The sequence below is a fragment of the Porites lutea genome, chromosome 2 (assembly GCF_958299795.1).
Source record: "Porites lutea chromosome 2, jaPorLute2.1, whole genome shotgun sequence".
Lineage (NCBI taxonomy): Eukaryota > Metazoa > Cnidaria > Anthozoa > Scleractinia > Poritidae > Porites > Porites lutea.
Window position 1 is genome coordinate 48068579 of NC_133202.1, and position 143379 is coordinate 48211957.

At 39.3% G+C, this 143379-nt stretch overlaps 8 protein-coding genes and 1 pseudogene across 8 annotated transcripts in view; 5 read left to right on the plus strand and 4 right to left on the minus strand.

Moving 5' to 3' along the window:
* LOC140928883 (ADP-ribosylation factor 6-like) overlaps window positions 1-2468 on the plus strand; it is a 10431-nt gene extending 7963 nt beyond the window's left edge. Inside the window, exon 5 of the mRNA XM_073378686.1 lies at window positions 199-2468. Within this exon, the coding sequence (XP_073234787.1) occupies window positions 199-341 (143 nt within the window). The 3' untranslated portion in view covers window positions 342-2468. The remainder of the gene's footprint in view (window positions 1-198) is intronic.
* Window positions 2469-13203: 10735 nt separating this feature from the next.
* On the minus strand, window positions 13204-38474 carry LOC140928880 (uncharacterized). The gene is made up of 3 exons (XM_073378684.1): window positions 38391-38474; window positions 31648-32238; window positions 13204-18292 (listed from the first exon to the last, which is right to left on the minus strand). The coding sequence occupies exons 2-3, from the start codon at window positions 32228-32230 to the stop codon at window positions 14115-14117; spliced, it is 4761 nt and encodes a 1586-aa protein (XP_073234785.1). The 5' UTR covers window positions 32231-32238; window positions 38391-38474; the 3' UTR covers window positions 13204-14114.
* LOC140928809 (uncharacterized) lies at window positions 19711-22828 on the plus strand (annotated as a pseudogene).
* An 11501-nt stretch (window positions 38475-49975) lies between the features above and the next one.
* Window positions 49976-66708, minus strand: LOC140928882 (uncharacterized). The gene is made up of 3 exons (XM_073378685.1): window positions 66617-66708; window positions 57082-57672; window positions 49976-54263 (listed from the first exon to the last, which is right to left on the minus strand). The coding sequence occupies exons 2-3, from the start codon at window positions 57662-57664 to the stop codon at window positions 50107-50109; spliced, it is 4740 nt and encodes a 1579-aa protein (XP_073234786.1). The 5' UTR covers window positions 57665-57672; window positions 66617-66708; the 3' UTR covers window positions 49976-50106.
* A 4941-nt stretch (window positions 66709-71649) lies between these two features.
* Window positions 71650-78840, minus strand: LOC140928884 (uncharacterized). Its single transcript, XM_073378687.1, has 2 exons — window positions 78730-78840; window positions 71650-77549 (listed from the first exon to the last, which is right to left on the minus strand). The coding sequence occupies exon 2, from the start codon at window positions 76895-76897 to the stop codon at window positions 73625-73627; it is 3273 nt and encodes a 1090-aa protein (XP_073234788.1). The 5' UTR covers window positions 76898-77549; window positions 78730-78840; the 3' UTR covers window positions 71650-73624.
* Window positions 78841-88977: 10137 nt separating this feature from the next.
* Window positions 88978-91234, plus strand: LOC140928885 (E3 ubiquitin-protein ligase TRIM71-like). The gene has a single exon (XM_073378689.1). It carries the CDS (start codon window positions 89027-89029, stop codon window positions 91214-91216), a length of 2190 nt encoding a protein of 729 aa, XP_073234790.1. The 5' UTR covers window positions 88978-89026; the 3' UTR covers window positions 91217-91234.
* Window positions 91228-98304, minus strand: LOC140928886 (splicing factor 3A subunit 2-like). The gene is made up of 9 exons (XM_073378690.1): window positions 98112-98304; window positions 97834-97905; window positions 97182-97228; window positions 95731-95782; window positions 95421-95478; window positions 94351-94400; window positions 93979-94119; window positions 93149-93217; window positions 91228-92659 (listed from the first exon to the last, which is right to left on the minus strand). Exons 1-9 carry the CDS (start codon window positions 98235-98237, stop codon window positions 92498-92500), a joined length of 777 nt encoding a protein of 258 aa, XP_073234791.1. The 5' UTR covers window positions 98238-98304; the 3' UTR covers window positions 91228-92497.
* Window positions 98305-98443: 139 nt separating this feature from the next.
* LOC140928887 (uncharacterized) lies at window positions 98444-110932 on the plus strand. Its single transcript, XM_073378691.1, has 13 exons — window positions 98444-100853; window positions 101586-101673; window positions 102501-102532; window positions 103123-103276; window positions 103898-104061; window positions 104814-104968; window positions 105508-105588; window positions 105931-106042; window positions 106534-106611; window positions 107446-107573; window positions 108175-108291; window positions 108969-109079; window positions 109288-110932. The coding sequence occupies exons 1-13, from the start codon at window positions 98538-98540 to the stop codon at window positions 109376-109378; spliced, it is 3627 nt and encodes a 1208-aa protein (XP_073234792.1). The 5' UTR covers window positions 98444-98537; the 3' UTR covers window positions 109379-110932.
* A 5450-nt stretch (window positions 110933-116382) lies between these two features.
* The window catches only part of LOC140928894 (DNA-directed RNA polymerase III subunit RPC2-like), a 28416-nt gene continuing 1419 nt past the window's right edge, over window positions 116383-143379 (plus strand). Inside the window, exons 1-46 of the mRNA XM_073378696.1 lie at window positions 116383-116499; window positions 117289-117321; window positions 118607-118663; window positions 119612-119676; window positions 120302-120377; window positions 120803-120871; window positions 122475-122506; window positions 123021-123112; window positions 123460-123577; window positions 123701-123782; window positions 123921-124070; window positions 124576-124689; window positions 125587-125667; window positions 126464-126520; window positions 127110-127157; window positions 127255-127302; window positions 127405-127470; window positions 127720-127770; window positions 128520-128579; window positions 129304-129393; window positions 130407-130505; window positions 130596-130659; window positions 130930-130995; window positions 131454-131502; window positions 131995-132033; window positions 132124-132198; window positions 132484-132582; window positions 132682-132809; window positions 133326-133353; window positions 133996-134053; window positions 134156-134192; window positions 134724-134773; window positions 135327-135363; window positions 135501-135562; window positions 136255-136273; window positions 136443-136520; window positions 137326-137400; window positions 137748-137799; window positions 138112-138172; window positions 138520-138602; window positions 139038-139086; window positions 139188-139205; window positions 139763-139868; window positions 140976-141072; window positions 142405-142495; window positions 143129-143175. Coding sequence (XP_073234797.1) covers window positions 116428-116499; window positions 117289-117321; window positions 118607-118663; window positions 119612-119676; window positions 120302-120377; window positions 120803-120871; window positions 122475-122506; window positions 123021-123112; window positions 123460-123577; window positions 123701-123782; window positions 123921-124070; window positions 124576-124689; window positions 125587-125667; window positions 126464-126520; window positions 127110-127157; window positions 127255-127302; window positions 127405-127470; window positions 127720-127770; window positions 128520-128579; window positions 129304-129393; window positions 130407-130505; window positions 130596-130659; window positions 130930-130995; window positions 131454-131502; window positions 131995-132033; window positions 132124-132198; window positions 132484-132582; window positions 132682-132809; window positions 133326-133353; window positions 133996-134053; window positions 134156-134192; window positions 134724-134773; window positions 135327-135363; window positions 135501-135562; window positions 136255-136273; window positions 136443-136520; window positions 137326-137400; window positions 137748-137799; window positions 138112-138172; window positions 138520-138602; window positions 139038-139086; window positions 139188-139205; window positions 139763-139868; window positions 140976-141072; window positions 142405-142495; window positions 143129-143175 — 3128 coding nt within the window. The 5' untranslated portion in view covers window positions 116383-116427. The remainder of the gene's footprint in view (window positions 116500-117288; window positions 117322-118606; window positions 118664-119611; window positions 119677-120301; window positions 120378-120802; window positions 120872-122474; window positions 122507-123020; window positions 123113-123459; window positions 123578-123700; window positions 123783-123920; window positions 124071-124575; window positions 124690-125586; window positions 125668-126463; window positions 126521-127109; window positions 127158-127254; window positions 127303-127404; window positions 127471-127719; window positions 127771-128519; window positions 128580-129303; window positions 129394-130406; window positions 130506-130595; window positions 130660-130929; window positions 130996-131453; window positions 131503-131994; window positions 132034-132123; window positions 132199-132483; window positions 132583-132681; window positions 132810-133325; window positions 133354-133995; window positions 134054-134155; window positions 134193-134723; window positions 134774-135326; window positions 135364-135500; window positions 135563-136254; window positions 136274-136442; window positions 136521-137325; window positions 137401-137747; window positions 137800-138111; window positions 138173-138519; window positions 138603-139037; window positions 139087-139187; window positions 139206-139762; window positions 139869-140975; window positions 141073-142404; window positions 142496-143128; window positions 143176-143379) is intronic.

A 143379-nucleotide genomic window follows, 5' to 3' on the forward strand; every position in this document is an offset into this window, starting at 1 on the left:
CAAATTCATTTCATTACATTTGGAGGGGGCTATATTTGGTATTTGGGAGGGAAGGGTACAGGTAGATAGGCCGATAACTTGGGGGAGGGGGGGGGGTGGGGCTTCTAAGCATTCTAAGCACCAGTTAATGATACCAGTAATTTTCTGTTTGTGACTGTCAATCAGAATTCCTGAAGTAATAATTCTTTTACTTTTCAGCTATCAAACCACATGAAGTTCAAGAAAGATTACATCTTGCAAAACTAAGAGATAGAAACTGGTATGTGCAACCATCATGTGCTACATCTGGTGATGGCTTATATGATGGATTAACCTGGCTTTGTTCCAATCACAAACATTAATTTCAAGGACACTGGGTTGAATGCCTTGTACTATATTTCCATAACCAACTTGAAAGTTCAAGAGATTTTAATCTTAAAAAAACAGCTGCTTTTGAGATAAGAAATCATTATTAGATTTAAGTATCTAATGTTAACTCTTATGAATTTATTACTCTATCTTTAGTGGCATTGTAATGCCCCACAAAACAGTTAGGTTTTACATAAAGAACTGTAACAAAACCTTAACATTGTAGCTTATTTATATCATGGCTTCTGATAATAATAATAAGTGTATATTGACCTGGTGGTCAATATGGAGGATCCACAATGAAGCAAAGTTTATATTCTTTGCTGTTGACAGAGAAAGACATTATTATATGAAGTGCATCAGATTTATCTGTTTAAAGTGAGATTTTTAGTGGACTTGAAAAAGTATATCTGCTCTGAGAGGGTAGTGATGTCAGACCAGATTTCAGGTGTAGCACAGATCCCTCAAGTCCACAGAAGCCATCCTGTTTTGGCCTTTATAAAATAAGATATTTGCTTTTAAAATTCTTTTACTGTGAACTCTCTCTTAACGGACACCTTGCTGGACACCTAAAGTTGGTCCTGCCCTCCCTCCCTCCTTTGAGCTGTCTCTCTGTAAGACAGACATTACTCTAAGACAAACACATAGTGCCAGTCCCAAAGGTGTCCCTTATAGAGAGAGTTGGCTGTAAACTGAGGGCGCTCCCAGCTGAAGAATTTGGACATGTACAATCCTCGACAGTGATTTGCGGATTTAATGTTAAGAAGATAGAGTCTGTGATGCAGAGACCGGTCAAAACCTGATGAGCTTAAAGGAAATTTTGTTCTTTATACTTCATACATGAGCTTCTCTGTAAACATTGACTCCTTAGCTTGGTACAGTGTAGTCCCCCAAAACTTTGTTGCAGTAATATTTTTTCAATGCAAGTTTTAATGTTTTCTTTTGATTTGGTTGTTCACTAGGTATTGAAGTAAATAATTGCACGTGGGGCAACAAAGTATTTTAAGTGCCTCATGTACTTGGGTAATAAAACCTCTTTTAGGGGTATAGAATGGTTCTTCAAATTTTGGCCAGACCATGAAATCTCAGAAGTGTTTGTCTCGAAATTTTTTTGGGGGTGATTTTGCATCTCTCAGGCTCGGTTTCAAAGTTTGAAATCTGGGTCTCGCGGTCTTCAAAGTCTCAAATTCACCATTCTACACTCCTTCTTTTGCCCGTTTTCTATTTTCAATTCCCAGGTTGACATTTTTTATGTCTGAAATAATTGTGATACTAAACACATGTTCTGATTCGCAGAAAACTTGTTGTGTAAATTATACCAATGAACATCAAACAAAAACTCAAAAAGTATGTTTTCACTTTAAGTTATTTTACAAATTAAAGGACCAGACCAAATCTTTTGTTGGATTACCATCATAACTGCACCCTAGAGTTGTCACGAGAGTGAGACCATGGGGATGTTGTCAGTTTTTCCATCATTTGCATGTTATATAGTGTCATGTGAAGGTTTCTTATGCTGGTCAGTAGAAAACTTGGGTTGTTGCTTGAACTTTTCATTCTTGATAACAGCCCGAGGAAAAAATCCAGACATTCAAATTTCTTTTTTAAAATTCTGAAAAATAAAATAGTACTATGCAGAAGGTGTGTCACCGAGGTTTCATTTGAATGGTAACACCATTATAGGATTTTGTTCACAGCTTTAAAAGTTATAGCTACCCCTGGTCAAAACTCTTTGGACACAAATGCTATGGCTCATCAAAATGAGGCATTTTTCCTCTCCCCTCCTCCCCTGTGCAGTGTGATGTTCTTCATTCAAGTTTTGTTTCAACACAATCAGCACTGCTGAGGGGAGAGGGGGACAGCAGAAATAGGCTTTTACAACAACATACCCAAGCTTTTTTAAGAGGTAAAATATGAGTTCATTTAGCAAAGTGTGTCTTTGTGCCTAATTTCCTCGTGTCCCAAGATGTGTTGATCAGGGTTTTAGTGAGAAAATTTAGCATTGGAGTCAACTTCAGTGAATGGGTTCAAGCTGACATTGTGCGGAATCCACAACTTACGTAATTTATCTGCTGAGAGGGTCACATGTTTATGCTGCCAGTGAATAATTTTTTTCTGTATTTTTGTTGTGTTTTTTTATCCTTGATTTTTTCAACTAGTGCTTAAATCTGAGGTTAGGATAAGTAAAATGAATATTTAAAGTTGAGAAGCTAGCCAAAATATTTTTGATCAGATATGTGATTTGCATTTTTTTTGTTCAGTATGAGGTCAGGATATAAATTGTGGATGTTAATTATTATTGTTGTGTTGTTGTTTTGAGGTAACAACATTGTTTGCTCAGAGGATGCAGTGGCCATATTAAGCAGATGTAAAGTACATCAAAGGTTGCGTTCGATTGGAAAATAAGGATTTAGATTTGAAATCCGGAGTGTGGATTTTGCAATCAAACGCGAAATCCGAAAACGGTTTTCACCTCCGAGAAATTCGTCGTCGTGGTGGATTTCAATAAAGAAATCCAAATGCGGATTTCAAGGATTCCATTTTTACCGTTGGATTGGGAAATCCGAAAAAGGATTTGCAAAACTGTTATCGTGAACAGCGGTCTTCCTTTTGCTAATTATGCGTGCACGTGCAAGATCGCTGTTCTTAAGGAAAGTTTTCCAAATCCTTTTTCGGATTTTCCAATCGAACGGTAAAGATGAAAATCTCAAAATAGATATCTCAGCGTTGAAATCCGTTTTTGGAATTCGTGTTCGATCGCAAATCCGAAATCCGGATTTTCAAATCTAAATCTAGATTTCCTAATCGAACGCACCCTTAAATTAGCCTGCGAAAACAGCGGTCTCTTCTCGCCGCTAGGGACATTTCGCAGGAGAAACATCCCTAGCAGGGAGGAGAAAGGAGAGATGGATGTCTTCTCAGGCTACATCAAAATGTGTGGTTCCAGAACATATATCCATACTCACTCCATGCATGGTTATTCGAAATTCCCAGGGGATTAAGTCTTGAAGGCCTGCCGACATATTTAAGGAAATTTTATGATTAAACTGGAAATTCTGAAGGGGAGGGGCTTCAACCAAAAACCCCACATAGGGACATGTTCTTGTTAATTTTTTAACTCAGGTAATTTTTCTTTTTCTTTTGTTTCAACTTCGTTAGCGTACATTTCCGTACCAAAAGCAAACAAAAATTACTTGAGATAAAAATTTAACTTTAACATATATCTTCTGGGACAACACGATCTAGTAAATGTGAAGAGGCCAAAAACTGCACATGAGTGTTTTGATACAATATCTAACCAGCTGTTGGTGAAATATGATTATCACAGTGAATACTGGAAGACCTTTAACGCGTAGATTTGTATGTGGCATTAATTTATTTATTTTCTTATGCCCAATTATTTGATTTATTAATAGAATCTGTGTGTAAGGATTGTCAGTAAGGAATGCCTGGAAATCTTGATTCTGAATGGCCCTAACATACATTCAAATTTTCCTTCGATTTACTTTTTGATGGCTAAATCAACAAGGAAGTCATGAAATATGTTAACACTGACCCACACATTTTGCCCTGTTTTATATATGTCATGAGCTCAAAAGAACTTATCTGTATGGACATTTCAGTGGTGGACCATACGCCAGCCATTGTGAATACCTCTACAGATCTGTTGTACCTATCATTGATTAATGTGAATAATATTATTATTACACCTTACAACAGTACAATGTCTCAATTCGTGTTGGTTACTTAATTTTTGGTGATACAAGTTACTTAAGGTATCTTTTATAAAGAGCTTGCTTTCTAACGAAAATAAGTCATTGCACATGGCTTAGATGTTTTTCTTTTTACCCTTTTTATTACCATTTAAAATTGTTAATGGATTAACCTACGTTTTACAGGAAAAGCATTTTTATTTCATTAAACCTCTTGTGGCGGTACTTGAAAGAACGTTTACCAGAAAAAACACACTGATTTTACAGAGTTGACCTTATTCAAATCAGGGAACATGGGTGAAGCGAATACAAACATTGACTCCAAGATCGTCTTCAAGAATCCCATAATCACATGAGGCATTTCACCGTTAATGGTTTTCCAGTTTTCACACCGATCAGAAATTTTGTTATCTTTGATTGGTTGTATACTCTTGACATCTGTTAGATTTTTGCCCGATACAACTCAGTCTTAATTTGGACAAAGCTTAAGCTATAAAGTAGCGTTAGATTACACGGATGGTGTGATCTTCCGACCTTTTTTTATTTTAAATTTTTCTCAACATTTCTGTGTTGTCTATGTGATGTCATAATGTGATGTCGTGAAAAATTGAAATGTGGTAGAAGTGGTGGTGGCGGAGGGAAAAAATGGAAATGTGGTGCCGGTGAAGATGGCGATGAAGAGATAAAACAAATAGAAATGTGGTAGTAGAGTGAAAACAGAAAACGTTGTTGCAGAACACGGGAAACAATAGAAATCCGTTGGTGGTGGTTTCGAAGAGAAAATAATAGAAATAAAATCCCGCTAATCCCAACCCCCCATTTTCATCCACAGTTCAGTTATTCCCTTTACCACGACCACTATTGCCACATTTCCATGGTTTCCTTTCTTCTACCACCACGACACCCACCAATGCATTTTTATTGTTTTCAGCACCACCAACACCATATTTCTATTCTTTTGTCTCCACCGCCACCGACACCAAAACAACCACATTTCTCCTCTTTTCCCTCCACCACCACCATAACATTTCTCTTGTTTTCTTTTCCATTGTTTCACGAGCCACTTTATGACGTCATATTATAGCGGAGCTCTCGCGCGCGCAGCGGAGCACCATGGGTAAGAAAATATGGTAATCTATGCTTCCAAGAAATTTTGGTGCTGAGGAAATCGTCCGTACGTATGTCCACCCCTTCATGTAAGCGGATGCCAAATAACACACTTTATTACTATCTGTGTAAAACTTGGTATTGGACATACATGTTGTGATCAATTAACAGCTGTCAAAAAGGATATCCGCTGACCAGTGTCACATGACTGCATCGCAGGTTCAGGTACACAACTCATGGAAGTAATGTAATTTTTGAAAGTTATCCGCTGATCAGTTGTTCGTTTGTAATTGATCGTGGGCGCAGGTCAATTTTGTTAAAGGTAGAATTCAATTTACTCTCTGCTTACAGCCAAAGTATAATTAATAGAGAAAGACATTTCCTAAAGCATCCTTCGCGAGCTTCGCTTTCGGCCTTCGCTAAATCTATTTTGTAAAATCCAACTGGTGGTCTATTATCAATGCTGCGTTCTGATTGGTTGAGCTCCTACTAGGCTATATGTTATAGCCCACTAGTAGCGATATTTTTGACCAACTAGTTGGATTTTACTAAAAATATTATTCGTCTCGCCTTCATGGCCTCTCCTCTGACTCAATAGCCCATGAGGCCGACTTAGGGCCCTAATAATTGTTAAATGTTATACAAGTTCCTTCATTGATAATACAATCGTGCCTAAACTTGCCTGTATGATGTAATATTGTCTATAAAAACAATGCAAAAATGATGTTGGTGCTGGTAGGGGGGGAAACCAATGGAAATGTTGTGGTGGTGGCGTGAACACAATGGAAATGGTGTGTCGGTGGGGTGAAAACAATATAAATGTGGTGTTGGTGTTGGAAGAAAACAATCAAGAAAAGGTGACGTTTGTGGTGTTGGTGGTAGCGTGAAAACAATAGAAATGTGGTGTCGGTGGTGGTTGTGGCGTTAAAACAATTAACACGGAATTCACCAGGAAATTGAGTATTTTTAATTTCAGGGGACAAAAACCTTATACCAGAATAATTCAAAGAATGTTGCATTCTTTTTTACATTTTTCAAGGGCTAAAGCTGTAATAACACCAAAGAAAATTCTTTTAATGGGAGCCAGAGAAAATAAATGTCAAATTTCCCAATTGACATGTTACACATGAAGTTTTCAAAATATTATTTTACCTGTATTTTCACAATTCTCGTGAAATTTGACAACCCCAGGGCCCCCCACTTTTTGAAAAAAAAAATGAATTAAGAAATACACATTTTCTAATAAAAGGAATCTTTCAGTTCTAACTGTATTAAAAAAATATTGAGTCGGCACCAGGTAAACCATTTTAAACAACAACTTTATTGACTTTATCTTTGACATGAAGATTTCAGTACCAAAACAATGATAAATGAAAAAAGTAAAATAAATGTTAAGTAAGAAAGAACGGAGCAATTGAATATTATCATAAAAGAAAAATTACTTGGCTATGTACGGCTTCTACGCTAGTTCGGATGCATAACAATTTAGAATATTTTCAATATAAGAGGCATCGAGATGTATGATGTTTTCATCGCACATGAAATGATATTTAAAATAGTGCCTTGCGAGAAATATTCGTAAAATTACAGTTTATCGAGTATAGGCTCTCCAAGAAGAAACGTTCACAACCCCCAACCCCCCCCCCCCCCCCCCCCACTACACTTCAAAAGGGGTAGATCGGCCCCTGCACTTGGAAAACTGCTCAGCGGGCCCTGATACGTCGAACTTAGGACCAAACCTACAGAATCAGATCAAAATGCAATTTTAATATTTTTTTCCCGAAGAGGCTAAATCTACATTGTCATACAAATTTTTAATTTATTAGTTTAGTTCGTCGCATGTGAAGATCGACGTTTGTCCCGGAGACGATCCTCAGACGTGCTATCCGTAGAACGTACAACGTGGTAGACAATCCAAACTCATTCAGACGAGCTTGGCTGAGCCAGACATCGTCCTTTTCATCACTAAGTTTGGTTTGTCTCGTGTTTGTCTCGTGTTTGTCTCCCTTCATGTAATTTGTTTTCAAAACCCAGAGTGTATGCAGATGATACTACCCTTACTACATCTGCAGAAGACCCATGTGTCCTTGAACATAAAATGAATTGTGATATGAATTTAATCCAGTCATGGCTGTCAGCAAACAAATTAACTTTAAATGTTAAGAAGACTAAATACATGTTTATAGGGAGCCAATTTAAGTTATCCCAAATAAATAGTGACTTCACAGTCAAAGCCAATAATACACCCTTAGAAAGAGTAATTAAACATAAATCCGTTGGAGTTCAAATTGATGAATCTTTGAACTGGCGCCCACACATTCATACCGTTTCAAAGAAAATATCCGCTGGTATTACTATCTTAAGGCGTGTAAGTCATTTTAATACCGTTTGATACTAGAGTGAATATGTACAATGCACTGGTAATGCCATATTTTAATTACTGTGGTGCCGTATGGGGTAATATCAATAAGGGACTAGCAGACAAACTTCAAAAGCTGCAGAATAGGGCTGCTAGAATTCTCACCTTTTCTAACTATGACGTTCGCTCAAGTGTTTTGTTGGATGAGCTTGGCTGGGAAAGGCTAGAATATGTAAGACTTAAACAGTTGGCTGTGACAATGTATAAAATCCATAATAATCTTTCCCCATCGTAACTGAGGCGGATCTTGACCAACACCTCAAATGTACATTCACACAATCTTAGAAATTCTGAGTTAAATTATTATGTCCCCAGACCCAAAACTGAGTCTGCAAAAGGGAGCCTACACTACAGAGGATCTGTTCTGTGGAACAAGATTCCCTCAGAGATTAGAAAACTGCCTAGTTTAAATGTTTTTAAAACTTCAATTCATGGGAAAGATTTTTCTAATACACCATGACCCATTGTAACTCTTATTATTCATAATGTAAGTTTTTGTATTTTTAACATCATAGTCAATAGTTCCTTTGGGTATTTTAGTCTAGTTTTAAACACGATTCCTAGGAAGACCATGTAAAATGATACGATTTCGTGTATAAATAAAGATTGATGATGATGATGATGATGATGATGATGATGATGATGAAAAGTTCGACGTTTGGCCTAGGCGTAACTGAGCCAGACGTCGAACTTTTCAAGAACTTGACTCACTAAGTCTGGTTCGTCTCATCATAGTTAATTAAAGTGGAATGGTTGGGAAACCCTAGGTTTTTGTTAGTTTTTTTGGACCTGACCGTGCACAACGTTCAATAGCATTCCTATCATTTTGAAGTTATTGACCAATACAAACATTTCATTAACTAATTCAGTCATAATTCCTGAACAGAAAACAAAGGATTGTGCACGGTCAGGGAGCTTCCAACATAAACTACAGCACCACTTTTTTCAATTTTGATGTTTGCCGAGTTTCCTAACCAGTCTCCTCTACTATGGTCTCATGAAAAAATGGTTGCTCAGCGGAGACAAACTGCTCATAAATTTTACACATAAAGTAATCTAATCGAATTTAATACTCGGCATCGGATGGCATATCATGTCAACATGAACAATACTCAAGTTTGGCATAAATACTTCGGTATAATCTTCGGTTTCCTTGACGGTTGACGTTGGGAACATCTCTCAGCCATGCCCAATATTGCCCAGTGAGCCAACACCCAAAAGATGTACGTAAATACTAAGTATAATCGTTTAACGGTGCAAGCTGTAATTCTTGCTACGTTACTATTCGTGCTAATCGTTTGGTAACAGAACAAAATTGTCGATGGATACTCCCTACAAGGTCTTCGTCAACAGCTGAAACATCTTGAGAGTCCAAAAGGTCGCGACAACATAAGACCAGCACAGAAATTCTCATAAACAATACAAAATTTTTAAATTTTTGCAAACGTGTTTCGAAGGACTTCATCTTCATCTTCAGTGTAACTGTTAATAACAATTTGGCTAAAATTTGTGCATCATTAAAGAGCGGGTCATATCATGCAAATCCTGTGTTCTTATTTGCTACTCGAGCAGGCAAGATGGGTCTATCTAGATTCCCCGCATTGGTCACGCAAGAAAAGGTTCTCTTTTCGCCCACAAAATATACCCTTTATTGACCAAGCTTGTTCCGTCAAGATGCCTGGATATTGTCCTCTTTTTGTGTGTGTTTATAGACCTCGCCTTCGTCATGGTCCATAAAAACGCAAAAAATAACCTAGCTAACATAAGCCAGCCGAACAAACTTGGTCAATAACACAAGTGTATAGGTAACAAAACTGCGTTTTGCAAGCAACGTTCGGGTTATAAAACAGTCACAGAGGCAAAAATTATGTAAAAGATGATTGGACAAAAAATGCTAAGTTATGATTACAAAAAAACAAAGGGAATATTACAAATTAAAGAAGCAGCATATAACCCCTTATATGCTTCTGATTAAAGCGTTTGACACGCATAGACTACTTTAGTTTAACTTACCAAAAACGTGTGAAGGTTTATCAGACGCAAGGAACTCGGGTGTGTGAAAAAGTCGCCTCGTCTCACCAACGTAGCAAGAATTACAGTTTGCACCGTTAAACTTGTTAAAGTACGGAAAAACGGGCAACAAAAAACGAGCAACTTGTTTTGCAACATTGCTGCAAAACGGGTTGAAAAGCGATGTTGCGCGTTTTACCACCCAAGTTCAAACCTGTTAACAACCTGATTTGTTGCAAGACAGGTTTTATGTGGGTGGTATAACGTGCAACATCGCTATTCAACTCGTTTTGCAGAAATGTTGCAAAACAAGTTGCACGTTTTTTGTTGCGCCGTTTTCCGTACCTTGAGCTACGCACGTGCGGAGCCCCTACGGGAAAGGGTCTTTCACGTTGAAGAAATTCCTTATATTGAAAACAAGTTTGATGTTAGAGAGTTTAAGAGCTTCACGTATACGGCAAACGTCAAGAATTTCTCAAAATAGAAAATGAGCAGAAAAAAACAGCGCATAACAATTCTCATGGCTAAGAAATTGCGTGAAACTACTAATTTGGGTGTAGAAATAATGAACAGTAAACGACAAGTAAAGAGGAAACTTGGTCACGTGGTACAAATTCGCGTTTGCCGTTTAACGTAAACGTGATACTTAACCTCTCTGTTGACGAGCCTGCAAAAACGGCAGGAGTGTCAGCGAAAATTCAACTGCTTTACATAATTACAATTCAATTGTTTTTGTCATTGTACGCGCATTTAGTTCTCACGATGAATCGTATTTAAGTATCAAAAGAATGTCAAAGTATTTGTTTGGGGAAAGCAATATACCGCAAAGTCCTCCTAAGCTTCGTGTTCTTTCTTAGCTGGTCTCTTTACACGTCATTAGTGGCCATCCATCGAAAGAGTCAACACAAACCTTCTTTTAAAGTTGAACAATCCTTGAACCATTTTTACATTGTCACCTCTTAAGACGTGCCTTCCCTTGAACAGGATTTTGCAAACAAATCTAATGATCTGTTCACCCAGTTCCAACCACTTGGTACTTTGTCGACAGGGAAAATGCGATGCCAGTAAACAGTGACGGTGTGGGATTCAGGATCAAAGTTTGCCAAAATACTAGCTGCCTTGATATCCATCATGCTTTCTTTGATGAGAACCCCATGAATCATTACAAAACTGTGCAAATGTGGGGATTTTAGCACAGTATGAAGGCTGCGCTGTGGACAAGTTAATATACAGATACGCCCGCGAGATTCTGCTGGACCAAGCACATTAAATAGAGCAGTAATAACACACAAACAGTTGCCAGCTTTACCTTGACAAGCTGCTTTTATTGGCGAGCTGAACAGTAGCTGCAAAGGTTGGCATTCCTTATTTGCTTCAAGAATGGAGTTACAAACAAAAGAATGAACATCTCTTGCAGTGTCAGAGCACTGCTTACTACAGTACCTTGCAACAAGGCAACTGGAACATTCGATAAAATCACCAACTGGCTGTAGATCTTTCCAACACCCAGAGCATCTTTCAAGACGTTTCCAAGGGAAAACATCTGGAACATGCAAAACTCTGTTGTCAAGAGGCACGGGGCTCTTGAATTCATTGGCGTATTCTAAGATTTAAACAATGGAATAACTCGTGCAGTTTTCATTTCTTGGGGTACAACTCCAGAATTAAGAGACAAGTTAATTATATAAGTCAATGGTGCGCAGATTAAGTTAAAAGACTATTTAACAACATTCATTGAAATACTATCATATCCTGAAGCAGTACCGGATCGAAAGCTGCTACAAATCTCCGTGACTTCTTGTTCTGATGCCGATTGAAGAAAAAATGAATTAATAAAGCCTCCATTCAGAAAAGAACGATGAGATTTGTCAGACGCCTGAATTGAGTTAGCTAAGTTAGGTCCAATATTCGTAAAATACTCGCAAAAACGGTTTGCTATACGAGTAAAATTAAATACTTCTTCTTCATTAGATTTGAAGATGGAAGGAAACTTACACTTAATTTTCTTCTTGTTAATAAGATCGTTAAGTAATTTCCAAGTTGATTTTGCATTTGATTTATATTCATCTAACTTTTTATTGTAGTAGAGACGTTTAGCAACGCGAAGGGAATGTGTCAATTTGTTTTTGGGGACTTGTCAGAAATTAGCAGAGGGGGAGGGGGGTGGAAACAGAAGGAGGGTCACAACTTTTTGAGACTCAGAAAAGGGAGGGGTCATGAAAAATGGGCCGTTAAAAGGGGGAGGATCATGCAAATATATGCCCGTGATCATATAGAGGTTCACCCACAGAAGAAAAAGGAAGTTCTTTATTTGGTAAAAAAAAAAGAACAACGGAAAATTATGGATATAAACTGTGAAATACTATTGCAAGAATTTAACAAACATCTACTTTTCATTTATAACAATGCTATAAAGTCTTATAGCGTTTTTTTATGAATAATGTTGTTATTAATGTTATTAGAGTTTTAGCTATCCTTTTCATCACTGTCCTCAGCATCACCATCAATGCTGCCGTGAGCATCTTGATCATCATCATTTATGTCATCAGCATTGATACAATCACTTTCATCATCATCATGATTTTCATTTAAGTTGAAGCGTAGATATTGCTTGATAATTTCCTGTGATTCATTGGTGAACAATCCCTTCTCAAAGGCATATTGGATATATGGCCTTTGTGTTTTGAGGAGCCCACTTATTCCTTCATAATGAAGAGATAATGAACCAACAGGTTCTGTTACTAACATCATGCGACTCTTACTGAGGTGCAATGGTTTCAATAACTCTTTTGCAGTTGACTTCCATTCTTTTCGCCCTAGCTTTTTTTGCTTTGCTTTTATTTTGTTTTTGTTTCCTTTTTTTCTTGTTAGCTTGGAATACTGCACCTTAAAGAGCCTGGAACATTTTTCTTTCAATTCTGTAAGGTGGGGAGGGTCATGATATTTTAGGCCAAGTTCAAGGGGAAGGGTTAGCAAATTTCACTCCCATTGCAGGGATGGGTCACCTAATTTCTGAACCCAAATTTGAAATTCCCACCACCCCCCCCTCCCCCCCTGCTAATTTCTGACAAGTCCCTTATAACTCTTGTAAAGTTTCTCACGGTATGAAGTTGGGTTAGCAAGGAAACGCTTGTATAATAAATTCTTTTTTCTTACTGATTTAAGAAGACCTTTAGTTATCCATGGTTTGCTCAAAGCAACATTCTTTACTTTCACTTTTTTGAGAGGAAAGCAGTCATTGTAAATGGTAGTGTACTTATCGAGAAAACACCGACAAGCGCAATCAATTGTTTTATTATTTGCAACCCGAGCAGGCAAGATGGGTCTATCTAGATTTCCCGCGTCGGTAACGCAAGACAAGGGTCTCTTTTTGGCTGTATAATAAATCGTTTATTGACCAAGCTTAATCGGTTAAGATGGCTCGATATTGGCCTCTTTTTTGTGTGTTTTCATAGACCTCGACTTCGTAATGGTCCATAAAAACGCGAAAAAATACCTTTGCTAACATCCAGCCAGCCGAACAAGCTTGGTCAATAACGCGAGTCTACAGGTAATAAACCTGCGTTGTGTAAGCAACTTTTGGGTTATAAAACAATCACAGAGGCAAAAATATAACAGATGATTGGGCAAGTAATGATTTCATTCAAACAAAGAGAATATTACAAATACGTTTGATACGCATAGACTACTTTAGTTTAACCTACCAACGAGTGCCTGCTAAGTACAAAAAATAAATTAGCCTAGAATACAGGCCGTGAGACGACAATACTCCGAACCCTGTAAATGTCTGAAAACGTGCCAAGGTTTATCAGACGAAAGGAGCTCGCATGTGTGAAAATGTCGCCTCGTCTTACCAACGTAGCAAGAATTACATCTTCCACCGTTTTACTTATAAGCTACGCACGTGCGAAGCCCCTACGGGAAAGGGTCTTACACGTTGAAGAAGTTTCTTATACTGAATGTAGAGAAAACAGGTTTGATGTTAGAGAGTTTAAGAGCTTCAAGTATACGGCAAACGGCAAACGGCAGATTCAAGTTGAAAATTTGTCAAAATAGAAAATGAGCTGATACATGTAAAACCAGCTCAAAACAATTCTCATGCATGAGAAATTGCGTGAAACTACTAATTAAGGTGTAGAAATAACGAACAGTAAACGACGAGTAAAGAGGAAAATCGGTCACGTGGTACAAATTCGCGTTTGCAGTTTAACGTAAACGTGATCATACTTAACCTCTCTGTTGAAGAGCTTGCAAAAACGGCAAGAGTGTTAGCGAAAATACAATTGTTTTACATAACGATCATTGCACACGCATTTAGTTGTCACAATGAATCGTACCTAACTACCAAAAGAACGTCTGGGGGAAAGCAATAGACCGCAAAATCCTCCTAAGCTTCGTGTTCTTTCCTAGCTGGTCCCGTTACACGTCATCAGAGGCCATCCATCGAAAAAGTCAACATAACAAACCTTCCTTTAAAGTTGAACAATCCTTGAACCATTTTTTACATTACCGACCTCTTACATGTAAGACGCGCCTTCCCTCATACAGGATTTTGCGAACAAATCTAATGATCTGTTCACCCAGTTCCAACCATTTGGTACTTTGTCGACAGGGAAAATGCGATGCCAGTAAACAGTGACGGTATGGGAATCAGGATCAAAGTTTGCCAAAATACTAGCTGCCTTGATGTCCAACATGCTTTCTTTGATGAGAACTCCATGAAACATTACAAAACTGTGCAAATGTACGGATCTTAGCACAGTATGAAGGTTGCGCTGCGGACAAGTTAATATACAGATACCGCGCCCGCAAGATTCTTCTGGACCAAGCACATTGAATAGAGCAGTAATAACACATAAACATTTGTCTGCTTTACGTTGACAAGCTGCCTTTACTGGCGAGCTGGATAGTAGCTGCAAAGGATGGCATTCCTTATTTGCTTCAAGAATGGAGTTACAGACAAAAGAATGAACATCTCTTGCAGCGTCAGAGCACTGCTTACTACAGTACCTTGCAACAAGGCAACTGGAACATTCGATAAAATCACCAACTGGCTGTAGATCTTTCCAACACCCAGAGCATCTGTCACGCGGTTCCCAAGGGAGAACATCAGGAACATCCAAAACTCTGTTGTCAAGAAGCAAGGGGCTCTTGAATTCATCGGCGTATTCTAACATGTCAGTTTTCGCTAGTTGAAGGAAATTACGTAAGTGAAATATACTGGACGATTCCTCGGGACTTGTGAACATCTCTTTACATTGCAAATCCAATGAACAAATTTCTTTGGCAATAGCGGGAAAAACATCTGGACCAAGATTTTTCCTAAACTCGCATTTCTCAACCAAAACATTTCCTTTGCCATTTAATATGACACGAAGTCCTCCACAGCAATTATTTCTAAACGTTGTTTGTTTGCAAATTAAGTTGCTTCCAACACAAACGACGATTCCCCAACCAGACTGTTCAGAAATAACGTTTTCTTCTACCGTCGCGTTTGATCCTTTCAACAAAATGCCACACCGAGAACCACTCAATGAATTTCTCAATAATCCTCCATTACAACCTCCGGCGGCCACAATACCACCAAGCAAGTTATCAGATATCAAATTATTTTCCATGTAAAAAAGTGCTGGGGTAAACATTAAAATACCACACGTATTGCTGCGTAGTTTACTGTCACAAATACTTATGTGGGAATCAGCTGTTCCGCCTTGAATAAAGATCCCAGGCCCAGTACTCATTTGAATTACAGTAGACCTCACTGAAACAATTACTTGCTGACGGTGATGTGCCTCCACCAATAACCCTACACCATTTGAAAAATCGAGAGAACAGTGATCCATGACCAATGATTCAACGTCACAAGCCTCTATCAGAGCATTAAGTTCGCCTTCACTGCCGGCCGTCACTTGCTTCTTTATCAGGTATGATTTTCCTAACGTTATTGAAAGTAGCTTTTCTCTCTCTGCAGTACTACCGGCCGCTTCAGACGACAACGGTTGATCGCGGTTTGTTGAGGGCAAAGAATTCTCAAAATGAACATTTTCAAATAGAAAAGACACATCTGACAAAAACAAACCTTCCCTGAAACTAAGCACGGCAGAACTTCCAGGAAGACAGACAAAATAATAACATCGGTCCGATAAAACAATCTTATTCAAATCAAATTTCCCTTCTGCTAGAATGACTGTAAATGAATCATCTGAATTTCGTTCTTCAGAGAGCTGACTCTCTAGTTCCTTGAGCTGGTTAACATTGGTAACAAAACTGTAGTTGATTCTTTTAAGCAATCCTGAAACGTTCTGGAATTTGTGCTGCAGTTTTCGAATATCACCTGCTTTGGAACGTGCAAACTTGTAATGAAGTACTGCTGCTGCAGCTTGGGCTCTGCTGGTAAACTCTGTTCTACCACTTTCCACGAGTTTACAAAGTGCGTATGCCTTCCAGTAGTAACCACGATAAAGCTCAGTGTCTGCGTAAATAGAAGCATTGAGGTCGTCCAAAGCTGTCTCAAAGTTTTTCATTTGCATATTCGCAATACCGCGGTTACAAAAAATTGTTCCAAGAGGACGAGCGCAGGGTTGATTTACTGCAATCGGTAGTTTAACAATCTCCGTGTACAGATCAGACGAGGCTTGATAATTGCCCGTGGCGAAAGCTTCTCTCGCCTTTGGTTCTATCATTTCAATCCCTTCCAACAATTCGTTGGTTTGAGTAGTGCCTATCTTGAGACCTGTTTGACCAATAACATTTTCAATCGTTGCTTCTGGCGGAACTATTAACTTTGCTGCAACAAGTTTCGGCTCATCTATGGGCGTTAGGGCTCTTATCACTTTCATTAGGTCGTCGCCTTTGTAAAAACAAATGGACTTTTTCACTGCGCACAAAATGTCGGGAACATATTGTTGTAAGCGGGATCCTTCACTGTTCATTCCCAAAGAATAGCAACAGAAGGCTGCTTCGCAAAATATCCTGGCAGTTTCCTCACGGAATAGGTAATCAGGTTTCAAGCATGGATTTATCAAGAGATGAAAAAGGAGGTGAAAAGCATTCACAGAGAGCACTTTCCATCGTCGACTCTCCAGTTTGGCCTCCTGTAAAAATGCGAGACACTGGCGGAACTTGTCTTTGCGACTCGCTGTTTCATCTTTCAGGTAATCCTGTCTCAATCTACATTCGTGAAGGAAGTCTGTCCCTCCAACACAGTCGAGAAATGCATAGTGCAACATTCTTATGGCAGAAGAAAAAGCTTTTTCAGTTTCGCCTTCGTTACTATAACGCTCTTTCAATGTCTCTTGAACAAGTCGATGGATACTCAAGCTATCATGTGACTTGCGTTTGAAAAGTGAAAACCTAAGCAACAAATCAACAATTTGCTCTGCACCGATTGGCATCTTCAAGCGATCCTTCAGGTACTTATGGTCAATCTCTGGGGCGCCCACATTCAAAATCTCAATGGGTATCTCATCTGGAGACAGATATGTGGCAATTTTCATGAAGAAAGAAGAGGCCTTTCCAAGTCCTTCATCCGTTTCGTCATTTTCTATATAACTGAAATTCAGACGCCATGTAGTTTGTACTGCCAGGCGTGCCTCACTGTAGACCTCTGAGCATGGTTTGGCGCTTTTCCTATTCAAAAGAATCGACTTTTGTTCACGATACTGCTCAAGGTACGATTGAGCCGAGCACTTTAACGCACTGATATAAGCAGCGGCTTGTTCTAGGGCCAACGGTAATCCACCAAGCTCCTGGGCAAGTTCTGTTGCTCCTTCCTCTTGATTTTCAAAAGCGGATGCTAATCCGGTGCGTCTCTTTAGGAATTCAATAGATTCGTCGACAGAAAAAGCATCCAGCTCAAGACAGTTTTCAGGACCAAGATCTAGGTCCTCACGCAACGCTTGAGGACTTCTGCGAGAAGTGACAAGAATGTCCCCAAAAGTTTTATTTTTCCACTGGCCTAAAAACATTTTTCGTGTGTAGGAGCTAAGTTTCTTTTGATCCATGTTGTCTACAAGCAAAAGCCACTTGTGCCTTAGACTACCAAGCCAAGAAAGAGTTTCTGTCATTAGCTGATCAAACTGTTTCGCTTCTTCGTGCCTGTTGGGCTGAGACCTGTACACGAATTGTCCATGGATTCCTTGAACAGATGATCGCAACAGTTCGTCACTTTCTCCATTTATGACGTAAACGCCTCCAGAGTAACGTTCCAGGTTGCGCCAAGCATATTCGAAGGCAAGAGATGACTTCCCGCAGCCCCCAAGCCCGCAAATACCATGAACTTTAGTCGTCTTTTTACACCCTTTTGGAAAATCTTTCGTGGTGGTGACGTTTTGAAAAGCATTGTCCAATGATTCTAGCTCTTTTTTGCGGCCTGTAAAATATTCATTTCTCTCTAGCGCTCCAAAGAACGATGGAGGGTTGACACTCTGTTGACGTTTCATAGCACTGCAACTAAAATCTCCCACTCGTTGTTTCAAGGTTTCCATCTCATGCTCCATTTGTTTAACTTTCTGGGGAAGTTCTAGTAGCTCTTCGAGATTTTGCTTTACTTCAAAGACCTGCGTTTTCAAAACGTCGTTCTGTTCCTTAAACTGGCAAACAAAATCTCCCAAACTGGAGGAAAGCTGCAACACTTCATTGTGTACCAAGCTCAACAGGGTAGGGTCTACAGGGCAGTTACCACAGAACGCAGTGCCTGTCAACAGAACAACTCAAAGACCTCAATGACGTTATAATAACTAAACGTTCATGACAAATGTAAAGTTTTTGCAGAAGGAAAACGACTTTTGATTAAATGTGTGTTCCATTTATGATGTACAGACCAATGAAACACCAGGTGAGTGTTCGCACGAAAAGATGATGTCCTCACACGTCAAAAGATAACAGTTTCCTTGATTGCATAACAAATCGTACCTTTCGCAGAAAAAAAATAATTAAGAGAAATTGTTTGGTATTTCATTAGTGTTCACATAAAAGAACATTTCGTGGCCGCTTGGAGATACGAATTTTCTCTTCTCTTGTTAAGAGAAATTTAGTATCTTCTGTGCGGCCATGTATAAATATGTTCTAGTGATTAGATACATTAAACGTTTTTCCCGAGGTGTCTTAATTTTGCTCACCCGCATTGATAGCCTGCGTGGCAGGCGCAAAAATGGGAGGGGAGGGGGGAGGGAGAAAAGCGCGAAAGCGGGGAAAAGTGACGGCTCTCCCCAATCCCCCTCCTTTTTTCCCTTCCTCCCTATCCCCTACCCCTTTCGACGCCTGCTACGCAGGCTAACCCGCAATCTTATTCTTGATAATGGTATTTACCACTTATGGACTAGTCTGCCCGCTCTGGGCTACTACAATATCAAAAGCACCTTCCCCTAGACTTCCATTTGATACAGTAGGAATGTGATACAGAAAGAAAAGGTCGCACAGAGCACTTCCTAAAAATCGTGACGGCAAATTGTCGGCTGGCGACTACATTGTGCTTATTTATACACGTATTGAAAAAGAATATCTGATTAAATGTAACGTAAAAACTTGCAATAAATACGAAATAACATCCTTGAAAACCCAGGTAGCGTTCAGGTTCAGGGCGTGACTTTAAAGTCACTTAAAATCACGATTCATTAAACTCAGACATATGCGTTGACTAGTTGCCCGTAGATTTACTACTAATGGCTGCTACTCCAGATCATGAGTTTGCAGTACTGTAATATCGAGCTTCTTCGTTTCTGCTTTTTTACGGCCCACTACAGATGTCTACAATATCGCTTCTCGTCGGATCTTAACAGAACTCAACAGTTGTGCTAAAGCCTGTGTCTAACGGCTTTTTTCAATCTCAGTACGCAGACTCGTGGTCATCTCGAAAACACGTTGTTTCGCCAACGTTCCTTTCGGTGACGTCTTAAATCGTTTTGCTTACCAAAAGAAACGAGCACTACACATGAATATATATCTTGTGAGAATTCGTAGGTTGATACTCGGATGTTAAGAATGTTTGTTTGCGTTTTTTTTACTTTGTAAACTAGTCAGGCGCACCTTAAGGTCGTCGGGGCCTGGGAGCTAGGATTATGGATATTATAGGATGTCGTTTTCAAGAAGTGATGTATCAGCAAAAAAAAGCACATGGCGAGAGTTAGTGATCTTCACCGAGAGAGAGTTAGAAGTATTAAAACAGTTCTGTTCTTTATCGTGAGCGTGAGTTTATTGTCTGGAGAAACCGTTCCGACAAAGTGGCGACCCTGCCAGGACACAGTTATGACAACACCAGCGGCAACCGTGGAAAATCAGGAGAAAACAATCCAAAACAAATTGAAAGTACTGCAGCTGACGAACGAAAACACACACAAGATTGCTGGCAGCAATTTGCTGAAACCGATTCAAAGACATCGTAAGCTGATGGAAAGCAAAGTTGAAGAATGCCACGAAGTAAAAGCGATTGTGCAAGAACTTAAAATTGGACGAGGTGACGAAGAAGATGACATTAATGTTTGGAGTTCGGGCATCGAAGCAGAGTTGGGCAAGTACGAGAAAGTGGTCGGAGAATTAGAAGAGCTGCAACAAACGTTAAGGGAACGAGAAGCAAGAGAAACTCAGGAAAAGGAGGAGAAAGCGAGACTTGAGATCAAGAAGAAATTCGAAGCGAAAACCGTCGAGAAGGAGAGTGATGCAGGTAAGCCAAAAGTTAAACTACCCAAACTTGTGATAACGAAATTCCAGGGGACGCATCTAGATTGGCAGAGATTTTAGGACAGTTTGAAGCGGAAATAGACAAATCCGACATTGGTCAAGTTGCCAAATTCTCATACTTGAAAGAACTACTTGTACCAAAAGTTAGAGCTGTCATCGATGGGTTGCCCTTTAACAGTGAGGGATACACACGAGCGAAGAACATTCTCATGGCCAAATATGGAAAGGCAAGTGAAGTAGCAAATGCTCACATCCAGTGCATAATGGCATTGCCAGTTATCACAGGGACAAACCCAACAAGAATTAATGAGTTCTATGAGAAACTGGTTACCAATATCCAAACCTTAGAGTCCATGGGTAAGGAGAAAGATATTAGAGGGTATGTGAGACTTACCCTAGATAAACTACCAGGCATAGGAGCTGACCTAGTGAGGCTGGATGATAACTGGCAGGAGTGGGGGTTCCCGCAATTAGTAGAAGGCTTAAGGAAGAGGTGTGAAAGGAACCCAGTTCCCCTGGATGGCAACCATGGGAGACGTGACAAGGGAAGAGACCCATTGCTTCAAGCTAAACAAGAGGGTGGAAAGCATAGAGTTTGTGTTTACTGTAAGTCTGAGGAAAATAAATCAGTTGACTGTGACAAGATTAAAGTGGTAGCTGACAGGAGGACGTACTTGTCAGACAATAAGTTGTGTTTTAACTGTACTGGCGCTAGGCATAGAGCAGCGGAATGTAGATGCACTACTACTTGCCAGATATGTAATGGGAAGCACCATAGTTCAATTTGTGATAAGCTTTCAAATCAGCTGATGCTAGCAACAGGTGGAGGTCAAGTGGTGTACCCGGTAGTTGTGGTAGATGTGGATGGAATTAGGTGTAGAGCTTTATTGGACACAGGAGCCGGAAGCCCCCATGCATCAGCGGTACTCATTAGCAAACTGAACAGAAAACCAGATCGAAGAGAGTATAAGACAATCGAAATGTTGATGACGAGTACTAGTCAGAAGATGGAAATGTACAAAGTCCAAGTCTCTAACATTCAAGGAGTTTTCAGCCTACCCACTACCCTGAGCAAAGTGGACAAGGGAACTTTGCTAACTATCCCGAACGCGAGATATGTGGATACAATTGCCAAGTACCAACACCTCAAGGGCGTGGAGATTGATGATACCGACATCAAGTCCGAGCTGCCTATACACGTGATCCTGAGGGCTGGCGAATATGCCAAGATTAAGACAAATTCAGCACCAAGGGTGGGAGAGCCAGGAGAACCAATAGCAGAATTCACATCGTTTGGCTGGACCATAATGTCCCCTGGAGCTGAGACAAACCTGAGCAGTGTGTACCTGACTAGGAGTTCTTCATCAGACTACGAGCAGTTGTGCAGCCTTGATGTACTGGGACTAGAGGACAGACCAGCTGGTGATCACCAGGTGGTGTATAGCGAATTCCAAGAGCAACTGGTACGCCACCCTGAGGGGTGGTACGAGACTGGTCTACTTTGGAAAGCTGGACACCCACCCCTCCCTAACAATCAGAAAGGCAGTCTCGTACGACTATCTAACCTTGTGAAGAAATTGCAGAAGGTACCCAGCCACCTGGATGAGTATGTTAAAATAATCCAAGACCAACTGAAAGAAGGTATTGTGGAGAGAGTGAGCGATGAGACTCAAGGGGAAAGAGAATATTATCTGCCGCACAAAGCAGTGATAAGAGAAACAGCACAGAGTACCAAAATGCGTATCGTCTTTGATGCATCAGCTAAGGCAAACCAAGGTGGCCCTTCATTGAACGATTGCTTAGAGACTGGGCCACCTCTACAAAATTTGCTCTGGAGTGTCCTGGTTCGAAACCGTCTTAAACCAGTTGCCTTGCGCGGAGACATTAAGCAGGCCTTCTTGCAGGTGAGGATTCGAGAGAGCAGATCGTGACGCACTTCGATTTCACTGGATAAGGGATAAAAACTCATCACAAGTTGAGACTTTGAGGTTCACACGGTCATTATTTGGACTTGTACAGTCGCCGTTTCCTCTTGCGGGTACCTTAAAACAACATTTAGAAACTTTAAGAACTGAATACCCAAAGAATGTTGAGGAAATCATGAGGAGTCTTTATGTCGATGACATTATCACTGGGGAAGATACAGTTGAGCAAGTACATGAGTTGAAAGGAACTGCAACAGGGGTTTTTAAACAGGCAGGTTTCGAATTGCATAAGTGGAACTCTAATGTACCAGAACTGGAAGCAGATAATCAGTTGACAGAAGATATCCAGACATATGCTAAGGAACAGTTGGGGTGAAAACCAATGAAGCAAAACTACTCGGGCTCCCTTGGGATAAGGTGGAGGACACTCTGGCTGTGACCTTTTCTGGTGATTCACATGAAGCCACAAAGAGAGATATGCTAAGGAGTTTAGCTTCAATATATGACCCTCTTGGGGTAGCAAGTCCTGTAACATTGGTAGGGAAAATGGTTTTCAGAGAAGCATGTGACCGACACCTCCCTTGGGATGCTGTTTTACCCAAGGAACTGAAAGCACAATGACAGAAATTTAAGGGAAACTGGCCTGGTGAGCTGAAATCCCCACGCAGTCTAACTATAGCTCAGGAACCAGTCCAAGCTCTAGACCTGCATGCATTCTGTGATTCAAGTGGAAAAGGGTCAGCAGCAGCAGTGTACGCAGTCGTGTATCAAGAATCTGGTATTCACCAGGGTCTGTTGGCAGCAAAGGCACGGTTAGCAAAGAAAGGGCTTACCATGCCAAGGTTGGAGCTCATTTCCGCTCACATGGCAGCCAGTCTTGTAGACAATGTAAGAAGTGCTTTGGAAGGTTACGTAGTGAGGTCTGTGTATGGGTGGACAGACAGTACAGTAGTCTTGCATTGGATCGCTGGTCAAGGGAGCTACAAACAATTTGTGTCCAATAGAGTTGCACAAATTAATGCCAAGGACTATGTAAAGTCGAGGTATGTGGGAACAGAGCAAAATACAGCTGACGTGGGGAGCAGAGGCACCCTGTCTAGAGAGCGTCTTGAAATCTGGCTGAAGGGACCAAACTGGCTGACTGAACAAGAAATGTGGCCAGCGGTGGTGCAAACTAAGCCAAGTAAAGAGACAGAAGCAGAGGCCAAGCTAGTAAAGGAAGTGTTTGCTGGGGCCACAGGGATGGAGGACACCCTACACCAGGTTTTAGAGAAACATGGATTTTGGCAGACGATACGTATCACGTCATGGGTGGCAAGATTTATCGAAAACTGTAAGAAAGGCAAGAAGCACCGGTTGTCTGGTCCATTGACCACATGTGCGACTGTCAAGCAAGTGAAATTCTGGGTAGGAAGAACTCAAAACAGCAAGTTAAACACAAACACGTTCCATGAAGATCAGCTCAAACTTAATTTGCAGAAGAATGAAGAGGGTGTGTACGTGTGTAGAGGAAGAATCCAGGGAAGCTACCCTATCTACTTACCGCCAGATACCTTGTTAACAGAGAGAATTGTCCATGGTAAACATGTGCTAAGTCTTCAAGGGGGATTGGGGCTTACGATGAGTTTTGTTCGTCAACAATATTGGGTGCTGCGTGCTCACGAAGAGAGTTATCAGAGGATGCTATGGGTGCAAGAAATTCCAAGTAACCCCCTTCTCAAACCCACCAGTTGGAAATTTGCCTACAGACAGTGTCGCGTTCCCAGTGTCGTAGACGCGTGGCGTTAGGCACTGGAGTTCGCCAGGTCAACCACAGTGAAGCACTAGGCGGTCAGCAAGATTCAATGACGTTTATTAAAATCAGGCTAGTCCGACTATTTACAGCACTTGCGGTGAAAACTAGAAAGAAACGTGCGATTTTTACGTCAGAAGAAAAGAAAACTAAGATAATGCTCCGTGCACGAAAAAAGAAAGAAAAACAAACTACTGAATTACAAGCGTGACTTACGTCTGATCTTGACTCCAGGGGTTAAAAGAACTCCAAATCTCCTACAGTTGTAATAACTCCGAAAGTTCTCCAAAAGCTCCTTACACTGTGATGGACTTCTTACAACTGAATAAACGTGCTTAGGAAAAGAATAATCTAACGCATGCCTTCTGACGTAAAGGAAATAAAACTGAATAAAGCTTTGTACGCCTAGCCAAAAAACGGATATACGATGATCATGCAATAAAATAATCAATGTTACAATCACGAAAGAAAAAACAGTCCTTGAATGTAACTAATTAAAATGTCATCTCTCGCGGATAACGTGACAGACAGGACGGAAGGATCAACCCCTTTCGAAGTTGTTGGCCTAGACTTTGCAGGACCGATAGGGTACAAACTCAAGACAAAGAAAGAAGGAAAAGCGTATATTTTGTTATTTGGCTGCAGCTTAACTAGAGCTGTCCACCTGCAGTTGCTGCCAAACCAAACAGCTGAGGAGTTCATCAAGCATCTGAAACGGTTCATCGCGAGGAGAGGCCGTCCCAGGAAGATTTATTCTGATAACGGGCGAACTTCTGTTGCCGCAGCGAAATGGTTGAAAGGGGTGGTAAAACATGAACAGCTGCAGAACTACCTCGCTCATCAGGAAATAAGGTGGCAATTCAATCTAAGCAGGGCCCCCTGTTGGGGGGGACAATTTGAGAGGCTTGTGGGTGTTGTAAAACGGGCATTGTACAAAAGTATTGGTCGAGCTAGCCTTACATGGAATAAGCTTGAGGAAGTCTTGCTGGATGTAGAAGTGGCTGTGAATGATCTTCCTCTGTCATACGTGGAAGACGACGTGCAGCTACCAGTTTTGACTCCTTGTGCCATTATGTTTGGTCAACCAAGACTTGTCCTAGACGAAAGCACAGAAGAAGGAGATGCTGACTTGAGGAAGAGAGTGAAGTATCTACGCCGGTGTAAGGAGGTTTTATGGAATCGGTGGAGTGGGGAGTATCTGAAGTCCCTGAGGGAAAGACACAATATGAAGCACAAATCCAAACAGATGAACGTCAAGCTAGGAGATGTGGTCCTTATCCAGGATGCTGAACGTAACCGAGGGAAGTGGAACATGGGCATAGTAGTCAAGCTTTTCCAAGGCCGAGATGGGGTGGTACGAGCCGTTAGGCTGAGGGCAGGAAAATCTTACCTTGAACGGGCAGTCAAGCATCTGTTTCCTTTAGAGCTTTCCTGTGATCAAGAGCAGCCTGTGAGAGAAGACCCATCCCTAAATCCCAGAGCAAGGGAGTTTCGCCCCGTTAGGAGGGTTGCAGGTGTAGCAGCGGAAAACATTCGCCGCATTGCGGAAGAAGAAGCAGTCGAACACTGACCTTACTTTTATTTGATCCCAATTACTTGTATCAAATAGGGGAGAGTGTAAGAATTCGTAGGTTGATACCCGGATGTAAAGAATGTTTCGTTCGCGTTTTTCTTTTACTTTGTAAAATAGTGAGGCGCACCCTAAGGTCGTCGGGGCCTGGGAGCTAGGATTATGGATATTATAGGATGTCGTTTTCAAGAAGTGATGTATCAGCAAAAAAAAGCACATGGCGAGAGTTAGTGATCTTCACCGAGAGAGAGTTAGAAGTATTAAAACAGTTCTGTTCTTTATCGTGAGCGTGAGTTTATTGTCTGGAGAAACAGTTCCGACAATCTCGCTCTTTCAGTTATGACACCTCAACGGCCGATACGCATGTGTATGCACCTTGTTCTCGCGAAAGAAGTAAGGTAACTGACCTAAAACGTTAACGAAACGACTTAAGACGTTAGCAGAAAGGGCGTTGGCGAAGCGACCGGTAATCCCTAGGATAACCGCACATCATATAATTCTTTCAGATGACAAACTGTCTTTTTCAACAGGTTCCTCGCTGCATAACGCAAGGACGCACTTAGAATTGCTAGTGCATGACGAACCGGTTGGGCCTTTTTTTGAGGGGGAATCGCATTGATATAGGGTGGAGGGGAACACTGATCTTTATCGCAAGAAAACAATGTGGGGAGTGTAATGTTCTTTATCTAATAGCACGATGGATCTGGATAAAACAGCTTAGTAAACAGGATCCAAGTTTTTTATTCCAACATAGCTGACCCAGGTGGTCCAAATGCGCACGCTTACACTTATACAAAATACCGCTGATCATTACAACTTTCCCCTAACAAAAACGAAAAGAAAACAAATAAACAAAAAGGATAAGTACACCTTGATACCAAGATTGGTAATACGGTCTAATGTCAAAAGGACAACAATTTCATGTAAAGTTCATAATGTTTCCTCTAATTTCAACTTGTGAGAAATTTGCAAACTGTGACTAACAGAACCTTCGAAACAAATGTTTATCAACCTTCCATATCAATGAGGAGTTCAGTGTCACATAACATAATCCTTGAAACGCAAAGGCCTTCTCACAGTTCTTCCACTTGCTGTCTTGAGAGGCTCTGAGATTTCCTCCTCGGATGAATACATTTCCCCTTGCTCTTGGGATGTCGAAATGGGCTCTTCAACAGATGGGATTGCTTGATTGGCTGCTTCCTCTGAGGTTGAATGCTCATTTGCTCTCACGGTTGGAGACTTGTGATGAGGTGAGATGTCTGTTGCTGATAGACCACTTTCTGGTGATTTTATTAACGCTTTTCTATTTCTGCGGTATTCTCTACCTTCATCAGTTCGAATCCTATAGGATCTTGGTGTTTCTGCGTGTTCTGTTACAACGCCTGGTTTCCAATGGCTCCCCATTTGTACTCTGATCCGGTCACCTTTCTCTAATGTGGGAAGATGTTTGGCATGCTGATCAAAGTAGTGCTTTTGTTTTTCCTGTTTGAACCTCAGTTTCTCCATAACTTTGTGTGGATCTTTACGCTGCAACTGTGCGTTGGTAGTGGGAATGATTGATCTTAATCGCCGGCTCATAAGCAGTTGCGCTGGTGAACCAATATCATCTATTGGTGTGTTCCTGTACTCAAGTAATCTTAAATAAGGATCCCTGCGATCTTGTTTCGCTTTAGTTAGTAGATTTTTCACTGTTTGTACTTCTTTCTCAACAAGACCATTTGCTTGGGGGTACAGTGGACTGACAGTAGTGTGTTTGAATTCCCACTGTTTAGCAAACAGTAAAAAGTCCTTTGAGGAGTACTGGGGACCATTGTCACTGAGAACTTCGGATGGTATTCCATGTCTGGCAAATATAGATTTAGTGTAGGTGATGACTGTGGTGCTTTTGGTGTCTGGTAGTTTGGCTATTTCAAAATATCTGGAGTGATAGTCAACAACTATCAGGTATTCAGATTTGTCCCAGGTGAACAAGTCTGTGGCGACCATTTCCCAGGGCTTGCGCGGTAAGCGAGAAGGGATCATTGGCTCTTTCGTGTTTTGCCGTTGATGCTCTAAGCAGGTGGTGCACCTCGATATCATGTCGCTGATTTGAGAATTCATTCCTGGCCAGTATAGGACATCTCTTGCTCGTCGTTTGGACTTTTCGATCCCCATGTGGCCTTGATGTATCCTTTGTAGCATTTCGTTTCTCATAGATGACGGGACTAGTATTCTGTCATTTTTGAGAATAACACCCTCGACTTCACCCTCTTCACCCTTCTTCCAGTAGACTTGAATACTTGCTGGTGTGCAAGATTTTGTTTCTGGCCATCCTGACTTGATCGCATCCTTCAGTTCTTTCAATGATGGGTCATTAGCTGTGGCTTCTTTAATTTCTTCCAGTTTGGGCTTCGAGACTGGTAGGTTAGAAGTTAGCAAATGGACATGTAGTGCAATTTCTTCTTCAATGCTGCCATATGCTGTTTCAGGCAGTGGTGCTCTAGAGAGCATATCCGGAAGCACTAACTCCTCTCCTGGCTTGTATTCCACAGTGTAGTCATTCTTCTGCATTCTAAGCAGGATTCTTTGTAGTCTTGGTGGAGCTGATGCTAGTGCCTTTTTAACAATGGCCTCAAGTGGCTTGTGATCTGACTCAATGGTAACTTTCTTTCCACTGATGTATTGGTGGAAACGTTCTAAGCTGAACTGAACAGCTAAGAGTTCCTTCTCAATTTGAGCGTATCTTGATTCTACGTCAGTGAGGGATCTTGAAGCATAAGCAACAGGACGCTCTTCTTGTAGCAGCACCCCTCCTAGGCCGGTTGGGGAGGCATCACAGCTGATCGTAACAGGCTTTTGTACATCAAAGAATTTCAGGACTGGCCCTCCATCTTTAGTTAGGATGCTTTTAATTTCATGAAGTGCTTTTTCTTGTTCACGTGCCCACTGAAACTCAATGTCCTTTCGTAGTAGAACTCTGATAGGTTCAGTGACAGTTGCCAGATTTGGGATGAACTTGCCCAAGTAATTGACTGTTCCAAGGAGTCTTTCTACTCCTTTCTTGTCAGTTGGTGCAGGCATGTCATTGATGGCACGCACCTTTTCATCATCAGGTTTGATTCCTTCTTGCGTGAGTTTGTGACCAATGTAGGTGACTTCTTTGACTTTAAAGACGCACTTTTCTTTGTTCAGTGTTAGGTTGACCTTCTCACATGGTTCCAGGACAGCGTGTACACGATGGTCGTGTTTAACTTCTGTTTCTGCATGCACTATTATGTCATCGATGTCGGTTTCAACTCCTTCCAAGTCGCCAAAATGTTGACTCATCCGCTTTTGGAAAACTTCCTGAGCAGATGTGATTCCGAATGGAGTGACCTGATAGCAGTACCGCCCGAAAGGTGTGTTGAAGGTGGTTAGAAGTTGACTTTCTTCATCAAGAGGTATCTGCCAGTATCCTCGGTTTGCATCAAGCTTAGTGAACCATTTTGCATTTGCCATGCGTGTAGTGATGTCTTCAATGGTGGGAAGCTGAAAGTGTTCCCGCTTTATTGCTTTATTGAGGTGCCTTGGATCTAAAGAAATCCGCAGACTACCATTAGGCTTTTCAACAATGGCCATAGAATTCACCCAATCTGTGGGTTCTTCTACCTTGCGAACAACTCCCCTCCTTTCCATGTAATCCAGTTCTTCTTTCACTCTGTCGCGAAGAGCTGCTGGGACCGTTCTAGGTGGGTTTACGACAGGTGTCACAGTAGGGTCTACTTCAATGTGGTAAGGTTTCTCCAAGCGTCCCAACCCAGTGAATACCTGCGTGTATTTCTGCAGTACTTCTTCTTTCAGTTCTTCAGACAACTTCGTAACCTCTTCACTTTTGTCTGGTTCAGTTTGCTTTTCTTCTGTCTTGGCCACCATAACTACTTTGATTAGACCCAGATCTTGGGATGCTGTGAGCCCCAATAATCCTGGTTGATTTGTCTCCACTATGTGGAATGTCAGCTCATGTTCTACATCTGGTTTAGATTTCACTGGTAGTGTAGCTGTGCCAAGTAAAGTTAGCTTATCTTCAGAGTAACCGACTAGATTATGTGTGCAGGCATTTATCCGTGGATTGCTCCCAACTATCTTCTTTAGGTCTTTAAACGGCATGATGTTAACTTGAGAGCCCGTGTCAATTTTGAGTTTTGTGATATGTCCTTTCACTGGCAACATCACATAGCACTCCTCATTCTGGATCTGAACTTCAGTAGTGACAGCTCCTACAAATAGGGTTGAGTCAGGAACATTTCCTTCTTGTTGCTCTACACACAGTTCATGGACTTTTTTCCGTGATCTGCATACACTCTGGAAGTGATTTCGTCTCTGACAATAGTTACATGTTTTGCCATATGCAGGACACTCCCTTGCGCCATGTCTTGTTCCACAGTTCCCGCAATTGAACTTCTTGCTTGGGGGTCTTTTTTCCTCATTATCTGAAGGTGTTTTCTTGTCAGTTGACTTGTTCTTCTCCCTTCCAATTCCATGCACTGATGAGTCGTCCAGTTCTTTCATTTGCATATCCGTAGCTTCTGCAGATTTTACCACATCTAGTGCTTTCTGAAGTGTAAGGTCTGGCACCCTGAGTAATCTTTCTCTTGTTTTTGTGTTGTTTACACCAAGTACAATTCGGTCCTTGATGAGAGAGTTCTTCAATGTTCCAAATTCACATGTTTCACAAAGCTTTCTTAATGTTGTTACGTACTGGTCGATGCTTTCGCCGCTTTCTTGGGCTCTTGAGAAGAATTTGTATCTCTCGTAGCTGACATTTTTCTTGGGTTCACAGTGTTCCTCAAATTTCAACAGCACCTTTTCGATTTTTTTGTCATCGCCTTCTTCGTCCTAAGTTAGAGTGTTAAAAACATCAAAAGCATCGTTGCCGATAACTGTTAGAAGTGTTGCTACTCTGGTTGCACTATCCTTCGAACTTATTCCGGTCGCAATTTCGTAATTTGTATATTTCTGTTTGAACTTCTTCCAATTGGCTGATATGTTTCCTCCACTCAAGTCGAGAGCTTCTGGAGGTGGAAGATCTAAATGCATCGCCATTTCAGGTGTATTTTCTTCGTCTTCAACTGGTTGCCGTATTTCTTCTGTCTTTTCTTTTTCTTCGTCTTCAACTTGTGAATGCTGTACTCTTCAGTGTTTTCTTCCCCCGCGGGCGTGATAGGAATCGACTGATCCTGTGACATGAATTACGATCGCCGATGTTGACTGCTTTGAAATACGGCCTGTATTTTATTCAAATCTTCGCCATATCGATGGCTGAGGTTCTTGTTCGTACTTGACTTCTGACACCATGTAGTGTTCTTTATCTAATAGCACGATGGATCTGGATAAAACAGCTTAGTAAACAGGATCCAAGTTTTTTATTCCAACATAGCTGACCCAGGTGGTCCAAATGCGCACGCTTACACTCATACAAAATACTGCTGATCATTACAGGGAGAAAGGTCGTGTATTATTGTTAGGTGAATTAACCAGTTTAAATTGGTTTGTTTGTGCCTTCTCCCTTCTTGCACCAAGAGTGGCAAGAAAAACAAGAATAAGTGGACCAGAACTTGGACAATTGTCTGATGATGAATAGGACAATGACAGCAGCAGGAAATTAAACTTGCATAATTCCTTTGCAATCAACTGTTTATAATCACAGAAATTACTGCAATAAAATTGAGTTTTAGTCCATTAATGAAAACACATCATAAAAAAGGATATGATCCCTACACCTTAAAAACCTATGACATTTTCATACCCTAATAATGACCTGACGCACACAACTTTAAATAAACTATGACATCATCCATCTAATACCTGTTAAACCGGAAAATCACCTACAAATGGCGCGCAACGCAGTGGCGGATCCAGACTTTCAGATAAGGGGGGGAGGGCGGTCATCCAGACCCTGAGATAAGGGGGAGGGGGTCTGGCCTCAGGGCACTGCAAAGTACGATATCATCAGCACTTATGTCCTACCCCAAAAATTGATGAGATTCCTCCTCCAAAAAGGGCTAACCAGTACGCTCTACACCATTAGGATAAACATAAATTAAGGTAACACAAGTTGAAAAAAATACCTTTGGTTTCCCAGTCATTTAGCTGGGATAATAGTGTGGTTTCATCTGCTGTAGGAAGACCGAAAGAATGGACAAGCTCTCGCATTTCCTGAAAACAACCTTGGAACTTGAGTGCGTCCCAGTCTGTAAAGTTACAGTGAGCCCATTCATTTCTTACATCCTCTCTTACAGTCTTAGCTGAGGACTGTGTTGCATTCGAAAAAACAGGTACTTCAACAAGCAGTGAAAGAACAGCAGACCCATCACACTTTCCATCAAATGCACTGAACTTGGCCATGAATGGTTGAAGGTAGAGCTTGGCAAAGTCAACATGACTTGATACCTTATAGTCAAATTTCGAAAAGTCAAACTTGAAAGGAGAGAGTTTGTGACTGCTGTTACTATTGATGTTTTCATATTTTAGATGTTTGGGATGATTCTTGAGAATCCCAGGTGGAGTTTGGATGTGAATGTTATGGCTGGACTTCAAGCTCTGGTACTCTGCCTGTAAAGACTGTTCTACAAATGGTCGAATATGAGGCACCAGCTTGTTGAAAGCAATCCCAACAACTACCCATCGCTTCTGATCTTCTGATATATTCATGGCATCTCCTAAAGAATATATATTGAAAAAAAATTTGTTTTACATTTTCAGGTCACTGTAAATTCTCTCTCCGACAATTTTTCCTATTGATCGCAACTTGATCATCACCCTCTTTAACATAGCCTGCTGCTATTTTCAATAATACAGGCAAATTTACATTATAAACTACACGGGCCATCTTTCAACAAAAGAGTTTACTCCGTGCTTTTATTACATGAAGATGTGCTTTTCAGTTTAAGATACTAGGCTAGCACATATTAACAACAAGTCCGCACATTCCAGATGTCATCAGAACATCAAACTAGATCAAACTGAAAGTAGCCTAAGTGTCCAGCAGCCCTGTTCTCATTCTGAACTATGAAATGTGACCTTTACTCTAGACCCACCTTTCCTAAATTGCAAAGAGGAGTGCCGCTTATTCTGCACATCCCAAATCATAAACTGTTTCGAGTAAAAAATGTGTAGATTACACAAATGAACAACACACTTACATACTATGAACTTGAAATCCCTTGTCTTTTTTCAATTGTGTGTTTTGCATATCTTTTAGGTATACAGTCATGCCAGGTCAAGTGTACCCCCCTAGATGCCATTAATGAATCAATTATTTGAAAAATGAATCCACTAGTTCTTGCTGCAACCAGTATTAAATTTAAATCTACATTACTGCATGTGTAATGAGCAGCATATATAACAACTCTCCCAGATTCTATGATTTTGCTTGGAAAGCTTCTGAGGCATTTTAGCATGAATTTCATCACTGAAAAAGATCATTTCTGCATTACAGTACATGACAAAAGCGAATTTTTGAGTGTGTACGTCATGTAAGACTTCATATGATGTCCTACATAACCAGCTCCAGAAAGTATCCATACCATACCATGGACAGCTTTTTCGGAATTCTAAAGGCATCTTACAACTGGAAATCAAAAGAGATGGGGGGATACTTCATGACTGGAATTTTTAAGAGATGTGTGTGTGTGGGGGGGGGGGGTGTTACATTGTAGATCTGTAATTTCCCAGGGCAGGGGTCAGTCAAGAGTGTATTCCTTGAAAACGCTTATTTTATGGCCTTAATCAGGTCGCAAATAAAGCAAAAACTGACAACACTGCTGACAACCTTGGAAGCAGAACAAAACATCGCAGCCTCATCAATTTTTTTTTCTCTCATCAAAGCAGGCTCATAAATTATTTTGTTCATTCCTTTTTTCCGTGTGAAACATGGTCTTTTGACTGAGCATCATTGAAGCTTATGGTATTGGGAGCAACTGCCGACCACGCAGGCTAAAATTTAAGATCATGAAATGAAAATGCACTTGATCATAATGTCTTCCGAAAGAACACACTTTCATCACAAGCGATTCTTTTTTTAATGTTCGGTGAAAGTTTGGGCAATGTAAAGTTAATGAAGGTTGCATCTCCTTAACAGTGGTAAGAGAAAACTTCTATTTTTAAATTTTTCATATTTCCGGAATTTCCGGAGTCATAGACTCTCTGTAACAAGCTGTACTGAAGTACAGGAGTAGAGTCAGATTTGAATTATTTGGCATGAAATAAGTTAAATTGGACAAATTTGCAAACCCCTGGCTGTAATTCTAAAAGGTGTGAAGAAAAAAATGGAAAATCTGAATGGGAGGGGGTGTTAATGGTTATGGAATTCCGAGGACATACTTACATACATAAATACTTTGCCTGTGAATTCACTGGTCATTATGCATGCAGGAATTACTACCAATGGATTAACTTCTGAAAAATAAATTATTAATAGAATCTTGGAGGTAGGCTTGACCTGGCTTGACTTCTATCCATATTCTGCTAAATAACCTTGCAAACTCAAAGACTGTTGTGTGAATAAGCTAAATTCAAATTTACTTCTCAAAGAACTAATTAGATTAGGGCAAACTGTTGGCCTAGGTCTCTGCAAGAGTGATTCTAAACACCATAACAGACTAAGACTCTTGTTTTGGGAACAGGCAGTTTATTCTATTATCATTAATTCCTACTTACATAATCCACTAGATATCTAATCAAGAATTCATGTTTGATACACTAAAAGCTATGGCCCAAGCCCAGAGGTAGAAGTAGTGGAAGGATTAGTGTTGTGAAAGTGGTGTGGAGTATGTGAAGGGATAGCTTTACTAAGCATGTTAGCCAGAATGAAGTATGGTGTCAGAGCACCAGTTGCCAAGGGCTTTAATCAATTCAATGGGTACACCAGCTTGGTATGCAAAGGATGCTCCACCCCAGTGAAAAGAGTGCCCTACAAACAACTTGGGGTCGAAACCAAGGGACGTAGGATGAATTCGCAGGGTGGACACAAAGGAGCCATAGGTAAAAATTTTGACAAGGTGCTTTTGGTCTACCCAGTTGAACGCTTGAGAGTCTAAAGCAGACACTGTGCTGGTAAAGCAAAAGGCATTTGTGATGGCTGCTGTCGGACATAGTTTGGAACGGGGAATGCAAGGGAGTGGAATTTCTACAATGCGATGATCATTCTTCACTTTCATCTACAACCGCAGTTCAAAAATGAATTATTTTCATATGCTTCACATTAAAAACTTAAACTTAACTTTGCTTAAATTATACACACAAGTGCTGTTGGTTGGTGCGATCACTGTACGTGCGAATGGTTATTGTTATGTTTTTCGAGAAATAAATTGTTTCTCCAAATCCTTTTAAGTGGTGAATATAAAAAATGCTGGTTTATTCTCAAAACTCGAGACTCGGTTTTGGCATTTCCAAACTCTATTCGTTTAAGTCTTGAGTATTCTTCCTGTTTTAGCTTGTCACGCAATGCGCCTTAGTATTGTACGTATGACAGGTCAAATGGAGGTTTGGAGAAGTGTGAAGATCTGGTCGAGACTGTCAACTATCAATAGGGTCATTCTGGTGAACTAATTAAAACTAGGTTTAGATGCAGCGTTCTGTTCTTGAAATACAATGAAGTAAGAAACCTCTATTTCAGAAAAAAAGAAGATTGGCCCTCGAATGTTAGTTGACCTTTTACTACACTACTATTTGTGCCCTACAGTTGAATAAATGATAAATTTGAGGCCATTATCGATCAACCGATTAGGGTACCAGTTGTCATGTGCTAGAATTAAAAGTTTGACATGTTTAATAAAGTTACTGATTTTTTAATTGCGCTCCTAGAAATGGGGCTAGGGCTTCTAACTTTTTATTTTAGGCCTCCCAAAAAATTTTCTCAGGCAGCAGTCTTGACAACATGTCCAATATAATTGAGCAGAATTGAAATGAGCTTAACTAAACAAATCGTAAGCATTTCAGAATTGTTTCATGCTCCCTAACTTGACATTAAGAATAAAGCTCGTAGGATACTTCAGGAACGACTTTGGTGCAGTGGTCATAAGAAATATCTGCTTTGCAAGCGAAGCATAATGGTGTCCAGTCTCCTTTTGAACAAAATGTTTATGTGCCGCAATTTCTTGTGCTGGGTACATTTGTATTTGGTCAGTTATCTGTTAATAATCCCATCGAAGCGATTTATTTTGCGGGAAAACGTTGAATTAGATTTTCTTGCAAAGTTATAATGCGGGTAGTAATTTGCATAAATTAACCGCCAACTACACGATGCCTGGTTTTGTAAACAAAAAATCGTTAATCTGCTCGAAAACTTACTGTAAAAGATAAAGGAATGGAATCTATAGGAACCATCCAACGTTCTTGCTTAACATTGCCCCAATGACATTGGGTCATTCCAGAAAAAATCCATACCCCAACAACGGAAGGCACAGTGTTTTGAACCCCCTTCCACCTGAATTTCCGAAACTGCTTGAGCTCCCCCCCTTCCCTCAGGATTTCCAAGTTCAAAGGCCCCCCAACCATCTGGATTTCCACGAAATTGTTAGACACATAATTTCAATTTACACTCAAATGTAGAAGAATTCTTTCAGGCACTTAGATGATACAGTAAAAACCTGCAACTAAGAACCTACATTTTTAGGAGTTAGCCTAAACAGGTTCTTTTATAAATGGTAGTTAACAGAATTTTAGGTTATTTAGGTTCTTAAAATGGGTTCTTAATCCTGGAGAAAAAACAATTAAAACATCTACATATTGCTTAGTATGCTTTGTAAGTCTACATATCTTACACTCGTTTTTCTTTAAAAAACATTTTTACAACAATGGCAATCTGCTTTTTTTGCTTCAAGTATGATTCTTGCAATGCAGCTGTAACGTACTAGTATGATTTTAGAAAATAAGAAACTGTTTTAAATTTCTTAATTTTTAGGTTCTTAGTTGCGGGTTTTTACTGTACTTTTAAAAAGTGTCAATTTTCGGTGAATTATGTGTTTATTGTGAAAGTTAAGATTACATTTTCACATCTTTTTAAACAGGCTTACAGTTTTTACAAATAAGCTCACATTTGAGTGAGCTTCTTCTTTTTTTTCTAGACCAGGCAAAATATACAGCAATATATACTACAATAAAGCTCAAAACTAACTACTGTAAAATTTTGAAAATAACTCCCTCCATGTATAAGCCCCTCCAAATATAAGCCCCCTAGACTCGTACCATAAAAAACCCTGTGTTAAATTGTTCCTCCTAATTATATAAGCCCCGCCGGGGCTTCTACTTGGAAATTGCCCTCAAATACAACGTAAAACAAAGAAAAACGGTAAATTCCTTCCCTGAATAAGGCTAGCCCAATCTATTTTGAAACGCAAATTTCCCTCGGTACATAAGCCCCTCTGAATATAAGCCCCTCAAAGAGGGCCTTTGCAAAATGCAAGCTTAGCTGGTGCTAATTATTTTTGGAATTTTACAGTATGTACTCGGATGAAAAGATGACTGCGAAAGAACGAAAAAGGACACATAGTGGGATATTACATGACGCGCTATACGGCTATAACGCTGTACTATCATTGTTTGCTTTACTTGAATTGAGCACCTTTTTTTAAGAATTATGCGATTTTCCTTGACATCCTCAAGTTATTGCACGTTGCTAACTTTCCACAAAAGTAAGGAAGGCGAGCCTACGGATTGATTGGAACTTTCAAAATAAATGAGGTAACAGGTCTGTAGTTTGAAAGAATAATAAAATTTAAAAAGGCAAAGCAATTTTTGAAAACTTATAGATTGAAGCAATTGAAACATCAGTAAAATTTAAAGTAACCCCCAAGGATGTGTTGTTAGGTTCAGAGCCCCCTCCCGCCTGGATTTCCAGAGCCATTAACCCCCCCTCCCATGCCTTCTGTTGTGGGGGTGTGGATTTTTTCTGGAATAACCCATTATTTAAAGAAAAGATAGCGGCAAACAAAAGTTGCGAAAATTTACTATTTTGTCTCAGGTATACATTTTCATTTGATTGACATGCAAAAATGGACTGAGTGCCCAAGGATTTTTAAGCATGAAATAGTTCACGAAGGGCGAAACATTTATATCCTGTTTCAATTTTGATCTAACTCGGAGTGCTAGTAAGAAAAATATGTGTTCAAAAATGTCTATTTTTTAGCCTTGTCAAAAAGCGTTTTCCCCCCTTGTAAACGACAATGAACAGGGCCGTCAGGGGGGGCCTGGAGAAAAATTGATAACATTTTAATTGAGAGGAATGATTATATTTTGCTATCATGTAAACAGATTTTTAACAGTTAGTTTGCTTTCTGAAATATTTACCTGACAAAACTCCAATTTTCAAGGAGAAAATTGTCCCGAAAAATGCAATTTTTGGCCCAAACTCCCCCCCCCCCCCTAATGCCTAGTGCAGGTTTTTGTTAGAAGTCAAACAAATGCCACTGAGTAGTTTCATCTGACGTTAACTAACTACACACAAAGTATGAAGAATATGTTTTATTTGACCATTTCCAATTTTGCTCAATCCTTCGCGAGATTCGTTCTTAACGGCTTCCTGTGTCGGAAATTTATCTTACACGTTAAACTGGCAACTGTTCCCGAAAAAAAGGCCAAAGTCAAAAGAAAACAACATGAAAAGGCCACTGTGTGTTTGAACATGTTTCGCATCACACATTTGACCTAGTGTACAAGTAGAGAAGAATCCCTTCCCATTAATAGTTCAAAATGTCCAAAATGGAGACCGATAATTCTATTTCCTTGTTCACCAATCTGTTTTGTAAACCCAAACTGGCAGGAAAACTACACATACAAAGACTAGTACAAACAGAAAATACCGGCAACATACCTCAAGAGTCTTGGCCTTCTTTGGTAGAGAATGATAAATGAAAATTCAAAAAGAAAAGGCGCCTGCAACAATGGCAGCGAGAAGATTCTTTATCCCATGAGACATCACGCGTTTGGAAGGTCCTATAATCACGCAATTCGTAATGTTAGTGATTTAGAGTCACGCTATTTTGTTTCCAGTATGCAGTGTGCCATATTGCCAAGACCTGCATTAATACTACTATAAAAGCTGTAAAGGCCATTTGAGAGACAGTACACAAACTCTAAATGGAAAATTGTCAAATTACAGTGACAAACGAATGCTCTCGTCTGCCTCCATTGGGAGGATATCGTGAGAAGTCACGCAAGAGCAGAGTGCTCGTGTACCTCGCTATCGTGGCCACTCCCACAAATGAATAAACTAGAAGATTTGAATTGTGAAAAAAATATTCAAGGTAAAGGAGCGATTTATTTATTTGTTTATTGATTAGAAAAGAAAGAAAAAATAAGCTTCAGCTTTCCCCTCTGAAATTTACATGGACCTTGATGTCAGAAATGCCTTTTTCTTTTCTTCAAATCTCGAATTTCTTGTTTTAAAAGATTTAACTGTAGACCTTTTAAAGAACGCCTTCGGTGAACATGTACTTAAAGAAGAAATTCTTGAATATCGTAAACTAAGTTATCCATATCTTCAAAGCAGTAGCGTGATTAAGCCATTTTGCTTACAGTACCAACACAATTCAGCGGTCTAAAATATGGTCTAAGAGGAGAATCTTAAATTCAATCATCTTCTCTACTAGAAGCCAGTGTAAGTTTTTTCTGTTTAGTTTCAAAATTGTAGGCGGCTACTTTTAAAGTCGTGTATCCGTCTAGAAAAACCTCTCTCTTAACTGACATTTGCATATAACGGACACCCAAGTTTGTGTCTGCAGTTTTTAAGAATTATGCTTTGATCCTTTATAAGACGGACACCTCTCTAAGATAAACATTGTGCTGGTTCCAAAGTTCGGCCTCAGAGAAAGTTTAACGTATTAGCGTTCATAGTGTCGTAAAGGCTATTTTGGTACCCGGGGGCCCGTTTCTCGAAAGTCCCGGTAACATTTCAGCCAGGAAAGCTGTTTTACGTTTGCCATGTTTCCATTCAAGATCGAATTTTCATGTATTTTGAAAATGATACAATGAAGTTATCAATGAACGAAACAAAATTGCCTTCCAATATGCATATTTATCTTTTTTTCTTTATTCATTTGGAATTGAAAAAAAAAAGATACGTAGTTTCATCGAAAACCTCTTCCGACTCCAGACTCTATACCATTTTCAGACCAAAACGGTGCAAAAACCATACCCTTTGGGGCGGCACACACCTATGGCCTATATAAGGGAGTACCCCCGATTTTTGTGTTTTTCGGATGAGGACTTTTGTAGTTATCTTCCAACTTAAGTAGTCTTTTCTCGATCTTGTTATCGTCCCATTTCAGCAGCCCTGTTTCCTTGGTGAAAAGAGAACTGCGAGACTACAATCCTGGTTCGAGTTACAACAACAAAAACAATCTTTATTTGTACTCACTCTTGCGCAAAAATTATGACACTTTTAATACACATCTTTGAAAGGTTATGAACCTCACTTAAAACTTGATTAGAGGGAGGCGGGGGGAGGTTGGGGAGAAACCTTTGTAAGGGTGTGTTAATGAATCTGTATTTCTGGCTAGCTGTAAATTCCAAACAAAAGCACGTCAAAAACAGAAAGTGTTCCAAAACCTTTGGCCACCATTACAGTTGTCTCGTGTTAATGGAAGTCCGTTAACATACCAAAAAACAGACCTGAAAAATCAGTGTTACTTTATATTTTGTGAAACAGCTGAAAGGTCAAGAAACAGTACTCACCCTGAACTCAGTTCTAAGAAATGCTGGATATTTGGCAATCATTCTTAGAAGCTACTCAGCGTCAAAACAGGAGAAGTAAGCCTTTTTGATTGGCTTATAACATTACTCGAGGTCAACCATGTGCAAAAATGATAATCCTAAACCACAAAAAGGCTCAAATGTATTCACAGACGGATAGAACGTGTTGGACAATCCAAACTCATTCAGACGAACTTAACTGAGCCAGACGTCGAACTTTTCAAATGAACTTAGCTCACTAAGTTTGGTTCGTTTCATGAAAAGTTCCACTTTTGGCCTAGGCCTCAGAACCTAACTTGTGAGGCGTTTTCCCGCCTAAGTGTGGACCCGACGCAACCGGAATTTAAGAAAGTATACAGACCAGACTGCAAACTTTTATTTAAGTAACAGCTTTTACTTCCAAGAAATTCTGATTCGTTTTCAAAGATTTCACGTTTAGGGTGGATGTAGACATCAAACTTAAAATGCTCCGTATCTAACGCTAATGTCCTAGCAAAATAGACTTCGCTTAGCTTTGAATTTAGCCGGTTTCGACGTCTGAATGACGTGAAAATTGTCCAGATATTTCCTTTACAAGACTGCTAAATAGAACTGTCTCAAGAAACACAGTTAAATTATACAGACGCAGGTACAAAAAATTATTCAAAAAATGTACAAATTCCCTTACTTACACGAAAAACACTGTCACTTCGTTTAAAAACCGTTCACAAAACAAAGTTAATGCCTTTTCCACCCAATACCAACCACTTGAAACCTTGTCAATAGAGAAAACGCGATGGCTAAAAACAGTGACGGTTTGGGACTCAAAGTTTGCCAAAATACTAGCTACCTTGATATCCATCATGCTTTCTTTGATAGGACTTCCATGAATCATTATGAGATCGTGGATTTTTGTGGAGCGAAGCACCGTAAAGAAATTCCGCTCTGGACAAGCTAAGAGACAGACGCGGACTAAAACCTTTGTCGTGCCATCTTCATCTGCTGTAAAAACATTTACTGCGGCACAAACACACAAAGAACATCCCGCTTCAACTTGACCACTCACTTTTACTGATGGGTTGACCAGAGGCCTCAACGGTTGAGATTCTTTGTTGCCTTCAAGAATGGAGTTGCAAACAGCATAATGAAAATCTTTCGCGGTGTCAATACACTGCTTGCTGCAATATCTTGCAACATAGCAACTAGGACATTTGATCCAATCACCATCCGACCGTAGATCTTGCCAGCAACCAGAGCACACTGTCGGTGGAGAGCGCTGAAATAACCTGTCGGGAACATCCGGAAGTTTGTTGTTTGAAAGCAAAGGGTTCTTGAACTCTTTGGCAAATTCAGCTATGTCCGCTTTCGTTAAACTGAGAAAATTGAATAAGTAAAATATCGTGGGAGATTTCCGGGTCCTTACAATTAACTGTTCCCACTTCTTCTCCAAAGGGCAAATGTCTTTTGCACTAGCGGGAAAAAAATCGGGGCCAACCTTCTCTAGGAATTCGCATTTCTCAACCAAAACATTCTCTTTACCATTGAATATGATACGAAGGCCTCCACAGTAGTTGTTTTGAAGCACGCTTTCTTTGCATGTTAATTTGCTTCCAGCACAACACAAAATTCCCCAGCATAAATTTCGGAAAATGAAGTTCTCTTCTATTAATGCGTTTGCCTTTCGCAAAAAAATTCCGTGGGGTTTATTCAAAACAAAATTATTTTTCAGTAATCTTCCATTACATCCTCCAGTGGCCACAAAACCCGAGAGAGAGTTGGAATAAATTTCGTTCTTTTCCACGTAAAAATGGGCTGCAGAATTTATAAAAACACCGTAAATACTGTGAGCAATGGTACTGTTACAAATACTTAAGTGGCTTTCAGTTGTACCTCCTTGAATTTCAACCCCAGCCCCGCACAACGTGTTATATTACACGACCTCAATGAAACGATCATTTGATTACGCTGATGTGACTTCACCCTTATACCTGAACTAACAGAACCAACGATAAAACAGTGCTCCATCACTAATGAGTTAACATCATAAGCTTCCACCAAGGCACTAGGCTTGAGTTCTCTACCGGCGTTCACTTCCGTATTAGGTTGATGCGACCTTCCTAACTTTACCGAAAGAAGCTGATCGCCGACTGAATGTGAAGGATTCTTGAAATGAACATTTTCAAATAGAAAAGACCCATTAGAGAAATATTATGGCTTATCTTTCAACATAGTATACTACTGGCTATATTTGGGAGGGAAGGTTAGAGGAAGATAGTCCGATAACTTGGCGGGGGGAGAGGGGTGGAGGGGCTTCTAAGCATTCTAAGCATCAGTTAATGATACCAGTAATTTTCTGTTTGTGACTGTCAATCAGAATTCCTGAAATAATAATTACTACACTTTTCAGCTATCAAACCACATGAAGTTCAAGAAAGATTACATCTTGCAAAACTAAGAGATAGAAACTGGTATGTGCAACCATCATGTGCTACATCTGGTGATGGCTTTTATGATGGATTAACCTGGCTTTGTTCCAATCACAACTGAAATTTAATTTCAACGACACTCGGTTGAATGCCTTGTACTATATTTCCATAACCAACTTGAAAGTTCAAGAGATTTTCACCTAAAAAAACACCTGCTGTCATGTGAAGGTTTCTTATGCTGGTCAGTAGAAAGCTTGGATTGTTGCTTGACCTTTTCACTCTTGATAACAGCCCGAGGAAAAAATCCAGACATTCAAATTTCTCTTGTAAAATTCTGAAAAATGAAATAGTACTATGCAGAAGGTATGTCAAAGAGGTTTGATTTGAATGGTAACACCATTATAGGATTTTGTTCACAGCTTTAAAAGTTATAGCTACAACCCTGGTCAAAACTCTTGGGACACAAATTCTATAGCTCGTCAAAATGAGGCATTTTTCCTCTCCCCTCCTCCCCAGTGCAGTGTTGACGTTCTGCATTCAAGTTTTGTTTCAAGACAATCAACACTGCTTAGGGGAGAGGGGGACAGCAGAAATAGGCTCTTACAACAACATTTCTAAGCTTTTTTTAAGAGATAGAATATGAGTTCATTTAAGAAAGTATGTCGTTGTACCTAATTTCGTCGTGTCCCAAGATGCTGTGACCAGGGTTTTAGTGAGAAATACATGTAATCTCCAATTTAGCATTGGAGTCAACTTCGGTGAATGAGTTCAAGCTGACATTGTGCGGAATCCACAACTTAAGTAATTTATCTGCTGAGAGACTCACACGTTTATGCTGCCAGTAAATAATTTTGTTTTGCATTTTTGTTGTGTTTTTTTTATTATTATCCTTGATTCGTTCAGCTAGTGCTTAAATCTGAGGTTAGGGTAAGTAAAATGCGAATTTAAAGTTGAGGAGCTAGCCAAAATATTTTTGATCACATATGTGAGCTGCATTTTTTTGTACAGCATGAGGTCAGGATATAAATTGTGGATGTTAAACATTTTTGTTGTGTTGTTGTTTTGAGGTAACAGCATTTGTTTAAGAGGATGCAGTGGCCATAAGTAGATGTAAAGTACATCCGAATTAGCCTGCGAAAACAGCCGTCTCTCCCAGTGGCTAGGGACATTTTGCAGGAGAAACATCCCTAGCAGGGAAGAGCACGGAGAGACAGCTGTCTTCGCAGGCTACATCAAAATGTGTGGTTCCAGAACATATATCCATACTCACTCCATCCATGGTTATTCGATATTCCCAGGGGATTAGGTCTTGAAGGCCTGTCGACATATTTAAGGAAATTGTGAGATTAACCTGGAAATTCCAAAGGGGAGCGGGGTTTCAACCAAAAACCCCACACAGGGATATGTTGGAGTTAATTTTGTAACTCAGGTAATTTTTCTTTTTCTTTTGTTTCAACTCATTAGCATACATTTCCATACCCAAAAACAGACAAAAATTACTTGAGATAAAAATTTAACTTTAACATTTATCTTCCGGGGCAACACGATATAGCAAATGTGAAGAAGCAAACAATGACTGCACATAAGTTTGTTGATACAATGTCAAACCAGCTGTTGGTGAAACATGATTATCACAGTGAATACTGGAAGACATTTAACGCATAGATGTGGCATTAATTTATATATTTTCGTATGCCCAATCATTTGAATTAGTTATAGAAACTGTGTGTAACGATTTCCAGTAAGGAATGCCTGGAAATCTTGATTCTGAATGGCCGTTATTTACATACAAATTTTCCTTCAATTTACTCCTTAATGGCTAAATTAACAAGGAAGCCAATAGAAAATATTAATGCCTACACATTTCGACCTGTTTCATGTCACTAGCTCGAAAGGACGGATCTTTATGGACATTACAGGGGTGAACCATATGCCAGCCCTTGTAAATGCATGTGCAGATCTGTTGTACCTATCACAGATTATGATGAATAATATTATTATTACAACCTTACAACAGTGTAATGTCTCATTTCGTGTCGATTACTTCATTGGTTAAGGTATCTTGTTATAAAGAGCTTGTCTTGTAACGTAAGTAAGTCATTGCACATGGCTTAGAGGTTTTCTTTTTGTCACCATTTAAAATTAATGGACAAACCTACGTTTTATGGGGAAAGCATTTTCATTAACCCCTTGTTTCGGTATTTGTAAGAAAGTTTACGAGAAAAAGAAACATTGATTTTAGAGAGTTAACGTTATTCAAATCAGGGGACATGGGAGAAGCATAAATCCCATGATCCTATATGAGGCATTTCACATTATGACATCACACAGACAACACAGAAGTGTTTAAAATTTTAAAGTAAAATTTTGGAAGATCGCACCATTCATGTAAACTAACACAACTTTAGACTTATAGCTTTGCCAATATTTAGGGCCTGTTTTCATGGAGTTTGGGGAGCCCAGATAGGCGAGGTAACATGTGGCGGGTCATAATGTGATGTAAAACAATAGAAATGTGGTAGGGGTGGTGGTGGAGGAGGGGTTATGTGTTGGCGGCGGTGATGGCGATGGAGGGAAAAAGTAGAGTGAAAACAGTAAAAGTTGTTGTAGAACACGGAAAACAATAGAAATGCGTTGGTAGTTTTGAAAAGAAAATAATAGAAATATCCCGCTTATCTCACCCCCTCAACCACAATCCAGTTATTTCCCTACACCATAACCACCACCACCACATTTCTATTGTTTTCTCTCTTTTGCCACCACCACCACACCCGCCAGTGCATTCTCGTCGTTCCCACCACCACCACCATCATATTTCTGCTCTTTGTCTCCACCGCCACAGTCGCCAAAACAATCACATTTCTCTTCTTTTCCCTTCACCACTACTATCACCACATTGCTATTGTTTTCCCATCACCATCACATTTTTATTCTTTACTCCTCACCGCCACTGCCACCAGCACATATCTATTCTTTTACGGGCCATTTTATAACGTCACGCATACGGGTTCAGTCGTTGATATTACAATCACGCCTGAACGTTCCTTTGTGACGTAGTAAAATTGTCCGTAAAAACAATGGAAATGTGGTGTTGGCGATAGTGGAGGAAAATAACTAAATTTTGGAAGAGCAGGAGGGAATTGAGTTATTTTACCGTCACCCTCATTAATATAAACATTTTGCCAGCCGAGAAGAATAAGTGAGCCGGGACCAGGACAATTATGTCGGGAAAGAAATAGGTGATGCTTAACTTTATTATTGTGTGATTAAATATTAATTAGAAATTGACATTTGTAGCGCAAAGAAGTTAGATTTCGTGACATTAGATTTCACAATAATATAGACAAGTTCCGAGTATATTTACGATATAAAATGATGTAACTGCATGTATTTTCTTAGGCTAAATATGGTGAAAGAACGTGCGATTCTGTAATAGTCACTTAATTAAGATATATTACAATGGGAACTTTTACTGTACATGTGATTAATGTAAAAATACTGCTTTACGCAGGGATAGTAGAAAAACCACTGTATACTTAGAATGTTTTAGTTGATCGTTGATCGTTGTGTTACCACCGTTGATTATGTGAGAATAGACCTTTTTACCGATACGGCGGCCATATTTTTTTACTTCCATTTAAGGAGTATTATAGGATGCCCAGGGGGCATGAGCACATTTCGTTTGTATTTTCGAGCGCTTTTCGGGACATTTTTTCGCAAAGTTTTCTTAGAATAAGATTGTAATGGGAAAAAAGATCCTTGTGCCGTGTTTGGATGTAATAATGATCGCCTTTTTACTGGGCTGCCTGTGCGCCCAGTCATAAAATGGGCTTTCGGTCGTCTGCGGCGAAAAACGGCCTCCCGGGGGAGGGAAGCCACGAGGGTCTGGTACTGAGAAACGATGTTCTCACAAATGGTTTCATATGAGTTTCTCTTGCACGGAGCCTTACACGGATACTTTTTGTACCTCGTCTGCGCTCCCCCTGAAAAACTCACAAAGCGTTGCGAACCTGAAGAAAGCTATTTGCGTTGTTCGAAGCGATTCGATCATGGGAGTCACTCTATAATTTTTTTATTGTTCGAGTTTAAGTCAGTTAGATGATGTTGACGCTGGGAAACTCAGAGAAATGCTCGCGTTGCATTCAAACCGACACGCCGTTCACGGTAGGTTCACACTAAAAGATGACTGTGAGCGTCAGGTTTGGAACGCCGTGGCCGCTTCGTGAACTCAAAGAGAGAATTATCGATCGATGTAGTATATGAGCAATTTAAGAAGCACAATTTATGAGAAAGGTATTTCACCAGTTGACGACACTATGGCTGAAGACTTGATTGCAAGCCTTCGTAGTCAGTGAAGCGAACAACTCAGTTGCCGATGAATGGCACTACGCACGTCCATGAGCGAGGGACGTGACAACTTTGCCATGTTAGAAGACTGGCTTTTCCTTTAAATACTTCCTTCTATTTAATGCAACACACGCCACTTTGGAGGTCTAAATTTCGGATACTGAGGATAAAGAAGACACGAACAAAAATAGGGACTCTGAGAATTTCGCACACAAGTTTAAAGCTTCACCGGGACATCCCATCCGGGAGCTTCACAGAGAGCCACTTGAGGAAAATAGGAGCTGTTACTGACAAGGTTTGGTGACTGAGTAGAGCATACAAGTGTAGCCCACGTCGAAGTTTCAGGGGGTTTGCTTTTGTTTGTATTTGTATCTTGCTAAGCTTTTATCATTAAATTTGTACACGATCTTGTGATCACAATTCTGTGTTTTCGCCCATTCAGCAAGCACGCTATATTGATGTTAGCATTAGCGAGTTTCAGAAACATGCCTTTGAAAGTTTTCAGCTCTCGTGATGTTTTCTTGATATTTCTTTTACCAATTTATGGAGATGTAAACTGAAGTCACCGCAAAATGGAAACTTAAAAAAGTGTATAATCGATTTATCTCGAAACATAACACACGACTTATACGACCTTTATTTTCGTAAAGGTGTTTTGAATACGAACGAACACAGTCAATGTGAGGGGCAAAAACAGCATTAATATAAATGAACCATAGGGTTTTAACTAATATAAGGCGGCTTGAAAAGAGAGACTTCGCTTGAAGATGTGATCAGAAGTAAACAAAGGCATAATAGTGCGTCACGTTCAGTCTTTTTAATATCCAAGGAGTCACTGTGAATAGTGTTTCCATATTGTTTAGCTGGCACAAAAACTTCGGACGAGTTATAAAGCGGCATAGTTATCTTCCATGAAGAAAAGTTCGTCTTTGGTGAGACAAACAGAACTGGAGCGAATTTTTAACTCGCATCGGTATCAGGTAAAAAATATGTTATCGATCGTTTCATCTATTTACATTGTTTGAAGTGCGTGCTGGTGAACGCAACATGCGAGCGAGAAATCTTTAACCTTTTTTAGGTCTGAAAATGCAAAGGATTTTATTCCTCTAAGTTGGAGAAAAATACCATGAGGAAAATCTTAAAACTGAGTATTTTTCATCTTGTGGAAAAAATAGTGCGTTTTCTTGTAGACTGTGGACCGCAAATTAGGATCGCACTTTTCACAATCATGCGAATTCTGAAGTTCAGAAGCCAACTGACGATTGCGTTTTTCGCTGCTGTCAATCATCTTAACGGACCTCTTAGGAAACAAAACTTTACTTCACGGGTTCAAAAGGTTATGGTTTGTGATTTGTGGATTTCGATCCGTTTTGTGTGTTTCTCTGTTTCAAGGTTCGTTGCTTGTGATCGTAATTAAGATTGACGGCAGCGATAAACACAATTGTGAAGGTGGCTTTTGAACTACAGAGTTCGCATGTTTGTGAAAAGCGCAGTAAAGTCTCCGTGCAGTCAGTGAGGCCCCTGGATCAGGCGGGATCAATGGGCAGTTAATTGTCTGTTTTAGTATACTTCTGGTTTTCATACAATACAATATTTCTGTCTAATGTAAATCAGCTCAGTCTGTCGCATTTTATGCTCGTAGAACGACAACAATTTCTGGAATTTCCAGTTACGTCAATTTAGTCACGTTATACTGTCACGCTATATTTTGGGGCACAGAGGGATTGGGGGAGGGGTGCGTGGAAATAATGCAAATTGTTTCCTGCTTAGAATTAATGGCTAACTTGTTTATTTTTATTCATAATGGTGGAATTTAAAAGTTATTATACAGCCCCCACTTAAAAATGGTACTCTTTTTTTTGGTTACGAAAGTCTTTCAAAAGGGTACAATGTTCTGAATGAGTCTATGTTTCAGTCTCACATGAGGTTCTGTCGCATGCAATGGTTGCTGACAAGGTTTTATGGTAGCCTGAGTGTGTATAGCCGCCCCCTCCCTTCAGAAAAAATAGCCCCTTTGCAGCCCAGTTAAAAATCGCCTTTCGGCGATTCTTGTTCTAGTTTAGTATTAGAAATATAATCTTTCACTGTATATTTCTCGGAAAAAAGGCGATCATTATTACATCCAAACACGACACAAAGATCTTTTCTCCACACAGGCGACCCAGACGTAGTATGTGTCAAATTAATATTAAAATATTCACATGGACAAAATAGGATGAGTCGTCGAAACTCCCATGAACCAAAATAGTCCAAAAGTCAAAATATAACAAACCAAAGCTAAGATACCTTTCACTGAACGTATCCTTGTCTTTCCTGGCTTAAATCGAATTAATTCAATATGGCCGCCGTATCGGTAAAAAGGTCTATTGTACATCGCTGTAGATTGTTGGTTTGGATTAAACCGTGCCGTTACACCGAAAGATACAGTCCTCTTGATTTGTTTGAACCAGCGGAGCGAGGTTACAAGAATTCCGCAACAAATTAGTTATTTGCAGCACTTATTTTTCTTCGATAACATGAATCAACCAACAAATACTTTTCTTAGGGCATGTTTACAAGGAGAGAGGGTTACCTTTTTACCGTTACGGCGGCCTTATTGAATTAATTCGATTTAAGGAGTATTATTATTTATAGGATGCCCAGGGGACATAAGCTCATTTCGTTTGTATTTTCGAGCGCTTTTCGGGACATTTTTTTGTAAAGTTTTCTTAGAATAAGATTGTAATGGGAAAAACGATCTTTGCGCTGTGTTTGGATGTAATAATGATCGCCTTTTTCCCAAGAAATATACTGTGAAAGACCATATTTCTAATTCTAAACTAGAAAAAGGCGATCATTATTACACCCCAACACGGCAAAAGGCTCTTTTTTCCCATTACAATCTTATTCTAAGAAAACTTCGCGAAAAAATGTCCCGAAAAGCGCTCAAAAATACAAACGAAATGTGCTCATGTCCCCTGGGGATCCTCTAATACTCCTTAAATCGAATTAATTCAATATGGCCGCCGTCTATTACCACAATGGCCATCTTTTGAAAGGGTCAACATAACAAACCTTTCTTTGCCAGAATCTTAAGAACATTTTTTACATTATCACCTTGTAAGAGGTGTCTCGTTTTCTACAATAATCCGCCAAAAAAACTAAAGATCTGTTCACCCAGTTCCAACCATCTGGCACTTTGTCCACAGAAAAAATGCGATGCCAGTAAACAGTAACGGTGTGGGACTCAAGATCAAATTTCGCCAAAATACTAGCTGCCTTGATGTCCATCATGCTTTCTTGCACGGGACTTCCGTGCATCATTGTAAAAGCGTGGATATCTTGAGAGTACAGAACGGTATAAAGGTTCCACCCTGGATAACATAATAGACAGACACAGTCAAATTCATCTGAAAGCGACAAACTTACAGCAGCAATAACGCACAAAGAAATGCCAGCTTTATGTTGACGAGCTGCTTTCATTGGCGAGTAGGACAGTGGCTGCAACGATTCGCATACTTTATTTGCTTCTCGAATGGAGTTACAGACAAAAGAATGAGCCCCTTTAGCACAGCGAAGGCACTGTTTGCTACAGTATCTTGCAATAAGGCAACTGGAACATTCGATCCACTGACTATCCGACTGTAGATCTTTCCAACATCCAGAGCACTCTCCTACTTGTGTGTAGGCGAAAACATGAGGCATCTCCAAAACTTTGTTGTCAAGAAGCAACGGGCTCCTGAATTCATCGACAAATTGAACCATCTCAGATTTCTTAAGACGAAGGAAGTGACCCAAGTAAAATACAGTGGAAGAGTTCTGGGCAGTTGTGAGCAACTGCTTTAATTTCAGTTCCAGTGGGCAAATTTCCTTTGCATCGGCAGGAGAAACATCAGGACCAAGATTTTCTCTAAACTCGCATTTTTCAACCGAAACAATTCCTTTGCCATTTAACATGATACGAAGTCCTCCACAGCAATTACTGTTAAATGCAGTTTTTTTGCAAGTTAGGTTGCTTCCAGCACAGCACACGATTCCCCAGCCAAAATTATGGGAAATGACGTTTTCTTCTAATACTGCGTTTGATCCTTGCAACAAAATGGCATGCTGCTTATTGGAAAGCAATGAATTTTTCACTAATTCTCCATGACAACCTGCTGTTGCTACAATGCCATCTTGATAGTTATCAGTAACGCTGTTCTTTTCCATGCAAAAACATGCGGGAGAATTTATTATAATGCCATACATATTTTGCATTACGACACTTTCACAAACACTTATATGGGAATCAGTTGTTCCTCCGTAAATAATGATCCCAGGTCCACGATTCAGCATAATTTTGGAAGACCTCACTGAAACGTTTACTAGCTGACGGGGATGTGCCCTCACCAATACCCCTGCATGATTTGAAAGTAGAAGAGAACAGTGATCTATGACCAATGATTTAACGTCATTAGCCTCTATTAGAGCATTGAATTTGCGTTCACTGCCGGCGCTCACTTTCTTCTTGGCCAGATGTGATTCTCCTAACGTTATTGAAAGTAGCTCTTCTCTCTCTACAATACTACAATCTGCTTCAGACGACAACGGTTGATCGCGGTTTGCTGAGGGCAAAGAATTCTCGAAATGAACATTTTCAAATAGAAAAGACGCACCTGACAAAAACAAACCTTCGCTGAAACTCAGCACAGCGGAACTTCCAGGAAGACAGACAAAATAATAACATCCTTTCGATAAAACAACCTTGTTCAAATCGAATTTCCCTTCTGCTAGAATGACTGTAAATGAATCATTTGAATTTCGTACTCCACAGAGCTGACTCTCTAGTTCCTTGAGCTGGTTAACATTGGTAACAAAATTGTAGTTGATTCTATCAAGCAACCCTGAAACTTTCTCAAATTTATGTCGCAGTTTTCGAATATCACCTGCTTTGGAGCTTGCAAACTTGTAATGAAGTACTGCCGCTGCAGCTTTAGCCCTGCTGGTGAACTCGTTTCTACCACTTTCCACGAGTTTACAAAGTGCGTATGCCTTCCAGTAGTAACCACGATAAAGCTCAGTGTCTGCGTAAATAGAAGCATTGAAGTCGTCCAAAGCCGTCTCAATGTTTTCCATTTGCACATTCGCAATACCACGGTTACAAAAAATTGTTCCAAGAGGACGAGCGCAAGGTTGATATTCTGCAACTGGTAGTTTAATAATCTCAGTGTACAGATCACACGAGGTTTGATAATCGCCCCTGGAGAAAGCTTCTCTCGCCTTTGGTTCTATCATTTCAATCCCTTCTAACAATTCGTTGGTTTGAGTGGCGCTTATCTTGACACCTGCTGGATCAATGACATTTTCGAACGAAAATGGAACTAGTAGCTTTGCTACAACAGCGTTAGGGTCATGGATGGGCCTTAGGACTCTTGTTACCTTCATTAGTTCGTCGCCTTTATAAAAACAAATGGACTTTGTCACTGCGCACAATATGTCGAACACATATTGTTGTAGGCGGTGTCCTTCACTGTTTATTCCCAAAGAATAGCAATAGAAGGCTGCTTCGCAAAATATCCTGGCAGTCTCCTCACGGAATAGGTAATCAGGTTTCAAGCATGAATTTTTCGAGAGATGAAAAAGGAGGTGAAAAGCATTCCCAGAGAGCACTTTCCATCGTCGACTCTCCAGCTTGGCCTCTTGTAAACTTTCGAGACTCTGACGGAGCCTGTCCTTGGGACTTACAGTTTCATCTTTCAGATAATCCTGCCTCAATTGCCATTCGTAAAGGAAGTCTGTTCCTCCAACACAGTCGAGAAACGCATGGTGCAACATTCTTATGGCAGAAGAAAAAGCATTTTTAGTTTCGCCTTCATTACTATAACGCTCTTCCAATGTCTCTTGAACAAGTCGATGGATACTCAAGCTGTCATCTGACTTGCGTTTGAAAAGTGAAAACCTAAGCAACAAATCAACAATTTGTTCTGCACCGATTGGCATCTTCAAGCGATCCTTCAGGTACTTATGGTCAATCTCTGGGGCGCCCACATTCAAAATCTCAATGGGTATCTCACCTGGGCACAGATATGTGGCAAGTTTCATAAAGAAAGAAGAGGCCTTTCCAAGTCCTTCATCCGTTTCGTCATTTTCTATATAACTGAAATTCAGACGCCATGTAGTTTGTACTGCCAGGCGTGCCTCACTGTAGACCTCTGAGCACGGTTTAGCGCTTTTCCTGTTCAAAAGAATCGACTTTTGTTCACGATACTGCTCAAGGTAGGACTGAGCCGAGCACTTCAATGCACTGACGTAAGCAGCAGCTTGTTCTAAGGCCAACGGTAGTCCACCAAGCTCCTGGGCAAGTTCTTTTACTCCTTCCTCTTGATGTTCAAAAGCGGATGTTAATCCGGTGCGTTTCTTTAAGAATTCAATAGATTCGTCGACAGAAAAAGCATCCAGCTCAAGACAGTTTTCAGGACGAAGATCAAGATCCTCACACAACGCTTGAGGACTTCTACGAGAAGTGACAAGAATGTCCCCTAAAGTTTTATTTTTCCACTGGCCTAAAAACATTTTTCGTGTGTAGGAGCTAAGTTTCTTTTGATCCATGTTGTCTACAAGCAAAAGCCACTTGCGACTTAGACTACCAAGCCACGAAAGAGTTTCTGTCATTAGCTGATCAAACTGTTTGGCTTCTTCGTGCCTGTTGGGCTGAGACTTGTACACGAATTGTCCATGGATTCCTTGAACAGATGATCGCAACAGTTCGTCACTTTCTCCATTTATAACGTAAACGCCTCCGGAGTAACGTTCCAGGTTGCGCCAAGCATATTCGAAGGCAAGAGATGACTTCCCGCAGCCTCCGAGTCCGCAAATACCATGAACTTTAGCCTTTCTCTTACCGCATCCAAGACCAGCTCTTTTAGTGTTTACTTCTTCAAAAGCTTTGTCCAATGATTCCAGCTCTTTTTTCCGGCCTGTAAAATACTCATTTCTGTCCAGCGCTCCAAAGAACGATGGAGGGTTGACACTTTCTTGACGTCTCACTAGCCTGCGACTAAGATCTTCGAACTTTTGCTCCAAGGTTTCCACCTTGTGTTCTACTTGTTCAACTTTCTGTTGGAGGTTTTGCTGCACCTCGCGGAGATGTGATTTTAACAGGTCACTCTGCTCTTTGTACTGGCAAACAAAATGATCCAAATTACAGGAAAGTTGCAACACTTCATTTTGAACCAAGCTTAATAGGGACGGATCTACTGGGGAGTTACCACAGAATGTTACACCTGTAAACAGAACATTTTAACAACGTTACTTAAAATAACTAAGATAAAAAAGTGGTATTTAGTTTTATAATCCTAAATGTGCCCAGTGTTTAAATTATTTGCCTAAGCTATCCATACGGCATGAGGAATTCTCAGATGACTTCTCGTTTCAAAAGTTGTTTCATTTTAGCACTCGTCCGATTCATTAAGCTATTTCTCTTTCTGAAGCGGCTTTAACGGGCCTTGTTTAAAAGATGACAAAAACGACTGTAAGTGTATATGTACACTTCTAATATTTTGAAGATACCTCCATTTTTCACATCAAATGCAGACGTTGAATTTCTGTCTTAGCTTTTTTATGCAAATACGTGAAAGTTTCAACGTCGGATGAAAATATCATACAACATTAAATTTTACGCTTAACTGCTAAGGACTAGTGTCTTTTACCAATAGTGACAATCACAAGGCTCGATTTCCAGCCGTTTGAGGAGTAAGGTTTGCATCCTGCTCACAAAAAGGCTGGTAATCGAGCTTAAGCAGTAATGTGAGGACACAAAAAGTTGTCCCAAAAAAGAGTTTTTGACCTTTTTAGGCGACGTTAAAGCAGACAACAGAGTGAACTTCTAACAGATTACCAACCAAGCTACTTAGGTAACCGTCGCAGGGATCAGGCTCTTTTTCAGGCTCCTTGTCTCTTCAAAGAGCAAAAGCAAGGGTGGCGCAGGGGTGGACGTACTCCCCTCCCACCTATAGACCACTGCAAAAAATATAATAATATTCTTAAATTGAAAAGACAATTTTGAGAATATTACGGTATTTTTCACAAGAGCCTATCTGGCCCAGGTTCGGATCCTGGTGTCAAAGCCATATGAGGGTTGAGATTGTTGTTGGTTCTCTCCCTTGCTCCGAAAGGTTTTTCTCCGGGGGATTCCGGTTCTATCCTCTTTTAAAAAACCAACATTTCAAACAACAGCTACAAACAGTGAATGTTTAGAATCTCGCCAAAGACAGCCAACACTTCAGGAACAAAAGGTAAAGCCGTCTCCAATCGTGCTCACAGTGTCTCTGACTTCCTTACGTGCAAGGAGTTCCAGAAAAGCTTTCAAAAGTTTTCAAAAAACAAGGAGTTGGCACATTCCACAAGCCTTTTAACACCATCAGGTAGCATTTAAGATAAGTATGTGTAATCAAATGGTGACGAGTGAAATTAGGGAATAATTTCACTTGCGTTTTGTCCAAATCCTTATAAATTATTAGGATTTGGACAAAACGCAAGTGAAATTATTCCCTAATTTCACGAGTATACCATTTGATTACCTATTAATATCATGGGTGACGAATTACGCTTGCAATCTTGGATTTTTGACATGTTTATCCTGGATCGTATCAATAGAGAACTCCTGCACTCTCTCGAACATTTAGAGCTTAAATTTGGCTTAAGTTCAGAGTTTTTCGACAGAATACCTGTTAGAATCCTTCTTGATGTGCTCTTTCGTGTGCTCAGATTTTCTAAAGCGTCTTTTTGTGCCCTGACATCTTCATTCATGACATTTTAAAACTTCGTCGCCATCTTGACACTGACACGTACGGAAGGTTGCCATGGCAATTTTGTAATTTCAGACGTGAAATTACAAATTAACGCTGAAATTTCGAACCAAAATTAAGGAGTAATTCGTCACCTATGATATTAGATAATTTATTTAATGTCAAATACACAGGGAGTGGTTACCCAGTCTCTCTGTTAAAAGTCATTGAGAATTAAAAACTAACAATTAAGAAGGCTAAAAATCTAAAACAGGTTGCCGCATATTGATATATAGATAAAATTAATGAAAATGGAAGACTAATTAAAAATTCAAATAGAAAAATCCCTAAACTATGTTTAAAATACTAAACAAAATGTACACAATCAATTAATTAATTAATTAATTTTGCCCACTTGCCCGGGAAAACTAAAAATTTCATCCGGGCAACTAAGTTTAGGATCCTAAGCAACTGCAATTTCTGTGAAAGTTGTAGGTTAACATGACACAGTATTGTTGTATCAAGTCTACCTTTTGAACTATCAAAACCGCTTTTATATTTGTGAAGGTTTGTGTGTCGTGCGCAACTGTGTAAATTAAAAACAGATTGAAATATGATGTTGAATAGTCGCCGCAAATCATTTTCAAAAATTGGAATGTTTTTGCGAGACTTTCTAACGCTGGGGGGGAAAGTCATGATTTTAATATCGAAGGTTTTCGAAGACTATTAAATTCATTTGACGCCATTTTCAGGCGAGAAACTTCAACTGCGCTGCAGCAGAAGTCACAGAAGCGAATTTCAAGACAAGTGCTTGTTTGTTTGCCTTTTGTCGGGCTTGTTCGGGCTCCCTGTTTGAAATTTTGGTCGCCCGAGGATAAATCGTAGCCCGGGTATCGCAGGCGCCTCTGGCGACCGGGCGCCCCTTAGGCAGCAGCCTTGTGAGTTCCAACCTATTTCGACTTTTCCATTTGACGCGTAAATGTGAACAAACTTTTTTTTTAGAATATTATCCTCATTTATCCCCTGATAAACTTTGAACGTAAATATTAGGAAAGTTAATAAAAAAAAGTACCTAATTTGTAGATAAAGCTATCCTGTAAATTAAATCGGCGTTTATTACAACATTTCCAAAATTCCAATTCGATCTGGACGCACGAAGAACACTCCTAAGTGCTCCGTCGGTAAACAAATTTCTTCTTTGAAAAAGTACTTTTTAATGATGAAGGGAGAATAGAAAGGGACAAGAGGGTTTTTAAGTTTTTACAACAAAACTGTGACTTTGACAAAAAGATACTTAAAAATTAAATTAAATTACCTTTGTTCTCCCAGTCATTTAGCTCGGATAGGATTTTAGTTTCATCTGCTGTGGGCAGGCCCAGGGATTGGACAAGTTGCTGCATCTCCTTAAAACAGCACTGAAACTTCACTGCATCCCAATCTGTAAAGTTACAATGAGCCCACTCATTTCTTACATGATCTCTTACTGTCTTAGCTGATGACTGTATTGCAGGTAAAAACACAGGTACTTCACCAAGCAGTAGCAGAACAGCAGACCCATCACATTCTCCATCAAATGCATTGAACTTGGCCATGAAAGGCTGAAGGTAAAGCTTGGCAAAGTCGACATGACTTGATACCTGGTAGTCAAATTTTGAAAAGTCAAACTTTCCGGAGGAGAGTTTGTGACCGCTGTTACTATTGATGTTTTCATATTTCAGATGTTTGGGATGATTCTTGAGAATCCCAGGTGGAGTTTGGCTGTGAATGTTATGGCTGGACTTCAAGTTCTGGTACTCTGCCTGTAAAGACTGTTCTACAAATGGTCGAATATGAGGCACCAGCTTGTTGAAAGCAATCCCAATAACCACCCATCGCTTTTGATCTTCCGATATATTCATGGGATCTCCTAAGGAATATATTGAAAACAAATGTTTTATATTTTAACGTCAATATAAATTCCCTCTCTGACCATTTTTTTCTATTGACCCCACTTGATTATCACCCCCTTTGTGATAGCCTGCTGCTAATTTAGATAAAACAGGCAAATCTATATTGTAAACCACACGGGCCATCTTTCAACAACAGGTTTTACTCCTTGCCTTCATTACATGAAGATGTGCTTTCTTGTCAAGATACTAGCGCACATAAACAACAAGTCTGCACATTCCAGATGTCATCAGAACATCAAACCAGATCAAAAGTAGCCTCAGTGTCCAGTGATACGGCACACAGGAAAAAAATAACCGATTCCCATTTGTGGATATTTTTGGGTATTTAAAGAATACCCATAAAAATCCCAAATTTGGCAAGGTGAGACAAGTACCAACCAGGGAATTCCCAACCAAGTTCCCAGATTGGGACTTGTCTCACTCTTCCAAATTTGGGATTTTTGTGGGTATTCTTTAAATACCCAAAAATATCCACAAATGGGAATCCGTTATTTTTTCCTGTGTGTCGTATTAGGGCCAGAATTGACGTTGGTCTGAGTGTTGAATCTACTGAATCGTAGCCATCAGCTACCAGCATCGTACAAACGACTTATTGACGAGATCAAGCAAAACGAACTACGAGAGAACGACTGGAGAACTAACAATTTCACTCACAATAGACGACTGTTTAACTGTGACAATAGACGGATCGAAACGCACCAGTGACATTACGAGTCTTTATAGCCAATAACATCACAGCTTAAGTGACAGACGACCAATAACATCGCGACGTAATCGGATCAACAACCAGAGTATAATACCATCAACTGACGTGATACATCTCACTTTGACTCTGAAGATGACTACCGTACAGGTTGTCGAAACGTCAGTCACTGTCAACAACAACAGTCCTATTCAGGACTACGTTCACCCGGACGATCAAACTCAACCTACTTTTGAAACAACAACACACTTGCATGCAATATACTTCAAATCCCTTGTCTTCCCTCAAAGGGGGCCACCATCCAATTACAATTGCATGAAGAGAAATTAAGCAAGAGCCTGACTTGTGCCTTTCCATACAGCAAATAAGTCTCGAATCTACGCATTTTGGGTGATCCTTTAAGGAAGGCTTAACTGTCATAGTTCTAATTCAGTTTGTCCAGGTTATATTTGTTGGAATAATTTTTACTTCCATTAAATATAGTCTGAAATGTCACATGTCTTCACCCCGGGGGGGGGGATACATCCTTATAAGACGCTAATAGGGATGTGCCGCTGGATGGGGTCGCATTTTCACGACTGGATTGACTATAATGGGGTAGGGGCTCTGAGAGGCCAGCGGCACATACCCTGCAAAAATTAACCCAAGTACCCCCCCCGGGGATCTCTACCCCCTAACCTGTAAATAGCCTGTGCGACGCTCTCAGATAGTATACAGGGGAAGTTGAATGGGGACGTGTTTAAAATGAGCAAAGCAAAAGCCCTGTCTCTCCCCAGCCCCCTGCGCGTTTTTCGCAACTCTTTTTACTGTACAACTGTACCACTATCTTGGAGCCTGGAACAGGCTAACCCATAAGGGGCAAGGGCATACATGCCAACTCTCCCAGATTATCTGGGAGTCTCCCGGATACAACTCCAATCTGCTGGTCTCCTGTATGGGCTACCAAATCTCCCGGATAAAATCGAGTTGAGGTTTTCTGTGGTTTAATTTGGAATTTATCCCATTTTCTCCCCAAATTAGAATTTTCTTTGATTCATAGTTCGCTTTCTGGGGCATTTTTGCACGTATTTAATGACAAACAAAGATTATTTCACCAATACAATCATAAAAGCGAATTGTGATAGTCTCGTGTACGACTTCGTTTAGTGTCCTAAGCCCCTCCCACGTGATAAATTAGGGACTGGATTGACTATTGTGCTTATCAGGGGTTAGGGTCAGGCGGAGGGGTGGTTGTTGATATTCGGGGGGTGGGGGGTAATGCAAAAGAGAAGAGTCTCCAGATTTTAGATTTCCAGAGGTTAACATCCCTGCAAGGGGGAGAGGGACGTTTGAATTCTGAGCATTATAATGTGTAGTTCCAGAAAAAATCCATACCCCCCACGGAGGGCACTTTTGCTTTAAACCCCCAAACCCCTGAAATTTCCAGGGGGTGCTTGTCATACCCCCCACCCCCACCTCCTGGAATTTCAGTAATTTTTCAACATGGTTGAGTACCCTCTGGAAATAATATTTGTGTCAAAAATGTTGTTACACTATATTATTATGTGAAAGATATTGTTTTCTTCTCTTTCATTCATGTTAATAGGGTGTCTAATAATCTCAAGGACGTTCTTAGCTAATAAGTAGCCATAGAGGCGATACCTTACACTAGCTACTGAGTACAGTCACTACACAAATAATATAATCTGCAAAAGAACCAGTTACATTCAAACCAAACACCACATAACCTATCATTTTGAAACACTGGTAACAATAAAAGAAATGACAGCTTGCTCAACAGAGAAGCTGTAATTTATTAATAACTCACCAATCTTACTCAGACCCCCTGGAAAAAACCTCCATTAGCAACCCCCCAACCCCTCAGAAATTGCCTTGCCCAGCTCCATGGGGGGGAGGGGGTATTGATATTTTCTGGAACTACTCAATGTTGTCCATTGAAGTCACCTACTACTACAAATATGGTAGGTATTTTCTGATTGGCTATCACTTTTCCAAAATAGAAAACCTTTTATTATTGGCTGAATGCGGTAAGGAAAACATTCGGTTTGATGTAGTGTTGACAGGCTAAATGTGACTAATAATAATTATTGCTGTGTGAAATGTGACCTTAGAGCCTCTCTTCACAAAGTGAAGATTTATTCCATAAGTAGCATCTGACAAGGAACCTTTTAATTCTGAAACTGCAGTCTTGCTTTAGCTACTCATAACAAAAAAAGGACTACCAGTGCAGTCACGTAGACCATTAAGCTACAACAAAAGTAATTGCCTATAGAGGAACTGTAGGACATCACGCTCCAGACCACTTACTCAATAAGCATGAAACAGACCAGCTTCATAACCTCTGAATGTTAGACTCAGAGTGGCAAAAGTATTAAAGATTTGCTCAGTCAGAGTTTAAAATTAATACTCTGTGTGCTACGTAATCTAAGAAAGAAAAAGGGATTAAGAGTGGTTATATTATTCATTCAAAATATTTCCCCGATTCTGATTGGCTAAAAGCACACACATAATTCACCATAACCAGCTACTGATGACCAAATTTGGAAGAATTTTGTGATTAATGAACTGAGGACGTCAAAAGTTCAGCCTTCTTGCAGGTTAACTCCGTTAACCGAGAAGACCTGGGCACGAGGTTGAGTTGTTTTGGTTGTGAAAACAAAAATGGCGGACATTTCACTCGTTTCGAGAGTAAGAACTAGGCGAAATATTAGCTAAAAACATGGCAAGAACAGTTAAGACAACTCCAAGGGCTGCATGTGCTATTTGGAGAATATTTGCGGGGCTGAACAACCGTAAACGTGCACTATCAAAGATGAACTTAACTTTGATGGAGGTAAGCATGTTTTAGCTTAGAAATGTTTTTAAACTAGGAATTATTTCGAATGAATAATAAAACAATTATTGAATTTGGCTTTCGTATCATATTAAGAATTATGGAGATCTCAGAGGGTGTTATCCGCCTTGGCGATAACACCCTTCTCGATCTCCAAAATTCTTCATAAGATACTCAGCCTCATTCATTAATTGTTAATTCATTGTGACTGGATTGCTCCCTATGCGGATCTCCTCAGGAGAGCTAAACTTACTACACTGCTTAACAAGAGATCACAGTCCATTGCCACATTGATGTACAAGATAAAGCATGATCTGGCTCCACAAACAGTCCAAAGCATTTTTCACCAAGGACAATATTATTGACCCATAGCTACTTTATAGTTAATGAACAATGACTTAATTCTTATAGACAATTAAAACAATACATCATGGAAAGAACAGTATTATAAGATATTTTGGGCCGCATTTGTGGTCCAAGCTGGATCCTCAGCATAGATCTCTACCGTCAGTTAAGCCAGCTGTAGCAGAGCCATATGTAAGACAAATGTAGAGGATCGATAAATTAAATAATTGTAAGAATTGTATATTATGCAATGCTTAATACATAATTTGGGGCTTAATACATATAATCAGGGGCACCCAATGCCAATTTTCAAAAAAAAAATCTGTTTGGAAGACGATTTGAGATCTAGAATTTTCGGAACATGTGCTGTAAAATTTCTTGCTTGCCTGCCTCTCCTAGAATTTTCGAACATCTAAAAAATGGTATAATTGCCCATTTTGAACAGATTTTTACCCCAAAAAGGTCACCTAGAATTTTCGGGAACCTTTTTTCTGACTGAAATTTTTCGAAAAGGTAAGTCTTGATCCCTGTAATTTCTGGATCACCAGACTTTCAGCTAGGAAATCCGCACAGATGAAAAATTTTTAGGGGATAAAAATAGGCCTATGTCTACCCTTTAAATACTAAAATATGTTCAACAATGCTATGTTTAAGTGGTTTTGAACCATATTCTCGTTGGGTGCCCCTGATATAATTTTTAGGCTCTATTTAAAGTTATAGTCATTTTATATTAATTGACATTAGATTCTTGTTGTTATTTATTTTCATTTTCATGATGAGTTTCCACAAGACAAAATGTTTACGTATCATTACAATAGGTTTTATTTATAGCCATTTAATTCATTGAGTAATCATTTATTAATGATCGTTAATTAACTAGTTACGGAGGTGTCAAATGTCTTATATAAACGAGCGCACATTCTTAACCGGTCATCTTTTGTTAGATCCGGAGGCGACGCGTAACCTCTTGTCTTCACGTTCGTCGCTCCAAGCTCTTTTCGTAATGTCACTCTCAGCCGGCGCACGTCCAAAGCGCGCTCCCAAACCAGCGTACGATCCGGATTTCCTCTACGATCTTCCCTCACACTCGTTGTTTTCAGAGGCTCTAGAAGTAGAGGACGATGCCGACAACATACCGAAAACAAAGCAGCGAAAGCAGAAGTCCTTCAAATCCAAATCACCCACGGTTCCTGACCCTTCGCCGCCGGCAACCTCTTCAGTGGATTCAGGAAACACGCTCACTTTTGAGCAACAAATTCAACTTGTCCAGCTCCAGAAAGACAAGCTCGAATTGGAGTTGCAAGTTCTTACTCTGAGCTCTCGGGAACGCCCCCAAGAAAACACGCGCGGCGGTTTCGCCGACGATGTTACAGAGCCAACCTCCCAACGACGCACTAAAAGACCCATCGACTGGCCTCACGACTTCGTGCCCAGTGTTCAAGGCGAGTATGAAAAGTTAAATCTTGCAGAGTTTGTAGCCGGCTTTTTAGTCATGATAAAAACGTATGAGTCGCAGCTGAAGGAGGCGTTCCTGGTCCACCTCGAATTACTCATGATTAAATCCATCAGTTACTCCTGGTCCAGCGTGCGGGCTTTTCATAAGTTCGTTGCGAAACAAGTGGAGCAGCGCCGTTTGGAATGGCAAGATTCCAAGGCTATCAATGATCAGGCCACGACCTTTTTTCGCCATTCGGATCTTCGCTCTTCCTCCTCGCAACACGAGATCGCGCAAGTTTCGCAACCGAATTCTTGGCATTCTGGCAATAGCACACCTTCAAATCAGCAGGCAGGCAAACCCGGTCTAAAGGCATGTAGAGCGTGGAATTATACTGGTACTTGTGATTGCGACAAACAGGACAGTGCAGCCTATAGCGAACACCATCGTTGTCGGGTCTGCAAAGCGGATCATCCGATGTTACACTGTCCGAAACGCCGCACACCAATTCCGGCACAGTGACAATCAGCTTTACAAGTTCCCAACACATTAACCTCTTCGACCCGGAACGGACACGGACACGAATCTTTCAACACCGCAGCTGTGGTACGTTATTTACGTGCCTCGCGTTATCCTCAACCAAATGCTTTCGGCGCTAAGGTTTTAGTTCCATCTTCGCTTTTGCTGGCAACGTGGAGAACCTCGCTTGCTGATTATCATGATAACATTGTGGTTGATTTTCTTTCATACGGTTGGCCCATCAACTACACTGCCGCTACACGTCCTGTCTCATCATCTCATAATCATCCGTCCGCTTCAAACTTTCACTCTCACGTGCAAACCTATCTGGATACCGAGCTGTCTTACAATGCCATCGCTGGTCCTTTCCCTAATCCTCCCTTCGCAGACGCCTTTGTGTGTTCTCCGCTTCAAACGGTCCCTAAACGCGGCATTTAATTCATTAGATTCTATCTCTTGATATTTATTTTTTCCTGTCTCCCTGATCATGATTAGTTTCAGCACTTGTAAGCTAGAAGCTTGAGACTTATTATTATTATTATTATTATTATTATTAAAGGAAACCTCTGCAGTTCAAGCTAACTCCAAGTCCAAGGTCACGTTTCACACTATCACAAGCTTATGCAGAGTCTTGTTTAGCCTGTGAACACTTCATTGTTAAACAACCCTGTACATTAATTTATTCTGGAGCCTTTATCATCAAGCTTTACAGCAATCAAAACACAGAACAATTCACATTGACCATATGCATGCTGCTGTTCACAGTTCCGTGACTTATGGCTGCCAACTTATTAAGAAATTGACACAAAATTCATGCAAAAATGAACAAATTATTAGGTGACATCACTGGATGGCATAATTAAAATGCTCAAAATTAAGATGTCTCTCTTCCCCACACCCCCCATGGGTTAGGAGGTGGTGACGTATGACATTTCTGACTAATTAAATATTAAATTATTTTTTCCATTGTGTTTTGGTTTGTATACAGTCAGGTCAGGTCAAGGTAGCCCCCCAAAAATGAATCCATTAGGCTTTGCCACAACCAGTAACAAATCTAAATCTACATCTATGCATGTGTAATGAGCAGCATATATGTATGTCTGTGATTTTGCTTGGCCAGTTTCTGAGGCATTTTTGCACGAATTTCATCACTGAAAAAGATTATTTTTGCATTACAGCACATGATAGAAGTGAATTTTGACAGTCTGTACTTCATGTAAGACTTCATATGATGTCCTACACAACCAGGTCCAGAAAATATCCATACCATACCACAGACAGCTTTTTTGGACTTCTTAGAATTAAAAGGCATCTTTGAACTGGAAATCAGTAGAGATGGGGGGATACTTCATAGCCTGCGAACAGCAAACGCATTTCCGGTCGTCGCTTCTCTCCCTCCAAAAAATAGCGGAGGGAGAGAAGCGACGACCGGAAATGCGTCTGCTGCTCGCAGGCTAGATACTTCATGATTGGAAAATTTTTTATTTTCTCTCATCAAAGCAACGTCATGAATTATTAATTTTTGTCCATTCAATGCAAAACATGGTCTTTTGACAGAGCATTTTTAAAGCTTATCACATCGGGAGCCACTGCTGACCCTGAAGGGTAAAATTCAAGATGATAGCTGAAATGAAAATGCACTTGATCGTAATGTATTCTAGGTGAACACATGTTCATCACAAGCTATTCAGGAGGTTGTGTCCGTTGAACAGCGGTAAGCAAAAACTAATATTTTTAAAATTTTCATTCCAGAATTTCTGGAGTCATAGACTCCCACTATAACAAGCTGTACTGAAGAACAGAAGTTTTGAATTATTATTTGGCATTAAATAAGTAAATTGGACATATTTACAAACCCTGCCTGTAATTCCAAAAGGTGTGAAGAAAAAAATGGAAAATCTGAATGATATGGGAGGGGAATTCAGAGGGCATGGGGGGTGTCCTGGCACTGCAAATAGCTATAGCTAGTCTAGGCGGGCCAGGAATGATACGAAAAGAAAATAACTGCAATAAAATTAAGATAACTGACATGAGCCGTGATGGTTTAACGGGAAAAATCGTGGGAAACCAGCCGCAGTAACGGTAAAAAGACTATTTAATGCCAAGGGAGACAAATTTGGTAAAAAAATAATGACAAAAATAAATAAATAGATAAAAATAGATAAAAATGACATATATCCTCAGTCTGCACGGTCGGCAGTCTGCATGGTCTGTGTTTTAACATGACGTTTCCGTATTTGGTCAGATTGAAAAATCTTTGAATGCAAAACATTGCTTTGAAGACATACAACAAATTCAAGAAAACTGAGCTGGTAGAAATTTCATAAATACTTTGGGTGTGCATTCACTGGTCATTATGTATGCAGGGATGCAGAGATGAATATCTCTGCATTCTGCATTCGTAATTGTAGATTTCCAATCTACAATCTAATCTACAATTTAACTGCCAAAGGTCCAACTTTGAAAAATAAATTCATTAATAGAATCTTGGGGGTAGGCTTGGCCTGGCCTGACTGTAAAGATTGTCTTCTATCCATATTCTGCTAAATAATCTTGCAAACTCAAAGACTGTTGTCTGGATAAGCTTATTTAAATTAAAGCTTACTTCTCAAAGTACTAATTCAGATTAGGGCGAACTGTTGGCCTCGGTCTCTGCAAGAGTTATTGATTTTTCATTCAAGACTGTTTATAAACGTGTGGCTTTTTCTGTAATCCCCCTGCACATATTAATAACTCATGATGTCTGAAGGTTTTAACGGCTTCTTGTGTCATCTACAACACTTTAAACTAGCAACTGTTCACGGAAAAATGGCCAAAGTTAAAAGACAACAACACGAAACGGCCACTTTGTGCTTGACTATGCTTCGCAGTACACATTTGACCTGATGTACAGTAAGTAGAGAAGAATCCCTTCTCAATATTCAAAATGTCCAAAATGGCGACCCACAATTTTATTTCCTTGTTCACCACCATGTTTTGCAGGCCAGTGTTATCTAAACCAAAATTGCAGAAAAACTACAGACACAAAGACTAGTACAAACAGAAGGAAAAATAACTTCAACGTACCTCAAGAGTCTTGGCCTTCTGTAGTAGATCAGAGAATGATAAATGAAAAAGTGAAATGCCTGCAAAAAATAAAATTCCTTATCCCATGAGACATTACGCGTTTGGACGGGTCCTATAATCACGCAATGTTAGTGATCTAGAGTCACGCTATTTTGATTCCGGCATGCACTGTGCCATTGTGCGTAATATGCCAAGAACTGCATTTATACTACTTTAAAAGCTGTAAAGAGAGACAGTTATCAAACTCTGAGTGGAAAATTGTCAAATCACAGAGATCTGCCTGGCTCCCAAACAGAGAGCCTGTTCACAGGCTATAGAATGGGCATTTTGCTCAAAGTACCAACACAAACCGGTGCTGAAACCGATATTATTATTTTTCACAGTCAAACATTTTTATGGCGGTGATTAGCCGTAACGCAATTTACTTTCAGTGTTCTAAAATTTGGTCTAAGAGGAGAATCTTAAAGTCAATCATCTTCTCTACTACATAAGCTAATCCGTTTAGAACAACCTCTGAGTCTCTTAACAGACATTTCTATATAATGGACACCCAAGTTTGTGTCTGCAGTTTATGGCCTTATGCTTTGACCCTTTATAACTATTAAAGATGGACATTTACAGGGCCATTTATACGAGGAAAAATAAGACGCGAACTTTCCGTATAAACGGCACATTTCGTCTAAAATAAGACGCGTCTTATCAGATAAGACATGCTCGTATAAATGGTACAGTTCGCGTCTTATTTTTCCTCGTATAAATGGCCCTATTGTGCTGGTTCCAAAGTTCGGCCTTAGAGCAAGTTTACTGTAGTATCGAGTTCATAGTGACGTAATGGCTATTTTGGTGCCCGGGGCCGATTTCTCGAAAGTCCCAGTAGCTTTTCCATCCTCGGAGACCCAGGGGCAGTTAGTAGGGTCGATAAAATGTTAGTAAACTTTCACCACGAACATTTTAGCTTTTCAGGCCCAGAAAGCTGTTTTACGTTTGCCGTGTTTGCATTCAAGATCAAAGTTTCAATAATTCAGTCTTAAAATGATACAATGAAGTTATATCAATTAACGAAGCAAAATTGTCTTCTTTGTGAGCTAGGAACTGCTCTAGCAGGTCACTGCCCGATTTCTGTGTTTCTCGGATGAGGACGTTTCTAGTTATCGTCCAGCTTAAGTTAACTTTTCTCAATCTTGTTATCGTTCCATTTGAACAGCGTCGTTTCTATAGCTGAAAAGAGAACTGCGAGACTAAAATCCTGGTTCAGGTTGCGAGGCGTACAGGTGGCAGTTGAGGGGAAAGGGTGGATGGTTCTTGCGATAGATAACTATGATTATGGCATATTTTGAACGTAAGGGTTGCGTACAACGAAACCTCGATTGAAACTGTGCGGTATGATAATGAAAAGGTTTTGAAAGCTAGTGATCAGTAGATCAGCGTGATATCGTATGGTTCGTCTCAATTGCTTGTTCTTTGAGGAGATACTGGCCAGAGTGCTTCAGGCGTGTAAAAAGAACTTTTTGTTCTACTGGCGCAAAAGATGTTCTACAGGGCGCAGTTGTTCGAAGGCCGATCGGCGCTTAACCCGCGTTTCTTTTTCTTTTGTTAGAAACATTTCTTTGGATAATTTTCTCAGTTATTTTTAAGAAACTTGTTGGTAAAATGAAGCTTCCACATCTGAGTTCAAATTTCGCACTAACCCTCCTCGCCTGGGTTATCTTAACCCAGTTTTACAACCCGGCCCAGGTACTGTTTCTCTGTCACTCTGAACACTGTTGCTCGCTGCTGAGGGGCGTTTCGCGAGGAGAAACGTCTGCCGTTCGCAGGCTATTTTAGATGTAATCATTAATTTTTTTTAATATTGGGAATTCCACATGTAGACAATTACTGAAATTTACTATAAAATGCCGGAAACCGTTACTTCTTAACTTCTGATGATATTAAAGAACGACCCAAGACCACATTTTTGTGTTGAATGCCGGAGCATAATGGTTGTGTTTGAACACTGGTTCACTTACACTACACCTCTCAATTTCACACGTTTCAAGGGAATAATCTAAAAAGGAATGTGTGCGGCTCACGTCAATAACTTTTCCAGTAATTTGGTTGAGTGTATTGATTTCAGTGGCTTGAGTGGCGCTACTGTGGGCTGGTCACGTTTTTCCGAATAAATAACATAGAACTAAAATGTTCATTTGTCCAGTGCCGAAAATATCACAAGTCATGATGAAATGGTGCCGCCGAGCTACACAACTCGGTAGAATTACTCTGTGGCACTAAGGCCGCCTAGCTACACAACTCAGTGGATTTACTTTGTGGCACAACAGACGCTGAGCTTCACAACTCGCCTGTAATTTACTTCGCGGCACAACGGACGCCGAGCTAAACAACCCGGTTTGATGCATGCACCAGGAGTAGCACACATTTTCCAAAGAAAATTAAAATATGAAGGCTTAATCCAAAGTAACATTTTACTCAGGGTGTAAACTTTCAGCACACTTTTGAAAGATGAACGCTTTGGAAGATTCATTAGATCGATAGTAGACCTGAAGCAAACTCTCGCAAACTCTTAAACATGTTCGTTTTACGGACGAAGATTCAGCACACTTTTAAAAGATGAACGATTTACGAAGACAGAATAGCAGACCTCAGCAAACGTTTGAAAGATGAACGCCGACGACACACTAATCACCACGTGAGTTAGCGCGTCAAAATGAGGCAAAACGTAAGTAAGCGCCTCAAAGCGAGGCAAATGTGTGTCGACGACGACGACGAATGCAATCTCGAAAAACCTCCCTTACTAGGAGTAATCGGAGCTTAGAAGAGTGCGTTCGATATGTTTGTAAGACGTACAGGTAGCAGTTGAGGAGGAAGGGTGGATGGTTATTGCGATAGATTAAGGCCGGTTTCCATACGATCGCTGTGATCGCAGCGATCACAGCGATAGTAGCGATCATATGGAAACCGGGACTTAATTTAATCATGGTATATTTTCAGTATTTTAAACGTAAGGATTGCTTACATCGTATAGTCCGTCTCAATAAGTGCAGTAATTTGGTCGAGTGTGTTAAAATTTCAGTGATTTGAGTGGAGCTACTGTGGGCTGTTTATAAGTTTTTCCGAATAAATAACATAGACCTAAAATGTTCGTTTGTCCGCTGCCGCAAATATCACAAGTCATGATGAAACGGCGCCGCCGAGCTTCACATATCAGTAGATTTACTTTTACGGCCGCCAAGCTACACAACTCGGTAGATTTACTCTGTGACACAACGGCCGCCGAAACTTTTGAAAGATGAACGTTTTGAAAGATTCAGCCAACACAAATCGATAGAAGACCTTCAGGAGGGGGACATGGGGGTTTACGGTATTGCGGTATTGGGCTTTTTTTCATGCGGTATTTCGGTAATCTTTATTTTAACGCGCGGTATTGCGGTATCATCTCGCTCTGCGGTATGCGGTTTTTCATCATTTCGGCTGACTGTATTCGGTGAAATAAGATTGTTCACGGTATTACGGTACCGTGTATTTGCGCTTTCCTTTCGATACAATACGTAAAACAAAACACAGTTAGAAGTCTTGAGACATAACGGTAAATGATTACACCATTTATGGGTCATTTTGTGACAGTTATTAAATGGTCGATAATATACAATGTGATTGTTGTTGCATCCAATGATAATGAGTCGTCTCAAGTTACCTTACCAGGCTTTTCGATCTGTGTACCTGTGCCGGTAATTCGAGGTCTTACACGTTTTCTCACAATGGCTGAGGTCGCTGAGGTTGAAGACGGCGTGGTCATCATTGACTGTGTGGCAATTTTTTATCAAGAGGGCGAAGAAGGCGAACATTATCGCAACAAGAATAAGTTTAGATGTCGGGTTTCCAGAATTGAAAAACGCCTTGTAAAGTTGAAAGAGAAAATTTGGTAAGTTTGACTCTTACCGTGGCGGCGTGTGAGACAGTCGAGATAGTTCAGTCGAGATAGTTGACCCCTGAGAGACTGACATGCTAGACTAGACTCACTTATCAAAACTCGCACTAGACGTGCGTGGAAAAGGGTTTTGGTTGGTTTGTTTTTCGCGCTTTCAGGAGTTATTTTTATTGGAGTTAATAAGCTGTTGGGTCGACCTGCCTAAAGGTTGAACGAATGTAGTTTACTTTTCAGTGAAAATTTGCGAACTACCAAAATATTAAAAAAATAACATGGACATCTGGTGCATAAATGCCTGAGATAATTAAACGCGCTAGATGGAAGCAACCATAAGTATGCGGAACCGATTATAAATGTGGTTAAAACATGCGGTATCGGTATTTAGACGATTTTCGACGCGGTATTTCGGTATTTGCCATTCTTTTTTACGGTATTGCGGTATTAGGTACCCCCCAATGTCCCCCTCCTTCAGCAAACTCTTGAAATATGTACGCTTTACGAAGATTCAGCAAACTTTTAAAAGATGAACGCTTTACGAAGACAGAATAAAAGACCTCAGCAAACGCTTGAATGATGAACGTCGAGGACGCACGAATCACCACGTGAGTTAGTTCGTTAAAGTGAGGAAAAACGTAAGCAAGCGCCTCAAAGCGAGGCAAATGTGTGTCGACAACGACGACGAATGCAATCTCAAAAAAAATCTTCCTTATTAATCGCACAGGACACCCAATAATGTACAGAATACCCAACACAAATAAGGGGTTGCGTTCCCGATCGTACCTCGAACGCAACAAAGAAAACGGGCGTAAAAAAAATCAGTTTTCGATTTTGTGACACCGTTGAATAAAGGTCAGGGCCAAGGGAACTGTACCCACCCTGAATTCAGTTCTTAGAAACGCGGGATATTTTACAATCATTCTCAGAAGCTATATGTAAAGTAACCCTTTTTGACTGGTTTATAACATCATCATTTGAGGTCAATCATGTGACAACTAATACGCCTAATGCACAAAAAAAGGGCTCAAATGTATTCAAGAAGTCTCTCTTTCATTTAGAGACATAACACACACAGAGTGGAGCTAACAACCTTTAATTTTATTCCTAATCGGGTTATTACAACAAACATAATGCATCAGTCAATAGGCCAATTCCGAGTTCCCCCGACCCCCGGACCTCTGCATCAAAACGAGGTTAAGTGCTCAGCCTTTGATATGGAAATGATTTTTTATTCTCACGCAAATAAAACTCATTTTCAAAAGAAAGGTTGTGCACTTGGACTCATTTTGAAAGTGACGGTCTTTGCCTATTACAACTCAAGATAGCTACACATGCACAGCTATGACAATTAATTCCAAATGAACGGATGAAGATACAGTAAATGAGTGGCAATCAGTGTGTAAATTAATGAATAGTGTGTGTAAATTAATAAAACTAAAATTATGGCAAACATATATGTTTGCCGTAATTTTAGTTTTTGTAATAGTGTTACAAACGACAAATATTGTAATTAGAGGACAGGTAAACTTCTGTGACAAGGAAACTATTCAATTCTTCTTGACTACTTATAGCTGTTAATAATATTCTCGTTCAGGCTGATTTTAAAGGAAGAAAGAGAGACTGAGTTACCAATGTCATCATCTGAGGAAGGAGCCTGATAACGTACACAAAATTGTCTAGTCATTTGTACTAAAGAAGGGTAACTTAAAAAGCATCAGCATTTCTAGTATTGTTATGGGTCTGATTATTAAGAGGAAAGGTATTTCTAAACCTAATGGATAAAAGTGAGTGTTTATAAGAATACATAAATTCGCCTAATTGTGGTAAACGAATATCATGAAGTTTTAGCATACGATGCTCCTTAAGGATGGGATCTAACATGAGTGCCCTGAGCAGGCTCTGAGCAACGCTTACTGAAGACTGGTTTCTCTGTCTGTGAGAGATTACGTACTGCATGCCGACTGTGCGAGCGTTTTCAAAGGTTCAATTTTGGGCCCTTAAGCAGTGTATATAGGGACTGAAGACTTTTCCTAACCGTCGAAGCAGAAAATACTGTAATGAAGAAGCCGCCAGTTCATGATAATCAATCTAACCACGTTTGTAGCACTCGTAGAGAAAAAGCAAGAATAAGAAAAATAATGGCGAGTTTCAACGGTGGCCAACTAGCTTTGGCGTACTTTTATGAACCCGTCGTCGCTGTGAAGTGGTTCCTCTTTTTCATACTCGTAATAAGCCTATTGTTTTCAAATTGACCTCGTCGTAAAAAAATGAGCCTTCTCGCCAGAAATACATCTTGTTCGCGGAAGCACGCCTTCTCCATAGGATAAAAGGTGTATTTCAAAGACGGAGGCATGTTTCTACGGAAAAGGCCAATTTCTGCGGAGCGGGTTCATTCCTATAGAGCAGGGCACCATGGCTCTCTCCTTACGCCCTGCTACAGATAAGGTTTATTTCCTACGGAAGAGATTCATTTCTATTGAGGAAGCGTGTTTCTAAGGGGGAATTCATTTCTTCAAAAAAGGCGTGCTTCTACTGACGAGGTGTATTTCTGGGGAGAAGGCTCATTTGTACGGACGAGGTCAATTAAAATATAATAGGCTTATTACGTGTATGAACTAGAGGAACAACTGCTCAGCGAAAATAAGTTTTAATGTACAGACAGCTTTGCATTAAATTGCAAAGTGCACTGTGACGCAAAGAACAGTTTTGATTCCGCAATATACAGATGAGCTATTTTAGAGAGTTTCCGTGGATTTATTCCGCGGAATGACACCGGCTTAGCTTTGTGCTGAGGATTACAGATGTTTGATTTGACGATGGTTCTGCCCTCTCTTTTTTCCCTTGTGTGGTTATGACGCGCTTAAGACGGACACTGTACACTGAGGCCCCTTCAGTGCCTCTATAAATAACGGGGTTTGATTGTACTGTAAAAAGCGCTCACAGAACAAATCTAATGCCTTTTCCACCCATTTCCAACCGCCTGAAACCTTGTCAACAGAAAAAATGCGATGACTGTGAACAGTGACAGTCTCGGATTTAAAATCAAACTTTGCCAAAATACTAGCGGCCTTGATGTCCATCATGCCTTTTTAGATGTGACTTCCATGAACCATTACGAAATCGTGGATGTTTGTGGACTGTAGCACCGTAAAGAAATTCCGCTCTGGACAAGTTAAGAGACAGGGGCGGACTAAAACCTTAAACCTACCATTATCACTTGCGTTTGCTGTTAACACATTTACAGCGGTAATAACACAGAGAGAAAACCCCGCTTTAAGTTGACCACTCTCTTTTCCTGGTGAATTGAACAAAGGCCGCAACGGTTCGCATTTTTTGTTGGCTTCAAGAATAGAGTTACAAACAGTAGAATGAACAGCTTTCGCAGCATCAAGACACTGCTTGCTACAGTACCTTGAAACATAGCAAATAGGGCATTCGTTCAAACCTCCATCTAAGACATCTGAAGGCAGATCCTTCCAGCAACCAGAGCACACTTTTGGCGGAGAATCCTGTAACAGGTTGTCGGGAACATCCAGAAATCTGTTGTCTGAAAGTAAGGGGTTGTTAAACTCACTGGCAAAGACAGCTATGTCAAATTTCGTTAACTTGAGAAAATTGAATAGGTAAAAGATGATGGGAAATTCCCGGGTCCTCTTAAATAACTGTTTCCATTTCTTCTCCAAAGGAAAAATTTCATTTGCACCAGCGGGAAAAACATCGGGGCCCAAATTTTTCTGGAATTCACATTTGTCGACCAAAACATTCTCTTTACCATTAAACATGATACGAAGTCCTCCACAGTAATTGTTTTGAAGCACGCTTTCTTTGCATGTTAATTTGCTTCCAGCACAACACAAAATTCCCCAGCATAAATTTCTGAATATGAAGTTTTCTTCTATTGATGCGTTTGCGTTTCGCAAAAAAATTCCGTGACGTTTATTAAAAATCAACGTGTTTTTCAGTAATACTCCGTTACATCCTCCAGTGGCCACAATACCCGAGAGAAAGCTGGAACAAATTTCGTTCTTCTCCATGTAAAAACGGGCTGGAGAATTTATAAAAACACCATAAATATTGCGAGAAATTCTACTGTTACAAATACTTATGTGGCTATCAGTTGTACCTCCTTGAATTTCAAGCCCAGGCCCCAAACAACTTGTTATACAGCACGATCTCACTGAGACGATCATTTGTTTAAGCTGATGTGACTTCACCATTATACCTGAACTAACAGAACCATCGATAAAACAGTGCTCCACCACTAATGAGTTAACATCATAAGCTTCCACCATGGCACTAAGCTTGGGTTCTCTACCGGCGTTCACTTCCGTATTAACTTGATGCGATCTTCCTAACTTTACCGAAAGAAGCTGATCGCCGACCGAATGTAAAGGATTCTCGAAATGAACATTTTCAAATAGAAAAGAGCCATTAGAGAAAGAGAACCCTTTGCTAGAGGTAAGCATCGCGAGGTTTCCAGGAGGACAAACAAAATAATAACGTCCCCCTAAAATAGCCGTGTCTTTGAAATTATACCTCCCACCAGCTAGAATGACAGTAAACGGATCACTTGAAACCTGGCTTCCAGAGAATTCATTCTCTAGTTCTTTCAGCTGGTTAACGTGGTTGACGAATTTGTATTCAATTCGATCAAGCAGGCCTGCAACGGTATTGAATGTACGTTTTAACTTCCGAATATCATCTGGTTTGGAATGTGCAAACTTGAAATGGAGTACTGCCGCTGCTGCTTGAGCTCTGCTGGTGAACTCTGTTCTTCCAGTTTCAACCAGTTTACACAGTGCGTATGCCTTCCAGTAGTAACCAGGGTAATGTTCATTGTCTACGTAAATAGAAGCATTGAAGTCGTCAACAGCCGCTTCAATGTTTCCCAATTTAAAATTTGCACTGCCACGGTTACAAAACATTTTCCCAAGAGAACGAGGGCTCGGTTCATTTACTCCAATTGACAGTTTAATAATTTCAGAGTATAAGTCAAAAGAGGTTTGAAAATCGCCCCTGGCGAAAGCGGCGCTTGCCTTTGGCTCTATTACTTCAATCCCTTCTAACAGTTTGTTGTTTTGACTGTTGTCTCCTCGGCAGTCTGTTTCATGAGTAACATTTTCAGTAGGTCCCTTTACCTTTTGAGCAAGGAGACTAGGATCCAGGAAGGGCAATAAGATCCTAGTTACTTTCATTAGCTCGTCGGCTTTGTAAAAACAAATGGGCTCTTTCACAGCGCACAAAATGTCTAAAACCAACTGTTGTAAGCGGTATCCTTCACTGTCCATTCCCAAAGAATAGCAAAAGAAGGCTGCTTCGCAGGATAACCTGGCAGTTTCTTCAGTGCGGAGATAGTCAGGGTTTAAGAAAACTTTTCTCCACAGAGTGTTAAGTAGGAAAAATGCATTCAATGAAAGCTTTTTCCATCGTCGAACCGCGAGTTTGGCCTCATTTAAACTTAAGTTGATGGCCGGATGCATATGAGCTATGCCACTTGGTGCATTAGCTATCCGAGAATGCAGTCTCTTGTGAAAATCGCAAAGGAAGTCCGTCCCCCCAACACAATTGAGGAATGCATGGTGCAACATTCTTATAGCAGAAGAAACAACCTCATCATTTTGGCCTTCTACATCATAATATTGTTTCAACGTCCCTTGAACAAGCCGATGGATACTTAAGCTGTCATCGGACTTGCGCTTGAACAGCGAAAACCTAAGCAACAAATCAACAATTTGTTTTGCCCCGATTGGCATTTTCAAGCGGTGCTTCAGGTACTTATGTTCAATCTCTGGAGCGCCCACATTTAAGATTTCTATAGGAATATCGTCTGGGAACAGATAAGTGGCAATTTGCATGAAGAAAGCAGACGCCTTTCCGAGTCCTTCATCTTTTTCGTCATTTTCTATATAACTGAAATTGAGAAGCCATGTAGTTTGCACCGCAAGACGCTCCTCACTATAGATCTCTGAACATGGTTTAGCGCTTTTTCTTTCCAACAGGGTGGACTTTTGAGAACGATACTGCTCAAGGTATGACTGAATTGGGCACTTTAATGCTTTTATGTAAGCAGCGGCTTGCTCTAAAGCCAAAGGTAATCCACCGAGCTCATGGGCAAGTTGTTCTACATCTTGCTCTTGATCGTCACTGCAGGATTCTAATCCGGTGCGTTTCTTTAGGAATTCTGTTGATTCTTCGAGAGTAAAAGCCTTCAACTCAAGACAGTTTTCAGGAGGAAGATCTAGGTCCTCACACAACGCTTCAGAACTTCTACGGGAAGTAACAAGAATGTCACCTGTAGTTTTGTTTTTCCACTGGCCAAAAAACATTTTTCGTGCGCAGGAGCTTAGTTCCTTTTGATCCATGTTGTCTACAATTAAAAGCCACTTTTCTCTTAGATTACCCAGCCACGAAAGAGTTTCAGTTATTAATTGATTAAACTGTGTCGTCTCGTCGTACTTGTTAGGTTGGGCCTTGTGTACATACTACTTTCTCCATTTATCACGACAACACCTCCAGGGTAACGATCCAGATTGCGCCAAGCATATTCGAAAGCAAGAGACGACTTTCCACAGCCTCCGAGTCCGCAAATACCATGAACTTTAGCCTTTCTCTTACCGCTACTAAGACCAGCTCCTGTGGTGTTAACTTCTTCAAAAACTTTGTCCAATGATTCCAACTCTTTTTTCCGGCCTGTTAAATACTCATTTCTGTCCAGCGCTCCAAAGAACGATGGAGGGTTGACACTTTCTTGACGTCTCGCTAGTCTGCAACTAAGATCTTCTACCTTTTGTTCCAAGGTTTCCACCTTGTTTTCTACTTCTTCAACTTTCTGGGGAAGTTGGAGCAGCTGTTGGAGGTTTTGCTGCACCTCGCAGAGCTGTGATTTTAACAGGTCGCTCTGTTCTTTGTACTGGCAGACAAAATGATCCAAATTGCAGGAAAGTTGCAACACTTCATTTTGAACCAAGCTTAATAGGGAAGGATCTACTGGAGAGTTACCACAGAACGTTACGCCTGTAAACAGAACATTTTAACAACTTAAATAACGTTACTTGGAATAACTCAGATAAAAAGTGGTATTTAGTTTTACAATCTTAAATGTGCCCAAGGTTTAAAATATTTGCCCAAGCCATCCATACGGCACCAGGAATTCTCAGATGACTTCTCGTTTCAAAAGTTATTTCATTTTAGCACTCTTCAGATTCATTAAGCTATTCCTCTTTCTGAAACGGCTTCAACGGGCCTTGTTTAACAGATGACAGAAAAAAATTTGCACCTCTAATATTTTCAAGTTACCTCCATTTTTCACATCAAATGCAGACGCTGAATTTCTGGCTTGACTTTTTTTATGCAAATACGTGAAAGTTTCAACGTCCGATGAAAATATCATACAATCTTAAATGTTAGGCTTAACTGCTAAGGACTAGTGTCTTTTACCAATAGTGACAATCACAAGGCTCGATTTCCAGCCGTTTGAGGAGTAAGGTTTGCATCCTGCTCACAAAAAGGCTGGTAATCGAGCTTAAGGAATAATATGAGGACACGAAAAAATTGTCACAAAAAATCCTTTTTAGGCGACGCTAAAGCAGACAACTTCTAACAGATAACTAAGAGGGCTACTTGGGTAACGGTTGCAGGGATCAGGCTCGTTTTCAGGCTCCTTGTCTCCTCTAAGAGTAAGAGCAGGGGTGGTGCAGTGGTGAGAGGTAGGTACCTTAAGTAGGGTTATTAAAGTGTATCAGGAATACATTTAAAATGATGTATTAACATGTGGTGAGAGCACTCGCTTCCCAACTATAGACCACTGCAAAAAATACCATAATATTCTCAAATTGAAACGACAATTTTCAGAACATTATGGTATTTTTCACAATAGCCTATCTGGCCCAGGTTTGAATCCGGGTGTAAACGTCGTATGTGGGTTGACTTTGTTCTTGGTTCTCGCCCTTGCTTCGAGAGGTTTCTCTCCGGGTACTCAAGTTCCCCCTGCCCCCGCCCCCATAAAAAACCAACATTCCAAATTCTAATTCGATCTGATGCACAAGGAACAATCCTACGTGCACAGTGGGTAAACAAAAATTGTTGCAATCAACAATTTTCTTCTTTTAAAAAAAGCAATGGAACAGAGGGGTTTTTATGTTTTAACAACAAAGTTGTGACTTTAAGAAAATACTTAAAGATAATATTAAACTACCTTTCTTCTCCCAGTCATTCAGCTCGTATAGGATTTTGGTTTCACCTGCTGGGGGCAGACCAAGGGACTGGACAAGTTGCTGCATCTCCTTAAAACTACTCTGAAACTTAACTACATCCCAGTCTGTAAAGTTACAGTGAGCCCACTCATTTCTTACATGTTCTCTTACTGTCTTAGCTGATGACTGTATTGCAGGTAAAAACACAGGTACTTCACCAAGTAGTAGAAGAACAGCAGACCCATCACATTCCCCATCAAATGCACTGAACTTAGCCATGAATGGCTGAAGGTAGAGCTTGGCAAAGTCAACATGACTTAATACCTTATAGTCAAATTTTGAAACGTCAAACTTGAAAGGAGAGAGTTTGTGACTGCTGTTACTATTGATGTTTTCATATTTCAGGTGTTTGGGATGATTCTTGAGAATCCCAGGTGGAGTTTGGATGTGAATGTTATGGCTGGACTTCAAGCTCTGGTACTCTGCCTGTAAAGACTGTTCTACAAATGGTCGAATATGAGGCACCACCTTGTTGAAAGCAATCCCAATAACTACCCATCGCTTCTGATCTTCTGATATGTTCATGGCATCTCCTAAAGAGTATCTATTGAAAACAAATGTTTTACATTTTAAGGTCTATTTAAGTTCCCTCTCTGACAATTTTTTCTATTGATCTCCACTTGATCATCATCCCCTTTGTGTAGCCTGCAACTCATTTTAATAATACAGGCATTTTTCAACCACACCGGCCATCTTTCAACAACAGGATTGATTACTTTATTTTGCCAAATGTGTTTTTAAGGGAGTGGTCATCAATTACTGGGGGAAGAGGGATGAAAAAATAAAAAAATGAGGGCCCAGAAATGTGGCCCTTCCTCAACTTTTTGTCTAAAAACTCTTGACCCTCCCCAAACCATCAGCCCAAAAATTATGACCCCCCTCCCCTCCTGCCCTTGAGACATTTTCCTTTCAATCAATCAATTCTGTCATAGGAATCAATCTTGACACCGTGGTGTTCAATAGTCCTGCTCTAAGGACACCTGCTTAATACAGACACCCTAATTATTAAAAGGACAGTTTCATTTGCCCCGATAATTTAACATTTTTAACACAGACACCTGGATAATACAGACACTATGGCATATCCCTCTGGTGTCTACATTAACCGGGTTCCACAGTATCTCTGTTACCATATTGTCACAATGGGCATTGTCTTTTGCAATCATCCTCATGGCGGAGATCAAAGCAAGTTTTATTAGGCAAAGCAATACAAATGGGTTGAATGTATTAATGAGCTTGTTCTATTAAATAGATTTCCTGTTTTCAATATTATTATTGTCCTTTTAAAAGGAAGAAAACATCATTGAAAGAAATTTCCTATTCATAATTATTGAATAGGAAATATCTTTCAATGATGTTTTCTCCCTTTTAAAAGGACAATAATAATTGAAAAAAGGAAATGTATTTAATAGAACAGCTCATTAATATATACATTCAACCCCACGATAACAACATCACATCCAAAATAACAGAGAACAAAATCAGTATCTTTCCCTTTAAATAGAGGTGAGAGATTCACAGAAGAATCCATCTTGGTCCATCAAAACCCACCACAAGCCAACTGAAACCTTTCAGCACACACACACACACACTTAACTTTTGTCACCCCCCAGGCATTACAGTGCGATTACACAAACCGAGGCCACCCATACAAAATTTTGAGACAAATTTTGAAATTAGCCAATCACAAGTCAAGATCTAAACAATGACATTGGGCATAATTTTACTGAGAGGAATTTCAAAATACATTGCGAACCATATTTCTGAAGGATAGAAAAAATAAGGAATCGTGATGTTCGTGTAAATCAAGCTGAAAATGTTTTAACAACGTCTGGGTTTGCCAGAATCAAACCAAGCAGTTTAGAAATTTTGAGCAATCTGAACTAAAGATGATGGTCACTCATTTCACGTCAAACAGCGCTCAGCGAGTGAATCACAGTGTCGCTGATTTGTGAGCGCTATCAACAAAGATATGGGGCTGGTTACATGTAATGCAAATGGTAGTAATGAAAACGACGACCCCTAAAACGAAGACCAAAGACCAAAGACCCCCTTGAAAACAAAGACCCCCTCAAAATCGAAGACCCATGTGAAAACCCAATCGGTGTGTAAAGTCTTGAAAAGACAATCGACCAGGATCAAATCAAATCAAACACTCTTAATAGGTAAGTGAACTTAATAACCTAGATGTAAAATTCCATATTTTATTAAGTATGAACTATACCGTTAATTTCCTATCTAAGGAATACCCAACAGATACTAGTTTGCTTCACAGACCCTGTATTGTTAATGAATTGACTTTAAAATTGGGAGAACTATATAATGGCCTAAGTCTCTTAGCGAGTCACTGATATTTCATTCCTTCGAAGACTGTTTATAAACGTGTAGCTATAGTGCTGTTTTGCTATTGAACGATAGTCAAGCTCAAAGATTATTAGCCCTATGGCACTAATTAATGATTCAGAGTGTCTGAAGAAATGAACTTTCTTGTGTTTGAAACTTACGCGCTAATAATTTATTGGAGTAACCGTTCACAGAAAAAGACCAAAATTAAACGAAATCAATATAAAAGGCCACTATATGCTTGACGATGCTTCCCAGTACGAATTTGATCTGATTTAGAGAAGAATTCCTTTCCAAGTGTACAAAATGGCGAACCACAATTAGCCTAAAGAAGGCTTAATTTTTCATATTTCTGTGATCAACACTCTGAACAGCAGGCCAGTTTTATCTAAACTACAAATGCAGAAAAACTATCACAGGGAGACTAGCATAAACAGAAATAAAAATAACTATACCGTACCTCTTAGATTGGAAAAGAGTGATGGTGAAAGTCCTTCGAAAAATGGTGGCGAGAAGATTCCGTATCCCATAAGACTTTACACGTGTCGAAGGTCCAATAATCACGCAATGTCTAGGGTCACGCTATTTTGATTCCGGCATGCATCGTGCTGTGGATTGCAAACCAGTGTTAAATGTACTTATAAAGCTGTAAAGTCCTTTGGTAAATTGTAAATTGTAAACAAATTTTAAATTGCTTTTTTACCCACGAAGCACTTAAGAGTTCATACTAACTCGTTTAAGCGGTCAGTGCGTTCCAGATCGAATTGGAATTTGGAAGTGTTGGTTTTTGACGAGAGGGGAAAACCGGAGTACCCAGAGAAAAACCTCTCGGAGCAAGGGAGAGAACCAACAACAAACTCAACCCACATATCGCGTCGACGCCGGAATTTGAACCCGGGCCACATTGGTTGGAGGCGAGTGCTCTCACCATTGCGCCAACCCCCCCCCCCCCCCCCCCCCTACCCCTTGCCCCCCTTTTTATGGACGGTATAACCTTCATTCAGGGGATATAGCTCGTGAGAATTCACGCGTGAGGAGAATGCTCTCAGGTTCACAACTGATTGCAACCAGTCCCGCAAATGAATAAACTAGAAGATACTGAAGAGTAAAAAAATGATTTCCGTAAAGAAGCAATTTATTTATCTGGTTATTTATTAGAAAAGAAGGATTTTTTTTTTCAAATCTCAATTTCTACGTTTAAAAGATTACGTTGTAAAGACTCGCTGAAGAAGAACCTTCGGTGAACATGTATTCAAAGAAAAAAAATAAAAAGAAAGAAATAAATATCGTGAACTAAATTATCCATATCTTCGTAGGTTGAAAGGCGCACAATAAAATCAGTCTTTGTCTTTAGTAAAGCTGATTCAATGGTCTAAAGTTTTGCTGTGGTGCTTTCTCACCAGATATTAATGAGTGCTATCCCAGCCCATGTGAAAACAATGGAATATGTATTGACAGAGTGAACAACTACACTTGCCTTTGCGTTCCTGGCTATGAAGGAGAGAACTGCACCATTAGTAAGTTGTTAAAGAAATTTAAAGCCCTAACTTGGATTGGATAGACGATGGGATTGTTTTGAGGGTGAAGTGGTGGACAATAACATTCGCCGGTCGTGTAAAAAAGTTGTGTATTGCCTTAAGTCTGTGTATCCTTGTTTTTCTTAGACACCGATGACTGTCGTGGCAACTCGTGTGAAAACAATGCAACATGCATAGATGGTGTGAATAACTATACTTGCGCATGCGTGCCTGGCTTTGAAGGAAGGAACTGCGCTATCAGTAAGTCTCTATTCAGTGGAAAGACGTTTTAGAGTTAATATATGAATTGCCGGGTATTTTTTAATCATTCTTGGAAGCTACTTAACGTCAAAAGATGTCAAGTAAGCCTTTTTGATTGGGTTTCAACATAATTTCTCGAGGTCAATCATGTTGAAAAATAACAAGCCTAACCAACACTAATGAGGACCTTCCTCGATCCATACTAATAAGTGCCTTCCTCCATATCTAATGAGCGTCTCTCTGATGCAATAGGAACAATAGGCTTGCCTATACTTGCCGAATAGCCCGGTTTGAACGTCCATGAAAAAAGTAGGAATAAGAGGAGCGGTCACCTAGCAATACAGTAGTCAGTCAAAGTGAAATAAAGAGTTTTCAGCTCCACTTTGTTGTGTATGTATGTATGTGTGTAAATCTTTATTTAAACACGGGAAATCATCAGTTAAGCTAAGGTAAAAACTAAAACTAATTACAACCGCTTTACATGATTGCCGTGTGGAATCCGATGTATCAGCTACTTTCTTGATATTTCGCTTAAAATGCTCAACGGATGCAGCATTTTTTAAGCTTTTGGGCAAGTTATTCCATAACATGGCCCCGCTGTAAGAGAAGCTTTGTTTCAAATAATTGGTGCTTGGTTTGGACAGGGTCAGCCTTCCCTCAGAGTTTCTTAGGTTGTAAGCAGAGTGGCGGTGAGAGAAAAGACTCTGTAGATATTTCGGAGCAAGGTCATGAATGTTTTATAGATCATTAAGGCTTTTTGTTTCTTTCGTCGAAGAGATAGTCTCTCCCAGTCGAGGGTGGAGAGAAGGTGGTTTGAGCTCGTATCAAAGGGTGATTTAGTAATAACTCTGATCTGGCTGCACGATTCTGTATTTTTTGGAGCTTGTCACTCAAGTAACCACTCAAACAGTCCCAGACGGGGCTGAAGTGATCAAAATGACGCATAATTAAAGTGTTATAAATTTGAATTACATTTCTTTGGATATAAAGGGCCGCACACGTTTTAGGGAGCCTAAAGCTGAAGAGACTTTCTTGCAAATCTCTTCAACGTGTTTACCTCAAGAGAGTTGAGCATCTATGTTAAGACCCAAGTTTCATATTTTCGTGCACAAAAATAGCTAGCATTTTTCCATATGTCAAATGCATTGTTAGTTACTGCTGTTCACGTGAAAATGAAACTTTGAGACAATACCCCTGAATAGTGAGAGGCTTTTACTTGTAAACAAAATATTAGCGAATTGTAGCCCTTATTTTACTAACTCATAATATATCAATAACCCTGAAACTAAGCAGTCATATAAAATGACGGTTAATCTCAAGATTCTTAAATTGTTTAAAAAATCTATTGAGCAGTTTAAAAATTATTCGCTAATTTGTTAAAGTAGACCGAGATGTTTACATTACCGCTAACAAGAGCTCCCCAATACATACTAATCAGATCCTTCTTTCTAGCAATCGGCTGGAGGTATTTCCATGATCTTTCACACACGCTTTTAAAAAGATTGAAACCACTATGAGGTGAAATTACATGTCAAAAGCGCTTCGTTTAGTACAGATAACAGTCGAACATCAAGATTGTCTATTTTTTACCACAAAGTGTTTCTAACCATAAAAACGTGTTCCGAAAATATCTCGTTAACGCTCCTACAGATTTCGCTTAAAATTCACGAACATCGAGGCGCCTATTGTAGGAAAAAGCTCCAGTAAACGATTTTGGAAGAACAGTTCCCAGTGCCAAGAAATACTGCTGCAAGTAAAATAGATAATAGCGTCATCTCGTTGCTATGACAACTCCGATTTCATTGCAACCCTGATCATAACAAATTTTCATCTTAATCTATAATACAACTGTCAGGGGTGTCAATTTTTCCAAATCTTTGTTTATGGCGACGTAGTTTATACTCAAACTTGGGAGGTATTGACCCTGAAAAACTGTATCGAGCCACCTTAAATCAAAGATAAAACTCAACGGTGCTGCAGTTTATAATGTTGGGAGCTCCCTCACCCTGCTAGTGCACAAAATATTCTTGCTTTGTGACTCAAAAAAGTTAATTTGACGATTAAAAAAAAAAATAGGAATGACATTGAACGTTGTATACGGTTAAGTCCAGAAAAGCTTACAAAAATGTTTAACAGAGATGTCTCGTAGCTTCTCGTTTCGTAACCACTTCACGTTATTATAACGTATGGTTTGAAAACCTACTTGCCCTTATGATACCACTATCCATTTAATTCTTTAAATAAAATGTTGTTAAAGTTTCTGAACCTCCGTCTGATTTTAAACATACACAGAAAAACGATCCAGAGTCTGATAAAACAGTTGACGATAACAATCAGCTTTTTCTTCTAATTATTGTTCATACAGACAAGTACTAAGGGCTGGAGCTTTTTACCAAAAGTAGCAATCGCGTGATGTCACAAAATGTCAACTTTTTACATAAGATACTTTTAAGAGTAAGATATTTTTTCCACAATGTTTGAGAGAGTAATGTCTCGAAGCTGAAGGGAGAGGGCCTTCGAAAACGAGTTTCTCAGGTTTCTCCGCCAGTTACAATGGGATCTTTATTTGATGTCGCTGCAGTGTCTTTTCTGTTGACAATTCAAGTGAATGGTCCAAATTTGCCTCCGAGGTAGAGGCTAGAGATCTCATTGGGGTCATAATCAGGTGGGTGCATGAGATGCAGTCTCTTTTATCCCTCTTGAAAGCCCACATACATCTACATTTACATCTACATCAACATAGATACATTGCAAGATGACGAAGGCGAAATGTCTCAAGTTTCAAAGAAAAAGAACAAAATACCAAATAAATATGTAATCAATCAAAAACACACAGTTAAAAGTGAGAGAATCAGTCAGATTAAGTAAAAATGTATTTGTAGCAAGCTTATGTCGGTCGAATCAACATGTAGAGAACTTTCTAAGAGGCTAAGTTCAAACTTAGTCTAACTATCTGGAATACCTTAGTCTGACCTTAGTCGAAGTTTTAAAGATGGTGCTTTCACTAGTCACCACGCATAATTTCTGCACATCAGGGAAGAGGGTTAGGAGGAATGCGTGGTTAACATGAAGAATTTGTTTCTCTCTGATGTGCAAACCATGTTCTATTTTTAAAATCCATTGAGTTGTATTCTCTCATACACGAACCACGAGCTTTCACGTGCAAGCTACGTGACACTACAACTCACAGTACCGGCCTGATCACATGAGCCAGGGAAGCTGTAAGCGTGAACAGTGTGTTACCTGCTATCCTGTTGCTCGCTTGGCTCATTTGCAGGGCCGCCTGGCAAGCGTGATTACCTTATTCGTACTTAATTTCGCGCGTCTTTAATTTCGCGATTTTCGCGATTGTAAAAAAATCGCGAAATTAAAGCCTCGCGAATAAAAATCCTCGCGAAATTTACACACGCGATATTAAATACCATGGTAAGAAATTTGAATCACAAAAGATCAACAACAACATGTACAGCATATGTATCGACATAAATAATAAATTATTCCCTGGTCAGCTCCATTTTGCATCTTGTCAAGTGTAATCAATAAAGGTAATTTGCAAAGATCTCACATGAATATATCGAGCAGAAAATCTAACAACTCATCTTCATCTGAAGATGATTTGACTGTTAATAGAGAAGAAAAAAAGTTTATGAAAGACCAGTGCACGTCTTTGGTACTCGGCGCAAATTCAAAGTCAACTAGATTCAGGGGTGTTCCTCGATGATGCTGATGTTGACCTGCGACTCTCCGTTCTCAAACCAATTCATGCAACTTGGCTCGTTAGCATGTACAACCATTTGTCTAACTCTGAAGGCAGACAGTCAATTGCAAAAGGATGGAAGAAGGCTGTTGTAACTGATGTTGTTAGTGGCTCAAAGAAACTTCCACCGGAAGATCCCTTTGAAGAGCCGGATGTTTAGGAACATTGCGGACTCTAGGACGATATGTACCTAATCTTAACTTGTTCCAGTTTGTTTAGAAAGGTTGAAGTTTAGACTTTTTTTTGAAAATAAAACGACGTTGACAACGCTTTCGCGAAATTTAATGATCTTTTATCATTATCCCCCATCGAAATCGCGAAAATAAAGCTTCGCGAAATACTGTCTCGCGAAAATCGCGAAATGAAGTACGAATAAGGTACTTGGAAAATTTCCAACCGGGATCCTAGCATCACAATACAAAGATCCCAGCTAACCGTGCTGGCTCGGTTGTCATATAATCGCAAAGTTGATTCTTGTTGCGTCAGACTAAGGTGCGGGGATTTCTGCAAGCGACCACGGCCCTTAGTTCTATAGCCAGATTTTACGCCCTCCCCTTGACGTCACCGATTTTTCAAAGCCCCTCAGAACACACACAAAATTTCAGCCACTCCCTCCCACCCCTCAACATCTTGAACTACTTCCCTGTATTAAATGAACTTTTGGTCTTATCCATGTTCTCTCCATACAAATATTATCAAAAATGAGAGAAAAACAACCCTAAACAGAAAGCCTAACAACGTTTAAAATAAGTACAAGGTAGGTAGGTAGGTAAGTAGCAACTTTATTTAATGAGGGTAGTACATGACAGTAAACACTGATGAACTAGTAGCCCTCAAACGTAATAAAAATATTTCGAACTAATAAAAATAGACACTACGAATTAAAATTTAAAAATACTACAAGATACAATCCTAAATTACGATATTAAAACTACTAAGATAAACACAGCGAATTTAAAAATACTATAAGATAAGAAAAAGTGATATGTACATTAGAATTTAAAAATATGAAAACATATCTACACATAAGAACTAGGCTGAAAAATATTTTTCAAGAGCATTCTTAAACGCGCCAGCGGTGTCCTTCTTTCGCATATCAAGAGGAATACTATTCCATACAAGTATGTTTAGACTACTAATAAGACTTTTCACAACCACCACTTCATTTCAACACACTGTGACTACACTATCCCTTCATAACCACATTAGCACTTCCACAAATACCTCACTGTTACAACTAAAATCACTTTTACATCCAAAAATAATTATTTTTTGGTTTCTTCGTATTAAATTCTACGAGAAACAAGTTTCACTGATTAACAAACTACAGCCATTATCTTACCAATTCTCCACCCCACCCCTTCCACTTCACGCATCTCAACCAACCCCTAAAATATTCAACGTTAATGCAATACTCAGTACACATCCCTGATACACATAAAACAATTCAGACACGCGCAGTACATCGACCTCCAAGTATACACTCCCACAGCGTCTTGTTTTGTTACAAACCGTCTTGTTCTTCATATGTAAATGATCATGTTCACAGGGATGTTAGCATTGAGAATACCACGATTTGCGCATGAAACATATAGCCATTCTCGTCCCCAGAGCCACTCGGCTTAATTTATCACGTGACCAAGAAACGACGGGCTCTGGGGACGAGAATGCTGTATAGCAGGCCAGTGTTACGTCAACCAAAACTGCACAAAAACTGCACACACAGAGACTAGTACAAACAGATGTAAAAATAACTTTAACGTACCTCTAGTCTTGGCCTTTTGTAGAAGAGAGTGATAGTGAAAGTGATGTTTATCTTGGGTCACGCTATTTTGATTCCAGCATGCATTGTGCAGTACTGAAAACCTTTAAAAAGGCTGCAAAAATCTTTTGAGGGAAGGTATATAAACTCCAATAGGGGAGGGGTCGGGGAGGAACCTTGGTAAGATGGAGTTCATAGATATGTATTGCTGGCTACATGCATGCAAATTCCAAACAAAGACTGACGTGAAGAAAGGTAAGTGTCCCAAAACCTTTTGACTATGACTGTCGTTGTCTCGTGTTATTGAAAATACGTTAACGAACCAAAAAGCAGCTCTCTATTGTAAAGAAAAACGGACCTGGAGAAACAGTTGAATAAAGGTCGGGGACCAGCACCCACCCTGAACTCAGTTCTAAGAAATCATCATCAGAAGTTACTTAACGTCAAAACATGTCAAGTAAGCCTTTTTGATTGCTTTACTCGATGTCAATCATGTGCAAAAATAATAAGCCTAACACCCAAAAAGACTCCAATGTATTCAACGTAGTTTTCGCCGTTCCGTCACGTTTACCGCTTTCGCGACCGCTAACACAGTCAACATGGATATTCAAACCTTGTTAAACAACCTTCATGAAGAGGTGTCATGTTCTGTGTGTATGTCCAAGTACACCGATCCAAAACAGTTGCCGTGCTTGCATAGTTTTTGCCTTCATTGTCTGAATGAGATTCAACGAACGAGTGGCAGACTAGATAAAATTGCGTGCCCGGAGTGCAGACAGGAATTCAAGGTCCCTGATAATGGAAACCTAGCGGCTTTGCCAACAAATTTTCGTATTAACAGCTTGCTCGACGTATTAGCTATTAAAGAGTGCAACACGGCCGGAGTTAAGTGTGGAAATTGCAACCAACGTAGCAAAGAAAGCCATTATTGTTTCCAGTGTTGTGCGTTCTGGGGCGGAGAGTGCATCACTTTCCACAATGGGATGAAAGCCAATAAAGATCACTATGCGCTTGCATTGGAAGACTTTCAAGATCATGACTTTGAGAACATTTTAAAGCGGCCAACTTTTTGTGCGATACCAGGCCACGAGAAAAAGGAGATAGAATTCTTCTGCAATATCTGCGAAGTTGCAATCTGCAACGCTTGTGCGTTAACGAATCATGATGGGCACGGAAAGATTCTTCTCGAACAAGCTGCAAATGAGCGGAAGTTAAGAGTTAAATCTGCAATTGTATCCCAGAGAAAACGAGCTCAAACAAAGAGAAGCAAAATCACCAAACTTGACGAAAGCCTTAGTGAAGTTCAAGAACAAGCCGCTCGTTTGAAGAGAAACGTACAAGAGTATGCTGACAGCATTCATGCAGCCATTGAAGCAAAGAAACTGGAGATCTTTGATGAAAAAATTGGAAAGCAAAAGAAGGAGATTGAAGAACAAGCAAAAAAGCATGAATCAGAAACAGAAGATTGTGAGACACTTTTAAAGCGAAGCTCAAGCGCTCAACTCATGCAGCCGAACGAGCTACTGGGCAAAATATTAAAGGAAGAAAATTTCCAAGAAGACAGTGACCGTGATGACGGGTTTTTCCAAGAATTTGATTTTGTGAAGAATCACAAGTTATTTGATCTCATAAGCGCTGAACAGATTGGTTCCCTTAAAGAAAGTCAGACAAGAGCGCAACAATCGAGTGCTGATGGAAAAGGAATCAGTGAGGCAATTGTTGGACTTGAAGCACAGCTTGTTGTGACGACAAGAAACAAGAAATGTCATCAGTGTTATGGTAATAATGACTGTGTCACACTGGAAATCTGGAATCGTCAAGGCAAAAAATGCGCAGCTGAAGTAGAAGTCCAAGATAACAAAGATGGTACTTACAAGATCAAATACTTTGCCAAAGAAGCAGGAACATGCAGTGCATCAGTGAAGGTTAATGGAGAACATATCTGTGGCATCCCTTTTGAGGTTCAAGTCAAACCCAGACGGTTCAGACCTGTGTTATCATTTGGAGAACACATACTGAAATATCCTTGGGGGGTAGCAGTAAATGAAAATGATGAAATTGCAGTGAGTGACGTTGGTAACCATAAGATTCACTTATTCAAGAGCGATGGAACTCATATTAGATCTTTTGGTGATCAGGGTGCTAAGCACGGTAAGTTTTTCTGGCCTTCCGGTATAGCACATATTGGTGACAATATTATTGTAGCTGAACAGCGAAACCACAGAGTTCAAGTGCTAAGTAGACAGGGGGAATACCTTCGCCGCTTGGGGGGAGAAGGAAGTCGTGATCACCAACTTAACGTTCCCATTGGTTTATCTATTAACAGTGATGGCAATATCATTGTAGCTGATAGCCGAAACAAATTAATTAAGTTCTTTTCCGCTGATGGGCAGTTTTTATATAAACTTGGCACAGAGAACTCTTTCACTAAACCCTATCACTGTATCCAGCATGATAACTATCTAATAGTATCAGATCAAGGTGATCATTCTATAAAATTATTTGATAGAAAGGGTAACTTCCTTTACAAATTTGGGAAGCGGGGTATCGCGGATGGGGAGTTCAAACCTTGTTGTTTGTCCGTGAATAAGGCAGGGCATCTGATGGTTGGTGATACTAACAATCACAGGGTTCACGTGTTTGATCTGAGTGGGAAGTTTCTCGCTAAAATTGGAAGAGGAGGAAGCGGAATGGGAGAGTTTAATTTACCGATCTCAGCAGCCGTTCTCAGTGATGGTAAAACAGTTGTGTCTGACAACGAGAACAGTCGTATTCAGATTTTTGAATAAATGCTGTAAAGTTTCAACATCACAAAAAGGCTGTATTTGGCTCTTTCTTCCTTTACATTTTTTCACATGAATGGTCATGTTTTACATGTGTATGTTAAATCAGTATTTGTTTACAATGCTTTTGCTTAAAACTCTGTTGAGAGAAAAGACGGGAGAGAAACTACGGGAGAGAAACTATATTTTTGCTATTAGAGAGATTACGATTCACGTTTACCGCAAACGGCAAACGTCAGACTCAAGTTGAGGATCTCTCAGAATAGAAAGTACGCAGATAAAAACAGTCCCGAACGATTCCTGTGGTTAAAACTGGCATAAAACTACTTATTTTTGTGTAGAAGCAATAAAGAGTAAACGAAAAATGAGAGAAAAACTTGGTCACGTGGTACAAAATCACGTCTGCCATTTGGCGTAAACCGGTGAATCTTAATCTCTCTAATAATGAGCTGTTTCCCTGAGTATGACTTTGACTGTTATTAGGTGATAAATGATAACATAGCCTTAACTTAATTCAAAGGTTTCCAGCATAAGATACAATTCAGCATGTTGTTGTTGCCTGCACAGGATAGAAATGAAATAAAATAAAATGTTGTTTGCTTGTTTATTTAACTTCCATGCAGTGGCTCTAAAACAACGCACTAATCTGGTCTCTTGAGATACTGCTTTTTTTGAGTTTCCTGTGACAAAAAACTACTTTTCACAGGACCACAAATTAGCACGACACAAAAGACTCAGACTAGGAGAGCTACTATGGGATTAAACTCAAGGACCGTGATGCTTCACAATTGAAAACACATTTTCAAGGCAAAGCCTTTATTAAATCCTACAAAAAAGACTTTAAATTTTTAGTAGAGTTGCAGGGTGCATGTATGAAACTTCCTGAATTGTTTAAAGAGAATACGAAGACATAAAAGTTCTAATGATGTCCACATAAAAAACCTTCATAAAAATAATATTTCATACAGATGTTTACAGTGCCCTCTACGAGGAAATCACCAGGTAATCAATTAATGGGTCAATGGGTCAATTAAGTAAAAATTTACAAATCAAGAGTAATTCATAAGTGTAGCCATTGTTTAAAAGTCTGAAAACAATAGCTACCCTTGTAAATTACACTTGTAAGAGTTTACTTAATTGACCCCACGGCTGGGAAAAAGTTTAGAGACTACTGTGTGATGAGGTACATGGATCTATCTGGGCAATCTGAATCCGCACTAAGCAAAATGATAAGTGGGTTCATATGTCCGGACAACAATCTGTGAGAAGGTACATCTAGTAAAGTAATCAGCGCTGAGCAAAAGGATTAAGAGGGTTTGCAGAGGGGATGTTTCTGGGCGGTGGAGGTGCAAGGCCAGGTGGCAAACTCTGTTGACCAGCTCCACCTCTCTTCTGTTGCTGCTGTTGAATTTGATTGGGTGTTAGTCGGAAATGGAACTGCAGGAAAAACTGAAAGCAAAAAAACAGAATGCTTTTTATTGAGTTGTTCAGTGCACAAAAATTATCGTCCAAAGCAACTGATAATCATATGATCCCGCATTTCTGTTTTATTTGCTCATGACTAAACCATCCACGGGTACAACAAATATCAGGTGTTCATTTTAAAGGATAATTGATGGGTTAGAAAGATGTTTATTAAATCTCTGGGTTAAGGGAGAGTCTAAGAGGGCATCGAAGGCTTCATTTCAAGAAGTGGAACAGCTGTTGATGGGTCATGGTGCATCAAATCCAACAGGGTCCAAGGTCAAGGCTTTGAGTTTTCAAAACATTTGTTTATCATTCAACATACCCATAGACCAAAATTACATGAAACAATCAGCAAATTAAAAACCAAAACAAACTTGAATTCACCCATCATTACAGTGAATTATGGCCCATTAAATTGACCAATCAAAGTGCATGTACTCATTTAGAGATACAGTAACAGAATTTGCTGACCTGCTTTGTGTCTTTATTCCAGTGAGTCCACAGTCGCCCTTCATCTTTGTCAATTTCCCTACTTGGAATCTACAGCAAGAGTTGTTTCTTATTAACTTAAAGGTGTTTGAAAACAAAACATGGAAATTTTTCCAAACTGCTGACTCTTTGATTCAATTTACATATCAACAGTTGCAGTCAGCTCTCTTCAAGGCCGGACACCACTGGGAACATCACTTAATGTCCATCTCAAAAAGGGGCCTGCTGCATCCCACAGAAATGAATTGTTGTCACTAGACTTCAAACTACAAAACTGATGATGTATTAGAAAAGCTGAAAAATAATTTTCATACAAATTTTCGCTTCAAAAGGCTTCTTGGTTTGGAGTATGCTTGAATGTCTAAGCACTTACATAACGGCTAAGAGAGCTGTCATGAAGGTTAAAAAAGAAGCTTACTCTAATTTTGCTTATCTAAACAGATGTTCATGCATTAGAAAAAGTATTACTTTAATGTTTATGAATTACTTGAGAAATATAATCATGCTTTTGTAGCAAAACTCAGCAACAGATGTTTCTGTTTCTTCAGCATGGTGCCTCCATACAAATCTCTATAAATTTGGGTAAAACATTTCTTTGGGTATTTCTATACAAAATATTCCTCTGACCTGAATCTTGGCAAGAGTCTTTGCATAGTTGCTTACTTACATTTCCCAGACTCTTGACTTAATCTATTGAAAGATAATTAATTTTTTTGATTTCAATTTTGATCTACGGTATTTTGAATGGCGTGACACTGAAAACCAGCAATACAGCAAATGCTTTGTAAACTGTTTGAAATCACGGAACATACCTTGAAGGCTATAGTTTCATAAGGCTCAGCTGCAAAAAGAAGATACTGCCATGATTTGTCTGGTGGTTCAATTCGCTGTTCATAAGCTGACATGAAGCGATGCCTTGGAGTGATGCTTTCTGCTATCTCTGGATAATCCACCTACACATACAGAGGAATGAATCACTTTTGAGCATTCTGAAGCAAGTTAAAATACAATATCAGCCCCCTAATGGGTCTTCTTTGGCATTGATCCATAGTGAGAGGGGAGAGGGGGGGGGTACTCCTGGGAATTCTTGGTGGGGGTGATTTCTTGAGAGTAATTAATTGCTCTCTTTGAATAAATGTAATGATATTTGCTAAACAAGTACAATGTCGGTATAAACCTAGTACCTGAAATAAAAGGCTGTGCTGTCCAGTGTCTGGGTCCCTTTGTTTTGTTACTGTATTCATGTGATAGAAAGACAAAAAAATATTATTTTATTAACATTATATAAGCTGAAGTACTGCTCTGGACTTAAAACCCATTGCATGTAATGCTAAAGGACAATAATTGCACATTGACATTATTTTACTACTACTTCATGCACTAGAATCCTTCAGTTGTTGTTTGCTTGTGGCTTGTGCAAATAAATTATTAGGGCTAGTGTTAGTTAAACCTCAGCAGAATTGACAAATTTCAATAAGAAGGTAAAGACAAAATGAATTCTGGTAGTTGTAGTCAAACATCGTCATCGTGGCCTATTGTGGCAATTTATGTAGAATATTGTAAGTTGTGTGGATTAGTTGTCATTTTACTGCACACAATATGGTGGGCAAAATTAGATATGCCTTTGGCACCTACAATCGAGTGACCAGCTTAATGTATTGTTGAAATTTTATCGCATAATATTGTTACCAAAGATGGAAAGAGCACACAAGGAAATTTGGTACATGCAGAAAGCAATCGCGAGGTGACTAAGATTTTGTGGATGTTGGAATGAAAGACTCAGGTTTTATGGAAAAAATGCAATAATGCAAGGATTGTGGTCCAGTGACTTTTTCCATTGCTACCTATGGTATTTTTTCTCTGAAACCATTACAAAATGGCACTGTCAGGACTTAAAATATTTTTGTCTCTGGTATTTTAAGGTGATTCACGTAGATACAAGTACAGTGTCAGTCACACCATCTAGCTACAGCTGCAAAGAGCAAATAACGACTCTGTATAAGCCATACAAGACCAAAAATTCATGGTCAAAATTCAGGCTAATTTAGTTTATCATTTATACATTTTACTTCTCTTCTTAAACATACCAAATAACATGTATACATCCTTGTAGAATTATTACTCTTTTCAGAGAAAAAAAAAGTCAAGTACCAGTGTATTCTATATACATCTACATACACATTATGTTATTAGCAAGTAAATATTATGACATGACGGAGAGAAATAAAAAAAAATGATAAGGTTTTTTTGCTACCTTTATAACCTGGACGGCCAATCTTGACAAACTTTTTAACAGATACCCTTGGTTTTTCCTGTAAAAGCAAGCAAAGCAATTACAGTGTTTACTTGTACATACTGCTTCATCACATAACAGTATTTATCCTCTTCTTTTGTTTTATTTCATTCACAGTTCACTTTTCATAGAACACAGGTACATAAAATAATATGGCTGAAAGAATGAAAGGTAGTCAATTTTAAGCTCAGTGACATGCTGATCAGAAATACAGCTTTACAACAGTACTGCTTCAAATAACTTTAAAAAAAACACAAACTACTGTACTCACTGGTGCTGGCTGAGCTGGGGCTTCTTTTGCTTCTTTAGCAGCACGACGAGCGCTGAAAATAATCATATTTAGTTGTTTCTTAGAAAGTTCGGGAAAAATTTTTGGCAGCTCGATGTATGCCACCAATGGGCCAAGGAAAAATGAGCCTGTATGCGAGCTATTGATTTCTGAATACCCCACGTTTGCTGATGAACACAGTGATCTATTTGGTTAAAAATGACAGGCAACGATAGGCCACTTAATTATGACAAAAACCAAGGATATGAGACACAAACATTCACACATCAAACTTAATGATAAAAAACATCGGTAGGAAACACAAGTGAGCCTGCTCGCAGGCTAGTTATTTCTAGTCACAGAAACTGATCCTTTGGGAGTCATTTTAAGATACAAGTATTGTTTGGAAGGGTTTGTGGAATAAGCATTTCACAAGAATGATAAAAGGTAATTTAAAATAAGAATCTTGTTTAGTGATGATCACTTTAACGTTCTTGAAACACAAATTAAGTTTAAGTGAATCCCTCAAAGATAAGGATTGCTTAGAGCAGCTGTAAGTAAAGTGCTGGACTGCAAAGTGGATGGGATGTCATGGGTTTGAGCCCTGGGCCAGACCAATACTCAGGGTCTCAAACTAGGTGATGAAGGTACATACATGTACAAATTTTTTGCTATTGCTTTGCTAGACATTTGTGTGGCTCAAATAAACACGTAGGAATGGCACTGTGGAGGTGTGTGTGGCTGAGTCGTTAACACCTCAAACTCCGGATCTGGAGGTCCGGGGTTCAAGCCACGCCCATCGTGTTTCCTTAGACAAGGAACTTTACTCCACTTTGTCTCTCTTCAACCCGGTGTATAAATGGGTACTGGTGACATACTGCTGGGGGGTAACCCTGGGATGGACTAGCATCCCGTACAGGGGGGAGTAACAATACTCCTAGGTGCTTCATACTAATGAAACTGGGATAAGCTCCAACCATTTGGGCCTTTGGCTCGTGTTTGCCTTTACCTTAATGGCATTAACATCTCCAGTAGGAGACTTACAAAACAGTGTCCTTCAAGTACTCTAAGGGACAATGGGGCGACACTCAACAAGGGAGGGCTGTCCAATACTCCGACAAATTTATGCATGGCAATGTATTGCATTGTATTCACATTACAGTACTGTACAAAAGCATAATGGTGAAGAACGAAGCAAAACAATGAGAAATTTAACAATACCATGAATAAATTTGTTGGAGTATTGGACAAGTATGCTTTTATGGGACAGGGAAATACTTCAGTCCTTTCTAAAGACAAGGTTTTACGGTGATCATTATTACCATAGAGATTACCATCCTTTTTACAGTGACCAGAGTAATATTATGAAAACTAGCAAGAGATCACATCACATCTTAATCCAAGCACAGGTACAAACTGTGGAACCCAAATATAGTGTGTGTTCTGGTGCTTACAGGTTAGATTGATGCTTTTTTCCTTGAGTATGGGCAAGATAGCTTCCCTACAATAATAAATAGACAATAATAATTAAAATAAAATCTCAAAATAATGATAAGCGAAATGAGAGGACTGAAGATACAGTAGGGTTGTGCGCTATTAGTGTCTGGTGGTTACTGTCAACTGACTTCTGCCTCAAGGCATAACACGTAAATTGGGGTGAACTTCACAGGTTCATCTGCTTTACAGATTGTTATTCAGGCAAGCTATAGCTGACATTTATTAGAACAGAAGTCATTTCAACTACCACCCCAAAATTGATAAGCAATGATCACAGTTCCACTGTATTTGAATTCCCCAAACAACTTCACTTGCCCCTCAGGCAAGTTAGATTGCCCGACAGCCTCACCTCACTAGACCGATAGCACACTCCACAAGCCCTGGGCTAGAGAGCAGTAAGTTTCCGCTCAGCCTCGTGCATTGATTATGCATACATGTTCTCACTCTATTCATATCCACTGTTTGTGTGAAATAGTATGAGATTATTGTATACATAATTATTAAATTTTTAAAAGGGCTGTACAGAAAGCATACCCAGAACGCAGTTAAGCAACCATTGACAGCCATTCAACTTACCTCGTTATTGTGCAGTGTAACCATTCAACTTACCTCGTTATTGTGCAGTGTAAGACACAATTTACATTCATAGGAACCAAGATGGTTCTTCATAAAATATGGATCCTAAAAACAAGAAACAACAAGTACATGCATAATATTATTACAGTGTATATTACTATTATTGTGTACCCGGTACATCGAATATGGCTTCCTCTTGATAATACGCAATGAAGAAAAGACTTTTGTCCTAAAACCATGCGTAGTTGGATGAACTCTTCACTACTACGCTAAAGAGAGCGCCACACGTGCAAAACAACTTCTTATTTTACCTTGTTAAGGTCTATTGTTTCTAACGCAAGCTGTCTAAGACGCTCTCGTCGGTCTCTGTTAGATTCTGACCAGGAGGCGACGCCACCGGAGCCTGTCTTGCCGCCTGCTCTGTTTTGAAAATCCATCTTGAACTGACAAATACACAGAAATTAGAAAAGAAATATGGCGACGAAGAAGAGACGCGCACTTGGAGGAAGACTAGGAATTAGTCATCACCAGTCTTTTTAAACTCGCCTTGAAGACGAGGCTACTAATTTTGGCGGACGCATAAGAAAATTTCAGCGGCATTTTGAGAGAGCATGCGTAGTGACCATGACAACTTGGGGAAGATTATTCTCTTCGAAGTTCTGTTATACTGGAACCGAAATGTTTATGTCTGGATTGATAGGGTAGCTAACGAAGTTTGTATGCAAACGTCAGTCTAGATGGAGGAGCTCAGCGATGACGATGTGAAAGAGTTTGCTTCAGACTGGGTTAGAAGACTCCAAAATTCTGTTTTGGCTGCAGACAATGATGTCAGTAACCCAGGTGTCGTCAGGTCTCGTTTCAGTTCAGATGACGAGCGAATATTCCCTAAAGACGAATTTCGTGAAGAAATTGATGAAGTCGATCGTTCAAACTTCCGCCGGAGACCTTCTTTTGCTGTAGATCTCAGAAATTCTTTTGCAGACAAACACTTGCCCGGCCGAGGAGAAGGTGACGAAGAGCAAGTCCTGTCGTTCGAATGTTCGTCAAAACATTCGAACGTCGATCAAGACCATCAAAGATTTGGTGGAAAAAGCACTCCAAGACCGGATTCTGAGTTCTTACGCCAGAAGCGCTTGGCTTTTTTCAGCAAAAGTCTAGAGTTGGACGAAACGAAAAAGTTGAACGTATTTCGTGATGAGAATCGCAACACACCTAAACAGTTTCCGGCGAGCCTTTCCTCAACGTGTGGTCACGAAACTCACAGCTCGCGCTCCAAACACTTCGACTCTTATCCATTAAAAGGAAGGACTCATGCAAAGCAGGAGATATCAAATAAAATGCATCAGTTAGATTCATTTGAAACGCCTTTCTTAAGCGGTTTTAGCAGCAGTATTTCCGAAAGTGCTGACACAGATAGCGTGCATCTGTATCAGAATTTGTCCCCTCGGCGATTTTACTCTGATGAAGAAGAGATCAGGTTGGAGCTATGGGGATTAAAAGAGGCTGTACATTCTGGGGAGCTTGATTTAAATGCATATCTTAACAAACCATTATGGAAAGATCAATTCTTCCCTGCATCTTCAGGCCAGCTTGTCAACAGCTATGAACAAAACCATTCTAAACAACAATTTGTCAAGAGTCCTCCAAAAGATACTTACAGTTCCTTGCATATTGAAAGAACACTTAATGGTAAAGCAAGTATTAATTGTACAGAGTTTAATGGTCCAGAACCCCAGATTAATGGACCACTTTATTCTGGTTTTGAAAATTCTGATTCTGAGACTAGCTTGTTGAGTTTTGGTTCAAAGTGTGATGATGTTCATTACAGAAAAGTTATAAAGAAGCAAGAGTCTTCTGTTACTAATGGGAAAATGAGTACAAGAGTGAAAGATCCTATAGGCAAGAAGCAAGGTCATAAAATGAAGCAAAAAAGAGGCAAAGATAAAATTCTCATGGAACTGACTGAGTTTATAGAGGGTTGTGGGAATCCAAAAGATGTAGAACATTCCAAGCAAAATGGGAGAATTATAAATGGCTGGCATTCTCAAGATGTGCCATCCAAAATCACTAAAGACAATCATGAAGCAGTTGCAGTGGATCATATACAGAATGAAGATGTCAGAGGACGTGAATTCATAAGTGAAATTAAAAATCCATTAGACAAGGCTTGTGTTAGTAACAGTAACATTGCACTGTCATATAATCATATGCAGACAAATGACACTCTTGTAGTACCTGCAGAGAAATCTGGAAATGTCATGGGAAAGGTTTGCCCAAAATGCAATGAAGTCAACAGCAAGGCTGCGAACTGGTGCATTGAATGTGGCACTGCACTCATTTGTGTGAAAGCAACTTGCTTGACTCCTCAACAACGAAAAGTCTTTGAGAAGCAATGTGAAGAAACTCAGGCATTAATCAAGGAAACACTGAATAAACCAATGAATTTCTCACATCTGTTAGGTTATGATAAAGCTGAACAGGAGGAAAGGTCATTAAGCAATGACATTTCAAACCTTTCTTTACAAGTTTCACAAAGTACGAGTAATTTAGAGGACATGAGGTACTCCTCAAGTTCTTGTGAATATAAACGGCGCTGGATGCGATCAAGTACCGCTTGGAGCACCTACCATCCTTGTGAACTTACAAAGAGTCGTTCTTTTGTCAAAGATCAAACCAAAACTAAACAGAGACAGAGAGCAACATCTTTTTCAGATCTGACAAGTTCTGGAAAAGAGAAGGGTAGTAAGCATCAGAAAAGAAGCGGTCGCAACAAGTCTCGGAAAAGGACCATCAGTTACAGTGGTGCTGAAAAGGATGCAATGAATAGCTGCGATGGATTTACAAATTTAAAATCATTTGGTCAAAATAGGAATAATTCTTCTCTGAATACCACTCGAAATGAGAAACAAAACCAGGCTTCAGTTATACAAAGAGCAAGTCTGCCCATTGAGAACATGCCTGAAAATAATATATCAGCTGAAGGACTTCACAGTGAAAATTTGCCTTGTGGGATGGTTCATTCAAAAGGTTCTCCAAGTCAGTGCATGATAAAGGTATGCAGCCATTCCATCCATTTCTGAGTCTGAACCTTTATGGGGCTGTCAGTAAGGGCCAAAAGTTGGGGATTTCCCCCAACTATTGTGAACATGACTCCCACCTACTATTGTAAGAAAAATAGAACCCAACAAATTTCCTAGATGTTTGATTCCCTGCCTAGTTGTATCATTTACCCGGCAACTTGAAATTTTAATGACGGCCCAGATTAGCCCAAATCATTTTGCCAAATTAAGTTATAATGCACAAACTTCATTTTTTTTTTTTACATTATCTTTGAGGGAGGCACCAGAGTTAGCCACGAAAGCAGGAATTTGAGACAGTTCTAGGCATTTAAGATAAATTTTAAAATATAAATTTTTGTTTTGTAACAAGATGTGCAATGTTTTGATTTTTTTTTTTGCAATTTGTATGGCCCCTTTTGACTGAGTTGCATAAATGTGGATATAACTTGCAAATTATCTTCCCCATGCACAACTTTCAGTGTGTCACAGTGTGTCTGACTGTCACATTATTGGTAGCATTGCAAAGTGATGGTACAACACAGTCTGTTGCGAACAAAAAAGTGCTGATGTGTTATGAATGCTATGTAGGGTCTGCAATAGGAAACACGCAATGTACATTCAGGAACATGTGAAATAAACTCACCACTAGATAGGAAAGGGAAAACCTGGAACAATATCATAATATTACTACATTCATTTTAAGCTCAATTTCCTTTAACTGTCTAGGGTTCAACTGCATCATCATTTGATGAAGGGACCACACCTTCCAAATCAGTGGTGTCAAAGGCAGTAGTGCCACCATTGAATTTGCAAGGTAAGAAATGATTGTAGTTACTCAATGTTTGTTGTTTTTATTAATTTTAAACAAGTTAAAAAACAAGGTTTCTGTCTCCATTGAAACCTTTCAAATTTGCTCTAGTTTTCATCACACATTAATTATTTTGCTCACAGTTCCCTAGTTTCAGCCATGAGTTCATAATAATGAGTTATGTTGTGTGATTTTCCAAGCTGTTTTTAAGTGTTGAGAATTTTGATTTTCAGAATCATAATGCAATGTATCAGTGCTTGAAAAAAATGCAATTTCAGGTTGCTCTATGCTGGATTAGGAGCTTTGAAATTTTGATTTTTGAGGCAGGTCTGTAGCCTGCGAACGGCAGACGTTTCTCCTCGCTTGTTGATGTTGAGGGACGTTTCAGGAGCCAAAATGTCCCTCAGCAGCGATGAGTGAGGAGAAACATCTGCTGTTTGCAGGCTAGCAGGTCTGGTTGGACGTAGTTAAAAGATAATTTAGTTACAGTCTAACCTGCTTAGTAATTTCCCACTGGCAAGTTAGAACAAAGAATTGCTTGTGTGGCAAGAAATTGTCTGTCCAGGAGAACTCATTGCTGTCTTTAAGGCCTGGGAGAATTCCCCTGGCTTCTATAAACATTACCTCTGACTAATAATGGCATGCCAAGCAACTTGAAATCTTGCCCAGTGAGAGCCTTGACAACTAGACAGGAATTTTGTCAAGCCCTGAAGATTAATTTTAATGATGTTTATGATATTAATATCATCCTAGCTAACTACTTCAATTCCCTATGAGGAAGATAACATTAGATTGGGATTATTAACAACAATTTGGTGTCTTTTTTGTCTCAGAGGTTGGTAGTTATGAGAGAATACTAACTCTGGTAAGTTATTCTTTGATTTTCTGTTTATTACAGCAGTTTCTTGTGATACATTAACTATGAGACAAGTGTTTTTGTCCGTTATGGTGGGCTGAGAAAACAGATGACATTTTGCGATACCACCAACGATTTCCCCACTAAATAACGTCTGAGAAACAAGGGCAGAAATTCCATACTGATGACGTGTCACTACCCAGATCTGGGTACTGCTTCTGATCGGTCGTGCCACTTGTGAAATTAGCTTCAACCAATCGCTCGTTTCTCAGACGTCATTTCATGGGGAAACGGTTGGTGGCATCGCAAAATGTCGTGTGTTTTCTCAGGCTACTGTTATGGCTGAGAACTTGGTCATTCTACTGTGGCCATTCTCAATGGGTGAAACAAATCCTTGGCAAGGTGTTTGCCATTGCTACAGTATAATACATAAATTAAAGAGGAGCAGCTGAGTATGACTATACCCAGGCCCCTGTCTCTGAAGCTGTATGAGTGGACTCAATGAACTTAGTAAAACTTTCTGTATTTTTGAGTTGTGTGGTTTCTTACATATATTTGTTACGTTCTATTCTATTTTCTGTTTGATTACAATTACACAGATTCGTTCTCAACGTGAAAGTGAGCCGGTACCATACCTGTACCTTCCTGATGAAATCCTGTTGCAGATATTTTCCTTTTTGTCACACAAAGACTTGGCATCTTGCGCTAGAGTTTGCAGTCAGTTCTATCGTATATCCTTGGATGAAACCTTGTGTAAGTTTTTGTTACAAAAGTTTTATAGACCTGGCCTCAGTTGTTCAAAAGCTGGATAGAGCTATCCATCGGATAAATCTCTATCCAGTAGATAAGTATTAGGGAAACCAATAATTGCTCTATCCACTGGGTAGAGATTTATATGGTGGATAGGGCTATCCAGCTCTTTGGACAACTGGGGCCAGAGGGACCCTTGCGTGACTAGCAACAAAATCTTTGACAGTGGTTTCCTTGATTCAGTGTGCCTGACATCAACTGTTGTGGTTAATACATCACTTCACCAACTCAATTTATTGTTAGACTTGTACCGTTAAGGATGAACTACATAAATCGTCTCTATGAACAAACCAAGTGTATAGATACAACTGTAGGTCTGTAAATTTCTTTTACCCTTTTAAGTCCTTAAAAAATGTATCAGAAAAGGGTCATTAGTGGATTATAGTTGCATTATGAGTCCCTTAAAATGACTAGACATGCTTAGTTACTTTAATTTGTAAACAGTATATTTAATCCAAGATAATTATTTATTGAACAGAATCAATCATCTGATCAATAATATTGAACATAATCAATATTCAACATATTAATAACACATGGTGCAATCATTGTGTTTATTCACAGGGAAAGTTATTGTTCTGAAAAAGAACAACAATATCAATGATGAATGGCTATGCTCTATTGGCAAACATCGACCTACAAGTTTAACAATCTCCCAGTGTCACAGTGACAAAGTAACATCCAAGGGTCTTAGAGAGTTGTTTCGGAACTGTAGTGACTCCTTAGAGGTTAGGACAATCTTGTGAACTATAAACATGTAATGATCCCATTTATTTACAATTACAGTTTTAAAAATGGCTACAGTTATTATTAGCAATAGCCCAATATCATGAGCATAATAGTATCAGATGCTCTAAATTTTTATCCTTGTGCAACCACCTCCCAAACAAAAAACCATCTCTTTTATGCAGCGGGACCTTGTTTGGTGGTAATTCCTTCATTGTTTTAACCTCCTGTACATGACCACTTGCACACTTGCAGGGAGTCTGATCTCTATGTTTGCGTTATGTTTCATACAACTTAGATTACAAGTGCAGGGCTGTGCTCTAGCAGAGCCTGGCACCCAACTTTTGCTCCTGGGCGACTAGAAAATCTCAGATTTTTCAAACAAATCATGTGCTTGGCACCCTAGATTTTACAGGTTCAGAGCACTGGGCACTCTTCAATTATCTTTAGAGCACAGCCTTGAAGCAGTACTTAAAGTGAAATAATTTGTGATTTAGAATTTACCTGAAGTAAATTCTGAGAGTCATATTCATAGATGTGTCTGACCTGTTCTTATAAAAGACCCGTTGTTGTTTGCCCCTCACAAGCGACCACCTCCCCTAATCAACCATTTAATCTTGCGCACTGTGGGATGGTTGGTTGGTTCAACTGTATATCTAAACCTTTTGAAGATACCATCCCTCCTTCTCTGCCTTAGCTGGTTAAAAAGTAAGTTCAATCAGTGAAGGTAAACCACAAAATTATTATTTTCTAGGAGCTGAATTTTAGTAGTTGCCGTGGCAGTGAGTTAATTGGTGAGTCTGTTCTGCTGCACGTTGCAGCACGATGCTGTTGGCTAAAGTCTGTTGACGCAAGCTGGAGTAATGTCAGTGACAATGGTGTCCAAGCTCTTGTTGACAATGTAAAAAGGTAAAGCCTTTGTCAGTCTGTAATTTATATATTCCTTCCTTGTTTTCTGTAACTTGTGGGCCGATGAAGCTGTCAGTTCAAAAATGGCACAGTTGATGTCAATTTTGCACAGAAGAAAAGTTCCTCAGAAATTGCTGAATTCGTGCATACAGGCTCCTTTTGGTCAATCATTTGGTCAGGTTGATTATTTTTCTCTCTGATGCATAATTTTCAAGATAATTATTTTAGGATGAAATAAGTACAGTGTAGTTTAAACAAAGGACTTTCAGACCAATATAATGGACTGTATACTTAAAGATGACTAACAACTATTAAAGGAGTAAAAAATCTTTTGATTTACATTTGCCAAAATCTAACAAAAAGTGTTTTGAGTAGCTTTTTTGTATGCCAATATCACAAGCGATATTAGTTAATATTAAATGCTAATAATTCAATATACTTTCAGTGCTTCTTTTGATTTTACCTTGAAAATGACAAAGGGGAAATGGAGCCTGTACTGTCTGTGAAGTATTTTGACATGAATTTTAATCATGTTGTAGGTTGGAGTGTTTATGTTTAAATGGGTGTCAAGCAGTCAGTGATGAGTCAATCAAATGTGTGGCTAACAAACATGGCAAAACGTAAGTTTTTGTACAGACTGATGTCTGCAATCTTTGCATTTTGAGTAACAAGGGAAAGACTTTTTAGCCATGAGGATGGTAGCTTAACAGTATTACCCCAGTATGACTTATCATGCATGTTTGTTTCTTGTAACAGATTTGTTGAGAAGCAAATAAAAAGGATTTGTTTTTACTTTGTAGAATTGTTGTCCTTGAGTAGATGATGTTTCTTTGACAACTTAATGGTAATTTTTGCCTGTTGTTAGTGCTACCAGCCATATTAATCTATATATGATAAAGTTTTAACCTAATGCCAAAAATTGAAGAAATAACACCTTGATTTTCTTTTCCTTATTTCCACAGCCTTAGAATCTTTGAAGTGTTTGGCTGCTTTAACATCACACCATCTGGGATTAGAATTCTTGGTCAGACTTGTAAACAGCTACAGACACTGAATATTGGCCAGTGTCATAAGGTGAGGAAAATATAAAATGAAATCTTTTATTCTTTATGAAGTAGTGTTGCTCAATCAAACATAAAGATTTTTCTGAGTACATAAAGGTCAGTGATATACCTGGCCCTGTTTGTTCAAATCACTGTCCATCGGATAAGTACTGAGGCCATTTTTGAGTTCCAAAAACTCTCATTTTCAAAACAATTCTAAGTTCAAAATGTTTCATTTTCAAATCAATGGCTTTGCACTTAGCCTCAATTTGAAACAGAGGCTTGAGGTACCTCAGAATGAATAGCCTACTGCATTATTCACTGGATAGAGGTTTATCCTGCGGCTAGCATTATCCACAGTTTCATCCACTGGGGCTGGATATCGCTTTCCATCTTTTGAATATGCATAATTTAATTATGATGTCCTCTTCAATAATTATTTTGCTGAACTGCTATACATTAATGAACTGTTAACAAAAAGGTTTGTTTATCTGTTTTCATTTTGCTTGACTACTGTTGCAGATTACAGATTCAGCAATCGGATCATTGGTATCAAACCTACCAGAGCTTGAGAACCTTGATCTAAGAGGCTGCAAACAGGTAGAACCACATCTTTATTTTTGTTGTTTTAAGTTTCCTTTGAGCAGCCTTTTGACCTGTTTTACAGTTCACAAGCTGTCCTTAGACATGGCTGTTATGAACACTACATGAATCCATAACTTAGATAAGTGAAGGTTAGCATTGCATTGTTTTGTGTAAGTATAATTTTAAGTCGCATCTTCCTCAAGAAAATCCCTGAAATGGTCTCAATCCCATCTCTATTATGCCAAATATACTATGACAAATGAAATTTGTGGTCATTTGCTTTAACCATAAAAGATGCCAAAAGAAAAGTCTTGAAGACACATTCATCTCTATTGTTGTAACATTTACAGCAATAATCAGAAAACCCTCCAACAGATATAACTCGTGTTTCATGTGCACACCAACATTACCTGTTCCAGGCGTTCAGATCGGGGGGTAGGGTGGGGGGGGGGGGGGCAGCAGGGGACAGTGGAAAGAGATGTGAGCACAAAAAAGCAACAACGAGGGGGTGGGGTAGGGGTGAGAGCCCTCTTTTCCTCTTCATTTTTTCCTCGCTCTCTTCCTTTGCGTCGTGCTCCACTATCCGAACACCTGGAACAGGCTAACAACAACAATGTGGCCTGCCCCACAGACAGAACTAGACTTATAATCCGGGTTAGATTATGTCTACTAAGCAGGCTACAAAAAAGAAATTATTTCTGTATTGTTTTGCCACTTAGAGGTCAGGAAGTACAGCGAACTTCCTTTCAGCTGCAGAACTGTTGTCTTGATTAGCCAGTCAAGTCGACGTACTTAATACTTATACTGAAGCAAACGTTTTTTTTCTAATACATAAAAACTTTACTACAGGTTCGTGACTCAGCAGTGAAGAAGATTGTTCGCCACTGTCCACTTGTCACCACACTAGTTCTGGCGAATTGTCCTCTTATTACAGATGTGTCTCTAACAGAAATAGCCACCAATCTTCCCAGAATAAGGTAGCCTGCAGACGCTGTTAAAATCTTTTAGCATACATGTTTACATTTTATTTGTAACCATACAAAAGTTTTATTCTGTGGATAGACGCCTGTCCAGGATCACGCTGTTAATGTGGGGGCTGAAGTTGGGAGGGGGACATCGGAGGTAAAAACAGAAAATTCTACTTTCTCGCGCACCCTATTTTTACCTCTACCTCCTGGTGCTTTTTGCTCACAGGTGCTCGGCTCATTTTGTCGAGTTCTCGTTTGCATTGAGAAAATAGAGAGTAAACAGCCTGTTTTTCAGTGCCTTTGTGCACACTGTTAATGCGCGTGCATTATTTCGGTGGAACAATGTTAGTCAATTCAAACGCAGGAGTGAACTTAATTCTGCACATGCATAAATTCATTGTTACTAAGCCGTATTCGTCGCTAGTCACAATGGCCTCAGTTTCAACGATGATAGATTGTTAATGATAGTAACAGTCTCATGTTCGACATGTTTGAGAATTCAAGCTTTTAGGATGCTAACAGTTATCGAACTAGTTATAATTAAGAATTGGCTCTGTCTCCCTGGAATGCTAAAGCAGGATAAGTTATTGAATTTATGTTTTCTTCCTAGGTCTCTTGATATCTGTGGCTGTTCCAGAATAAGTGACAATGGTATCTGTGCTCTCTCGAAAAGCTGTCAGCGACTGGAACTTTTAGATTTGACCTCAACAGGAGTTGGCCACAAGAGGTTCGTTATTTATTTTTTTGGTTCGAATTTCTCTTTTTTTTGTCATTTTTTTAATGCATATTGGTCGCCATTCATGGAGGAAAAATAGCGTAAAAAGCAGCCGAATTTCCCGACGCCACCACTGGTTTCCCGCGAAATGACTTCCGAGGAACTACTGAAGAAATTCCATACTGATGACGCTTCACTACCCAGATCTGAGTAGTGCTTTCGATTCGCTGTGCTTCGTGGGAAACGTGCTTCAGCCAATCAGATTCACCTCCCAGATGCGGGTAGTGACACGTCATCAGTATGGAATTTCCGCGCTCGTTCCCCAGACCAGTGGTGCCGTCCGGAAATGTCGGCTGTGTTCTTAGGCTAGGATGAAAAATTGCTTGGATTTGGTTTGTTGTTACATAGCTGTCATTGAAACCCTCTCCCCCCCCCTCCCCCCTTAAAGTTATACTGTTCACCACGCGTGTGTGTTTAAGATAATATAAAACCGTATTCAGATGTAATCATGTGGGAGAATAAGTGGACCCTTAAGTAACAAAATTTGTACTTGCATTCTCCAACAGAAAAGTAAAGGTAACCGTGCTCTTTTAATTTTTGTGCGCTTACGTAGTTGTTGAATATGTTTATCTAGATATTTGCGCCTTATAAGTTTTGAAATTGAATTAAATTAAATTAATTTTTTTTAGTGTTTTGTCGCTCGCCAACTACTGCAGTCAAAGTCTGTGTAATCTAAAGCTGAGTTTCTGCACAGATATTTCTCAAAATACAGTTGCACACCTCGCTAAGAACTGTAGAAGGTAAGGCAGCACTTTTGAGTTGTCTAGTGTTTAAACAAAACGGAACAAACATGTTTCTGTGAGACGCCACACACGTCCCAACACTGCACGTGACTCTGTCACTATTACTTTCCCTTCGATATTTCTACTTCTCTTGCAACGTGATGTCCCTTGTTTCCCTCGTCTCCCAGAGTTGGCCTAAAGGATGTTTTTTTTTGTCTCTCCACAGGCTGACCACACTTCACTTGTACGGCTGTAAGCGCATACGTAACACCTCAGACCTCAGGCTACTCAACCCTGCACTTACGATCGAGTGTTGACATGTGATCACAGCATGCTAGTATCGATAGTGATTGAGTTGTTATTATTCTTCTTCCTATAACCCAATTTGACGCTTTTACTGCCGGTGTAATAGTTCAGGATCAAAGCCTGCAAATGTGTTCAATCTCTTTACCAAGCTGTAACTGGCAAACCAGCAATCACATTTGACACACTCTTTCTTTTGTTGATCTAATTTTCTGTCGAGATTAAGAGAACGAACAAGTTGTTGTTCGGTAGCTGGGAAGGTTACTTATCTAGTGACCTACAAATCAGACGTCTTTTAACCAAGGGAGTGGCCCGGAAGACGAGCTTAATACCGGTTTGGCTGATTCGGTTGATCCCAGAGAAAACGATCATTGTGATTTTCCTGTAAATTTTCGCGTCTTTTCTTAACCAGTCAGTCTTCCTGACAGACTTGTTCCCCGTGCTTGGCGGGAAAAAGTCAGGTTGTGATTGGCTTATTCCGTTTTTGTGTCTGCTGTGATTGTCCGGACTTGTTTCTTTGGTATTACGTCAGTAAGTTAACTCTAAGCCTGACTTAGCCTGTTCTTAGACCCTGTACCTCGGGGAATTTATGGACCACAAGTGAAAAGGTGTAGAGGTGGGATCGCTCTTGAAAGAAAAGGTTTGTTGACAGGCTGAGCCTAACTTGGATACTCCCCCAAGTGGATCGGTTTTGTTGCATGAAGATATTGTTTTTCAGTGCAAATTTGTGCTTTGCGGTTGTACAGTTAAATTCCAGGGGCGTAGCCAGCCTATAGACCGGTAGGCCTACAAAGTTTTGGTTTGATCACTCTATTGCGTGTAATAAATTATGCGATTTTGGGGTGAACTTAAAAGCTTAAGAGCTCAAAGTGTTGGTGAGGTCGGTGCGTACAAGTCATGCGTGCAAAAATCAGGATATGTTGAAATGAAAGTCAGCCAGGCCTATGCTTAGTCGAAAAGCTGACTACGCCGCTGAATTCCTTGTTAAAAGTGTGATGTAGATGGAAATATAGAATTCTATAGGGAAGAAAATAACTGCGTAAATAGTAAAATAAAAAGCTGTTCTTGTTTGTACAGAATGAGAAACTTATCATTGCATGACTCTTATTAAACAGATTTGGCAAAGATGTCTTTATTTTTCTAATGTACCAGCATAATCATGAAAACCTCTGTCCTGACGATTATATTCGACATACATGTTTGGATAAATCGCTTTACACCCCGATTTTCATCGTTTTGTTTTTGTTTTTTTTTTAAAGTTGGTGATTAACTCTGTCATTTGTAGTTCACAGAGTTTGAAAATCGCAAAGTGAATTGGTTTAATATCCAGAGGTCATATTGATTATGCATGGCAAATATGACAATTATACTGTAATTTACTTTAACATTAAATTAATGGTCTATTAATTTCTTGAAACAAAGGATTTCGCCGTCTTTTCGTCCAGTCTTGGATTCATTTCTGTAAAGGAAAAATGTATATAAGATGCATATATTATTCTTGATAATAGTGTGTTTTGTGAAAATTCACTTGATTTCAGAAATTATCGTAATAAAAACTGTGTCTTTGAGTGGGGTTCTAATCTTAGAGAATCAAATTGCACGTCATCTATGTTTTACACATGGTTTGATAGACGTGCTTTTCAAGAAACGAGCTTTTGAAATTCAGCTAAATAGATGCTTGAGAGAAAGTGGGCATTTTGCCTAGATATGTAGAGCTTACAGCTTGGGTGATCCTTTGGGCTGGAGTAGTCGTGCAAAAACGGTCTGCACGATTCAAGTGCAGGTTGATCTTATTCGAATTTGACAAATTGACAAGCGAAGTATTAGTTTTTTTGGTCGACCGAAGCTCTGTGATAGGCCCGGTTCAGACGTCGAAATTTCATGAGACGAACCTGAAACATTGAATTAAGTAGATGAAAAGTCCGGCGTCTGAATCAGTTAGGTACGCCTATTCACTTTTAGAACAACTGAGGCGTTCTTTCCGCCTTGCCCGGCCGGGAATTTCGACTTTGGAGCGACTTTGGAACGGCTTTGTTTTAGACGCTGAACTTTTCACGTGCCGAACCTACATACATACATACCTAATACCTAATGCATAAATTATTAAAACGTGTCCGCTTTTGCAAGCATTTTGACCGAAATGTGCATTTTTCTCCTTGAACTTAGTTGGGCTGGAATAAAGATCGATCAATTCAGCCGGGCTAAATAAACTCGCTCGAACCACGTGGCGGCGCGGAATAATGGGGCTTAGGGACTAGGCAAAGTCAGTTACAAAGAGGTACCTTTCGCAAAAGTAGTACGCGGGGTTCGACCAAATCCTCAGATTGTTTCTTTAGTTAATTAAGGGTTGTCCTAGTAAGGTCAAAATGGCCAGCCCGTTTTTTTGCATTGAGAGTAAAGATGTCAAAACGACAAGGGCAACAAGATTGTCAAAAGAGCAACACGTTTACGACGGTTTATGAGCAAAACAACAATTCTGTTCTGCTTATTTAAAAAAAACCTCTTGCATTTCGACGTTCTTGGTTGCTTAAGTTCTTCAATCATCCAAGTGGGTGAATAATCTTTGGAGAAACACACACAAGTCAGCAGGCAGGGTTTTCCTGGTGCTGGCACAAGCGCTCAGCTAGGTTCCAGACGTTCGAATTGTGGGGACGGCGCGAAGAGATGTGAGCGGGAAAAACATCGACAGGGGTGGGGTAGTGGGTCAGTGAGAGCAAGGGAACGGTGTTCCATCCTCCTCGTCCTTCGTTAAGTGTTCGTTATTCGTTTTATCAGCAGGTTCCTCACCTCTAATATTTCTCTTTCTCCGCCAGCCAATAGCCGAGTTTCCAGCGTTGACTGCTCCTGCCTGTTCTTCTCTCCTGTGTTCTCTTCCTTTTTCTAGAACTTTCTCGTATTGACCCTTTGTTTCTGCTACTTGGTTGATAATCAGAATACTGCTTAGTGCAGACACGATTAAAACTATAAATGAGAATTTCATCTGAAAGCAAAGAAAACGTTGGCAAGCTATGGTCAGATCTTTTTTAACCTGACTTTTTATTGCTAGGGTTTACATTTTTGAGTTTGATAAGAAATGAGATCCTATAGGTGACCGCTAATTCTGGGTTCATGAAGAAGCCCTATTACACCTGGCCGGTATTAGAAGAAAGACACGAATCCTATGGCATTGTCCCCTAGCACTTATTCTTCTGAGAAATGCATACTTATTCTGACTCAATCACGTAGGCCATATGATCCCGCCGAACAACGAATAAAGCTTATTGCGTATGGGCAGAATTAAAGCAAAGAGTGCAAGGGAAAATTGAGAGATCTAGGAAATTTGACTTGGGGACGCAACTATATATAAATCACGAAGCAATGCATAAGCTATCTTTAGGCGAACTTTACCTCCTTTAACTGAGTAGTGATTGGTCCTAAGTTTATCTTCGAACGAAAAGAACTGTTTTCTTTTGCAGTGGAGAGGACGGTCCAACAATATCACATCTGAGTTAACACTGATTCAAAATAACCTTTTTCTTTTATCAGTCTTTATTCATTCAATGTCTATCTGCCTAATGGCGAAAATAAATCAACCTAAGCCCCCTTACGCTCGGCTTCCGACACTGGGTAAACGTTCCATAAAGATATTGAATTCACTATTAAGCATTTTGACCATTTTGATTTATGTGCCTTAATATTTCTCGCATTAACACAATTGATTAGTCAAAATGAGTCATAAGTAATCCACTACTGACAACAGAAAACAGGACGGGAATAGGTAATTTAATAAGAACTGTTCGTCAAACCCATCCGGCTGACGTGGACGGTTCTTTGTTTGTTTCACTTAACACAATGCCAGCTCATGATTAATATATGTTACACAAAATTGGCTACAAATATAGATGTTTGTTAAACAAAGAGATTTCACCAAAACAGATTTATGAAATCGGTTAGTGGATCATGGTCTAAGAATAAAGAAAAAAAAAGCGAAAAAAAATAAAAAAAAAGAAGAAAAGAAGGAAGATATACCTGGAAGAAACACAAAACAAATAGTAATATATATGTACTATTTTTGCAAAGTTTTAAAAAGGTGAAGATGCTTTTTATTATGTAAAACATTTTTCGATTGTCTCACATTCGTTATGTTTTACAAATTTAAATAATCTTTTGAAATCTCGCGATTCATTAACTGCTTTTTTGACCGTTTGTTGAGCCCTCGGTTCCCATTCAGTAACTTCACAGTTGCTTTTATTATTATTTTTTTCAAAAGCCGAAAATTGGCTCCTACTAGGAGCGCATACTCAAGCTATACACTTTTCTTTCCGATCCAGTTTACTATAAGAATTGGAGGTTTATGCAAAGGTGTTAATTAGAAGTCTTCAAATGTGAACTTGAGATGCACCGAAAGACAGTGAATGTAGTATTAAGTTCTTACGTAATCATCTTTGACTGATTCCCGGTCACTATCAGGTCCTAGTAAATCGGGTAATTTCCGACAGTTTAAGAAATTGTCGAATCAAATGATTACCACGATGCTCAGATTAGTTGTAATGATTACTGACCATTATTAGCGATGGCTTTTAACTTTCAGTGATATTCAGGGGCCCTACGAAGACTACGAGTTTCATATGTGGTAATGTTCCAGTTTAATTGCCGATTTGAAAAGCAGCGTGGACTACTGCCTGACTATAGACGCCTCTGTATAGTGAAGCTTGCACTATGATTTCCCTCTCCTCATCTTAAAGAAACTGAATCTCCTCATCAAAACTGTGTTCGAAGTGGGATTTACTTATTTACTTGTTACAAAGAGATGAGCCAAAATTAGAAACCAGAAGGCTGCCACGTCACATGAAGCTAATTTAAGCCGGAGCAAATAAAAAGCAGCAAGAGTAGCTATTTTATAAAAGGCGCGCACTTTAAGTCAGAACTGAACGAAGTTCTTTGCACGTGATCTGGTGTTTTCAGCGGGAAAACAAGCACCTCTTTTGTGGATAGGAAACAAATCGTGAACTTCATAGACTGGAAAGATTCAAACTGTTTGAAGTTCAATCCAGTATACTCTTTGTTTAGAAACAAGTAAAGAAGCAGCTGTAAACGTATGATTGATCACAATTCTCACTAAAAATCTCATTGAATAAATGGGAGCAGAATTTTGACTAAGACTTATTCGACGTGCATGAAGAGTCATTGCGTTCAGTCTAGAACAGCATATCTACCTTCTTGCATGATGTTAAAACTTCCTTTTTATGTTTCTTTTAAAGAGCCAAGAAATTGTTTTCCTGCCTGAATCAGGGAAAATCTAAAATCCTCTCCAATAATACTTCAGTTTCAGATTCATTCATTCCTTCAATGTGATGTGAAAATTGTAAAGAGTGAGCACCCATCTTGATAATAAAATCCACTTTAAGATTACAATCAATAATTAAAAAGAATTTTCAGAAGGCATCAGCAAATTAAGAATTGTTTCATTTAGAAAGAGAAAGTTAAAGAAATTAAATTTGAATTAGCTAAAAAAAACGTCGTTTTTTTGAAGTATTACAAATATTTTGGAGGTGAGAGGGAAAAAAAATATGCTTTCTTCCAGAACTGTTTGACTTTTACTTCATGATTTAAGATTTATATATCAATAACCACTAATTCTGATTTACAAATACCTTTAACGCTGTCGATATTCAACAGAAGGTCTTCAGCTTAGGAATTGAAACAAGACGATTTCCTTTTCATCGGGTGTTCAAATTAGGGTCGTCTTTTTAATTCCGAATCAAAACATGTTTAGTTAGATGTCGTGTAGTCGAACAGCTTAGCAACAGTCGGATTTTCCTAGTCATTTGTACCAGTCTCTTAAAGATTATATTGTTTGATACAGATGTGCTCCGACAGTTAGTCATCAATTTTGTCTTTTTGGCCAGGAGGAAAATTTCCATGTTCTGCGTTTCGGAATTCTGGGCTCATAGTTTTTATAGCAGCTTTTTGCCTGATTATTTAAACAACCGCAGATTTTTTGAGGATTGTATAAAAATCTCTCAGTTTAAGGCTCAGCGCACGAAAAAGATAGCCTGCAGAGCTAGCAGGCGTTTTGTTTTAGCGCGACCCTCCCCTATTTAGACAGCGTCACCCTCTCCCTAATTTGTTTTTGAATCGCCCCAACTTTCGGTCAGTCGAAAGTCCAAATCCTTCCCACAGCTAGACTGTTCACAGTCCTCTATTTTCCCGTAAGATCATCGAGATCGAGAGCTTTGCGTTACGGGCTACCAATCTTGCATGAGTGTCAAAACTACCTAGGGGGCGGGGGCGGTTTGGGCCATAATTCCCGACGCCCGCCCCCTCGGTACATTTTAAAATCAAGATAGCCATTACGGTAAGAAGACGCGGTATATCTAAACGATCTCACATAAAAATAGGGGACTGTGAACAGTCTATCCCACAGCAAAATACGCCTGCTTTGCAGGCCAGAAAAACGACGGCAAAGCCTTTGGGTTGCCTGTGAACTCCAGTTGTACCCCAGTCTCTTTTCTCATTGCTCCGCCAAAAGAGCTCCAAGATGGCGGAAGCTCGTGTTTTTGTGTTAAAAGACCTTAAAAAGACCTTGGTTTGGGCGTGAAAAGTCTTAAAACTGTCAGTACGTAGTTTCAAAGCACACTGTTTTCGCTCCTATGGTTAAATCAGTTTCTGCTCAAGACAGCGTTCACAGTTAAACTTACAGTCGTGCGCAACTAAACAACCTGGAAATCAAGAATCAGTTTGTAGCCTGGCGCAAAGTTGCCTGTAGAAGGTCCGTTAATTCCATACATGTTGCTACTTGAGCACTTATTTCGTTTTCTTAGTTTGAATTCTTAATGTAGTCGTATTAATGCTACTATGAATGAATTCCAGCATGTGACTCACAACACGTTAGAAAAATAATTCATCTCAATTCTGATGTAAGCTTAAACTTTAACTGGGCATTTCTGATTCAGATTATGACATACAATGCAAAATATACCTAAGTAAAAAGTATGTTACTGAGCTGTTTTTTTGGCTCTTCTTTGTAGGCCAACAGCAACTGAATACAATCCCTTGATAACAAGACCTGAGTGGTGTAAAAATGGAGTTTGAGACTGTGGGCAAAATAACAGACAATTTGGAGGACATTTCAAAGCCAATTAAAACAGTGGAGGTATTGGTATAGGTAGAAACATGATTTGTAGTGAAATTAGGCATAAATACCACAAGTGATAGTTCAAAATTGTTATACGTAATTTTTGAGAGAATTTTGAAATATCACTTCTGGTATTTATGCCAAATACACCTACAAATCATGCTATTATTTCCTTATACTACTACCCGCAAAGGTTTTGTAATTTTTACATGTAGGTATTTCAAATTACCGGGTAAGCTGAAATACCACTGCTCTAAGGCAAATTGCAGAAATTTCTCATGTAGAAGTATGATTGTAGGTCATTGTTAATATAAAACTGTACTTGTATTGAATTGTTAAAGACAGCTCCTACTGAGGAATATGTGGCACTCATGTGGTCATTTTGAGCATAGTGTTTTGAGGTCAAAAGACCTGTACTTTGCTTACCACATGTGACTGTTTGACTCTAGTGTACAGGTCTGTTTGGTTGGTAAGGATAAGTAAAGGCAGTGATGATAATACTTCTGTGGTGAACAACCCACATTTGATATACCGTTACCAAAGTTCTATCATGACTCTGAGGCTTTAAGGAAAAAATTGCAAATTTTTCGTGACTCCATTGTCCCTCAATTCCCAGAAGAGTCTTGAGCACAAAGAAACCAAACCAAATATAAAAAAAATGACCAGTAAGCCTCTGAGTCATGTTATGTTAATATATTGAAGGTGGACTATTAATTGATAAACTTTATTTGATACCTCTTCTAAACCACTTACTGGTAAATGCTGTTTGAAAGGAACAAAACTGACACAGTCATGTTTTCTTAATAGGACAAATGGAAACTTTTACCTGCATTTTTGAAGGTATGCCAGGGAGAGATCCATTTCTTGTTGTTTGAGAAAATTGTATCGTTGATGTCTTTAGGGTAATTAAATTCTTGATCTGTTGAATAATGATGAAAGCATATATGTGGCAATTTGCAAAATTGAAGATAAAGGGTAAAGTTTAATATTATTATTTTAAATTGCTGCAGGTGCATGACATCAAAGTCACATTTTTTTGTCGGTAATATTGTTTTTCTGGTCCCAAAGAGTGAAAAGTTCTCTCAATAGAGAGGAAACCCATTGATAAGGCTCTTTTAGAAAATTGACAGGGCCTTGAATCAGTGAGTTGGCCCCTTCTTCAGTATGCAAATTGACTGCTATTGAAATTCAGATGAGAGACAAATGAACCCCTCCATTGATGTGACCACTTATGGGTCATAAAATCCAGGTCATAATAACTATACATGTAGGTGTTTGTATTAACATGGCCTTAAAGAAAATAGAAATATATTTGGGTCAAAAGAACATGGTCTATAAGTAGGATTGTCATAAGGCAAGGTTTCACTGTAAATTTAAATGAACAGGGTTCGCAAATACACCGAATTTGGCATATTTTGCACCAAAATTGTTCAGATGATACCACTGATGTTACGGAGGAAGTCACTTGGACTCCAAAAATTTTCCATAACAAACAGGGAGCCACTTCGACTCCAGAAATTTTCAATAAAAACACAGTTTTGTCCCTACCTTTTTCGCAACAAATACGATTTACGTTAATTGTAAACATTGTAAACCTTACTTAAATCATCAAAATTAAAGAATTCTACTGCACGACAAAACAGGAAGAGGGTAAATTATGATCAAAGTTTACTCGATGACCGCCATCATGGATTTGAGCTTTCCAGGTCAGGGGACCGCCACAGCTACTTCGTGTATCCCTTACAATAGTGTATACATGTCGGGACCACGTGCTGGAAAGTCTGATACTTGACTCCAAATATTCCAAAATGACTCCAAAATGTGTGAAGCAGAAGACACACTGACACCACCCATCAATAAAATTTGCAAACCCTGTATGAATCTAAGCTTTGAAAAGAATTACTAACTGTGTGACCTCTTAAATGTAGACAGCAAGTTTCCCCGTTATAAAAATTAAATTTTTTTGTGGGTTTCAGTCTTCTTAGGGCGTTTCCATATGTCTAGTGCACTAGATACTAGCAAACTTCAGGAGTAAGTTTCTTTAATATGTTTATTACTAAAAAAATTGTGAGTTTACAATATAGGTATCAAATTATGAAAAAATGATGTTTGTTTGTTTTTTAAGGTTAAGGGACTTGTCAAGCAACACATAGATTCATTCAATTATTTTGTAAATGTGGATGTGAGTAAAACCTTGGGTTAAAAATTAAATTGTTGAGATCAGAGATTCACTCTGGTTCAGTTGTAGAACTAATCAGTGGAACATCCAGTCGAACCTCTTAGAAGTGACCACCCGAATTGCAAAGGCTGAGTGGTCACTCTTGGGAGGTGGTCCTTTACAAGAGTCAAACCACAGGGGACCTCTTAATTCTGAGAAGAGGTCCATTGACAACTATGTTATGGAAGATAATTTATTGCATGTAATATGTAAGTTATGACGAATAGTTCCATGTTGTCACTTAAGTTCTTCATATATTCAAAGTAGCATAGTGCACACAGCGAACATGGAGATCCAAGAATGCGTCAAATGGTCGCTTACAAGAGGATAAAAACAATGTGAATTATTAACCATCAGGCCCAAAAATTGGTCGCGGTTGCTTACGGGAGGTGGTTGTTCACTAGAGGTTACTGTAAGGTTTTGACTGGGAAAATTTTGGTGCTTTGGATTGGCGGTCGCTTATGGGAGTTGGTTGCTTACGAGAGGTGGTCACGCATGGAGGTTCAACTGTATGTCTTTTAAATGAGAATTCTAGAAGTAGTTTAGAGGTAGTTCATCTAGTTGCCTTCAAAATATGCATATTATGTGGCTCAATGTTGTCCTTAACCTAAAATTTATATTTCGTTTTTTTAATCCACTTTGATGTTTGTGAATGGTAACGAAAAAACATAAACCAACTTATTTGATTATCAAGTAGCCCAAGGAGCAAAGGGAACTGAATTGGAAACTGTGTTGCTGCCTCCCAATAATACTGAAAATTTTCCGTTGTTTTGAAAGCTTTTATCTCACAGAGAGTGCTACCAGTATTAGTGTCCTATACTATGTTGTTTTAAGTGAGTTTCTTTTTCTGTTAATTTTTGAAAACTTTTTCTCAGGATTGAAAGGAGAATTGCCTGCTTTTTATTTTCCTAGATAAAGAAGATTGTCAGAGCTAATGATAAAATCACCACAGATGCTGATCCTGTGTGGTATTTAAAGTAAGCTGTCCAATAACTGAGAGGAATGTGATACTCCCTATTACTAGCAATGGCTTGCCAGTCATGGCTAATGGGCTTCTAGCCACTGTAAATAAAATTATCCTGTAAAACATATTCTTCTTTTCTACTGACAACCAAGCTAGATATCAAGCTGCCCCCAAATAAGATGTCCCAACTGATAAACAACCTAGCCTCTTCCGTCAATGCACTTGAGGTATAGCCCAGCTAGTATGCTGTATTCACGCCAACAAGGCAACATGTACTAGTTAATTTTATGAGCTCTATACATGTACTTAATTTGAAAAAAAGGGTTAGACATGTTATCTCTTTTATGCTGTATTCACGCCAACAAGGCAACATGTACTAATTTGTGAGCTCTATACATGTACTTAATTTGAAAAAAGGGTTTGAAGGGTTAAAAAGGGTTGTCTCTTTACAGAACATACATGTATTTTATAAATTTAAGGTGGCCAATTGGAGTTTCTGTGACCTTAACGTTTCTACTTTTAGCATGAAATTGTTCGTAACAAAATAAATATTAATATTATTGTTACCAGCAAATTTAATATGAGAATCAAATTTTGATTTTGCATCCCTGTTTAATCAGATCTGATGTTTGTTCCAGATATCTAAATATTTATGTTGGTAGTCCTGATGTAGAAGAGTCATTTAATATCACAAAGCCTATATCACCTCATGAAGTAAGTAAATGATGATGATCATTGGAAACTTGTACCAATCCTATTGTCCCTGCCCCACAAAAATTTTCCCCTAGTCTTGCCATTCTTTCCTTTTTATCTTGATTCTATTTAACTTGATACTGCAAACATACATGTCATGTACAAGTGTCTTACATTCATAATGGGTTTACATTGCCTCATCTTCAGATACTCAGAGGCAGAGAGTTGGGAAGGAAATTTCCAAATCCCATGTTCCCTTTATGAAAATACTAATAATTTTTTCACTAAGAAAGGCCAAATCCAGTGGAGACCCTTGACAACTGATTCAATGAATAATGTGCATTGTAGAATCTTCATCCTCATATGGACAGCCAGCAACTCATCAAGACCCATCTATTCAGAAAAAAACTCTATTTCATTAAGCAGTACTCTGTTTTTTGTTGCAGTGTCGTCTAAGAGACATGACCTACTCAGCACCCATCACAGTAGATATTGAGTACACTAGGGGCACACAGGTAAATTGCATTACATTATCCATTTACAGCAACGTAGACTGGTATGTGTAAAGGGGAATGTAATACTAGCATCCAGTACACTTTTTTATTTTTTTTTTATTTTTTTAATATAATTCTTTATTGAAACAAATTGATATTAATACAGCAAATAAGTTACTTACCTATATAATTATAATGTTACAACTAATATTACTAATACTAATAATATGATACAAAAAAAACCAATATCACTAACAATAGACGGTAACCAAAAAAAAAAAGAAAAAGAACAAAATTCAAACAAACTAGAAATGTGGATGCTTATTAAAACCTTTAAATAGTTTAAGCATTTACAAGAGGCGACACTATCCATTTAGCTTCAAAGAAATCCTTTGTTTTTTTACTATGCAGACATATATTTTTCCGTTTCATATTTTACAGCAATTTTCTTTTTAAATCCATATATATTCGGAAGAATTTGACTTCTTCTACAATCCCACAAGTACAATTTCCCAATCATAATTAGATAGTTTAGAAGCTTAGCAGAAGGGGAGTTTTGTCGTATCATTCCAACTAAAACATCTTGCAACGAAAGTCGAATGTTTTCCGAGTTTCGTTTTTGACACCACGTGAAAATTGTGCGCCTTTTTCTGAAATTGCTTAGTCCCCTCGCATTGAGAGATAGTAGATTAAGAGAATGATCGGTCATTAGAGCTGAATCGGGGAAGTGGTATTATAGAAGAAGTCATACAAAACGAAAATGAAATAGATGGTATAGCAGAGTGCAAGAAAATATAGTGCACATAAACGATAGTATTCGCCCTAAAACAAATTATTAATCTACAGAAAAACATACAGTAACATATCAAGTAAGAAGTTTCCAGTGCACTCACATTTCTAATTAAACAAGGAGGGTTAAATAGTTTAACACTTATTACACACATAAACCTTAAACTAAACTTAACTATTGATGTGCTGTCGCGCTGTGACCGCTTTGGCTTTAGTTTCCGCTGTTTCTTGTGTCCATAATGAGACCGTAGTATGGGAGATTGGTTGTTTCTTCACCTCTGTAGATTTGCCCGTTTATAATTAGCTTATCAACTTTGAAATAGGCTGTTTGCTTTTTCTGTTTGGCCTTTTTCAAGATGGGATATAACGTTTTCTGTATTTCATCAATTTCCCGGGGAAAATCATTCGCGATTGAAATGTTAGTGTTTTTCAAGTTTTTAACAAAAGACCAAACATACTCCTTGTCTTGAAAGAAGCTAAATTTAGCTATAATAGGCCTAGGTTTGGAGTTCTGTCCTTGACTGGTATTCTTCTTAGTAGGGATGCGGTGAACGCGTTCGAAACGGATCTGTTCGATATCTTCCTCTGGGATCTTAAGTTTATCGCGCATCACTTGAGTACACTTGAGGGAGTACATTTTGTATGAAGTACATATATTTTTTTATTGTTGCATATGCCAACATACCATAAACTGCTAAACAGGATATGTTCCGGCCATGTGGACCTTTTTGGCCTTTTGTGCACTTTAATCTTGGTGGCTTACACATATGAAAGTCTTGCTCTGCTGCACCAAGTGTCTAGTGAGTTATTTATTTATTTCTTCCCTTCTTTGCAGAGAGTAGTGAGACACAATTTACCTATAGGCAGGTATGTGTTAAATTATTTTGTGTTTTGGTCAGTGGACTGCTGATCAAGATGGCTACGTTTTTTTGTTGCTCTCGCTATTTACCAATTTTACGAAGATTTTAGACTAAACTTAGAGGAAACCTTGTCCTCTTTTTTGACTTAAATCACGATTTATTAGAACGTAAAATAGATTCCTATTTATAATGGAATGGAAAATTAAAATGAAAATGAAATGGAAAATGACAATTTTTCCACAAAAGACACATTTGCCATTTGCACATCTCCCATAATATGCCTTGTTTGCCCCCAAAGTTTTGTAAACCTTTTTTTAAATTTCTTCTGGATATTACAGTGGTCCCAAGAGTGAAAACAATGCTTATGCAAAATTTTGGAGGGCACACAAGGGGCATTATGGGAGATGTACCAATATCATTGTGCATTATCTTGTTCGATGAGAAATAGCAAGGTTTTAAAACTGAAGAATTGTAAAATTTTCGAATTGATGGTAATGGTGTAGTTTCTTACCTTCATATAGGATGCCTATTATGCTTCGGAGCTCCAACTGTGTTTTGACGGGAAAAAGCCCAGCAGAACTAGCATCTCTCAATGAGTGTCCCATTGACCCAGGTTGGTTTGTTTTAGTGATCTGCTTTTACACATTGTACAGTTACACACTTAAAATAAAGTAATAAACAAATAGTTAAATATATAACTATTTAATAGTGGGAATGTTTGTTACTGGAGAACTTGAAGAAAACCTGTCAGGCAAGGGCAAAAACCAACAACAAACTCTACCCACATACAGCTGTATGGCATTGCATTTGGGATTTGGACCTGGGCCATGTTTGGGAGTCAAGTGCTCTCACCATTACAGAATGCTTACTTCTGAATATTTTTGTCAAAAATTATTGTTATTCATTTGTTACTCGTGTGTAGTTCTGTTCATTTGGTGATCTTTGTTCATTTTCTTGCAGGAGGCTATTTTATAGCAAATGGTACAGAAAAGGTTATTCTAATTCAAGAACAATTATCAAAGAATCGAATAATTGTAGAAGCTGACAAGAAAGGGAATATTGGGTGCTCTGTGACCAGGTTTGTTCTGATCCAGATGTTGCCTTAATGTGGAAAGTAAAACATATTATTTTTTATTATTAAAGATTATCAAAATGATACCCCCTGTCTCGTATATTTAAAGGATAATCTATTGTTTTGTAGCTCAACAGCAGAGAGAAAAAGCAGAACAAGTATTGTTACAAAAGCAAACAAGTTCTGTTTAAAGCATAATGCTTTGACTGAGGTGAGAGCACAAGCATTACTTAATTTTTATGTGAAAATATTGTTTTTACGAAATAGTCACAATGGGGAATGAGATTTTTCTTCTTCTAATGCTTTAGCCTAGGATATGCCAATAATTTTGTTGTTGGTAATTTTTTAGGATGTCCCTGTAGTAGTGGTTTTTAAAGCCATGGGTATTGAATGTGAACAGGAGATTGTTCAGATGGTTGGTTGTGAGGAAGGCGCCATCTCCACATTTGCTCCTTCACTTGAGGAGTGTCATAAACTCAACATCTATACACAGTTACAGGTATTTTATTCATTCATCAATGAAGTAGTTCAGAACTGATGATGTGTAACTCACAGTTCAGTAACAATCGCTGTAATGGTGGTGACAATTGGTGCCAAATTGTTACAAGTAAACAAAAGAATACACGTTTAGTAAAAATCAGTCTACTTTGATAAAGGATTTGTGTTTGCTGAAGGCACCTGTCGATGGTACATTCTTCACTATGCACCCTTAGCATATTGAAGCATTTTTATGTTTCCCTCATGGTTTAAGAATCGTTTACTTTCTTTCCTGCTTTGCAAAAAAAATAATTGAATTTTAGCCTGTGTTTTGGATAAAAGTTACTTTCCCCGCAGGAAAATGAAGCTGACTAGACGTGACTTTTGTCAAGCCCTTTTGCCTTGAACAACATATCTTGCTAATTTAACTGTGATGCCTTCTGAACTGTATTTTACTTCATGTTATACAATGTCTAATTAGTCTGTCCATAATGTGCGATACATACTGTATTCCGCTATGCTAACAGGCACTTCAGTACGTAGGATCTAAAGTGCGTCAGCGAGCAACATGGGGGAAGAGTAGAACAAAAGTGGAGGAGGCAAGGGAACTGTTGGCAGGAGTCATGCTTGCTCATGTACCGGTAATACTAAATAACTTCTTTCCAACAGCAAACATGTTAAGATTACTGTAGTGCCTAGAAGTAATTTACCAGTCGCGTCTTGCGTCCTGTGGTTTGTGAATTGTCTCTCGTTGCGCGCAATGAGAGTGTCAGACATTCAGTGATTCTGTTACAAATAGTTATGGTGAGTCCTGGGACTCATTTTGTGAAAATTCATGAGTCCCGGTCCAGAACCAATGAGTCCCAGTTAAAGAAAGAACGAGGCCGAAATTGGGCCTTTATGTAACAAAACAGGTAATTTGAAGACAGACTCTAAAACTCTGTACTACAGTATACTGAATTTAATAAAATATAGTTCTTCTATTTCAAAGCACAACAAAGGCTAAAAGAAATAGTCATCATTAAACAACAGCCATAATAAGTGCCACAGCAATTACACGAACGGGATATTTCTACAAATACACGTGTTCAGATCGATCGATCGACTGATCTTTGCGTCCTACGGGACGCGTGCCATGAATTATTTTGTGTCTTTGGGAATTTTTATGCGTCAGGGACGTAGGACACAGAGGTAACAAAATCATTGTACGTTCTGTCCTAGCTACTCGAACGACTTCGTGGCTTTATCCATTAGGTACTGAGAGAAAGGAAAAAATAAAAGTAAAAAATGATATAAAAACGTGATGTAGATTTTGCGAAATCATCCGTTTATTTTGGGTTATTTTCTATTAGCTAGTTATCAACACACCGTTTGAATGGAATTACCGAGTTTTCGAATTCCTATAAAGCAACTTGCATTTGACTTTTCTTATCGCCGAATTTTATTTTGGTATTAAAACATATCTTGAACGTAAAGCTGAATAGAATTCTGTCGAACACTGCTAAATATTCTGTGGTCCATCTGCTTAATAATTTCAGGTCATCAAGTATGATTTCAAACCCAAGTGTGTATTTTTAGCTCTTATGGTTCGTAGAGTCATCCTTGCCTGCAGTGACGAGGTAAGGCGATCGTCTTGCTCAATTCACTGCAAGAATCTTTATATCTTGAAGCTGGCTGCAGATTTTGTCAGTGTGTATACTTACAGGCCTAAACGTTGCGGAATAATAGTGTCAATCGAGTTGTCGTTATGCTTTCCGAATCAAGTATAAAACGATTTATAAAATAATTATTCTCGGCTTTTCATACATGACAGTGTTTAGTTCTTTCTATTTTGGTTAGTTGGTGAATGTATCGGTTTTTATCTACATAAACACGCTCACATAACAAACACAGGTGATAAATCAGTTTTTTTCTGCTTAACCAACCATGCCTCTTACTGGCTTTTTAGGGCAATGAATCCCTCTGTTGCGACCACCTCCTTTTTATGACTAAATCTCGTTTGACGTAAGGGTGGAAACCTCTTCATCTGGAAACCTTGTTAATACTAACAGATTTTAATGACCCTTGAAGGGTCGCATTATATTATAGGGTTTCACTGCTTGACGTTTTTGTTGTTCGGCAGTTTCTTTTGTTATTTTGACATTTCAGTCAGTTTTAAGGTTGTTTGGTGAGAAATGTATAACCCATCGGAAAAATCCTCTTTAAGAAACTGCTAGTCTGTGTACCTGGCAGGATTAGCCCGCATGAGAATTCTGTATTTTTTTGGCGCTTTACACAATCCGTTTTTTTACACTTCCGGTCCCCCCCCTTCGCGTTTGCCCCCGGCCAACCAGGAGAACCCTGTGTATCTAATTCCTTCCTGTACAAGTTTTCTTCGTTGTCAATAATTAAAGCTTGTCGTTTGCTGTTGTCCAGGCTAATGTGGATGACCGTGATTACTATGGAAACAAGAGGCTTGAATTAGCAGGGCAGGTAGGACAGCCCTGTTATTTTTTTTCTATTTTCCACGTGACAGGTTATCTAGTTTTGACTGTATGACCACATTGGCCTGGGGACTACTCTCATACATCCATCGAGCTCAACATTAGTCTCTCGCGCATTTGCGCGCAAAGGAAGGCGGAAACGAGTAAATGGGCGAGACAATTGACACAAGATCTGACTGGCGCTTTCGCCTCTCTTCTACCTCCCTCTTGTGGTGCCTAGCGTTATGTCACCAGTCACTCGCTTTTGTTGGCAACCAAAGTCCAAAAACCCTAACCCCTAGGAGGAGGAAACTCCCTTATCTTTTGTCACCACACGGAAACCTTGTGTTCAACAGTGCCGATCCTAGAAGTACGCAGGAAATGTGTCACACATGACGCGGGAGTATATAATCTTGTTTTCCACGAGTCTCTTCTTTGCGCAGTTGGATGTAGCGCTAGGATGCCACGAGTTCGATCCTGCCGTAGAGTGAGAGTTTTTCGATGTACCATGCCCGCAAAATGAAAAATAAACAGCCATTAAAAAAAAACGTTTCATTGAGTTTCATCAAAATTTTCAATGTTTTTGTTCTTCATTTCAGCTCCTGTCTCTTCTTTTTGAAGATCTGTTCAAGAGATTCAATGCGGAGGTAATGTTTTCTCCAGTCTTTCCCCCAAAATAAAACTTTGTTGTAGATCAGTAGGCTGTGCGACTGTCATTTACACAAGTTTTAAACTTTTTTTCAGCTAAAAAAGATTGCCGATCAAACAATTCCAAAACCCAGGGCTGCTCAGGTATTTATTACATTAGTACATAATTTGTTCATCTTTTCCCTATTTTGATTGTCAGTGAAGTATGAAGTTGGAAAGTAATTGCTGTTTTGTTTTGTTTTCCAGTTTGACATTGTTAAGCACATGCGTCAGGATCAAATAACAAACGGACTTGTTCATGCGATCACCTCGGTTAGATTTCCTATTTTTTGCTCCGCAGTTTAATGTAGGTTCAACCGACACCTACTTAGGGATTTCTAAAACAGTTTCTTTTAAAAGAATATTTATATTGCAAACCAACCGAGCTGCAATATATACCGGGAAAAAAGGGCCCCCATGTCAGTTTGAATCTTAGCTTGAAGACGCTGTGATTCTCACAGGTGTCTTCTGTTAAATTGACATGTCTTCCAGCTCCTAACAGGTTATCTTGATTCATTGCAGGGAAACTGGATCATAAAGAGATTCAACATGAATCGTGCAGGAGTTACTCAGGTTAGGTCCTTGTCGATACGTGTATGTACAGAGAAGTTCTATTTTTAGCCAAACAGACTTCAGAGTAATGAAATCCGTCAAGTTCTTTGATTTTGTCACTTGAAAAGAATGAATGTAATGAAAATTGCCTCTTTATATGGGAGACAGTTATTGTGTTCCAACCTCTTTATTCTTTCCCGACTACTTGATGTTGCATTTACACGGAGTTTAGCCTCAAATTTTGAAGACCAGTTTCGAAGAGGAACGAGTCAAAATACACCCCCTTCTTCACAGACTGCAAGACAGTCGGTTTTTTTCTCAAAATCAGTAAAGAAATCGGTAAAGCGTGGCGAAAGAGTCTTACACGCGCGAAGCGCGCTAGCCTCACACGCCCGTAGGGCGTGTGAGGCGAGTAGGGCGAGTAGGAGTGTGAGGCGAGTAGGGCGAGTAGGAGTGTGAGGCAAGTAGGGCGCCGTAGGGCGTGTGAGGCGAGAGAAAAAAAACCGTCTCTCCCCAGTCTCACTCTCCATTTTCAGCCTCGTTCCAGACCTTTTGTTTGACTTCGCGCTTACTTGAATACGCAAAAATACGGACTGTTTTGCATTCTACCTTCTTCAGTATTTGTAACTTCTGAATTGCTATGGAGTTTAAAGGATTAGCAAGTGACCTTACTGAGCGTAAGAAATTGTGAAGAGGAACTCAGGAAGTGATATATCATGGATATTTCCAAACATGAAGTTTGCTGAAATGTTTTGTTATTCATCTATCAGGTGCTATCACGTCTGTCATTTATTTCTGCTCTGGGTATGATGACAAGAATCACTAGTCAGGTAAGTAGTTTTCAGACCACAGAACTCTTAACCTTTGTTGTTGCCGGGGAGGCAATGACGGGAGAATGGCGCGCTCTCGCAGATCCGCCGCTCATTTACGCGCTTGCCAGACAAAACCGTCCGCTACGCAGGTTACAAAATAATCGTCGGTTTCGCTTTCTTCACTGCTTATGAGGCGTAAAGCGTGGATTTTCCCATGATCACCCACTCGCTCCATATCTTTCTCTTGACGACTGCACGCATTCCTGTGCAGGCCAACGAAAAGTAAAGCTGTTTTGCGGCGTAGTGTTTTATGATCTCATACTGTGAGTCATTACGCAACTTTTTCGCGCCCCTAAGGTCAAGTCATTGTTTGCCAGAATACAAGAATGGTAAACTGTTAACTCACTCAAGGGAACCCCGATAAGCTCAGATAAACCAAGAGGGTTATAAAGCTTGGGCTCCATAGTCATCAAAGATAACAAGAACTAATACGCGGAGTGCGACAGAAATATGCCAAACGTACAAGGGCTGGCTTCAGATTGTAAAAGTCTACTACTTTTCCTGATGAAAAGCAAAATCAACTAAAATCTTACTTGAGATTTGTATTTGTTATTGATGTTTCGTTTGGAACGAGAATTCTACTGTGAAACTCGTTCAGGTTTTGAAGGTACATAAGCAACCTACGTGAATATATGTGGTAATCGATAAATTTATTTATTAATTTAACTTTTTTATCATTCAGTTTGAGAAAACCCGTAAAGTGAGTGGTCCTCGATCTCTGCAGCCATCCCAGTGGGGAATGCTGTGTCCTTCCGACACCCCTGAGGGGGAGGTAAGAATCACAACTAAATGGTAACTGACTGACTTGCTGAATAAACTAGTAATAATCAAAGGTTACGGATTGCGGGCGACAACGATCGAAGGTCAAAACGCGTTTGCTCCATCACTGTGCTAGTGTGCTTTGCGTAAGCTTCAAGTGAGAGAAAGTCAAAAGACGCGTGTTCAGATTATACGAGTGATAGAGGGTCCAAACGCGCGTGGTCAAATTGCGTTCTGTGTATTCCATTCATTCTTAGTGGAAGTCCAGACGAATTCTGGCTACATACATGCGACACACGCCTAATAACAACCTGGACCCAGTTGTTCGAACGCTGGTTAGCGCTAACCCGGGGTTAATTTTAACCCAGGTTTCTTTTTCTTTTTATCAAAAGCACTCTATCGGATAATTTTGTCTATTCTTTTTAGAGTATGCAATCATCAAATTGTAGGCAAAGATAATTAAACTGACTTTGCTTTTTAAGCTTTCATATCCGAGTTCAAATTTCGCACTAACCGTGGGTTACCATAACCCAGCTTCGAACAACCCGGCCCTGGAGATCAGGATTGCGCGCGACAAGAGGAGCCCGCAATAGTTAAAAAAAGAAACTAATAGTTGGGGCATGATCTTGTGGCTTCAGTTTTCCTTGCGCACAATTTGAGCTTCGAAATCCAAAATAAAGAGTGCAAAAAGTGTGCGGGAAAAGAGAACACCGAGTGCAAAGTTCGAGAAAGAAGAGGAGAGGAGATCTCAGCGCCTGGACTTCCTACAACCACGGAAGATTATCTAGGCCTTAATTTACAACACGGGTTGTTTTGAGCCACGAAGCTTTCAAAAAACTCTTTTTCAGCAGCCTTCGAAAACTCACCTGCCATTGTTTTTCTGAGAGCTTCGTGGCGTGTCTTGTGGTACATGAATAAGGTAGACTGGAATGAATACTAGAATGGCCCTGTAACTCTGTTACTATAACTAAAGACTATTGCTAATTAATTTTGAATTAAAGAACGTTTAATTTGTGGTTGTTTTAGGCCTGTGGATTAGTGAAAAATCTTGCGCTTATGACGCACATCACCACAGATCAAGAAGAAGAACCCATCATTCGCTTGGCCTACAATCTTGGAGTAGAGGTTTGTTGATGAAGTTTGCTGTGGAAGTTTTATCCATCTTTTCAACATGTGGTTGGTATAAGAAAGTATTTCTTGTATTTCAAATTTTAGAATATAAGTATGCTGTCTGGTGAAGAAATAAGTCATCCCTCGGTTTATATTGTTTTCTTAAACGGTAAGTTACTACAAACTTTCGTTTTGGGTTGTCTATTGTCCTGAGATCGCTTCTCTTTTTAAAAAAATAGAGGAAATGACGTTATTCATGTGATGGTTATTGTTGCCCCCAAACCTGTAATGCATTATTGGTACTATCACCCTTAGAACTCACGTCTTTTCGCATTGTGCAAGACAGAGATAAGGCTAGAATATCAGTAATTTCTTGCTCTTGTTTAAATGCATTTGCAACTTTAATTGGTGAAGTTTAACGTAGCCGATTTTCTCGTAGGAAACATTCTCGGTGTTGTCATGGACTACAAGCGTTTGGTGGAAACGTTTCGACTGATGAGAAGAGGTCAGTTGTTGTTGTTTTTCCTTTTTTTAAACCAAGCTACAACCCTTTTATGGTTTCTTTAGCGGATATTCTATATTGGTTTTAAGTGATTTGCGGTGCTTTAATTTGCTTAAGGGCTTTGCCTCGATCTTTCCAATCATCCTAAAAACCAGCAGAAGTCGGACGATTATTAGTGAAAATCAGTCGTTGCATAGGCTTCCAAAAGAAGGACGTACGGAGGGGGAATCCAATGTAGCGATAGACTACAGGACACCCAAAGTAGTTAATTTTTAAGATTTCTTGCGCCACACCCCTCATGAATTTGCTTGTGTATTATAATCTTAAATTCAGTAGTCGTTTCTTCGTAAGCGGGAACTTCACCTTTGTGCTTGCTTGAATATCAGTTTTAACAGTAACCTAAAAATTGTTTTTTCTGTGAATTTTTTCACTTGTTTTGTACTCCAATATTGTTTTTTCAGCTGGATACGTAAATGAGTTTGTTTCTATTTGCCCGAATCATCAGCACAGGTATATATGCTAAATTATTATTGTTTTAAAATTTTAGCTTCCACAAACGTAATAAGGAAGTCAGTGTCTTTGAGAATGGGCCGCTATCTGCAATCATAGACTTTTTAACTAAGTGTGACCAGTCAAATGAGAGCTCTTCAGTAGTTGTTTTGCTGCATTCCACTTATCTTTCTGTGTTACAAAATGAAAACTGTAATTTTTCTTGAATTTTAACGTCGGCTCTGTACATCAATTTCCTTATAGTAGTGTTCGAGAAGATCATGAAATACAGTATCAAGAAATTAATTCTTATGATCTCTCTAACTGATGCTTAAAAGCATTGGTATTACACAGAGAAATTTGATGATGATCACAACTAAGGCACTTGCGGCAACATTTAACTGAATCATTTTGTTTTCATCAGATCTTGCACTAATGACAAGTTTTATCACACTTTATCGTGTTGCTTACTTTTTCAGTAAAATGGCTAAAGTTTTGATTGTTATATTGCAGATTTGTTAATATTGCTTCTGATGGAGGACGTGTCTGCAGGTAATAGAAAGAATTTACATATCCAAGTAAACGCCACCTTTTTTCTGAACTCACCGAATACATTTATCGTTGTCATGTTTAATATTCCAGACCATATATTATTGTTAAAAATGGAAGACCACGAGTGGCTGACCGACACATTCAGGAACTTGCTCAGGGATTTAGGTGAGCTGATTTGTGCAGTTGCAGGTCAAATTAAAGCTTGAAAGGAAAGATAACATCTGAAAGAAGGTAGAGGGAATGATGCGTTTTCCAACCGTAATGAGGTTTCCATTCCTTTTTCACTTGATGTTACCTAATAATGACAACTTTCTGATCGACTGAAAGGATTATCCTACCATATCAGGTGTCTACCGTCTAACTTTGACCGTGATCAATGTCTTCGATATGGTTGAAGAATTTCAATTTTTTTGGACAGATCTGTCATTTAAAACGCTTTTATGTTTTCAGGTGTTTCGAGGATTTCTTACACGAGGGGCTGGTTGAATACTTAGATGTCAACGAAGAAAACGACTGCTCGATTGCTCTCTACGAAAAAGAGATAACTAGGTAAAGAAATGTTTAGTGAACTCTACCAGGTTAAAGTATCACAAGTTAAACACTCAGTGTAAAAAAATTGCAGTAAAACTGTTGGAATTTTCGTCACAGGGAGACCACGCACCTTGAGATAGAACCATTTACTCTGCTTGGAGTGTGTGCTGGTCTGATACCGTACCCTCATCACAACCAGTCACCTCGTAACACTTACCAGTGCGCTATGGGTAAACAGGCCATGGGTGAGTCATTCACTGCTCAATTTAAATATTTAGACTTTCTATATGGTTGCTACTGGCCAGGAAAATGGTCAGGCAATTTACGGTTTACGGTTTAGAGAAAATCGGGAAAGACCATTTTGAGTAAGGGGAAAGTCAAATTATAATACCACTGATTTGATACAATTGAAAACTTCAATGACGTATTAAGTTGATTAAAAAGTTGAATTGCCACTTTTTTAAAAGGTACCGGTAGGTTAAAATTCTATATTCATAAAATATGGGAAGGTGTAAAGAAGGTGGTAATTGAAGGTTTCAGGCCGCCAGTTTATCTCACATTTTGTATTTATTTGGTCCAGAGATTTTATTTTTATAAGAAAAAAAGTCAGGAGCCTGAGGTTTTGAAAAGTATCTGTGGCAAACATGTTCTATTCTTCTCGGTTAAGGTAAGAACGAAAAACCGAAAGCTCCGTAGGACCTGTTTTGGCTACAATAACAGTGAAATGTTACTTGTTAAGTGTTGTATCTTTTTAATCTCAGGTTCTATTGGTTACAACCAGCGTAACAGGTGAGACTGGGTGATATTCTGACTGAATGACACGATACACAAGGATGGGTCAGTATAAGTAATAGAAAGATTAAGATTCACGTTTACGCCAAACGGCAAACGTGAATTTGTACCACGTGACCAAGTTTTCCCCTTAGTTTTCGTTTACTGTTTATTGCTTCTACACAAAAATAAGTGGTTTTATGCCAGTTTTATCCAAAGGAATCGTTCTGGACTGTTTTTATCTGCTTATTTTCTATTTTGAGAAATTCTCAACTGACGTTTGCCGTTTGCCGTGTGCCGTAAACGTGAATCTTAATCTCTCTAATGTCCTGTTGAAACCTCCTCAACCAGAGATGTGGCCCAAAAATATGAGGGGACCTATTCCTCATCAAATGCAGCGGCTTTACATTCTTATCGTTTAGTAGAAATTATATGAAACTGCAGACTGAACTTACCCAAATAAAAAACGTAGAAAAACCTAATGCGAGCAAGATGACTGACTGACGTAGAATGGAACAAGCCCCCTGCCTATAGTCTAAATAGCCCCACAAACGGTCCATAGCAACCTTAGCGGCTCTTTATTGTGACATGTTACTCAATATTCAGAAATTACATTTTTTGAATTTTGAATGTTTCAATCAGTTCTTTTATTTTGTACAGAATAGATACCCTGTTGTATCTTTTGTGTTATCCTCAAGTTCCTTTGGTCAGGACAAAGGTACTTTCAGTTTCCATTTGTTTTACACATCGGTTTCTTTGAATACGAATATGTGCTTTCAGTGCAAGTGATTTACTTAACTTTGTTTGATTTCCATCTCAGACTATAGATTTGATCCAGTTTGACAAGCTTCCAGCAGGTAATGTTTCCATACGTACACCGGTTGCTCTTTTGATTATTATTGTAGTCTGTGTTGTGTTGAGGTGGTTTGATGTTCAACTTAACCACCTGCGTGCTAGTGAAAAGACTGGTGCTTCAAAGGCTTGTCTCTCACAGAGGTCTACGAGGAAACTTCTCTTTCCCGAAGAAAGATAGAATGATTTGTCTTGCAGCTTTTAATTGTTGTCAGTTGTAATTTGTCGCTCCATAAAATATGTGTAGAATGGGTATAAGCTTTCGACGCTACAATAATGGCGTTAGTTGACAAGCGTTAGCTATGATTGATTTATGGTTGCCAGTGATATCTTCCACTAAATTCTTATCATAGTTAACGCCTGACTACCCAAGCGATTTAACTGATCCCAGAAATTATTGCACCGAAAGCTTGTACCCAGGCCACTCTCCCTATAGGTCATGGAAAGGGGAGTAAAATCAGACTACTCTCGTTTCTATCTGTAAGGGAAAACTGTTCTACCTCCTAAAATTTAAGTCTTTGTTATCTATCTGTTAGGTCAAAATGCTACAGTAGCAGTCATGAGCTACAGTGGGTATGATATTGAGGTAAAACTTCTATATTTTAATTGACATTTTAGTTGATTTAGCTTTTTCTCCATAGTTTTCGCCGGAAAGGGACAGAAGTATATTTTAATAGAATCTAAAATAGGATTGCTCTTTGTATTGCTTTTTGAAATGCTACCCTTTATGACTGCGTTACGCCACTTTTTAAGTTGAGCTAGAACTTCCAAGCGCCATTTTCCCGCGCTTTTTGCTGGTTGCATGCTATTGTTTCGAATGGTTGCTTGGGCCTGGTGCTGGCATTTACAAGGAAATTTCTGGCGCTGGGGCAGTCTTGCTCCCCCAACAGACATTTCCTTATAAAAATTTCCCCGAGTTAAGGAGCTTATGAAACTTTGCAGTTCACCATGAAAAAACCGATCTATGAAAAAAAATTGGCAATTTTGCATGACATCTGCAAACCAAGTCGTTTATAAGGTTGTCCATGGTGCTGGTCAGGCAATGTGCGTGGTTTTAATGTTTGAAAACCGCTTTAATCATGATAAAAGTGAGAGTAATGTTTTCTGTTTTATTTTGGTATTACATGCTTTTGTTTCAGGATGCATTGATTTTGAACAAAGCTTCAGTTGACAGAGGTAGGCACATGCATTTATATCGAGGTCGAACTTTTTTGTTGTCGACTAAGTTCTCTTGAAAACGCTATTTCATATTGCAACCTTCGTCGCAATCAGCTGTTTTTGTTAACAAAGCTAATCTCTTTTTCCGTTCACAGGTTTTGGCCGTTGTTTGGTGTACAGGAAGCAAACCTGCTTGTTAAAGAGATACGCGAATCAGGTAATCTTGTACTCACATCTCTTGTCGACGAAGCCGATAAATACAGCGCGCTTGTACTCTGTCTCTGTGTTTGTAAGCCTGTTGCCTGTGAATCATGAGAACGCTAAACGAGTGACAAAATTGCGCGCCCCGTTCTTTCTTGCGCCCGTTACGTCCAAGCGCCTGCTACGCAGGCTTTTTGCCTGTGAATCATGAGAACCCTAAACGAGTTTATATAAAAAAAAAAAGCAATAGGTTTATTACGCAAAACAACAATTTTGCACGTGCATGACGCTTTTTTGTACATTTCTTTACCGTCCTTGCACGACTAAGATGTGAAAATGCCTAATTGCAAGTTTTATGGAGGACGTAAACAAGCGACGACGAATCTCTTTTTCTCTCTCTAAACTTGAGTGCGGTCCTCAAACTCCAGAGAAATTCACCTACACTTGCCATTTTCAGCAAATTGGAATAAACGCGACAAAGATTGAGAATTCATTTTAAAACTGACGTTTTCGTTGCCGTCGTCGATGCTAAAGCTCCCTTTTGAAGAAACTGGCTCGACGAATAAATAGTTTGTCAGCTGTATTGATTGTTATAAAGGGTCTTAATCGTGCTACGCAACAGCTCATTGTAGCTGGAAACACATTGTTGTAACGCATCTTGTTTTGTTTTCATTTTTCATCTCGCTGTTGAACACTTGGATGTAACAGACTTTTGACCGAGTCATGGGTAAGAGAAAGCCTCTAAACAAGTTCTTAGGACAAACTGTTAGTTAGCAATACCTTTCACATAAGTTTGGACCAAGATCGTCTTGCTAATGTAAGTTCTAGGAATGTTGTTGTTATTGGTGTGAATGTTGTTGAGGATTGACTTTTGCTTTTTTATTGTAATTGTGTAGGTCCCAGTAAAGATGCTAGTACAGGGGAAGTGATTTGGAGACACAGAGCTCTAGATGCAGATGGAATTTGCTCTCCAGGTAGGTCAACGCATGGTAACGTGCAACAGTGCTTAGTGAGCCTGTTTAGTTGCATTTTACGTAATTGACATCAAATGAAATGAATAATCTAATTATGTAAAGTTCTGTGCTGCACTGGTGGAGGAGAGGAATTCACAAGACGTTGGTTGTAACAACCAAATCCATAAGGCAATCACCAAAAATTTCTCATCCGTTTGTCTTTGTGAAGCTAGCTGTGACAAGAAAAATTTAGCGGTGGTTCTACTTAGTGTAAACGCGATCATTACATATACTTTTGCAATGACGTAAAAAGATTTTTCATAGGTTAATTTTATTTGTCATTCTATTTGTTGTTAGCTTTAAATTCCCGTCCTTTTTACCAGTATATTTTCTCTCTAACATCCCCGAATGTAGCCCAAGTAAATGATACATTAACCCTTTAAGTCCCAATAGTGGCCAACATTAATTTTCTCCTAACAATATCCATAGATTGTCAAGAGATAAGGTTATGAGAATTAATAAAATGATCACCTAAGAGAAAATGCTTAGATCTTTTATCACATTCTCTCAACTCATTCTTTAAGGAAATATATAGACATCAGTTTGGAGAATTTGTTTGTGGATATTGGGACTTAAAAGGTTAAGCCTTGTGATTGCTGGAATAGCTTGAGTAAAAAGCTGACATCTCTCGACGCCACCACTGATTTCATTTCGCGGGGTAACCAGTGGTAGCGTCGCAAAATGTTGGCTCTTTTCTCAGGCTATTCAGCTGGAAGAATCCGTAAGATAATTGCTCACAGTTACTTCATTTTGACATTTTTCACAGGTGAAAGAATAGAAAACAAGCAAGTACTTGTCAACAAGTCCATGCCAGTTGTAACATCTTCGGGACTTCAACCGGGTAATGTCGCCTTTACGATTTATCTTTGGTTTCCTCATGTAATCCTGGGTCCATGTGAATTATTTTTGCTCATAATTCTTGCTCTTTATATGAACGAGAAGAATCATTTGATAGCATCCTTAACCCACAACTCGACAGAATTTCATCAGGCACTACCAAAATTTGAAATGTTTGATGCTAATTCGTGTATCTGGCAAAACAGCGAACTACAAAGAAACATTTGGTTTTGTAATCAGAAATTTGTTGTTCTCAGTAAGGTTTCTTTTTATAAAAATAAAATAAATATAACATTTCAGAAGCCGTTTTTGTAGCCCTAGACCTATTCCACTGAATGTTTTTATACACAGGCACCCCAGGCCAGGCACCTCCGCAACCTCAGTACAGAGATGTTCCTGTGTCGTAAGTATATTTTATTACTTCTTGCCTTGTCGTTAGTTCTTTTGGGAGTGCGCTGATAGTCAAACGAAACTGTACTAATAAGAAAAATGATGTAAGCAGCTATAAACACTGTATAGTGGATAACTTCTTTCATAGGGAAGAATTTTAATTTCAGATACTCTAGATAAAATGTAATGTCACAAACAATGTTTTTAAAAATGTCTGGCTTTATTCTGCAGTTTTTGTAGCTCTTTGCATGGGATTTGTTATCAAGGAGTAAACAAATTTATCACTACACTAGACACCATTGCAATCATATTTCTTTATTAATAGGTATAAAGGCCCAAAAGATATTTACATCGAACGAGTACTGGTTACATCAAATGCCGAAGAGGTGAGAAACTCAGTATAATAATATTAGAAAATCCTTATTGAGGATGTCGACATTACATACAGGAGGGTCCTCCATTAAAAATTAGAAAATAACTTATTTTATGATATAAGTAAAAATTATTAAGAAACAAATTACAAGGAAACATAATTTTGCTTAGCAGAGTATAAGAATCATAAAAGGAAAAAAAGGGAATAAAATTAAGAATAATTACAAGCTGAAAATGCACTAACATACGAGAAAAAAAATAATTAAGAGTTGCCTTTGGACAGACCACGCTTAAATGCCAAATTACGGTGAAAACGACAAGCAGTGATTCCTCATTGATCACCTTTTCTCTTCCATGTAAGGCTTTCTTGATCAAGATTCTACAGAGACAAACACGGCGCCCAGAGATTGGTGACAAGTTCAGCAGCAGACATGGCCAAAAAGGGTTAGTGTTATAAAAAGAGTTGTGGGTATGTATTTCCTACTGCATGGCGCAGTTAGAGAACTACGCTTTGTTTGCTTCAGCTTGACTTGTTCGTTGCTGTTACAGCGTAAATAGAGACACTCAGCATCACGTTTTGGGCAAACTTCATTTTGTTACACGTGACCAAGGTTTCTTTTTACAGGTCGTTTAATGTTCATTATTTCACAAAACTGCCCATCTCCTAATTTGAGAAACTAAAATCTAAAGTTTGTCTTCGTTGGCGTAAACGTGATACGAATCGCTCGAATGTGCAGAGTAATAGTCCAATATATAATTATCTAACGGGTGGTTTGCATTGTTCACTTTGCCTACTGTAGCAAGTGAGGGTTGCACATTAGGATTTTAAAACAGCTGACTTGTACTTACTGTTAATCTTCAGCTTTCATTCTTTCTTAGAGTTTGTGGCTTAATCGTTAATCAGGAGGATATGCCCTTTACTGATCTGGTAGGAATCTCTCACTTTAACGATCTCCTCTTTTACTGTTTTCGTTAATTATATGTAGTATTTTTTCTAACGGCTTTTTTTATTTTACTTGTTGTTCTCAGGGTATCTGTCCAGACATTGTAAGTATTATACTGGCCCATTTATTGAAATGAAACCAGACTTTGAAGTGAATGTCCATTTTATCTCTCATCCATTAGGAGAGCTAGATTTCGGAGTAATTCACTTTTTACCCCTGATCATTTACAGTCTGTCGTACAAAATGGAAATAAAATAAATGGTCTTTATTCACCCTCGGCAATTTTTGAAGCGCAGCAAATAAATAAAACAGATAATTTAAACCATCAGTTGGCCATATTACAAATCGGCTGAGGAGTTGGACTTTGTCGTGTTACTTTCGTCCTACCGTCTTGGACCTAACAGGTGTAATAGTGATTGTCTGAAAAGCTGATACACTGTTTGTGATTCCCTTAACTTTAGTTTTTCAAGCATATGAATGTTTTCTTCGAAGAAACAAATTGAACGAGAAGATATCAATTTGGAAACGGATTACTCGGCTATAGGTTAGGCTCAATATAATCTTCTCGAAGAGAACACAAAAGCAACAGCTGCGGTAGTTAATATCATTTTCTCAAACTCTTATTTCTATTGTGAACTGTCTTATTTGATTGTTAAACAGATTATGAATCCCCACGGTTTTCCATCTCGAATGACTGTGGGCAAGCTGATTGAACTAATGGCGGGCAAGGCTGGTGTTTTGAACGGACACTTCGGATATGGAACAGGTAAACACTGAGGATCCTTGGTTATGAAAAATATCTACAGCCGAACCTCGCCTTACATACACATCTATAATAAAGACACCTCTCTACTTGGAGACCGAGTTCTTACAACCTCTCTATGAAGACCTTATTTATGAGGTTTGACTATTATGTGACACAAGTAAACACAGCAAAGCTGATGCGGCCTCTATTGATAGCAGGGCGAGGAAGCCCCGGTATCCACTTGCAAATTTTCTAAACTGATCTCCATACATTTCCTTAATGAATTAGTTGAGAGAATTGGATAAAATATCAAAGCATTTTCCCTGAGGTGATGATTTTATTTATTCTCCTAACCTTTTCTTTTGATAATGTATTGATATTTTGAGGAGAAAGTTGATATTGGTCACTTTTGGGACTTAAAGGGTATTGTCTCAAATTTCTCTCGCCTAACGGCTCGTGAAATTATGTATAATAATTTTGAAATATCACTCGTGGTATTTATGCCAAATATCACTACAAATCATACTATTACCTATACTAATACAGTTGGTGAATCCCTATTTAGGGGAAATTATTTCCAACTAGACAATCCATGGTTAATCAAAGATTTGTTAGTTTCCAAACTCTCCTTACGAAGACTTCTGTATTACAAACTGTTTTCTGAGTCCGAAATATGGGAACTTTCATGCCTATGGTCTTTACTTCAGTAATACGCACATGTCTTGCAGATAGTTGGCTCTGTCTCTTTGGTTTCCGTATTAACGAGGTTTAACTGTATTGACAGTGGAAAAAATGTAATGGCGTAAGAACAAGTTAATTAACTGATTAAAAAAAGTTACACTGGTTAACATGTGATCGTTGCGATCGCTAGGATCTGTGAATGATTTCAGCGATTCTATGGAAATAACGCTTTAACGATCGTAGCGATCTTGCAACGATCAGTTAGATGGTCTTCGGTTCTGTTTTAAGGCTGGTTTTCAAATAGACGCTACGATTGTTGAAAGCTCCACTCTTTTCAGCCATTGTGCCGACCCATCGGAGTGTTCTCAGTCTTAAGTTTTAACATCATTGTGGTCGACAAGTACAAGAAACATTGATCGATACCCTAACCTCTTTACTTGTTTTCAGCATTCGGAGGCGACAAAGTGGAGGATGTTTGCACTGCCCTTGTAGAAAAGGGTTTTAGTTACACAGGAAAGGAATTTGTAACGTCTGGCATCACTGGGTGAGATAAGACTGTACAATTACTTTTTCCCGGGAGGAACTTGGGTTAATTTTTGCTGGGTATGTGCCGCTGGCCTCTCAGAGCCCCTACCCCATTTTAGTCTACTCTGTGGCCAACAGACCATTTTACAGTTGTGGGCGTAGTGTCCTAGCCTTAAAGTGGACGTGAGGCTGAGGTTGTCCTTGTTTTGCTACAAACCTCTTTCTTTTTCTTATGGAAATTTTGCTGAAAGAATAATAGTAAGCATAACAACAACATGATTTACATAATAAAGCAGGAAGGGTCATATCAAGACAAGGTCAACTCCAGCCTCGTTTGCACCTGTAATTGTAAAATGGGCTATTATAGACCCCATCTTAGTTACTTTTTGGCAAATATGTAATTTTCGCAAACCCAACTTAGTCACTTTCTATTTTTATGAATTGACCCATTTTTTAGATTGAATGAAGAACACTTTACTTTTCATTTACAGTACGTTTGCTAACCGTAAATAACAAGAACTGTCTTAGCCCAAAAAATCTGAAAATGTGCGACCCCATTCTAGCAACTCTATTGAAAGTGCGACCCCATTATAATCAACCCAGTCGTGAAAATGCGACCCCATCTAGCGGCACATCCCCATCAGCCTTTTGTATGGAAGTACCCCCCCCCCCCCCCCCCCCGTACCTTTTGTGCCGAAAAGACAGAAACCTGTCGCCTGGGTAGCTGGCTTTTCTATTAGAGCGTAATAGAAGAAAAGTCCCAGGCGTAAACCTCAAGAAGAAGGGAAAACTGATTACTACAAAAACAAGATAAAGCGATTTTTCAAAAAGCTAAACAGCATGATAACCACCCTCTGAAGGTGTGCTTACCGCAAGAAAAGAACAATCTAACCTACAATCTTAGGCGTAAAAGCTTCCAAAGGCCCAAGATAAACACCGAACCTTATAAGAACACATTTGTAAACAGATTAATTTTTAAATATAATCTTTTATGATATTTTATGTCATACATGTGTAACTAGTTTTTCGCATTTTTTAATCTTTTTATTCTATTGTAATTTAGCTGAACTTTTAATCTTTTTATCCTGTAACATTGGATATGTATTTTTATCTCATGAGCAATAAAGGCATTAATTATTATTATTAAAACATTCCTCACGCCTATTTCTTTCGCGGCTTGGCCGCACTCTAACGAAACCATTTACCAACAGTCCAAAAAAACGAAGGCCCACCAAATTTACATATTTTTTTCTAGAATCCGCTCTCTCACACCATCGTGGTGTCGGAGGGGTGGGGGAAATCTAGTAACACGTGTTTTATTTGATTTTCTTTCTGTTTTTATTGCCTCTAGGGAGCCGTTAACAGCCTACATTTTCTTTGGCCCGGTTTATTATCAGAAGCTGAAACACATGGTGTTGGATAAGATGCACGCTCGTGCCAAGGTCAGTGGTTTTCTTTTGAATTTCGGACCCAGTTGTTACACGCTAAAATCTTCAGCTGAAACTAAACGTACGTGTATGTAATAGCTTTGTGAAGGAAGGAACGGTTGGTTTAACTAAAAAAGGATTGCTGTACAGGCAGCTTTTTGTTGCGATGTTTCTAAATCTCATTCAGTCCCCACTTCTATTAAAGAAGAAGGAGAATTCAAACACCAGAAAGCTCAGAAAAATTTTCTTAGCCCCAGGTGAGAATCGAGTTCTAGTTCGGACGCTCTAACCACTGAGCTACTGGAACTCTAATGGCGAGCATTGCAGCGGGGACTTGCTCGAAATTTGGCCGTCCACCAGCGTACAAACCCAAGACTGTATATTTATATTAAAGAAGAAGGAGAATTCAAACACCAGAAAGCTCAGAAAAATGTTCCTAGCTCCAGGTAAGAATCGAACTCACGACCCTCCGTGTTCTAGTTCGGACGCTCTAACCACCTCTGTAATCCATGTAATGCGGACACTTGACCCTGTGCCTTTGGTGTCCATGTAAACGCCGAAGTTTGACTGTGTTAATGTTTGCCTCTGTCTGACTCCAGGACGTTAATACTGACATGGTGTGCATTCTTGAATCTCCTGTTTATCTAGGGGCCAAGAGCTGTGTTAACACGTCAACCAACGGAAGGTCGCTCAAGGTGACAAGTAGTGGTATTATAATTTAGAGGTCTAGAATCGCGTATATGGCAAACGGTTTATGTGACGTACCACGTGGCGAAGGTTTTGCCTTTGCTTGTTGTTTACTGCTCATTGTACCGACTCGATAATTTTCCTAGTTTTTGAAATTTTTTGCTTGAATCTGATTTCCCGAGCGTGATTCCAAACCCTCCCTTTTATTGCCA

Excerpts from the sequence above, each read along its gene's own strand:
- LOC140928880 (XM_073378684.1), bottom strand. The coding sequence starts at position 32,230 with ATGAATATATCAGAAGATCAGAAGCGATGGGTAGTTGTTGGGATTGCT. Across the intron at positions 18,293-31,647 it reads AAATGACTGGGAAACCAAAG|GCACTGCGTTCTGTGGTAAC; the intron begins GTATTTTTTTCA and ends TTCTGTTGACAG.
- LOC140928882 (XM_073378685.1), bottom strand. The coding sequence starts at position 57,664 with ATGAATATATCGGAAGATCAAAAGCGATGGGTGGTTATTGGGATTGCT. Across the intron at positions 54,264-57,081 it reads AAATGACTGGGAGAACAAAG|GTGTAACATTCTGTGGTAAC; the intron begins GTAATTTAATTT and ends TTCTGTTTACAG.
- LOC140928884 (XM_073378687.1), bottom strand. The coding sequence starts at position 76,897 with ATGGATCAAAAGGAACTAAGCTCCTGCGCACGAAAAATGTTTTTTGGC.
- LOC140928885 (XM_073378689.1), top strand. The coding sequence starts at position 89,027 with ATGGATATTCAAACCTTGTTAAACAACCTTCATGAAGAGGTGTCATGT.
- LOC140928886 (XM_073378690.1), bottom strand. The coding sequence starts at position 98,237 with ATGGATTTTCAAAACAGAGCAGGCGGCAAGACAGGCTCCGGTGGCGTC. Across the intron at positions 97,229-97,833 it reads TTACACTGCACAATAACGAG|GGAAGCTATCTTGCCCATAC; the intron begins GTAAGTTGAATG and ends TTATTATTGTAG. Across the intron at positions 95,479-95,730 it reads CCCCAGCTCAGCCAGCACCA|GAAAAACCAAGGGTATCTGT; the intron begins GTGAGTACAGTA and ends TTGCTTTTACAG.
- LOC140928887 (XM_073378691.1), top strand. The coding sequence starts at position 98,538 with ATGGAGGAGCTCAGCGATGACGATGTGAAAGAGTTTGCTTCAGACTGG. Across the intron at positions 104,969-105,507 it reads CTTGTTGACAATGTAAAAAG|GTTGGAGTGTTTATGTTTAA; the intron begins GTAAAGCCTTTG and ends ATCATGTTGTAG. Across the intron at positions 107,574-108,174 it reads ACCAATCTTCCCAGAATAAG|GTCTCTTGATATCTGTGGCT; the intron begins GTAGCCTGCAGA and ends TTTTCTTCCTAG.